Genomic DNA, 144,179 nt, shown 5'->3' on the forward strand with positions numbered 1-144,179 from the left:
ATGCCTAAGCATATTTAAATACTGATGGGAAAAAGTCTCTACTGAAGAAGTGGTTGAAAATATAGTAATAAAAAGGAAATTCCACTGGGTAATGCTCTTGAACAGTTATGAGATGATGAAATACAATCACAGTTCAAAGTACAGGGTTATTTATGCATTATAATAAAAATGAAATGCAAAAAACACAGGTTCAGATAATAATAGCTAATATTTATTGAATCCTTACTGTATGCTAGATACCACTTTAATATATTTACAAGGCTAAATTCTTATATTGTGGTAACAGCCCTATATAGGACTATTATTCCTATCTTACTGGTGAGGAGATAGAATTGGAGAGAGGTTATACAACTTTTCAAAAATCATACAGCTTGCAAGTAAAAATGCTAAGCTTCAGACACAGGACATCTGGCTTCTGAGTTTGTTTTTAACCATTATGCTATGCTGTACCTTAAATTCAGGTAGATTTTTAAATCTGATGTATGGAAGTAAAGAGGGTTCCTATTAGATGGCTCGTATTTTCCGTGAGAAATAATCTGCTGAAAGTGAGTGAGGAAAAGTCAGATATTTGAAGTCGATGGAGTTAATTCAGAAATAATCATTGTAGGATATTGGGGGGTGCAACTTAGAAAAAATAATATAAAAAATCACTAAAATGGCGAGAGTGGTTGGGGGTTGATTTGAGGCTGGTGATCATTAACTTAGATTCCTACTAAAATCCTTGTCATATTGTTTCCTCTGGAAATAATCAGCTGCCTGTGTGTCGGTAGAGAGATAGTAGATATTTCATTTTATCCAAGGTTGCAATTTTTGCTAGATAGTTATGAAGAGAAGAGAGGGGAGCAGGATGTTTTGGGGGTTAGCATTAGGCATATTGAAATGATAGACAATGATGCGTAAACTGAGTATACGTGCAAGTTAAAATAAAATTACTTACATTGTCAAGAAAGTTAGAAAAGAAAAATAATTGCACATATTCTTACAGCTGTTTTTAAGTCTCTGTTCCCTGGCAAGTCTTTAGCCATATGTATGAATATTTTACATCATTTAGCATATTGTACCTTCGATTTTGTGCTGTTTCTTCACTTAGAACTTTTTTTTTCATTTGCTACAGGTTTTTATTTATTATTTTTATAGATGTTTTGCATATTTGATGTAGCATGATCAACTTAAGGCTTCCCCTATGTGGAAACATTATTGTCACCAATTTTCTAATAGGGATTTTTTATTTTCTTTTTAAAATAGATTTCTTAGAGCAGTTCCTTTAGATGAGATCATCCTTAAAAAGGATATGAGCAATTTTATGTTTCTAGATTTATGGATCAAATTTCAAATTTCTGTCCAGAATAATTGTCCTAATGTACCTTACCACCAGAAAAGTGTGAATATGCCAGTCTCTCTACATGGTTTCCCATTATAAGGCTTTTAAAAAATATTTAAAATATTTTTATAATTTAATAGGAGTAGAATAGCACTTTGGTTTTATTATAATGATAACTGTTTCTATTAATAGTTAAATGAACAAATTTCCATACGGTTGTTTGCCATATATTTCTTTTTGAGTGAAATGTCTTTTCATATTTTTTAATTGTGTCAAGTATATCTATTAGAATTTTGGTGTTGTTCTTACGTAAATAAACTCAATAAAATTTGATAACAAAATTCTTCCTCTTGGATATCATAAATATAATATATTCTTGCAAAATGTATAAATTCCCAGTAGTTCTGAGTGTCCATTTTATTGCTTTAGTGCTTGTTCAAATTTATAGCTTTGGAAATATTTGCATGTTAGCATGACATTTGCAGATGGCAGCTGAGGAATGTTCTGCAGTATTAAATAATTCATATAATTCTTAAATTTGTAATTATGGAGGTATAGATATAGCACATATTAAATGTGATATTGATTTACATCGAATAATAGAATTGTGAAGTTTTACTTGCAAAGATATGCAATAAAATTTACTTAATTTGCAAACACAATAAAATCTCAGTATTATTTCTATAAACCTGATTTAAAATTTTACTATTCACTAAATGTAATTTGTATTACCATTTTAATATAACTATTTTTTCAATATTTAGATAAAAAATTATTACAATTATATATGAAACTAAATTTGATTTTTTATATTGTACTTCCAATTTTTATTTATATTTTGATGAAATAGATTCAAATTTTGTACACTTTGAATATGCTAACATTTTATTTTTTAATTCTTTAGATCATGAGTGTCAATAGCCAAAAAAGTTATGTGAAAATTTAATTACAACAAGGTGATTATACTGAAATAATTGTAAGAAAAAGAAATTTTATGGAATAAAGTGTAATTTATGCATTATGTACATATTAATAATCTAAACATGCTGACCCAACATCAGAATAATGATAAATATGGTCAGTTTTGATATTTTTCCCACACTGAGCTATAAGAATTATAGCTTTACACATTTTAAAATTTTGTCATTATGATGAAATTTTTGTTAGATTGATTTGTAAATTATAAACATTTACACATACGATATGTTGGCTTTTTTATACTCTTTCTGCAGGCCCCACAAGTGTTAGAGGTGGGTCTACATATAATGGTTACTTGATAAAGTTATTACATACACAAGCGAAGAGTCACATTTTAAATAAAAGTATGCACTTACTACAGATTTAAAATTTCACCCTCTTAAGTTCCAATTACTTGTATCAAAGCCATCACTCTACTACAGAGTTGTCTTTTGTAATGTTGCAGATAACTAGAAGTAAAAGTCTGCACAAATGCCAATAGAGACTTCAAGGTTTAATAAAATACATTAACTGAAAACCAAAGCATTAATCCAGAGTATTTTTCAAGGCACTTTTCCTAAATATTTATATTGCTCCAGCACTCTTGAACAGAATCTGAGAGACTTTATAATTGTCAAATCTCAATATACTCTTCGATTAGTTAGTGTTGGAATATATAGTAGAATCAATTTTACTTTTTTAAAAGATTCAGTGAGCACTTCTGGAGAAATGGAATGTATGGCATTTAAAGCAGTGGGTTGAGAATCATACATATAAAAAAAAAACAATGTGCACGGATGAGGGAAATCATATATCACAAAGAATGCAACAGCTTGAGCTAAATCACAATGCATGTTCCAAATTTACAATGTTCAGTCAATTTTAATGATCAGTTAGCAACTGTGTTTTTTTTTTAAATGTAGTACAATCTCTTATACCTTAGTTATCAGGCCATTTCTTAGAATTCACACTTCTGGTTTTATATGCAATTCATTACAAAATAAAATCCTCAATTTTAAACAACTTTGCATTCTAAGCAGACTTGGCCATTCTAAAATGGAAAATGTGAATGATACAGGGCTTGCTTTGCTCATTTTTTTGTTGTGGGAATTTTAGGTGCAAAGATGCATCAACAACTCCAACAATTTGTTTTTACTATTCCTTCTATAGAGAATTAACAATAACAAATAGAGAAATCACTAATGTAGCAGATGATTGTCCTTTTTTTTTGTTTGTTATTTTCTTTTACTCTGGTCTAGTCAACAATGTGGTCATAGATTTTCCACATTTTTCTATTTGAACTTTAGTTAATAAATAAATTTTAAGAAGATAAAAGGTATCATTTATGTATGTATAAATCAAAAGTCTATGTTTTTTTCATGTGCTTTATTGTAACATTTCAAATTGTCTTTCCACACTGCTGTTAAAGTGGCATACCCCAAATTCAACTTCCCCTCAGTTATACCCCCCCCCCCAAATGCACAGTCACTTCACTACCACCTGACAGAAAGGGACATGTCAAGAAAAGTTGGAGGACAAAAGATAGGAAACACACCAGATTTTGGTTAAGGTATCTTATCTGTTCAATTTTACATATACATGTATCCATGTGAACACATTGTGTAAATTAGCTTCATGGTTAATCAGCCCCTGGGTCTGAAAAAACACACAAAAACGTTTCTTTGAGTGATGAATAGGGTCTTACTCTCTTGCGTCAGTTATCTTATATTAATGCTAACAGCCTTTTCCATTCCTTGAATTGTGACTTTCCCCCCTCCCCCCACAATTTCATCTGATCGAAGATCTTACAACTACAAGGGACCTCAAGATATAGTTTAGGTTCTTGCATATGGACATATGAGTTACTATTAAACCAATTTTATTGATGAGGCAATAAGACTCAGGGATTTTATATGACTTAGTCAAGTTTACACACACACACACACACACACACACACACACATACTCTCACCACTGTGAGTTAAGAATTATAAATCAGGACTTAGACCTATTAAATTGTCTTATGCCAAGGGTATTTCAGCCAGGAGTCGAGAGCAGAAAAACTACCACAGCATAAATTTGAGAAAATATTTTGATTTCTCTTTATAAAATAACAAACATTTCTTGTAAAATATACAAAATATACAAAATGCAAAAATAAAAAAATAAAATTTACTCCAAATCTCAGCCTCCAGAGATAATCATGATTGGCATGTTATATAGCCTTCCACCATTGAGCTATTTCCAAGTTTTTATTTTTGTAAACAATATTGCAACAGACATCCTTGTATAAAATTTGTTACACATTCATAATTATTTCCTAAGATTAAATTCCTAGATAAATTTATAAGAGCTCTGATACATATTGATAAATTGTTTCCAAGAAAGGTTTCAGTTTACATTTCTTCACCCATTAAATAAGTGTTTCTATTTCTGTACTACATTATATGAAACATTTTGTACCAGAAGACATGTCTTTCTAAAATGTGGCCACACATAGAAAGAACCTTTTCAGAATGCTTTGCACACAGATACATACTATTCAAATATTCTGGACATACAAGTAACTCCTTTGAGTCAATTTCTTGTTCTGCCTAGAGCTTATAGATCAAATCATTAAATTAAAATCCATGGGGAAAAAAACACATAAGTGAGAGTAGAGGTCTATTAAAAAACTATTGCAGTGATATTTATTTAGGACAATATATCAGGTAACATTATTGTGTATTTATGGTATTTATATGCCATATGGTTGAAGAAAGCATAGACTTGAACATCTGAGCTCAGTATGGAAAGAATAGCTATGTCCAATTCTGAGTGAATAGGTTGGACTGCAACTATCCACTTATTAAGGTTATTGCTTGAATGAGAAAGATCTCCTTTTTTGTCTCTCATGTAAGAACAATTATTTTAAAATTATCTAAATTTTTTTTTAAATTTTATTTTATTAAATTTATTTTGATGAGGTTTATAATGAAGAGGCAAAGTATAGCATAGACAATACAAACCATACTCCTAAGATAACACAACATATATATATATATATATATATATACACACAAAATTTTGGAACTAATACATGAGAAGGTTATTTTTTGTAAATTATTTACTATGTGCAGAAATTCTTTAAAACAGAGTCATAATTTCTGCAGAAGAGCAGAACTCAAAGAAGTATACTTTTCCATTGCTTAAAAAATTTACCGAACAGTTCAATAGAGAAAATAGTCTTTAAAGCACAAAGCATTTATATCAGGGCAGAAACACTTAATCAACATACTACTAGGCTACATCTGTAGGGAATCTAATGACTAAATTCACTATAAATCCCTTTAGAAGAAAAAGCTATAAACTACTGTGAGGCCTGACACTTGGCCAACAGATTTTAGCTTAAAAATTGTGGTTTCAAAACAAAATATGTAGTTGGGAATAGCTATACAACTACAGATTACATTTTCTAAGAAAATCTGTATTTGACTGAACCCTTGGGGTACATTTTCTTGACACATTGATCTAACCTTTAGGGAATTTTGTTTCTAGTGCTGTAGTTTTAATTATATACAATAAAACTGAGTCCAGTTTAAAGAATACCACAATGAAGATAAAAAGCTTAAAATAATCACTGAAGTGGTATTTACAAAATATAAGCACTCTCCAATAAACAAAAAGAATCCAAAAAAACAAATATATCACATAGCCTATTCTTTCACTTTTGATGCAGATTTAGAACATTGCAGTAACATAATAACAATGAAGTCGCATGCGTATAATATCATACAATAATACATATGTTTTAATTCAGATAACAGAATGGTGATAAAAATATTGTGTATCAAATATAAAACATAGTTAAAAGCAGCTGTGAAGATGGAAATAACTCAGATACAGCTCCTGTCCTGAAGGAATTAATGGTTTATATAGTTAAGGGGAACTACTGTCCTGCATGAATATTCCAAATGCAAATTTAATTTATCAGACAATGTAAAAGAATAGATTATTTCCATAAGTACTAAAGGGATACAAATAACAGAAATAATCAGAATGAGCCTGGTAAGTATCTGTGGACTTTAAATAATACTATCAAAAATAATGAAGTGAGGGTAAGGGGGATTAAACATATGGTGATAGAAGGAGAACTGACTCTGGGTGGTGAACACACAATGGGATTTATAGATGATGTAATACAGAATTATACACCTGAAATCTATATAATTTTACTAACAATTGTCACCCCGATAAATTAAAAAAATAATAATGAAGTGTATATGAAGGTGGATGTGTTAAGTCTGTTGATGGGTATTTGTTGACTGAGAAGGACTCAGAGTATTCTAGGAGCAAACTAGTTCAATATAAAAAACTGTTGTAAAATGCGTTTTTCATGTTAAGTCATTGAAGCCTCACAACAATTTATTTAGTGGGTACTACTGTTAAACTCATTTTACAAAAGAAACAGAGGCAAGATAGGTGAAATATCTTATCTATGTTGACATAACTAGCAAATGACAGAGCTGGAGTTTCAACCAGTTTGGCTGCTATGAAGAAATAAACAGGCAGTGAAAAAATGGCTGAGTGAGGTGAGCCTCTGTAAAGCTCCCCTGGAATTTACAACGAATTGAACAACATTAACTCCACAAAGGACTCCCTGCACAGAAGACAGGCAAGACGAAGAGGCCCACTACTGAAGTCACCTAAAGGTTGGCGAATGGCGTGAGCGGGGGAGGAGGAAAGGGAGAAGTGATGAGACGGAGACCAGCGGGCGCAGGACGCAGACCTAGCTCAGTGCTCCGAGCTTGCTGCTTCCCAGAACTACCGCAGCTGCGGGAGAGGGAAGAACTCAGACTGCTAGGGCTCCGCTTATGGCCCACAGGGCTGAGGGGGCAGCATATAACACGGCTGAACCCAATAATCATGGCAGAGACCTTGGAGAAAAGACTGAGGGAAGAAGGCTGAAAATGGTGGTTTAAGCCCTCACTGCCAAGCAGAGAATGGAAGAAGCCTTAGGCTCTGAGACTAGCCGCCCCCTCCCTACCCTCCCAGAGCTCGACTTGCCCCGACCTGCCCGGTGCTAGAAACAGAACAGTAGCAGTGTCACATCAAAATAATAGAATATTTGCTATTCTGAGAGCTGTGGACCGCAGACACAAATTCGCAGCCCAAATAGTTACGGCAAGGGGAGGGAGCTGTGGAAGCCAGACCGACTGTGGTGGTGGGCGCCGCCATTGCTATGGGCCACCTCTCACAACTAACCCCACCCCTGACCTCACCTATCTGGGCGGATCCCTGCAGGAGTAAACAGAACTGCTGAAACATGCGGGCTCTGTATCTGGAGCTGGAAGAGCTTTGGAACTTTAAAAGCTCTCCGCATACCCACCGGGACATTGCGCCCTGTGACCTAGATGAACTATTAACAGAGGAGAACCTAATCTAACAGGGAATCCCCTGATTGTGTGAGAAGCTGGAATAGTGCACAGAAAACATAGCACTACTGTGCAGGAGAAGAAAAACAGGATGCGCTCGGAGAAAAAATAAAACATTCTACCAAAAAGTACTGGAAAACAAAAGAAAGACCTCTCCCTATCAACCTGTTGCAGAATCCACTCCTGTAGATGTCTAGAAAGAGAAATAGTAAGTCAGTAATTGCCATGAATAACCAAGGCAACAAGTCAGCTCAGAAAAAAGTGAAAAGAACACAGAAAAGGCACATAAAGATACAGAAATATGTGACTTAAATGACAGAGAATTCAAGATTGCAATTCTGAAAAAACTCAACGAGATACAAGAAAACACAGATAGGACATTAAATGAACTAACAAACACAATCAAAGTACAGCATGAGCATTTTACGAAAGAGATTGAAAATTTAAAAAAGAACAAAATAGAATTTCTAGAGATAAGAACTCGATAGAAGAAATTAAGAATGAAATAACCAGCTTAGGTAGTAGAGTAGACCAGATGGAGGAAACAATCAGTGATATCGAAGACAGAAACCTGGAAATTACACAGATGGAAGAAAAAAAGAGACTTGAGACTTCAAAGACATGAAAGAACTCTACAAGAACTTTCTGACTCCATCAAAAAGAGCAATATAAGAATAATGGGCATACCAGAAAGAAAAGAAAGAGAGAATATATTCAAGCAAATTGTCGAAGAGAACTTCCCAAACTTGTGGACAGAACTGGACCCTCGAATCCAAGAAGCATATAGAAAAACTAATTACCTCAATCCCAACAGGCCTTCTCCAAGGCACATTGTATTGAAGCTATCTAAAATCAACGACAAAGAAAGAATCCTCAAGGCAGCCAGGGAAAAGAAGACGGTAACTTACAAAGAAAGCCCATTAGGTTATCATCAGATTTTTCAGCAGAAACTCTACAAGCCAGGAGGGAGTGGAACCAAATATTCAAACTATTGAAAGAGAGAAATTATGAGCCAAGGATAATATATCCAGCAAAGATATCCTTTAGATATGAAGGAGGAATAAAGACCTTTCAGACATACAGAAGCTGAGGGAATTGGAATGGAAATACTCTAAATATCAAACTTTCTTTTACATAAACTTAAGGGTAACCACTCAAAAAAAAATCCAGAACTGAAATATATACTGTAATAAAAGAAGAAACAGAGGAAAACATCACAGAATACTACCACACAGAAATAATAGACAACAACAAAAAGTCAAAGAAACAATGGAGACACAGCCTTACCAGAAAACTAAAGATAGAATGACAGGAAATCCTCACATATCAATAATCACCCTAAATGTAAATCAACTGAACTCACCAATAAAAAGACACAGAGTAGCAGATTGGATCAAAAAACTAAACCCAACCATATGCTGTCTCCAAGAGACTCATCTCAGCTACAAGGACAAGCATAGATTCAAAGTGAAAGGGTGGAAATTTACATTCCAAGCAAATGGTACCCAGAGAAAATCAAATGTAGCCATAATGATATCAGATGAAATAGACTTCAAGGTGAAAAAGATAACAAGAGACAAAGATGGACATTTCATAATGGTGAAGGGGATTATACAACAAGAAGACATAACAGTCATCAATATTTATGCCCCCAATCAGGGAGCACCGAAATATACCAAGCAACTGCTAACAGAACTAAAGGGAGAAATTGACCAAAACACAATTATACTAGGGGACTTAAATACATCATTGACAGCTATGGATAGATCATCTAAACAGAAAATAAATAACGAAATAGGAGCCCTAAATGACACATTAGATGAAATGGACATAATTGACATATATAGAGCACTTCATCCTTAAACATCAGATTATACATTCTTTTCTAGTGTACACAGAATATTCTCAAGGATACACCATATATTGGGACATAAAATCAGCCTCAGCAAATTTAAGAAGATTGAAATCATACCAAGCATATTCTCTGATCACAGAATTGTGTACCTGAAATTTATGTAACTTTACTAACAATTGTCATCCCAATAAACTTTAATTAAAAAAAATGCATGTATCAAGGTACACACACACACACACACACACACTCACATATATACACTGGGGGTGCCAAAAAAATGTATACATATTTTAAGAGATGTTATCTATGCTCAAGCAGTAGTTCGCCGGAATCAGAAGTATCTGAACTCTGATGGTAACCACTTTGAGCACCTTTGTAATTGCAGAAGTCACACGTGACTTGTATTCATCTTTTGTTATCAGTATATATTGAGTATTAAATTAATACAATTTTTTTCCTTTCTTAAAATGTGTATACATTTTTTTGTCTCTCTCTCTCCCACTATCTATCTATATCTGTATCTATAAATAGATCTAGATACAGTTTTGTGCAACCACCTGCTCAGTCTCAGCTAAGTCAGCAGTGAGCAGGGTTATTGAGAACATAAATAGGAGAAATAGAGTGTTAGGAACAGGCATAGTTCCAGTAGAGTTAAATGATAACAATTAATGTACAGCTTGCAAAAGATTTTTCAGGCCTTATCTCTTTTAATCTTTGCAACAACTCAAAGAGTAGGTTTGTTTGTTTGGACTTTTTAGCTGTAAATAACTGAAACAAATTTTAAATAGATTAACAAAGAAAAGGGATATTAATTGTTTGGGACCAGGAATGTTTCATGTCACCTAAAGACATAAATAGAAAAGTCTTGGAAGATAATGGAAATGAGAAAATTGTAAGATATTGAAAAATCAGGGAGCACTTTCCTTTCATTTCTTGCCTCTTATTTTTTTCTGAGGAACTGTTTTAGCTTTCTTGCTCTTTAGAGTAATTCTCTGTTACTCAGCCTCCACACATCACAAGTTCATAAACCTCCTTTCCAATGCCAAGGATGGGGATAGACAGGGAGAGAAGATGATTGCTTCAATCTGGGCTGAATTTGGGCCAATCTAATATGACTGGGGAGGGTCATCAAGTACAAACATGACTATTGGCAGTCCAATTCTGTGGACCAAAGTTTCTGTTATGGAAATCACTATGGGCTTAGGGATAGTAGGTGTTATTTATCTTACAGGTGTAAGATAAATGAGTCTTAATAAGGTAAGTAACTCCTCCAAAATCACAAACAAAGCAGAAATTAGCTTTGAACCCAGGTCCTTATGCTCACAAAGCAGTGTTTTCAGTATTCCATAACATCCTCCTGAAGCAAGAAGCATTATTATAGAGACACACTGATCAACAAAGTGGCCCAGCTGATCCACAGATTCATGACTGAGCCCTGTGAAGCTCAACCAATACAAGAAGAATTTTCCAGCCAACACATTGATTTATGAGCTATCTTACTATATGGTTATTTGTTTAGGTCATTGACTTTTGGAATAGTTTGTTATGTAGCATTATTATGGCAACAGATAACCCATGCTCTTCCCCCCACCCCAAAGAATGATAACCCTCAGAAGTTGGGGGATCGCGATTATTCAAATTTGGAACGTACGCTTACAGTTCAGCCTTAAATGCTCTCTCTAGTTTTGACGGTGTGTGTGTGTGTGTGTGTGTGTGTGTGTGTGTGTGTGTGTGTGTGTGTGTGTGTGAAGTGTAAGTGTTAATGGAGCAAAGAACAAGGAAGAGAGAGTGAGAGGAGATGTTGAGAGGATCAAGGCAAGTTTACTGTTTACCAGATTTGCAAACTTGAAATATCTCTTCTCACTACATGTGCACACATGATGATGTTGTGAAACCAGTACACATAGCTCCATTACCACAGCTGGTGGAATGTGACAGAGGCTTCAGGCGCATTCTTGTATTCTTTCTTTTAGCCTGCACCCTTGTTACTAACAGTGCTCCAACAATCTAGATAAAAGTCCATACATTCTCATTTTTAACAATATAGCTAGAAACCAAATCTCTCACACTTACTATACAAAACACATTTGAAAGATGACAAGAACTAAATTACAGTCTTACACTTTTTCCCCATCAATCTTCCTTATGCCTGTTTTAATCTCACTCGTACAAAACAATTCCAATTACATTTTATAAAAACACTAAAAATTTCCCAAGTTTGCAAAATCTGTCTGTTTTTCCATCTTTGTAACGTTGAGCTTTTCTGTAGGCTTCCTATACTTCTGTTTATTAAAATAATGTCATGACACTTTGTGTATAAAGAAATGCTTCTGTACCATCAACAAGATGCATACTTTGAGCTGTGTTTTTCAGTTGTAAGAATGGATTTATACTATTCATCCTTCCCCCGTTTTAGCCAGTGCCCTATTTTGCTGGTATGGAAATGGAAGAGAAGTGAATTCTCCCTATAATAGTACTGTGTTCTCAGCAATTATGTTCAATAAGTCCTGTACTGAATTTCAATAGAACCTCTTGATGTGGCTTCAATTTTTTTTTTCAACCTATCACATTCTGACTTAAAATTGATATGCTGAGCTTCTTGTTTTAAACTTTTCAAACAATAAAAATTACTAAATGGATGTTTCAGCAAGCTCACATGATTACTTTCCTCAGGTATAGTCGATATTATCTTCAACTACTTTTCTCTTTGTGAATGAGCATATTTATATAAAAGAGACTAACTTACTAGCTTTTTCAAGGATAATATTTTATAAGGTTAGAGAACTACACTATGTGTAATTAATAATAGTTATATTTACAAAAAGGTCTTTAACATTATGCTTAAATAATTTTTCACTAAACCACAGATTCACATGACAATTTTGATGTATACATTTTACTTATTATTTAAATGTATTGATTTATTTGTAGATTGCTTTATTCCAAATTCAGGATTTAAAGTTAGATAATTCAAAGACAAATATGACAAGATTTGAATAATACTTCTTTCATAAATATATGTTTCATAAAAAGATGTTCTCCTGAGATCTGAGAATTTTCAAAAGTGACATTAAGAAAATATTATATACTGTCACAAATTAGCATAATACCCATTGAGAAATGCACAAATGTTTACATGAAGCATCTAGTTAAAACACTACACAAATTTTATAAAGTCTGTTGGCAATTCTAAAAAAAAAATACATAGACATGGTGAATATATTCTTTTTCTATTAAGATTTTTTAATTAAAATACAGCTAACATACAATGTTATATTAGTTTCAAGTGTACATCATATTTATTCAACAGTACACACCTAGCTCAATACAGTGTTATTACCACATTATTGATTTTATTCCCTATGCTAAAGAGGTGATCACCATAAGTCCAGCAACCATCTGACACTGTACCATGCTATTATTGATCTTGTCCCCCTTTTTAAAATTTTTCAATTGGAGACAACATTCAATATTAGATTATATTAGTTTCAGCTGTACAGCATAGTGGTTAGACATTTATATAATTTAGGAAGTGATCCCCTTGATTAGTACCACTTGGCATTATACATAGTTATTACCATATTATTGATTATATTCCCTATATTTACATCCCCATGACTATTTTGTAACTACCAATTTGTATTTCTTAATACCTTCACCTTTTTCACCCTGTCCCCAACCCCACTCCATCTATCACCCTGATAGATCCTGATAGTACCTATATGACACCATACATAGTTATTACAATATTATTGACTATATTCCTTATGCTGTACCTTACATCCCCATGACTACTGTGTTAACAACCTATTTGTACTTCTTAATCTCTTCCCCTTTTCACCCACCACTAACACCTCTCTCATCGTAAAGAAGTCCCTCCAAGATTCCTTTAATACTGGTTTGGTGGTGATGAACTCCTTTAGGTCTTGGATGTAGGTCCTTGCTTTTCATAACTTTGAATATTTCCTGCCAGTCCTTCTGGCCTGCAATGTTTCTGTTGAGAAATCAGCTGATAGTCTTTTATTAAAATTTATTGGGGTGGCAATGGTTAGTAAAATTACATAGATTTCAAGTGTAAAATTTTGTGATAAATCATCTATATATCACATTGTGTGTTCACCACCCAGAGTCAGTTGTCTTTCCATCACCATATATTTCACAGTATTATGGGGGCTCCCTTGTAGGTAACTAACTGCTTTTCTCTTGCTGCTTTTAAGATTCTCTCTTTGTCTTTAACCTTTGGCATTTTAATTATGATGTGACTTGGTTTTGGCTTCTTTGGGTTCATCTTATTTGGGACTGTCTGCACTTCCTAAGCTTATGTATCTATTTCCTTCATCAGGTTAGGGAAATTTTCTGTCATTATTTTTTCAAATAGGTTTTCAATTCCTTGCTCTCTCTCTTCTCCTTTTGGTGCCTTTATAATGTGAATATTGGTGTGCTTGATGTTGTCCCAGAGGTCACTTAAGTTCTCCTCAGTTCTTTTTATTCTTTTTTCCCTTTTTGCTGTTCTGATTGAGGTAGTTTTCTGCTACCTTGTATTCTACATCACTGGTTCAACCCTCTGCTTCATCTAATCTACTGTTGATTCCCTGTAATGTATTCTTCATTCTTCATTGTATTCTTTATTTCTGACTGGTCATTTTTTATGTTTTCTTCTCCTTTTTCTATATTTCCCACTCTCTGTTGAAGTTCTCTCTGAGATCATTGAGCATCATTATAACCAGTGTTTGGAACTCTGTATCTGATAGATTGCTGATCTCCATTTTGCTTAGTTCTTTTTCTGTAGCTTTACTCTGTTCTTTTATTTGGGACATGTTCCTTTGTCTCCCCATATTGGCTGCCTCCCTGTGCTTACTGCTATGTATTAGGTAAGGCTGCTATGTTTCCTAATCTTAGTAGAGTGGCCTTATGTAATAGGTGTTCTGTGAAATTCAGTGATGCAGTCTTCCTGGTCACCTGAGCCATGCACTCCAGGAGTGTCCCTTGTGTGGTGTGTGTGTGCCCTCCTCTTGTAGTTGAGCCTTGGTTGATAATTGCACATCAGTGGGAGGGACTGACCCTTGAGCTCACTGGTTGCAAGGACTGGCCTTGACTATAGTGGAAGAGTTGTTGTGTAGGGGCTGACCCTACAGAGCAGGATCTACCTCAGCAGGACTCTGGTGCCTACCCAATATGCCCCTTGGGTGTGTCATTCTTGGAGGTGGCTGGCTGATACTCCAGCTCATTTGGAAGCTGACCACTGGAGGCGTCAGCCCCAGGAGCATCTTGGAGGGGATCCACTGTAGGTCAAGTTCAGCCACATCCCGTGCCCCACCCAGGGCCACTCATTAGGAGCCACAAAGAAATCCACAGGTTGTTGCTGCCTGTGCTGAGCTTGGAAGCACACTGAGAGGCCAAGCTGTGAACCAAAGCTGGCTGCCGCTAGTACCATGCTTAGGGCTGCTCAGCGAGAGGTATAGAACATGGTCAGGCTAGATGCTGGTTGTCTGGGTTCCATGAACCTTCGAAAGACCCTAGAAAAGTCTGCAGCATGGGCTAAGGCAGGTGGTTTGTATCAAAAATGCCTCTGGAAGCATCCTGAGTGTGTCTGAAATTTGGGCAGGGTAGGGTCTCAAGTTCCTGGGCGTGACAAACGTGCAGACATCTGCGTTTGCAAGCCAGGAAGGGGAGGGCCCAACAAACATACACAGGCCTCTGCCAGCTCCTCTGTCCATGAGAAAGCTGCCCGTTCAGCCCCCATCCCAAGCCAGACAACTCAGTTCTCCACCATTTGTCACTGCCACCTTTCCAGCTGCTGTCCCAGCACTGAAGCTCAGAGCGAGTTATTCCATTGGTGGGTAAGTCTGTGTGCATGGTCCCTTTATGAGGAGGACCTGGGAGGCAACTGTCCTCCATCTCACTCAATCACAATCTCTGCTGGTTTTCACAACTAGAAATTATGGGGAATTCTATCCCTGGCACTGGAACCCTGGGCTGTGGTGAAACTGAGACCTCTTGCTCCTCTGGTGGGTGTATGGGGGGTACCTCCACAGCTGAATTATACATCCAGATCTTTAATGGTCACATGTAGGTGTTGGACCAGCCTGTTCTGCCTCTCTGCTCCTTTTCTCTATCAGTCTCAGGTGGCTTCTGAGTGTCCTGAGTTGTAGGACTTCGGTTCAGCAAGATTTCAGGAGATTCTCTATGGTGGTTGTTTTGTAGTTTGGTTGTAATTTTGATGTGGTCATGAGAGAAGGTAAGCATAGCATTTATCTACTGTGCCATCTTGACTAGACCAGATCACATGAATATATTCTTCTTAATTGTAATTAGTATGATACAAATTTTGCTAGTTTTCTATTTAAGTAGCAATTTCCTGTAAATTTATTCATAAGATATGAAATATTCAGCTCTATCATACACATTACATTTTTGATCAAAAAACTATCATTTATAAGTACTTTTCTGCTTAAACACCACTAGTGGATATTCTATAGATCTTAAGTGCTCTATTTTGTACAAACTTGGTGTTTTGTCCATACACCAAATTAAATTGTGTTTTGAATTTGAAAATGGCTCTTAAGCCATAATGTCCACATCTACCAGTTACACAAATGGGCCATTAGGTTTTGTATTTCCTCAAGAACAATTTTTCTTATCATATCTGTAGAAACCATTTCAGCTACAGTTGAAATTACAAGGATAGAAGCACATATTTTCTCCCTCCTTACAATTGAAGCAATGATTGAGTATGTGATTTCTTGCTTCATAAAATATTACATGTAAAGTAGTTTGAAATATGCTCCCTGACTTTGGAATTACACTTGAGAGTAAGACACCCTATAGACATTAAGTCCAGATCTTTGCTTGTAAAAAAAATAAATCTTTAGCAAGTAAAGGCAAGCTGTTTCATTTTTGGACAAAACTTTTTCTTTTAATGGTTGAAAATTAATTTCAAGATATTCCTACAATGTTAGTAATTTTATTCATCAGGGATTTGTGATGATTCTGAAAGAGGGCAAGACTATACTAGTTTATTTTATTCATTCTGTGCATATGCAATTGTTTAAATGTTGGCAGCATTGTGGAGGAGAAAGAACCTGGTTTTACATTTTACAAAATCCAGATTGGAATTATGGAAACCCACCATTAATAAGCCATATTATCTTAGTCAAGTAAGACTCTTGCTGAGACTTGGTTTATTATTTCTAAAAATGACCCAAGAATAATAAATTGGGTATTATATTTAGAAGCTAATTGTAATTGATAAAAGGATTTTGAAATGAAAGCTAGTATTTTCTTGAGAAAGGCAATATGCTCACTATATATATGATACAAAGGCTGCCCATCTCCTCAACTCTCTTACTCAACAAGAGTTTGTATTAAAACAACAAAAACTGAACACTTTTATACATATGACTTACTGTGTGATAATGCATCAGTGGTACTAATCTTTATATAGGCTACACTATTTGTAATTTTTGTGAGATGGAGTTTATCCCCCAAAAAGTTAACAGATAGGTTGTGGAGAAGTAGTTGTCACCTGACTTCTTTTGAATAGGAGAATTTTGGTGACATATAAGAGTTTTTGGAAAGGAGGAAGAAGAATGCTTTCCAAGCTTGGGATGATAAGGATTTCCTCGTAAAATGCATCAAGTTAGAAGTGAGAAAACTAGACGAAAGGAGAAGCAAGATTGATATGGACTGAGCACAGACAGCAGACCAAAAGCAAACCATGAAAGGAAACACTTCGGTAAGTTTGAAATACCTTAATGAAAGATTTTTTGGTAGAAAGCAAATATGGTCTGAATGGGGACAACAAGGAGAAGCCACTGCAGAGTTGAATAGAGGGTGAATTAGTCATAAGGAAAATAGCAGTATAGCCAGAAACTTCTGCAGGTGAAATAACTAGGACTGAGACGGGAATTTTGGAGATTAATTTCTATAACAATGGATTATTCTGTTGAAAGAAACAGCTAGAATAAAAAGTGGCTTAAATTCAAGTTCTAAGCTGATAAGCTAATTTTGTCAAGCACTCCCACCTCACCATTCTAATTTTCTTCTCACAAGCCCTTATATATTACAAAAGCTACTGAGATGATAGATGGGTCTTTACTAATGAAGAAATCTCGAGTTATGTAAATGGCAGTTCTTAGTCAATAACAAAAGCCATCCACTTATACAGACCAGTGTTTAATGGGCTGTTGTCAGTCATCCTATTTCATGGACAAGAGTGGACCTTTAAAACATATTGTTTCACAATTTTGATCAAACATGATTCCCTTTTCCTCTAGCCTCTTATACCTATAGCCTCTTATACCCAGCAGTGATTACACAGCCCTCATCACTAGCTGCTAGTGTCATAAGCTATATCAGCATCTTCAGTGGCAGCTGGATAAAAAGTTTCTACATTTATCTTTAAAACATATTTTTCATGCTAGTGTATTGTTATGCATTCTGGAAATACATTTTGATTCAATGCTGAAAAGAAGACAGCTTAAACACTTGACAGCGGTTATATAGTCAAGGCAGGCCATAATTTCTGTTTCAGAAATTATGTGTGCAAGCTGATTTTTTTCTCTACTGCTAGATTTTTAGGGCCAGATTTTCAAACAAGCATTTGTGTGCATAAAATGGGTAATTGCACACACAAATGGGCAATTTTACATACAATTATCCATTTTGCATACGCAATTATATGCTTCTCAGTGTATAACGCATGTACATGAAATTTGGTAAGCATACTCATTACACCTTCTTTTGAAAATTTGGTCTACATTGTAGGTTACTGCACAGAAGAAAACTGGGATTCTTCCTGTTTGATAGCGTAATTGCACTCATTACTTTTCCTTATATCATACCTTTTAATCAAGGATCTCAAAGCCCATTAAAATATTAACCCGATCATCCCAACAGACTTTTTATCTATGGATGCTAAATGTCATAACAATCTCATTTTAGAAATTAAGAAATCAAGATGCAGAAGTTGGACTTCTCTAAATATTAACCACTTTCCATTTAGGCTTCCTGACAAATAGTTCACTAGATTCCACTCTCCATCGCCTGCACAAATGTAAATCTAAAAGAACAATTATTGCAAATGACAAAAAATAATTGAGCATAAACACAAAGTTTCTTTACTTGTGATCCAACTAAGCCAAAGTTTGTTCACATTTTTGTACTGACAAAAAGCTTGCACTGTTTTCTTCAAGCATAGATTCGGTAAGACAGCACGTTTTAACAGGAGGGCTTGTTCACCTGGGAAATTCCTATGTCATTGTCAAAAAGGAAGAATAAAACGTTCACTCACTTCACGGAAGTAACTTGTGTCTTTAGGTTTGCAGCCTTTTTCTCAGAAAGCCGATGAAAGAGGTTTATTTGACTGATAACAGCTGGAATTTTATGGTTCTACATGTGGCTTTCTCACAAAGCTGAAAGCAGAATTCTTTGTGGCTTTGATATTGGGGAAAGAAGATAGACACTTTTGAATATTTGTTGTTGTTGCAGTTAACTTATGTGCCCTTTCGTATTCCTGCTTGACTTGCTACCTGTCTACCGTGTCACGGTGCAGTCTGTGCTGCCAGTACTGCAGAGGCAGAAAACTCAAGTTGTTCTAGAGAAGAAAAGAGCGCAATCAGTCCCTGCGAGGAAAAAAAGTCAGATTGACACCTATTACACAGAGATTGCAATTTGACAGCAACTGTGCCTGAAACCTATGGATTGCTTATCTTAAGACAAATTAAGATACTTTAAAATGACCTTTAATTTAGGTATTATTGTGTAATAGTAATAGTAGTAGCAGCAGCAGCAGCAGTAGTAACAGTAACAGTAGAAGTAGGAGTGATACTGCTAATAACAAAAACAGAAACAATTGACATTTTGCTAACTACTTACCGTGTGCCAAGCACTGTGGTACATTTTTGTGTTTAAATTAAAGTTTATTGGGGTGACAATTGTTAGTAAAGTTACATAGATTTCAGGTGTACAATTCTGTATTACATCATCTATAAATCCCATTGTGTGTTCACCACCCAGAGTCAGTTCTCTTTCCATCACCATATATTAGACCCCATTTACCCTCTTCTAGAGCACCCCTACATATTTTAAATAGTCTCCCTTAGTGCTCACAGTGCCTCTGGGAAATATTTTTAATGACTTTTACAGACGAGTAAATGAGAGGTTAAAAGAGTTGTAGTCATATCACTATTAAGTAGCAGACCTGGGATTAGCCCCAATGCATTCAGATATTAAATACTACAGACATAAAAATGGAGACAATTCCACTTCACCCATTTCGTTTTCATGCCTATGTAATTGCAGAAAATACAAGGGAAATTTTGGCAGATAGTTACCCATTTCTCATAATACCATTCAGAGGATACAGTTTTTGTAACCATGCATTTAAAAATTAAATCTTGCTTAAGTGGTATAAAAAATACCACCTCATGTAACAAGTCATGAACTAGAGATAGTACTAAATAGAATGAGGGTCATTATTTCTTGATGGAGAAAAGTTAATTATTTGTCTTAACTTGTGTGTGTGTGTGTGTGTGTGTGTGTGTGTGTGTGTGTGTGTGTGCATGCTTCTGTGTGTATGTGTGTAATTACAAGTGCACTGGAGAGAGTTAGCTTCTAAAGTAACTGACTCGACCAATAACATTAGTTTTTCCCTCTAATAATAACTAAAGCTGAGAAAGACCCCTAGGAACAAACTGCATATTGCTCATTAGTCTTAAACCTTTCATGATGAACATGCTTATTGGGATGTTTAATAATTTGTGTTTCCTTAGAACCTTTCATCTTGGAGTCCCAGTGTGCTTTATAAACATTAATTCTCTTAGCACTGCTACTGGAAAGATGCACATGTGTGTATGTAGCTTAAATAATCCCCAAATGAATAAATGGTCTACTTTATGTCACAAAGAGTGGGAAAGTTAGTTATGGAAGCCATTATTTAATTGAATAACTTATTTGAAACACACATATATATCCATAATTTCAGAAAAACATATTCCTCAACAATACATTTCTGTACTAGATTAACAAACTTTATAACTGACAACTACTCCCAAAACATTCTAGGTATCTAGATATGAAGGGATTGATAAAACTCAGTCAGATGCTTAGCAGCTCAAGAAGGAACTTTTTGAGTCAGTCACATAATTGAAGTGATCCAGAAATTCTCTGTAAATAATTCTGATAAGTTAGAGTTATGTAAATCAATGTCCATATACGTCGACACACAGAGAGAGGTTGGGCCTTTTGACCAGATTGCCTAACCAAAGAATTCTCCATTGGTTTGTAGTTACCCATGAGTCTTACGTCATAGCTCAGTCTTCACAAACTCTATTTCCCTTTCGTGCATACTAAAGAAGAAAGTTTGTTATATAGCAATCACTTTACTTGGAATGGCTAATAAACCGAGGGAGACTGTAAATAAGATGCCTTTGTGTCATTTATAAAAATGCAATGTTCATTCACTTATTCTTTTCTTTAGATTCCGCATATAAGTGAGATCATATGGTATTTGTCTTTCTCTTTCTGACTTATTTCACTTAACATAATGTTCTCTAGGTTTTGGAAACATGGAGGAAAAACAGAGGGTTGCTAGAGGGGCGGGGGGTGGGGATAAGGGGAAGGTGAGAGGTTTTGAAAAATAGTCGGTAACCACAAGATGGTCATGGGGGTTTGAAAATAATTTGGGGAACGTACAGAGGGTAGTGGATGGGGGGAGGGGGGTTCACACAGTGTGAGGGATATAAATGATAAACATCTAAGTTTTGCTTTGTCTTGTGCACCTGAAACTAATTAAAAATAAATAAAGTAATTAAAATGAAAAAAAAAATGCAATGTGGCTATTGTACCTACAGAGTGAAAACACTTAGTGCAACTATGAGTAGTGTGGCCTGGAGAGTTTAACCTTTGCCAATGTGTTGGAAAATGCATTTTCTTAAGTCTCATAATATAAACTCAAGAGTTAAGAGTTTACACACAGATGTTTCATTCCACATCCAATTTGTTCTTTTGCATGACAACAGGCAAACAATTATCTCCTTAGCACATAAATTTGTAATTTTAAACTACACTACATGCTGAAATATTTACATAGAGGTAGGCCCTAGAAACACATAACTTTAGCCCTTGGTGAGCTGTTATAAAAGAATATGAAAGATAGCATACATATATGCAAAGCACAGTCTGGTTCTTCCTATTTTTTTTTTTATCTTCACCAACCTCCTTTTATGAGGGATATTATTCAATCTAAAGTGAGTTCAGATGTTTTCCTTCTGCCCTATGCTGCAAACCATCCATTCCCCATGAACAATTTCCACTTGGACAGGTTTCTCATCATTATAATGCTTTCTACATTTCTTTTTCCAGGCAGTGTTTCCAGAAGGTAGTTTGATCCTTAAAGCAGCTTCTTTAAGCTTAAAGAAGTTTTAGCTTGTTCACATAAAGCCTTTCTTCCATCCAAGAAAGCATCAAGGAGAGACAGCATTCTAAGAGAAGTACACGCTATCAGGCAAGCTTAGAAAAAGGGCTAATTTCTTTAACTCCAAAAAAGGCAACATACAGTTTCTGAGGTTTGGTGATATTAAGAGTTGTGTGCATTCTTATGACTTAATTCATTTTAGAAATGAAGCGAACACTGTTTATTAGGTTTCTGCATGCAGTATTTGCATTCATCATGGCTAACACATATAGTTTTTAGATAATATTATTTTGTTTATGCTAAAATGGTCCAATTAAAAATTGTAATCTTTTTTGGGAAACTTTGGGGAAATTTAATGCATAATCGGAACTCAACAGATGAGATTCTCATCAGCAAAAGAAAGACCTTAACCCAAGGCCAAAAACAAATTATCCAATCACACATCAGACAGCAGAATGAGAAGATTTAGTGTGTATTTAACTGGAATGCATGTATTTTGCAGGCTCACTAGATGCAAAATCATGTAGAACTAGACATCACCAAGCTATTTGAAAATAAAATGGTAGTTTACTCATCACTAGGGATTTGACAGTATTTCTGAAATGGGTATTATAGTTCAGGATAACCTCTCTTTTTTCAAACTCTCATATTCTGAAAAGATTTCAGGAGTTTTGAAAATGGAAAACACTGGCCACCTTACACTGAAGGATACATTTTCAAGGTTATAATTTTATTGTGAGCATTTGTGGTGGTCTATTTATAAAGAGAGACCAAGGTCAAGTGATTGTGCATCATTCAGAGACAGATGATGAAAGGAGGAACAAAATACATTCATCAGCAAACTGACATAAAAATGAAAAAGAAATTAACAGGACACACAGAGCAGTGGATGAAAAAAATATCTCTCGCATCTCAGTCAAAGCCAGATAACATGCTTTGTGACACTCTCAATTAGCTGCCATTCACAGTCACTCATTTCTCCCTCACCATTTATTTTAATTAAACCAAACTAAAGCTCATGTCTGTTAATTTTCACACACAATTTCTTGACTTTACTGACCCTAAGATAAACCTCTCCTCTTTAACATCAGCATCAATCTCCTTTGTTACCTATATGCTAATATGCTCATTTCCAACATGATATGTAGTATTAGATAAAGCAACAAATTCTGTTCCCTTGCATTGAAACTAGGTATCTATTTTTCTGTACAATACATCAACATTTGCCCTTAATCATCTATAAAGTCAAATATTAGTCACTGTCTCTATTGACTTTGCTCTCACTGACAATCCTGTAAACAAACACTCTGAAACGGCTTTATCCTGATGTCTTACATATGCCACTCTGTACCATTTGCTTTCATTCAAGATTCCTTTTCACATAGCATTGTGAATTAACTATTCTATACAAGCAGACATGTAGAAAAATGATTATTAAGACCTACCAAATTCTTTACCTCTTTTTCCACAACCATATTTATATCCAAGATCTCTCTCCCTTTTAGGGGAAGATTTCTCTTAAGACACTTTTGGCTAATAATTCTCTCAAGGTTTTCTTTTTCTTCTTTTTCAGATTTATAGAATCATGTGTACCACTGTAAACTATCAACTTCAAGCCAAAGTGTAGTCTTTCATATTGAGAAAGAACCCAACAGAAGTTAGAGTCTCAGTACTTTGGATTTTTCCCATGATGGCCAGAGTATATATAGAAGTGACATTCAATAATTTAATGACAACAAATCCAAGCATATAAGGTAAAGCCTCCCCATCTGTGCCTAATTCTTTAGCAAGTGTTCACAATGCAAATGCTACAGGCTTTTCTAGATCATTTTGCATTATATGAGAAACCACCGCTCTGACCCCATATGGTGAAGTGTCAGTAGCTAAACAGATTGGCAGGGCAGGGTCATAATACACTAGAATCCTTGAGGACATCAGTTACTGTTTAGTCAATTCAAAAGCAGCTTGGCATCCCTTTCACCAATGATACTGTTTATTTTGCTGTAATAGCTTTATCATAAAAAGTAATTGTTATGGGAAAATTTGGTTTAAATTTCCAGAAGTAGTTTTAACAAAAATAGAAAGGATATGTAACTTCATATATAGATAAATGGTATATATTTACATAAGGAACACACACACACATATGTGTGTGTGTGTGTGTGTGTGTGTGTGTGTGTGTGTGTGTGTGTGTATATATATATATATATATATATATATATATATTTACATTTATGTAATGGAAGGAAGACTAATTAATTAAGCTTCTAATGATATGATGAGTATTTCTTGCCAAAAACACATTTTAGAAACTCAGTGAAGAAAATGAGTGTAGGAGAAAAAATTTTAAGATAAAACATTTACATTGTTGTTTTCGGGATGATTGTCCAAAAGCTTTGACCCCACCAAGTTCTCTGTCATTCAGGTAGAATAAGATATAAGACTAAAAGGTCGTATAAGAGATTTAACTGACATTCACTTAAGAAAACTAAATCATCACAAGAGAGTAAATATGCTAAGGATAGGAGATAGCCCTTTGTTACTTGACTCCTATAGTTGGTCACTCACTTATTCATTTACTCATTATTTTTGCTAGCAATTTTGACTTAATTCAAACTCATCTTAAAACATTTTGCCTTTTGACTATTCATTAGCATAATCTTCAAATGCAAAATATTTCATGTTAACATTCTCATTTTCTAGTTTTTCATTAAAATTAAAGGTAATTGGGGTTTGGGAAAGATGACAATTTGGCATTACCAGAATCTTTTCCTGTTGAACAAATTCATTTCAAAACTGTTACCAAACATACATCCATGATATATAAAATTTGTATCACTATAGTTCTGCAATTGGGTTTATTACTTCAGTGTATGGTTAATGGTCCATATCTAAGAAGAGCTTGTGTTATAACTAGGCAGTATGTATTCTTATGGTGACACTTAACATACATATATAACTAATTAAACAAATGGAGGAATTTGTCAACTTTCCCTCTAAAAGCTGTACTTAGAATTTTGTTTTGATATGACTGAAACAAAAGTGAAAAAGGTCAACAAATTGTAAAATGCTTGTCCTTACTAAATACTTGAAATACATGGCAAATAAATATTACTGTCATATATATATATATATATATATATATATATATATATATATATATATATATATAATGGTTTGATTGGCATAAAAATTGTTACAGAGAACGAGGTATCATTTTAGGAAAGGATAATAGCAGAAGACCATTTTAACACTATATAAAATTAATCAAGGTATGTAATTTCTTCAGTTTATCATGGGATAGATTGAGGTAGACCAATCCTCTTACAACAATCAGAAAACTGGATAAAGTAATAAAAATATATTTGAAAGTGTCAAATAACTGTTGAGCAAAAAGTATTTGAGGGTGAACAGAGAGAAAAAAGTCATAGCACAGTGAGTGAGAAACCTATAACATTTGCTTATTCTTAGTCTGCTCTTCTGCCAGAGAGTCAGAACGTAGGGCTGCTGCCAAGAGACAGAGAAACAAGGACCTCTTTTGGCAATCTTATGAGTCAAGAGAGACAAAAATCGGAGTTAGAGTCTGCTTTGAACAGCCAGTAAGAAGCCAGTGAGAAAGGAAATACTTCAAACTGAGCCTGACATACCGTCAATTTCCCCTTAAAGCATTTGTCAAATTCTTGAACTGTGTAAAGCATGAAGGTAAGAAACAAGAAGAAAGGTCTGAGGGCAGAATGAAAACTTCCAGAAAGTCTTGAGGAGACAAAAATTGAGTTTACCACTCACCAAGGAGGAAATACCCCATGGAAACCTCAATATTTCAGTGGGTTCTCAGTGAGGACTTCACCCTAGAAGTAGAGATTGACCAGAGTTAGAGGATGTTTTACAAAGCTGACACCAAAAGTCCAGTAATCATAGTCCCTGATTGGATTAAGATGATCTGTTGCTATTGTATCTGCTTATCAGAGGACAGGCAAATCTTTGAAAGAAGAGAATACCATACATAGCTTTACATATTTATTTTACATATTGTCTAATATTCAAAACAAAAATGAAACTGACTTGCCGAAAAGTAGAATCAAAAGGAAAAATGGATAATACAAATAGATTCACAAATGACTGACATATTATTGGGTAGAATACGAAATACCCATGATTAGTGTATTCAAAACAAAAGATGACAAAATGGAGAATTTCACCAGAAAACTGAAATTAAAAAAAAAAAAATGCACTAGACATTCTCAAATTGAAAAAAAAAATAATTAAGGACAAAGTACAACAACAGATTGGGTATAGCAGCAGAGAAAATTAGTGAACTGGAGAATAATATTTAAAAATACTCAGGCTGAAGCATAAAGAGAAGAAAAAAGAATAGGAGATATAGAACAGACCATAAGAGATATGTAGGACAATTGAACATATTTGACATGTGTAATTACAGTCGCAGAAGGAGCAGAAGAGAGCAAGTGAGGGAGAAAGGGATAATGTCCAAGAATTTTCCAAAATGGAATGAAGAGAAAGAAGAAAATCCTACTTTTTGCAATTTCCAGTTTTAGAATGCATTCTGGGGATCTAATTTACAGCATAGTGACTATAATTAAGAATACTGTATTGTATACTTAAGTAGATCTTAAATGTTAGCACCACAGACAAAAATAAATGGTAAATTGTGAGGTGATGGAGGTGTTCCTATTGCAGTAATTGTGTGTGTATGTGTGTGTTTCCTATATACACATATATATGAAACTTCATATATATAGGAAATCATCACATTGTACACCTTAAACTTAGATATGTTATATATCAATTATAAAACTTAATAAAACTGGAGGAAGAATGGATTGAAGATTTCAGGCCACAGATTCAAGAAACCCTAGCAACGCCAAGCAAGATAAATTAAAATAAAACTGTACCTAGATTAGTCATAGTAAGCCTGTTGAAAATCAATGGTAAAGAGAAAAATCTTAAAAGCAATAAGAATAAAAGATACATTTATTCAAGGAGAAATAAGACTTCTCAACAGACACAATGAAAATCAGAAAATAATAGAATGATATATTTAAAGTACTGAAAAAATCCTGACAACTTAGAATTTTACACCGAGTAAAAAATAATCAAACATTAAGATAATATAAAGATGTTTTCAGACAAACAAATTTGGTAGTTACTAAAGAAATAATAGTGTTCTTCAAGAAGTAAAGTGATCTGTCAGAAAGCCAGAAATATAGAATGAAGTAAAGGATGACATAGAGGGTAATATGTGGGTGAATGATGACTAGAGTAATAATAACAATAATATTAATGATAATAGATTGTAAAGTTTAGTATTTATAAATCTATGTAGTATACATAAACATATAATATACATAATTCTAACCCTTACCCTAATTTTAGTTGTATGTAGTCAATTCTCATTATTCATGCATTCCATATTTGCAAAATTTGCCTACACTAAATTTATTTGTAATCCCCAAATCAATACTCATGACACTTTCACAATCTTTTGTGGATATATCCATGTGCAAAGCAGTAAAAAAATTTGTGTCACCCAAGGCACACCTTCTCGGCTGAGGTTGAACAAGGCAAACCTCTGTTCTTTTGTTTCCATTCTTTTTTTTCTTTTTTTAAAATTTTATTTTATTAAATTTATTGGTGATGGAAGGAGAACTGACTCTGGGTGATGAACACACAATGGGATTTATAGATGATGTAATACAGAATTGTACACCTGAAATCTATGTAATTTTACTAACAATTGTTTCCATTCTTATACTAAATAAACTGGAAATATTTCAACAGAAAATCATTAAAGGACTGTGAAAAGTGGGAAAAACACTAGATTACCTAGGTACCTCAGAATTTGAGTTCTGCAGTGAGTTCCCTCATTTTTATCTCCCATACATTCCAAACTATGCACCATAGAAGTAAGAAATCAGAGTGGGCAATAGACATAGACAAAACACAACAAAACCCCCAGAAAAACCTGCTTCCTTTGGCCAAAGTTCTGGAAAAGAGAAAAGCCAGTAGAGAACTATTTAGGATACCCAAACCTGGTGGTAGTGGTGGGCCCAATCTGCCATAGCAGTGGTGTCAGCAAACATAGGGGATGACAAAGAGACTGAGAGAAGCCATGTTTTAATATTTTACTTTAAGTGACAAAATACCAGTATTAGTAGAATGAGATGATTTTTGCATATATATATAATATATATTATGTATTAAAAAAAAAAAAATATATATATATATATATATATATATATATATATATATGATCTAGAGCAAACACTAAGAAAGCTAAACAAAATAATATAATCAAAAGCAGTATAAATAAATTAAGATATAATACTAAAAATTGTTCAAGTGACCCATAGAAAGTAAGAAAAGAGAAAGAGTAATGTGAGAGTAAATAAAAAGAAAGCAAATAACAAAATGTCAGAATTAATGCCTAATATATTGATAATTACATTAGTGAAAGGAAAGGATTGGTAGGATAGATTTAAAAGAAAACATGACAACTCTTTGCTGTGTACAGGAAGCTCCCTTCAAACACAACATAAGAGTTTGAAAGAAAAATGATGTAAAAAGTTACGTCATGATAACATTGGTTAAAAAACAGGAGTACCTATGTGAATATTATATAAACTCAACTTCAGAACAAAGAAAAATACTAGGGACAAAGAGAGACATCACATAAAGCTAAAAGAATCAATCCATCTGACAGAGGGATCCTAAATGGGAATGCATCAAATAACAGCTTCAAAATACATGGAAAAAACAAACATTAGAGCTGAAAAAAGATATAAATAAATCCACAATTATAGTTTGTTACTTCAGAACTACACTTGCAACAATTTATAGAACTAGACAAAAAAGAAAATCAGCAAAGATTTAGAACTAAAAAGCACCATTAAGCAACATAATCTAATCAATATAATAGAATAATCCACTAAGTAACAGCAAAATAGACATTCTTTTCAAGCACTCATGGATTGTTTACAAATTTAAAAGAATTAAAATCACTCAGAGTGTGTTTTCTGATCATAATTAAATCAAACTAGAATTAATAACAGAAAGACAACAGAAAAATCTTGAAACACTTGGAAATTAACACATTTCTAAACAATCCATGGGTCAAAAAAGATGTCTTAGGGAATTTAAAAATATATATTGAGCTGAATAAAGTAAAGACACAACATCAACATATGTAAAACACAGCTGAAACAGTAGTGAGTGGGATTTTTACTGTCCTAAATTCTTACATTTAAAAAAATGATACACCTCAAATCAATCATCTGATTTCTTACCTCAAGAAACTAGAAAAAGGAAAAGCAAAATAAATGCAAAACAAGCAGAAGGAGGAAACAGTAATGACAAGTGCAGAAATCAATGACACTGAAAATAGAAAAACAATAGAGAAAATCAATGACAGAAAGCTCTGGTTATTACTATTAATTTTTCCTGACATATTGTTACACTTTAATAGAACTTTTTAAATTAAAGTTTATAGGGGTGACAATTGTTAGTAAAGTTACATAGATTTCAGGTGTACAATTCTGTAATGCATCATATGATATACATAGCTCTGGTTATTTAAAAAATAAAAATAAAATGAATAATCCTCTAGCGAAGCTGAAAGAAAGAAAGAAGACACAAAATAGTGATGTCAGGAAAGAAACATGAACTATCACTTTAGATCCTGAAGTCATTCAATGGATTATAAAGGAATAATACAAACAACTCTATACACATAACCTTGAAAACATAGAAGAAATGAACTAATTTCTTGAAAAATCACAAACTACCAAAATTCAACCAAGATGAAACACTTTCCAAAGCCTTTTATGAGGTCAATATTACCCTGGTATCAAAATCAGAAGAGACAGTACAAGAAAACTAAAGATCAATATCTCTCATGAATTTACACAAAAATTCCCCAATAAAATATTAGTCAATTTCGGCCTTTTGTAAAAAAATAATCTACCATGTCCAAGTAGAGTTTATTTTGAGTATGCAAAGCTGGTTAATCATTTAAAATTTAATCAGTGTAATCCACTCTATAAACATATTAAATTAAAAAAAAAAAAAAATATATATATATATATATATATATATGTATATATATGTATATATATGTATACATATATGTATATATATGTATACATATATATGAGGTCGAACAATTAAGTTCGTGAACTCATCCTAGAAAAGGTGCTAAATACCTCATTGCTGGATTTGCTGGAAAAATGGTGGCATGAGGTGAGCCTCTGTAAAGCTCCTCTGGAATTTACAACGAATAGAACAACAAAAACTCCACAAAGGACACCCTGCAGAGCAGACAGGCAAGACGAAGAGGCCCACTACCGACTGATATCACCTACAGGTGGGAGATTCGCGCGAGTGGGGGAAGGAGGAAAGGGAGAAGTGGGTGGAGACGGAGCCGCACGGGCGCAGGACGCAGACCTAGCTCAGTGTGCCGAGCTCGCTGCTTCCCGGAACTACCGCAGCTGCAGGAGAGGGAAGAACTCAGCCTGCTAGGGCTCCGCCAGGGCTCCACAGGGCTGAGGGGACAGCATATAACAGGCTGAACCCAACGCTCACGGCAGAGACCTCGGAGTAAAGACTGAGGGAAAAAGGCTGAAAATGGTGGTTTAAGCCCGCACTGCCGAGCAGAGAATGGAGCCTTAGGCACTGAGACTAGCCGCCCCCTCCCTCCCCTCCCAGAGCTCGCCCCGCCCCCACCTGCCCGGTGCTAGAAGCGAAACAGTAGCAGTGTCAGATCAAAACAACAGAAAATTTGCTGTTTTGAGAACTGTGGACCGCAGACACAAATTCACAGCCCAACTAGTTCCGGCAAAGGGGAGGGAGCTGTGGAAGCAGGACCGGCTGTGGTGGTGGTCGCCGCCATTGCTCTGGGCCACCTCTCACAACTCACCCCGCCCCTGGCCCCACCTATCTGGGCGGATCCCTGCAGGAGTAAACAGAACTGCTGAAACATACGGGCTCTGAATCAGGAGCTGGAAGAGCTTTGGAACATGAAAAGCTCTCCGCATACCCACCAGGACACTGCGCCCTGTGACCTAGACGAACTATTAACAGAGGAGAAGCCCGACTCCGAAGTAATCCCCCCATTGTGTGAGAAGTTGGAACAGTGCAGAGAAAACATAGCACTACCGTGTGGGAGAAGAAAAATAAATTGCAGTTGGAGAAATAATAAAGCATTCTACCAACAAGTACTGGAAAACAAAAGAAAGACCACTTCCTATCAACCTGTTGCAGAAGTCACTCATGCAGATGTCTAGGAAGATAAATAGTAAACCAGGAATTGCCATGAATAACCAAGGCAACAAGATAGCTCAGAAAGAAAGGGAAAAATCTCCAGAAAACGCACTTAAAGATACAGAAATATGTGACTTAAATGACAGAGAATTCAAGATTGCAGTTCTGTAAAAACTCAATGAGATACAAGAAAACACAGATAGGCAGTTAAATGAACTCAGAAACTCAATCAAAGAACAGCATGAGCATTTTACGAAAGAGATTGAAATTTTAAAAAAGAACCAAATAGAATTTCTGGAGATTAAGAACTCAATAGAAGAAATTAAGAATGAAATAACCAGCTTAGGTAGTAGAGTTGACCAGATGGAGGAAAGAATCAGTGACATCGAAGATAGAAACCTGGAAATGACACAGATAGAAGAAGAAAGAGACTTGAGACTTAAAAGAAATGAAAGAACTTACAAGAACTTTCTGACTCCATCAGAAAGAGCAATATAAGAATAATGGGCATACCAGAAGGAGAAGAAAGAGAGAAGGAACAGAGAATATATTCAAACAAATTGTCGATGAGAACTTCCCAAATTTGTGGACAGAACTGGACCCTCGAATCCAAGAAGCAAATAGAACACCTAGTTACCTCAATCCCAACAGGCCTTCTCCAAGGCACATTGTATTGAAGCTGTCTAAAATCAACGACAAAGAAAGAATCCTCAAGGCAGCCAGGGAAAAGAAGACGGTAACTTACAAAGGAAAGCCCATTAGATTATCATCAGATTTTTCAGCAGAAACTCTACAAGCCAGGAGGGAGTGGAACCAAATATTCAAACTATTGAAAGAGAGAAATCATGAGCCAAGAATAATATATCCAGCAAAGATATCCTTTAGATATGAAGGAGGAATAAAGACCTTTCCAGACATACAGAAGCTGAGGGAATTTTCTAATACACGACCTGCACTACAAGAAATACTAAAGGAGGCTATTCGACCACCATCAACAGGGACAATTTGTGGCAACCAAAACTCAAAAAGGGGGAGAGTAAAGGCCTGAACCGGAATATGGGAATGGAGAAAGTAAGCGTGCTGAAGAAAATGGAATACTCTAAATATCAAACTTTCTTTTACATAAACTTAAGGGTAACCACTCAAAATAAATCCAGAACTGAAATATATACTGAAATAAAAGAAGAAACAGAGAGAAACATCATAGAATACCACCACACAGAAATAATAGACAACAACAAAAAGGCAAAGAAACAATGGAGACACAGCCTTACCAGAAAACTAAAGATAGAATGACAGGAAATCCTCACATATCAATAATCACCCTAAATGTAAATGGACTGAACTCACCAATAAAAAGGCACAGAGTAGCAGATTGGATCAAAAAACTAAGCCCAACCATATGCTGTCTCCAAGAGACACATCTCAGCTACAAGGACAAGCATAGACTCAAAGTGAAAGGGTGGAAATTGACACTCCAAGCAAATGGTACCCAGAGAAAATCAGGTGTAGCCATAATGATATCAGATGAAACAGACTTCAAGGTGAAAAAGATAACAAGAGACAAAGATGGACATTTCATAATGGTGCAGGGGACTGTACAACAAGAAGACATAACAGTCATCAATATTTATGCCCCCAATCAGGGAGCACCGAAATACACCAAGCAACTACTAACAGAACTAAAGGGAGAAATTGACCAAAACACAATTATACTAGGGGACTTAAATACATCATTGACAGCTATGGATAGATCATCCAAACAGAAAATAAATAACGAAATAGTAGCCCTAAATGACACATTAGATGAAATGGACATAATTGACATTTATAGAGCACTTCATCCTAAAACATCAGACTATACATTCTTTTCTAGTGTACATGGAACATTCTCAAGGATAGACCATATATTGGGACATAAAATCAGTCTCAACAAATTTAAGAAGATTGAAATCATACCATGCATATTCTCTGATCACAAGGCTTTGAAATTGGATATCAACTGTAAAAAGAAAGCGGAAAAACACAAATACATGGAGATTAAACAACATACTTTTAAAGAAGGACTGGGTCAAAGAAGAAATTAGAGGAGAGATCAAAAGATACATAGAAACAAATGACAATGAAAATACATCCTACCAAAATTTTTGGGATGCAGCGAAAGCAGTTTTAAGAGGAAATTTATCTCATTACAGGCCTATCTCAAGAAACAAGAAAACTCCCAAATAAATAACCTCATGTTACACCTTAAAGAACTAGAAAAAGAAGAACAAGTAAAACCCAAGGTCAGCAGAAGAAAGGAAATAACAAAAATTAGAGCAGAACTAAATGAAATAGAGAACAAAAAGACAATAGAAAAAATTAATGTGACAAAGAGCTGGTTCTTTGAAAAGATTAACAAAATTGACAAACCCTTGGCTAGACTTACTAAGATAAAAGAGAAGACACTGATTAACAAAATCAGAAACGTAAAAGGGAAGTTATCACGGACACCACAGAAATACAAAGGATCATCCAAGAATACTATGAAGGACTATATGCCACCAAATTCAACAACCTAGAAGAAATGGACAAGTTCTTAGAAACATATAGCCTTCCAAGGCTGAACCATGAAGAACTGGAAAATCTAAACAGACCGATCACCAGTAACGAAATTGAATCAGTCATCCAAAACCTTCCCAAAAGCAAAAGTCCGGGACCAGATGGCTTCACTAGTGAATTCTACCAAACCTTCAAAGAGGATCTAATACCAATTCTGCACAAACTCTTCCAAAAAATTGAAGAAGAGACAGTACTCCCTAACTCATTTTATGAGGCCAACATTACCCTGATACCAAAACCTGGTAAGGACAGCACAAAAAAAGAAAACTACAGACCAATATCTCTGATGAATACCGATGCAAAAATCCTAAATAAAATTCTAGCAAATCGAATACAACAATGCATTAAAAAGATTATTCATCACGACCAAGTGGGGTTCATCCCGGGGCACAAGGATGGTTCAACATCGCAAATCCATCAATGTGATACATCACATAAACAAAATAAAGGACAAAAATCATATGATTATATCAATTGATGCAGAAAAAGCATTTGACAAGATACAACATCCATTTATGATTAAAACACTTAATAAAATGGGTATAGAAGGAAAATACCTTAACATAATAAAGGCCATATATGACAAGCCCTCTGCTAATCTCATAATTAATGGAGAAAACTGAAGCCCTTTGCTCTACGTTCAGGAACACGACAGGGATGTCCCCTATCACCTCTGCTTTTCAACATAGTGTTGGAAGTCCTTGCCAGAGCAATCAGGCAAGAGAAAGAAATAAAAGGCATCCAAATTGGGAATGAAGAAGTTAAATTATCACTCTTTGCAGATGACATGATGCTATATATAGAAAACCCTAAAGACTCCACCAAAAAGCTATTAGAAACAATCAACGAATACAGTAAAGTTGCTGGCTACAAAATCAACGCACAAAAGTCCATTGCCTTCCTATATACTAACAATGAAATCCCAAAAAAGAAACACAAAAAACAATTCCTTTTGCAATTGCAGCAAAAAGAATAAAATACCTAGGAATAAACTTAACCAAGGATGTGAAAGACCTATATGCTGAAAACTATAAGACATTTTTGAAAGAAATTGAAGAAGACACAAAGAAATGGAAAGACATTCCGTGCTCATGGATTGGAAGAATCAACATAGTTAAAATGGCCATATTACCCAAAGCAATATACAGATTCAATGCAATCCCCATCAAAATCCCAATGGCATATTTTAAAGAAATAGAACAAAAATCATCAGATTTGTTTGGAACCACAAAAGACCCCGAATAGCCAAAGCAATCTTAAGAAAAAGAACAATAATGGAGGTATCACACTTCCTGACTTTGGCTTGTACTACAGGGCTACAATAATCAAAACAGCATGGTATTGGCAGAAAAACAGACACATAGACCAATGGAATAGAATTGAGAACCCAGAAATAAAACCACATAAATATGGACAGATAATTTTTGGCAAAGAAGCTAAAAACATACAATGGAGCAAAGACAGCCTCTTCAATAAATGGTGCTGGGAGAATTGGATAGCCACGTGCAAAAGAATGAAACTGGACTGCTATTTGTCACCATGTACCAAAGTTAATTCAAAATGGATCAAAGACTTAAGCATAAGACCTGACACAATAAACTGCATAGAAGAAAACATAGGTACTAAACTTATGGACCTTGGGTTCAAAGAGCATTTTATGAACTTGACTCCAAAGGCAATGGAAGTAAAAGCTAAAATAAAGGAATGGGACTATATGAAACTTAAAAGCTTCTGCACAGCTAAAGAAACCATCGACAAAATAAAGAGGCAACCAACTGAATGGGAGAAGGTTTTTTGCAAACAGGGCCTCCGACAAGGGGCTAATATCCAAAATATACAAGGAACTCATGAAACTCAACAACAAAAAAACAAACAACCCAATTGAAAAATGGGCAGAGGACTTGAAGAGACATTTCTCCAAAGAGGACATACAAATGGCAAATAGACATATGAAAAAATGCTCAACATCACTAATCATCAGAGAAATGCAAATCAAAACCACAATGAGATATCACCTCACCCCAGTCAGAATGGCTATCATCAACAAGACAAATAGTAACAAATGTTGGAGAGGCTGTGGAGAAAAAGGAACCCTCATACACTGTTGGTGGGAATGCAGACTGGTGCAGCCGTTATGGAAGGCAGTGTGGAGGTTCTCAAAGAATTACGAATAGAATTGCCATATGACCCAGCAATCCCTCTCCTGGGTATCTACCCAAAAATCTGAAAACATTTAGAGATAAAGACACGTGTGCTCCAATGTTCATTGCAGCTTTGTTTATGGTGTCCAAGACATGGAAACAACCAAAATGTCCTTCGATAGATGAATGGATAAAGAAGTTGTGGTATATATACACAATGGAATACTATTCGGCAGTAAGAAAAGATGATATAGGAACATTTGTGACAACATGGATGGATCTTGAGAGTGTAATGCTGAGCGAAATAAGTCAGAATGAAAAAGCAGAGAACCATGTGATTTCACTGATATGTGGTATATAAACCAAAAACAACAAAAGAACAAGACAAACAAATGAGAAACAGAAACTCATAGACACAGACAATGGTTTGGTGGTTGCCAGAGGTTAAGAGGGGTGAGGGGTGGGGGGTGGGAGATGAAGGTAAGGGGGATCAAATATATGGTGATGGAAGGAGAACTGACTCTGGGTGATGAACACTCAATGGGATTTATAGATGATGTAATACAGAAATGTACACCTGAAATCTATGTAATTTTACTAACAATTGTCACCCCAATAAACTTACGGTCATCTTCAAAGTATTCCCCTTGGGGAGATATGCATCTACGCTAGTGCCTCGTCCACCCTAAAAAGCAAATTTGGAACTCTTTTTCTGGAATGGCCATCAGAGCTACTGTTGTATTACCCTTGATGTCCTGAATGTCATCAAAATGTCTTCCTTTCAATGTTTCCTTTATCTTGGGTAAAGAAAGAAGTCATTGAGGGCCAGATCAGGTGAGTAGGGAGGGTGTGCCAACACATTTATTTACTGGCTAAAAACTCCCTCCCAGACAGTGCTGTGTGAGCTCGTGCATTGTCATGATGCAAGAGCCATGAATTGTTGGAGAAAAGTTCAGGTCATCTAACGTTTTCATGCAGCCTTTTCAGCACTTCTAAATGGTAAACTTGGTTAACTGTTTGTCCAGTTGGTACAAATTCATAATGAATAATCTCTGTGATATTAAAAAAAAATAGGTTAGCAACATTGTTGCAACAAGTTCGCGAACTTAGTTGTCAGACTTCAAGTTTATATACATACACACACACACGCAAACACATACACACAAAGGGTGCCAAAAAAATGTATACACATTTTAAGAAAGGGAAATACTATTAAGCTTGTAATATTCAATATATACCGAAGACAAAAGTGGAATACAAGTCACATTTGACTTCTGCAATTACAAGAGGTGCTCAAAGTGGTTACCATCAGCGTCCAGACACTTCTGATTATGGTGAACTACCACTTGAGCAACGTTGACCGAAGTGTCCACTTGTATCCTTTTTTTTGGCACCCCTGCTGTGTGTGTGTGTGTGTGTGTGTGTGTGTGTGTGTGTGTGTGTGTTTGTATGGTTTTATTAATGAATGAAGAAGCATTTGGCAAAATTCAACACTCATTCATTTTATAAAAACTCTCAGTAATTTGGGAACATAGAGGAACTTTCCCAACCTGATAAATTGTATCTAAAAAATCCTACAGCTAACATTGTACTTAGTGATGAAAGACTGAATGTTTTCAGTTAAAATCTGGAACAAGGCAAGTATGTGTACATTTATCATTCTTATTCAGCATGGTCCTGGATGTTCTAGCCAGGCATAGGAAGGCACTAAAAGGAAATTAAAGGTATACAAATTGGATATGAAGAAGATAACACAATTGGGTATATAGAAAATCTATGGAATCTACTAAATTAATTTCTTAGAACTAATAAGTGAGTTCAGCAAGTTTTCAGGATGCAATATAAAAATTCAAAGAACAAATTATATATCTATATGCTACCAATGAACACATAGACACTAAAATGAAAGCTACAGTATTATTCACAATTGCACACACACATAGAGAAATACATAGATGTAATTTCAACTTATAAAGGTTTTGGTTACTGAAAATTAGACAAAGCTGACAAAAGAAATCAAGGAAGTTCTAATTAAGTGGAGAAACAAACCGTGTTCATGGATTAGAACACTCAACATTATAAAAATGTCAATTCTCTGCAAATTGAGATACAATTTCTTCCAAAATCTCTAATATTTTTATAGCTATAGGCAAGATTATTCTAAAATGCACATAGAAAAGTAAAGGAGCTAGAATAGCTAAAATTTTGAAAAAGACGAATAAAGGGGGAAGAATCAATCTATGTGATTTCAAGACATTATATAGCTATAGTAATTCAGACTGTATGATATTGGTAGAGGGGAATACACATAGATAAATGGAACAGAATAGACAACGCAGAAATACTACCACATGAAAAAAAAATACCTCCAACTGATTTTTTTATTTTACAAGATGCTAAAGCAATTTAATGAAGAAAGAAAGCTTTTCAACAAATGGTGCTGGAGCAATTGAACATCCATAGGTACACAAATAAACATTGACCTAAGTCTCGTCCCACTTCTTACGGAAACATTAACTCACAATAGATAATTAACTTAAATGTAATATTTAAAATTATAAAAATTTTAAAACAAAGTAGAGAGCATCTTTGGGAACTAAAATGAGGTAAAGATATCTTAGGTAAATTGAATTTCATATAAAGTTTTTTGAAAGACCTTGTTAATAGTATGTAAAGAGAATTTAGAGATTGGGAGAAAATATTTGCAAACCATATATTTGACAAATGATTAATGACTCATATCTAGAATACATAAAGGTCTGTCTACTCTCCACAGTAAAAAGATAATAATAATAATTCTATTAGAAAATGGACAAAATATTATACATAAAAGAGATTTTACTGAAAAGGACACAAAGATTTCAAATAATCACATGATGTTTAACATTATTAGCCATTAAGGAAATGCAAATTAATATTACAATGATATTACTATACATCTCTCAGAATATCCAAAATAAAAAATAGTGACAATAACAAATGCTGGAAAAGATGCGGAAAAGTAGGGCTGTACATTGCTGGTGGAAATGTAAAATGGCACAGTCACTCTGAAAAATAGTTTGACAGTTTCTTAAAACTCTAAACATGTAACTGCTGTACAACTCAGCAGTTGTACTCCTGAGCAGTTACCCCAGAGAAGTGAAAACTTATGTCCTCACATAAACTTGTTCAAGAATGTTCACAGCAGTTTTATTCATAAGTGGTAAACGAATTAAAATGACCAAAATGCCCTACAGTAAGCAAACAGTTAAATTGTGGCTCATCCTTACCATGGGTTACTACCTAATGATGAAAGAGAACAAATTATTGATACCTGTAACAACTTAGATAGACCTGAAGTTCCATTTTATAACATTCTTGAATAAACATTTTTATAGAGATGGAGGAAAGAATTGTGGTTTCCAGAGGTTAGGGATTGGGATAGGAGTGTGGAAGTGTGGCTATAAAGTGGCAGTACAAGATTTCCTCATGGTGATAGGACAGTTCTGTATCTTGAGTTTGGTAGCAGTTATTCAAAGCTACATATGTGATAAAATTGCATAGAATTACATGTACATCCATACACATACATGGGTGAATGTGTACTTTGTAAAATCTTAATAAGTTCTGTGAATGGTACCAATGCCGTTTTCTTGGTCTTAATATTGTACTATAGTTATTCAAGATATCCTATTTGGGTGAGGTAAGGTAAAGGGTACACAAGACTTCCCTGTACCTTTCTTTGCAAGATTTCTCTGTAAATATTTTTCTCTGTACATATATAACTATTTTGAAATAAAAAGTTGAAAAAATATAGAGAACAAAATACAAAATAGCAGTGACAAAGAAGGCAGGAGGGTGTTAAATGGATTTAAAGTGTTTTGTGATCTTAGTTTTGTTTGAGAAGTGATAAGAGCAGTCTAATTCATATTGAACTTCAATAAGTCAGTGCGCATATTTTAATGTCTAGAGCCGGGATTGGAACACAACAACCTGTGCCAGCCACTTGTTTAAAATAAAGTTTTATTGGCATGCAGCCACACCCATTCATTTACCCATTGTCTATGTCCTTTTCCTGTATCTTGGCAAAGTTATTACTGTATGGCCCCAAACCTTAAAATATTTATACTCTGACTCTTTAAAAAAAGTGTGTCTATCACTGGTCTAGAGAAAAAAACAACAACAAATGTATAAAAATAACATATAACTAACAAACCAATAAAGGGAAACATGGTCTAATAATATATTCCTTGTTAATCTGATAGAAAGTAAGCAATAATTAAAAAGAACATAATGATAGACTGAGTACACAGATACGATAATAAATATAAACCCAAACATATCAATAATTGTTTTAAATATAAATGGACTAAATAAGTGAACTAAATGAGAGGATTATCAAAATGGATAAAAATTATATACTGCCTACAAGAGACACCTTTTAAAGACATTGAATATTTAATGGAAAAGAATAGTAAAATATATATCATACAAACACAAGCTCAAAGAAAATTGACATAGCTATACTTATAGCAGACAATGTAGACAGACATGAGGACAGGGAGAATTACTTGAGATAACAAAAATATTTCATAAACAAAGAGTACACTGACTAGGAAGATATAACATTTTTAAAATTAAGCAGAGCTTCAAAATATATTGACACTAATGGGGAAATACAGAAGGAGAAAGAGATAAGTACACAAAATTAGTGGGAGTGTTTAAAATACCTCTAACAATAACTAAGAAAGAAAGCAGATTTAAAAAAAAAAAAAAAAGAAGGTAAGCAAGGATATAGAAGATCTGAAAAACAAAAATTGACCTTGCTATTTTACGTAGAAAATTGCACACAATAATGACAGGGTGGTTAATTTACATAGAAAATTGCACAAAATAATGGCAGGATACACATACTTTTCAAGTGCAAATGAAATATACACCAAAAATTGATTATGTGCTGGCCCTAAAAGAAACCTCTACAAATTTAAAACAATTAAAATCTAGCTATAGTGGAAGAAGCTACAAATCAATAACAAAAACATCACAAGAATATCCCCAAAATGTTTGGAGGTGTTTCAGGAACCTTTGGAGCTACCAAGACCAAACTGAAAAATTATGGAATCAATAAATTAATTCTATTACTATGAAGCTTATTACATTGGCATCTTCCGGTCCAGATGGCTTCACCTATGAATCAAACACTTAAGGAAGAAATAGAATCAATCTTGCAAAAACCCTTTCATGAAATATAAATAGGGAACAGTTCCTAATTTGTTTATGACACCTGCACAATTTTGACACCAAAACATTAATACAGAGATGGTAAACTTTATTTTTTCTATAAAAAGCCAAATGTTAAATATTTTAGACTTTTTGGGCTGTAAGTTCTGTGTAGCAATTACCGAAATGGATAGACATGGTTGTACTCTGATACAACTTCATTCATTGTCACTGAAATTTGAATGTCATGCCTTTCTCATCCCACTTATTTTCTGACTCAGTATGCCAGAACTACTCTTCTTGGAAATGCACTTCCTACCATATATTGTCTCTTACATCTCCTTTCTCTGCTCTGTCTTCCCTGCATGGATGCTCTTTTTACTCTGCTCAGACCCCATGTTGGGCTGCCTCCTTCCTCCATGGATGCTCTCCTGAGCTTGCTCAGACTCTGAGATTTCACACCAGGCTCTTGCTCTACAGAGATGCCTTCTCCCACCCTCAGGCCATCTCCCCGCCACAGGCCGTCTTGACATGCAATACCTTCCTCATCTTGCTTGGACTGACACCCATGCAGGACCCCTCCCCATCCCATGAGGATACCCTCCTCACTCAACTTAGGCTCTGATTCCACATGTGAATGCTTTCCTCATCCAGCTTGGGCTTAGGTATCCTGTGCCAGGCAACCTTCCTGAGCTAATGCCCTTCTCACCCAGGTTGTGCTCTTACACCCTGTTCATAGCCACTACAGCTTCCCCTCAAATCACTAGTGTGGATGGCTACCCTCCATGCCCAATCTGAGTTCAGGGTTGTATTGTTCAGAAAAGGAAGGGAATTGAAGGAAAGGAAAGGCATAGGTAAAGGTAAAGGTAAATAAAAGACATGAAAACCAAGAGAAGGGAAAGGAAAAGTAAAGAGAACAAGAGTCAATATATTTTAAAATGATGTTGCAGAAATATTTTTTTCTTGCTGTAAACTAAGATTTTGTTAAGAACGAACATTAGGATAAGAACTCACAACCTTAGTATTGCCACAAGTAGTGTTTCACAATTAACCACTGGTGTATGCAATTAGCTGTGAGTGTTTTCAAAAGTAATTTGGTGCTAATAATAGAAGTGCCAACATTTTTGTATGAATTGTTTTATACAGTAGAGAGAATTCAAGGTTATCTTTACAAACAATACTTTCATTCATTTGTGTACTGATAAGCTTTTCTGAATGGCAGAGTTATACTTAGGACTCAACTTGTATTAGGTTGGTGCAAAAGTAATTGCAGTTTAAAGGTTAAAGTTAATTGCAAAAATGTCAATTACTTTTGTACCAACCTAATATAAATGTATAGGTCATGTAAAGTGTCATGTGGGGAGGCCTGCGGGGTCTCTGCTCCCGCTCCCCAAATAAGAACACAGGACATGGTGAGGCCAAAAATGAATACCCATGGAGCCATAGGTAGGGGAGTCATACTACTACATTCTCGCTGGCAGCACTATAGTCTCACTGGAGGCTGGATCCACACTGTCCGCAACCCTCACTGCACCGCTTGCAGGCTCAGCCACCATCTTCTTGCTAGCCCCCATTTTCTGCTAACATTGCCACAGCAGTTATATTAGTGGCCAATGGCTCACTGGTTATAGCTGACCGCCAACTAGCCACAGCTGATGGCCAGCCAATCACAATTGATGGCCATTTACTACCTGAGCCAGCACCTTTCCACGTGAGGCCGAGAGCCTGGAAACTGCTCTCTGGGGCTCTGTCCCCACATAAACATCCACCATAATGTGTTTTGTAATAGGTAAGATACCATAGTTGTGAATCACTGATTTAGATAACTTGTTCTAACATTTTCTGGCAGAATATAAAAACATTTAAAAATAAGCAAAATAAAAACTAAACTTATAAATTCAGAGTAAATTAACTTTAATCAAGGAATGGACAGTCTATAGAATTATGAACTTTGGTTGAACCAAATATCACTTCCCACTGAATTTTACATGCATAAAAAAGCAAGTTCACTTCCAAAGGGAAATGTCACACAATACTGAGAACATTTTGAATAATGTACACGTATTATGAGTATTTCAGAAAAACACATTGGGCAAGGGGAGAACAGCCCCATGCTCACTTATAAGGATGAATAACTAGACAGTCATTACACAGAATGCTGGTTTATAGTGATATATGGTGAATTTTCAATGTTAACTGTTTTGTATTTCAAATAAAATAGCATCCAGATCATGACATAAAAGCAAGAATTTAATTTAATTACAATTACTAGTAAAATACACACCATTTTATAGCATATTAAAGGTTATTGAGAAAATCTTTCACACATGTTTAAAATTTGGCTAATGTTTGATTTTGAAATTAGATAAATATGCTCGTTGTCAGAGATTACTTCCAATTATTTTATTTTATTTATTTACTTTTGTTTTCTTTGCCAAAGATCAAAACTTGCTTGACATTGAGAGAGCAAGACAAATCACTCCAGTAGCACATTCAGGGGAAGTTTACATGAGTTACGTGAGTTCTTATAGTCTTCCTCATTAAAAAATAAATAACAAAAGTCAAATCAGTGAAAAGAAACATTTAAAAGGCTATGAATCTACCTTGTAATTACAAAAATTTCTGAGCTCATTTGATCTAATGATAAAATTTTGTGTACAAACAATCTTTCAAATGTTTCTCTATAAACTTTCTCCACAGTGAATACCTACTTTTGGGAGAATATTTGAAATGATATTAGTTATATTTCAAGATGAAATGATGAAATTGTACCTTTTTCACAGTATCAATAAAAAGCCCTGTTCATTCAGTGAATATTTATTGCACACATGTATATTATATTTTACTAGGCATTGACAATAAACATTGCAGAAAATCTTGTTTCACAGCTTACCATTTTGCTTGGTGTAGGGAGTTTGGTGCATTGAAAAGCAAGTAAGCAATTAGTATAACAGATATTAATTGCTGTGATGCCAGCAGTACAGTGTGACTTCAGAGCACTTAGGCAATATTGCTTAATGGAATGGGATTAATAACACAGTGTATTAGTTTTCTGTTGAAGCTGTAACAAATTGTCACAATTTTTTGTGACAATTTTATTTTCTTACAGATACAGAGTTAAGTCTAAAATGGGTTGGGAGGGGTGAATTCCTTCTGGAGGTTCTAAGGAGAACACCTAGTTTTTCCTTTCCTAGCTTCTAGAGGCTGTCTGTACAGCACATCTTCATTAAATGTTGTCAATAGGGTCTTCCTCCATTTTCAAAGTATGACATATTCAAATCTTTCTTCTTCTCTTCTTCCATAGTTACAGCTTTCTCTAATTTGGACCACTCTGCCTCTTTCTTATTAGGACTTTTCTGATTTAAGTGAGCCCATCTGGACAATCCATGATAATTTCCCCAACACAAGACTTTATTTTTAATCAGCAAAGTCCCTTTTTCCATGTAAAGCAACATATTCTCAGGTTCTAAGGATAAAGACACGAGCATCTTTGGGAGTTATTCTGCTTACTGACCCAGGAAAGATAGATCTCATTTTACATGTTATATACAATACAGAAAACAATTATTTTTTTTGTAATTAAAGTTTATTGGGATGACAATTGTTAGTAAAGTTACATAGATTTCAGGTGTACAATTCTGTATTACATTATCTATAAATCCCATTGTGTGTTCACTACCAAGAGTCAGTTCTCCTTCCATCACCATATATTTGATCCCCTTTACCCTCATCTACCACCCACCTCGCGCCTTACCCTCTGGTTACCACTAAACTATTGTCTGTGTCTATGAGTTTCTGTTTCTCATTTGTCTTGTTCTTTTGTTGTTTTTGCTTTATCTACCACATATCAGTGAAATCATATGGTTCTCTGCTTTTTCTGTCTGACTTATTTCGCTTAGCATTATAATCTCAAGGTCCATCCATATTGTCACAAATGGTCCTATTTCATCTTTTCTTACCACTGAATAGTATTCCATTGTGTATATATACCACAACTTCTTTATCCATTCATCTATCGAAGGACATTTTGTTGTTTCCATGCCTTGGCCACCGTAAATAAAGGTGCAATGAACATTGGAACACACGTGTGTTTATGTATAAATGTTTTCAGATTTTTGGGGTAGATACCCAGGAGAGGGATTGCTGGGTCATATGGTAATTCTATTTGTAATTTTTTGAGGAACCTCCACACTGCCTTCCATAGCGGCAGCACCGGTCTGCATTCCCACCAACAGTGTATGAGGGTTCCTTTTTCTCCACAGCTTCTCCAACACTTGTTACTATTTGTCTTGTTGATGATGGCCATTCTGACTGGGGTGAGGTGATATCTCATTGTGGTTTTTATTTGCATTTCTCTGATGATTAATGATGTTGAGCATTTTTCCACGTGTCTATTTGCCATTTTTATGTCCTCTGGAGAAATGTCTCTTCAGATCCTCTGCCAATTTTTCAATTAGGTCTTTTTGTTGTTGTTGTTGAGTTGCATGAGTTCTTGCATATTTTGGATATTAGCCCCTTATTGGAGGCACTGTTTCAAAAATCTTCTGCCATTCAGTTGGTTGACTCTTTATTTTGTCGACGGTTTCTTTTGCTGTACAGAAGCTTTTAAGTTTCATACAGTCCCATTCATTTACTTTAGCATTCACTTCCCTTGCATTTCGAGTCAAATTCATAAAATGCTCTTTGAACCCAAGGTCCATAAGATCAGTACCTGTGTTTTCTTCTATGCAGTTTATTGTATCTTATGCTTAAGTCTTTGATCCATTTTGAATTAATTTTGGTACATAGTGACAGAGAGCAATCCAGTTTCATTGTATTGCACGTGGCTTTCCAATTCTCCCAGCACCATTTATTGAATAGGCTGTCTTTTCTCCATTGTAAGATTTTGGCTTCTTTGTCAAAAATTATCTCTCCATATATATGTGGTTTTATTTCTGAGTTCTCAATTCTATTTCATTGGTCTACGTGTCTGTTTGTCTGCGATGTCATGATATTTTGATTATTGTTGCCCTGTAGTACAAGCTAAAGTCAAGGAGTGTGATACCTCCAGCATTGTTCTTTTTTCTTAAGATTGCTTTGACTATTTGGGGTCTTTTGTGGTTCCAGACAAATCTGATGATTTTTTGTTCTATTTCTTTAAAAAATGCCATTGGGATTCTGATAGGGATTGCATTAAATCTGTATATTGCTTTGGGTAATATGGCCATTTAAACTATGTAGATTCTTCCAATCCATGAGCACGGAATGTCTTTCCATTTCTTTGTGTCTTCTTCAATTTCTTTCAAAAATGTCTTGTAGTTTTCAGCATAGAGGTCTTTCACATCCTTGGTTAAGTTTATTCCTAGGTATTTTATTCTTTTTGCTGCAATTGCAAGAGGAATTGTTTTTGTATTTCTTTTTCTGAGATTTCATTGTTAGTGTATAGGAATGCAATGGACTTTTGTACGTTGATTTTGTAGCCGGCAACTTTACTGTAATTGTTGATTGTTTCTAACAGCTTTTTGGTGTAGTCTTTAGGGTTTTCTATATATAGCATCATGTCATCTGCATAGAGTGACAATTTAACATCTTCATTCCCAACTTGGATGCTTTTTATTTCTTTTTCTTGCCTGATTGCTGTGGCGAGGACTTCCAACATTATATTGAAAAGCAGAGGTGATAGGGACAGCCCTGTTGTGTTCCTGAACGCAGAGCAAAGGGCTTCAGTTTTTCATCGTTAATTATGAGATTAGCAGAGGGTTTGTCATATATGGCCTTTATTATGTTAACGTATTTTCCTTCTATACCTATTTTATTAAGTATTTTAACCATAAATGGATGTTGTGTCTTGTCAAATGCTTTTTCTGCATCAATTGATATAATCATATGATTTTTGTCCCTATATTTAGTTTATGTGTTGTATCACATTGATGGATTTACATATGTTGAACCATCCTTGTGCCCCTGGGATTAACCTCACTTGGTCGTGATGAATAATCTTTTGAATTGTTGTATTCTATTTGCTAGAATTTTGTTTAGGATTTTTGCATATGTATTCATCATAGATATTGGTCTATAGTTCTCTTTTTTTGTGTTGTTCTTGCCAAGTTTTGGTATCAGGGTAATGTTGGCCTCATAAAATGAGTTAGGGAGTACTGTCTCTTCTTCAATTATTTGGAAGACTTTGAGCTAGGTTGGTCTCAGTTCCTCTTTGTAGGTTTGGTAGAATTCACTAGTGAAGCCATCTGGTCCCGGACTTTTGCTTTTTGGAAGGTTTTGGATGACTGATTCAATTTCGTTACTGGTGATCGGTCTGTTTAGATTTTCCAGCTCTTCATGGTTCAGCCTTGGAAGGCTGTATGTTTCTAAGCACTTGTCCATTTCTTCTAGGTTATTGAATTTGGTGGCATATAGTCCTTCATAGTATTCTTGGATGATCCTTTGTATTTCTGTGGTGTCCATGATCACTTCCCCTTTTTCATTTCTGATTTTGTTAATTAGTGTCTTCTCTTTTTATCTTAGTGAGTCTAGCCAAGGGTTTATCAATTTTGTTAATCTTTTCAAAGAACCAGCTCTTTGTTACATTAATTTTTTCTATTGTCTTTTTGTTCTCTATTTCATTAGTTCTGCTCTGATTTTTGTTATTTCCTTTCTTCTGCTGACCTTGGTTTTCATTTGTTCTTCTTTTTCTAGTTCTTTAAGGTGTAACGTGAGATTATTTATTTTCGAGTTTTCTTGTTTCTTGAGATAGGCCTGTAATGATATAAATTTCCCTCTTAAAACTGCTTTTGCTGCAATCCGAAAATTAGGTAGGATGTATTTTCATTCTCACTTGTTTCTATGAATCTTTTGATCTCTCCTCTAGTTTCTTCTTTGATCCAGTCGTTCTTTAAAAGTATGTTGTTTTAACTCCAGATATTTGTGGTTTTTCCTGCTTTCTTTTTGCAATTGATGTGCAATTTCAAAGCCTTGTGATCAGATAATATGCTTGGTATGATTTCAATCTTCTTAAATTTCCTGAGGTTAATTTTATGTTCCAATATATGATGTTACCTTGAGAATGTTCCATTCACACTAAGAAAAATATATAGTCTGATGTTTTAGGATGAAGTGCTCTATTAATGCCAATTATGTCCTTTTTTATCTAATGTGTCATTTAGGGCTGCTATTTAATTATTTATTTTCTGTTTGGCTGTTCTTTCCATAGCCCTCAAAGATGTATTTAGGTCCCCTGCTATAATTGTGTTTTGGTCAATTTCTCCCTTTATTTCTGTTAGTAGTTGCTTGGTATATTTTGGTGCATCCTGATTGGGGACATAGATATTGATGACTATTATGTCTTCTTGTTGTATAGTCCCCTATACCATTATGAAATGTCCATCTTTGTGTCTTATTACCATTTTCACCCTGAACTCTGTTTCATCTGATGTCAGTATAGCTACACCTGATTTTCTCTGGATACCATTTTCTTGGAGTGTCTATTTCCACCCTTTCATTTTGAGTCTATGCTTCTCCTTGTAGCTGAGATACATCCCTTGGAGACAGCACATGGTTGGGTTTAGTTTTTTGATCCAATCTGCTACTCTGTGCCTTTTTATCGATGTGTTAACTCCATTTATATTTAGGGTGATTATTGATATGTGAGGATTTCCTATCATTCTATCTTTAGTTTTCCGGTAAGGCTGTGTCCCCATTGTTTCTTTGTCTTTTTGTTGTTGTCTATTATTTCTGTGTGGTGGTATTCTATGATGTTTCCCTTTGTTTCTTCTTTTATTACAGTACATATTTCAGTTCTGTTTTTTTTAATGGTTACTCTTAAATTTATTTAAAAGAAAGTTTCATATTTAGAGTATTCTATTTTCTTCAGCATGCCTACTTTCTCCATTCCTATAGTCCTGTTCAGGCCTTTACTCTCCTCCTTTTTATGTTTTGGTTACCACAAATTGTCCCTGTTGATGGTGGTTGAATAGCCTCCTTTAGTATTTCTTGTAGTGCAGGTCATGTATTAGAAAATTCCCTCAGCTTCTGTATGTCTGGAAAGGTCTTCATTCCTCCTTCATATCTAAAAGATATGTTTGCTGGGTATATTATTCTTGGCTCATAGTTTCTCTCTTTCAATAGTTTGAATATTTGGTTCTACTCCCTCCTGGCTTGTAGAGTTTCTGCTGAAAAATCTGATGATAATCTAATGGGCTTTCTTTTGTAGGTTACCATCTTGTTTTCCCTGGTTGCCTTGAGGATGCTTTCTTTGTCGTTGATTTTGGACAGCTTCAATACAATGTGCCTTAGAGAAAGCCTGTTGGGATTGAGGTAATTACGTGATCTATTTGCTTCTTGAATTCGAGGTTCCAGTTCTTCCCACAAGTTTGGTAAGTTCTCATCGACAATTTTTTGAAAATATTCTCTGTTCCCTTCTCTCTTTCTTTTCCTTCTGGTATGCCCGTTATTCGTATATTGCTCATTCTGATGGAGTCAGAAAGTTCTTGTAGAGTTCTTTCATTTCTTTTAAGTGTCAAGTCTCTTTCTTCTTCCATCTGTGTCATTTCTAGGTTTCTATCTTCGATGTCACTGATTCTTTCCTCCATCTGGTCAACTCTACTAGTTAAGCTTGTTATTTAATTCTTCATTTTTTCTATTGAATTCTTAAACTCCAGAAGTTTTATTTGGTTCTTTTTTAAAATTTCAATCTCTTGACAAAATATTCATGTTGTTCTTTGATTGTGTGTCTGAGTTCATTAAACTGCCTTTCTGTGTTTTCTTGCACCTCGTTGAGTTTTTTGAGAATGGCAATCTTGAATTCTCTGTCATTTAAATCACATATTTCCATATCTTTAAGTAGTTCATTTTCTGGAGACTTTTCACTTCCTTTCTGAGCTGTCTTGTTGCCGTGGTTATTGCTGGCAATTAATGATTTATTATTTCTCTTCCTAGACATCTACAGGAGTGACTTCTGCAGCAGGTTGATAGGAAGAGGTATTTCTTTTGTTTTCCAGTATGTGTTGATAGAATGTTTTATTTTCTCTTTGATTACATCCTTTTTTTCTCTGTCACACTGTAGTGTTATGTTTTCTCTGCACTATTCCAGCTTCTCACTCAATGAGGGGATTCCCTGGAAGGGGGGCTTCCCCTCTGTTAACAGTTTGTCTGGATCATAGGGCACCACGTCCCTGTAGGGATGCGAAGAGTTTTGAAGTTCCAAAGCTCTTCCTGCACATTTTCAGAGCCCGTGTGTTTCAGCAGTTCTGTTTACTCTTGCAGGGATCCACCCTGATCGGTGGGGACAGGGATGGGGTAAGTTGTGAGAGGTGGCCCAGAGCAATGGTGGCGACCACCACCAGAGCTGGTCCTGCTTCCAAAGCTCCCTTACCTTTGCCGGATCTAGTTGAGCTGTGAATCTGTGTCTGCAGACCACAGTTCTCAGAACTGCAAATATTCTGTTCTTTTGATCTGACCCTGCTACTGTTCTGCTACTAGCACTGGACAGGTGGGGGCAGGGCGAGCTCTTGGAGTGTAGGGAGGGGGCAGCTAGTCTCATTGGCTAGGGCTTCCGTTCTCTGTGGCACTCAGGGCTTAATCTACCGTTTTCAGCCTTCTTCCCCCAGTCTTTGCTCTGAGGTCTCTGCCTTGAGCGTTGGATTCAGCCGTGTTATATGCTGTCCCCTCATCCCTGTGGGCCATAAGCGGAGCCCTAGCAGTCTGAGTTCTTCCCTCTCAGCTGCAGTAGTTCCCAGATGCAGCGAGATAGGAGCACTGAGCTAGGTCTTCATCCTGCGCCCCTGTGGCTCTGTCTGCGCACTTCTTCCTTCCCTCCTCCCCTGCTCGTGCAATTTGCCCACCTTTAGGTGAATTCAGTAGTGAGCCTCTTCTTGTTGTCTGTCTGCTGTGTAGGGAGTCCTTTGTGGAGTTACAGTTTTTCAAATTCCAGGGGAGATTTCCAGAGGCTCACCCCACGCCACCATTTTGTTGACCAGAATCCTAAATTATTTTTAAAGTAAACTTTTTTATTGAGGTATAGCACACATAAAGTGTTTAAAAATCATGTATCTGCAACTTGTATCTTTAACTTTATTTTTAACAGCTTTATTGAGGTATAATTGATGTAAAATAAACTGCACATATTTAAAGTGTGCATTTTGATAGTTTTCACATATGTATATTCCTACTAAACAATCACCAAAATCAAGACATATCCATCACCCCTAAAAGTCTCTTTATGCTCCTTGGTAATCCCATCCTTTTCATCTCTACCACTCCCGATTCCAGGAAACAACAGATATGTTTTCTGTGAATAATAACAATTACTTTGCATTTTCTAAGATCTTTTATATAAATGAAAACATACAGTGTATTCTTTTTACATCTGGCTTCTTTCACCCAGCAAAATGCCCTTGATGTCCATTCAAGTTGTTGCATATATGAATAGTTTGTTTTTTTATTACTGAATAATATTCTATTGTATGGATGTAACACAGTTTGTTAACTATTCACCTGCTGAAGGAAATTTGGGTTGTTTCCAGTATAGGGCTATTACAAATATAGCTGTGATGAACAGTCATGCACAGGTTTTGTGTGAACATATGTTTCCATTTCTCTGGGATAATTACCTAGGATTGGAATGGCTGGATCATATTGTAGGTATGTTTCTCAATTTTCCAACAAGACAAGCCAAGATTTTCAGCCTCTGCCTATTGAATATTGGCAAATGTCTCCAGTGGAAAAGCAGCTGAATTCAGCTCACCTCTCCAAAGTTCTCTCTTCTTCAAAAACTTAGCCCCTGTAGTCCTTGTTGCTTTCGTGACTCTCAGATGAATTTGTGCATTATTGAATTTTTCTAACTGATCTGTCTCAAGTTGTTTTGAGCTACAAAGAAGCAGAATGCTAAATTTTACCTTCTTAAATACTGCATTTTAATAATATCTATTAAAATACAGAATTCAGTGAACATATGTATATAATCATACATATGGTATCTTTACTAAATTATCTTATTAATTCTAATAATTTTCTGTGGATTTAAGGTTTTATGTAGGGAATAGCATCATTAGCCTTTCATTTTATTTTATTTCTTGCATACTTTATTTTCTTTAATTTTTTACTTGGCAGTAGCCAGAATCTCCAAAATAATACCGAAAAATATTGTTCTTGACTTTAAGAGAACTGCTTTTAAGTTTTCACAATTATTATGTTAGCTCTAAGTTTCTGGAAGATGCCTTATAATTTTTTTTTTAAAAATCCTCTTCTACCCTAAGTTGCTAAGATTTTTTTCTTTTATCAGAAATCATTATTCATTTTAAGTGACTTTCCTGAGTTTTAAAAGATGCTTATAAATTTTTACTTTTTAATTTTTTGAAAAATGTTATTTACTGTATTTAGAACACTACCTATAACTTCAAACCTTCCTTACAAAATGTGAAATGTGCCTAATATTCATAATATGGACATGATCAAAACTATAGGAAATGCACTGAATTAAATATTATGCCAAAATATTAGGCTATGTACTAATATTGAAAGTATGTATACATACTTTTAGAAAAACTGGGCACACGATTATATGTATATATTGTATGTTCATAGTTAAATTCTAAAAATTAGAAGAAAATACATACAAACACACACAAGAATAACAGTGGAGACAGTGCTGTACTATTATCAATGCAAATTATAACCAAATACAGAAAGATTTGAATTATTATCCAAAACATGCATGTCAAATTGCTTTCAAATTCTACATGAAGAAATTTTTTATTTTTTCCAGCTTTATTGATGTAGAATTGTCAAATAAAAATTACATATCTAAGGCATACAATATGATGCTTTGAAATATGAATATGTTGTGAAATGATTACCACATCTATTTAATTGACATTCTCAGCTTACATTGTTACCACTTTTTTCTTTTGTGAGAACAATTAAGATCCACTCTCTTAGTAAATTTTAAATGTTATTAGCTAGATGTTGAACTGCCCTTGAATTCCTTCAGAAAACTTTGGACATACTGTGCTATTTTTTAATACATTGTTGAATTTAATTTGCTAATTTGTTGTTCAAGATTATCTCTCTATGTTCATAAATGTGTTTGGCCTGAAAATTTTCTTTCTTACACTGTTCTTTTTCGGTTTTATTGTCATGGATAAGCTATCTTCATAAAGGAACATAGGGAATTTTCTGAGTTTTCTTTTTTTCTGAAAATTTTAAGTATGAAATTATTCTTTCAATGTTTTCTTTTCAGAATTTGTAACAACATTTGATCATTCATATTTGTACTTCTTATTTACTTAGCTTTGGTAATTGAGTATTTTCCTTGGACTTTCTCTATTTTACCTGTTTCAAATTTATTGGCATAAAGTCTTTTCAGTCACTATTTCATTTATTTCCACTCTGATCTTTGTTACTTCATTAATGCTATGACCTTCCCTCTTAGAACCACTTTTGCTTCATCTTGTTGTATTTTAATTTTCATTTATCTCAAGACATTTTTTTATTTCTCATTTTATTTCCTCTTTGACCTATTGATTGTTCAGTAGCATGCTGTTTAAGCTCCACATATTTGTTAATTTTCTAGTTTTCTTCTTATCATTTGTTTCTACTTTCATACCATTGTTGTTAGAAAAGGTGCTTGATAAGATTTTAATCTTCTTCAATTTATTGACTTGTTTTGTGACCTAACATACGATCTGTCTTATAGAATGTCCTGTGTGTGCTTGAGAAGAACATATACTTTGCTGTGTTTGGATAAAAGGTTCTGTACATATCTGTTAAGTCCATCTGGTTTAATGTGTAGTTTAAGTTCATTATTTCCTTATTGATTTTGTCTGGATGATTTATCCATTGTTGAAAGTGGGACATTGAAATCCCCTACTACCTACCACACTGGATCATGAAGAAACAGAAAATATGAACAGACCAATCCTAGTAAGGAGATTGAATCAGTAATCAAAAACCTGTCAACAAAAAGCCGAGGACCAGATGGTTTCAATGGTGAATTCCATCAAACATTTCAGGAGGAGTTACTATTAATCCTTCTCAAACTCTTATAAAAAATAGAAGATTGGGGAACATTTCCGAACTCATTTTATGAGGCCAGCTTTACCCTGATACCAAAACCAGAAAAGGACAGTACAAGAAAAGAAAATTGCAGGCCAATATCCCTGATGAGTATAGGTGCAAAAATTGTCGAAAAGTATTAGCAAAATGATCAATAATACATTAAAAGAATCATACACCATGGTTAAGTGGGATTATTCTAGGATGCAAACATGGTTCAACACCTGTAAATCAATCAATGTCATACACCACATTAGCAAAATTAAGGCTAAAAATCATACGATCATCTCAATAGATGCAGAAAAAGCATTGACAAAATTCAACATCCACTCATGATAGAAACTCTCAACAAACATAAACACACACACACACACACACACACACAAAAAAAAAAAAAAAAAAGAAACACAGAGAATTGATATTGGTACATGTGTCATTGAGTATGTTTTATAATTGTATTTTATAAACTCAGAAAACAATTTAAATAAACCATTTGACATATTAACTTGCCCAAAATACAATTCACAAGGATATTAAGGATTTCAATTGCCATTACAAAATCATTAATTTTTAGGTACTTTAAATTTTAAATATAATGAAAACATTATTTATCATTATTTTATATATTTTATATTTTATTTTTTAATATTTCCTCCTCTATGCAGTCTCATGCTGTTCTCCAGGGTTTTTTGCTCCCAGCCTTCTTCTCTGCTCTTTCCCTGGGTGCTGCCATCCAGGTCTTTAGAAATACTGATATGCTGATGACTTCAAAATCTACACCTCCCAATTTCATCCTGAGTTCCTGCTCTATATTCTTAACTCCCTATTTTAAGTGTTTCTGCAGTACTTCCAGTCCACACCAAATTACTATCACTTATATTTCCCTTTCTTAACCTCCTTAACTTATTTCACAATTACTAACTTTATAACTTTCCACCCGGTTGCCCTGCTAGGAACTTTGGCCTAATGATTTACCCCTTTATTTCTTTCCATTCCTACATCCAAACTGGTCTCAGAGGCATTTCTAGGCTATTTGTGACATATTTCTTAGGGTTTCAACCCTTATTCCATTTCTATTGTCACAATCTTATTTCATCCCCTATCATTTTACATGTTCTATTTAGCAAGTTCATAGAAGATTTCCTGACTGCTGTCTCAATAATCCCACTGAGAAATTCTTTACATTGGTAGTAGGTTATCTTTCTAAAACAAGTATGATTCCATCACTCATCTGCTTAATAATTTGCAATGGTGATGATCCCCAACTGTTTACTGTACATAGTCCAAACTTTTTAGTATGGCATACACAGTCTTTCACAATGTGAACCATGCCAATTTCTCTATAGCACTATTTCCTTCCTCAAAGCCTCTCACTTTCCCCTAGTCATGCAAACTGAATTCCAGCTAGCCTGAACTTTCTTAAATGTGTCATCCCCTTTTATAGCTTTATGCCTTTGGACTTGTATAGAATGCCCTTTCTTCTCTTCCTAACCTAGAAAAATCCTAACTATCTCAAGATTATATTTATTTTCACCTCCTTCGTGAAGACTTTCCAGACTTTTCTGCAATTATTTCTTCCCTTTTGTAGTTCTCCCTCAGCAATTTGTCCATGTCTTTCTTACAGTACATATCATATAGCATTTAGTTGTGTTATATTGTAGGCTTTCTGAGGCAGAAATGTTACTCAAATTTGTGTCTCCAGCATTCCATAGAATCATAAATGCTTGTTACATGAATAAATTTGAAATGAAATCAAAGAGCTCAAGTTATAATGTTTAATCTTTTATTCATAGTTGATAACATGCATATATATGTATATTTTACTTTGTATTGCCTATATATACACAAATAGATGAAATTCACTTCTTTTTCTGGATTACTTACTTTCAAAGGCAGTCATATGATGTGTTTAGTTGAGTAAGAGAACAAAATTTTAAAAAGAGGAAGTATCAAGACCCATTTTTGTCTACTTTTTTCTCTTTGAATTTCCATTTCATAAATAGAATATTTATCAAGCTACCTTTTAAACTTGGTTTTAATTAGTTGATGTAATAGCTATAAATTTTGTTGAAAGGTATATTGGTGTTATTTATATAATTAAATATAAAATAATTAGCATATTAAAGACGTACAAATTGACTTCTGCGAAATGCAATTATTTACAATTGATTGCTCAAAATAGTGTGACTGTAACTTTAATAAATGAACACTGGGTTACACATTTTATTGCTTCATATAAGCATTTCTCTTTTTTCTTGAAAAAAACAAAACTGCTGTCTCTTTCAAGTTAATTTAGAACAATAAAAACACTGAGACAAAGTTTTAGGTGTTGATTGGTCACATAATAGAATTAAGAGATAATGTCAAGAAAAAAGAAAGCAAATGCAGATGAGTTTACTGTTGCAAAGTACTACAAAGTGCTATTGAATAGGAAAACAATTGTGGGAGCCATTACAAGCTACCATGAAAATTGTTTAAATTACCAGCTTACATAGGAAATAAAACACACTTTTTTTGATGATAATTTTTTAAACTATTATATTATGAATTATATTTCTGCATTTTACTGTTTGGCACTGTGATGTATATGTATATATATGTACATACACACATATCAATGTTTAACATTTTTGAGCTGTGAATCTAGTTTACATAATTATATACTTATGTAACTGATTCTAATGGTGTTTTCTGCTCTGTCCATGGTAGTTATCCAATATAGCCACTGCTGAGCATTAGAATAATCTGCGATCATCATAAAATTAAATTGATTGGGACAGACAAGCACTGCTCTGTAAACTCAGAAATAAGCACTAACTTTTCTGTTTCTAGTAGTTGCTTGAATAATGTTCTTATACATACTGTTGGCCATAGCAGAATGACCCATGCCTTACCAAAAAAGAAAAAAAATTGAAGAGTGATCAAAATGGTGGCATGAGCCTCTATAAAGCTCCCCTGGAATTTACAACTAATCGAACAAAAATAACTCCACAAAGGACTCCTTGTACAGCAGACAGGCAGGACGAAGAGGCCCACTACGAAATTCACCTAAGGTGAGCGAATTGCATGAGTTGGGGAGGAGGGAAGGGAGAAGTGTGGAGACGGAGCCGCCCGGGCGCAGGACGCAGACCTAGCTCAGTGCTCCAAGCTCGCTGCATCCCGGAACTACCACAGCTGAGGGAGAGGGAAGAAGTCGGAATACTAGGGCTCCGCTTATGGCCCACAGGGCTGAGGGGGCAGCATATAACAAGGTTGAACCTAACACTCATGGCAGAGACCACAGAGAAAAGACTGAGGGAAGAAGGCTGAAAATGGTGGCTTAAGTCCTCACTGCCAAGCAGAGAACGGAAGCCTTAGGCACTGAGACTAACTGCCCTCTCCCTATCTACCCAAAGCTCGCCCCGCCCCCACCTGTCCAGTGCTAGAAGCGGAGCAGTACCAGTGTCAGATCAAAATAACAGAATATTTGTTGTTCTGAGACCTGTGGACCTCAGACACAGATTCACAGCCCAACTAGTTCCGGCAAATGGAGGGAGCTGTGGAAGCAGGACCAGCTGTGGTGGTGATCGCCGCCATTGCTCTGGGCCACCTATCACAACTCATCCCACCCCTGGCCACCTGGGCAGATCCCTGCAAGAGTAAACAGAACTGCTGAAACACACTGGTTCTGAATCTGGTGCAGGAAGAGCTTTGGAACTTCAAAAGCTCTCCGCATACCACGGACACGGCACACTGTGACCCAGGTGAACTAATAACAGAGGAGAAGCCCGTCTCCCAGGAAATCCTCCCATTTTGTGAGAAGTTGGAATAGTGCAGAGAAAACACAGCACTACCGTGTGAGAGAGAAAAAAAAGGCTGTAGTAAGGGAGAAAATAAAACATTCTATCAACTCATACTGGAAAACAAAAGACCTCTTCCTATCAACCTGTTGCAGAAGCCACTCCTGTAGATGTCTAGGAAGAGAAATAATAAATCAGAAATTGCCATGAATAACCAAGGCAACAAGAAAACTCAGAAAGAAAGTGAAAAGTCTCCAGAAAAGGAACTTAAAGATATGGAAATATGTGACTTAAATGACAGCATTCAAGATGGTAGTTCAGAAAAAACTCAACGATATGCAAGGAAACACAGAAAGGCAGTCTAATGAACTCAGAAACACAATCAGAGAACAACGTGAGCATTTTTAAATAAATTTTAAAAAAGAACCAAAAAGAATTTCTGGAGATTAAGAACTCAATAGAAGAAATTAAGAATGAAATAACCAGCTTAGGTAGTAGAGTTGACCGGATGGAGGAAAGAATCAGTGACATTGAAGATAGAAACCTAGAAATGACACAGATGGAAGAAGAAAGAGACTTGAGACTTGAAAGAAATGAAAGAACTCTACAAGAACTTTCTGACTCCATCAGAAAGAGCAATATAAGAATAATGGGCATAGCAGAAGGAGAAGAAAGAGAGAAGGGAACAGAGAATATATTCAAACAAATTGTTGATGAGAACTTCCCAAACTTGTGGACAGAACTGGATCCTCGAATCCAAGAAGCAAATAGAACACCTAATTACCTCAATCCCAACAGGCCTTCTCCAAGGCACATTGTATTGAAGCTGTCTAAAATCAACGACAAAGAAAGAATCCTCAAGGCAGCCAGGGAAAAGAAGACGGTAACTTACAAAGGAAAGCCCATTAGATTATCATCAGATTTTTCAGCAGAAACTCTACAAGCCAGGAGGGAGTGGAACCAAATATTCAAACTATTGAAAGAGAGAAATTATGAGCGAAGAATAATATATCCAGCAAAGATATCCTTCAGATATGAAGGAGGAATAAAGACCTTTCCAGACATTCTACCGATCTGAGGGAATTTTCTAATACACGACATGCACTACAAGAAATACTAAAGGAGGCTGTTCGACCACCATCAACAGGGACAATTTGTGGCAACCAAAACATAAAAAGGGCGAGAGTAAAGGCCTGAAACAGAATATGGGAATGGAGAAAGTAAGCGTGCTGAAGAAAATGGAATACTCTAAACATCAAACTTTCTTTACATAAACTTAAGGGTAACCACTCAAAAAAAAAAATCCAGAACTGAAATATATACTGTAATAAAAGAAGAAACAGAGGGAAACATCATAGAATACCACCACACAGAAATAATAGACAACAACAAAAAGGCAAAGAAACAATGGAGACACAGCCTTACCAGAAAACTAAAGATAGAATGACAGGAAATCCTCACATATCAATAATCACCCTAAATGTAAATGGACTGAACTCACCAATAAAAGGCACAGAGTAGCAGATTGGATCAAAAAACTAAACCCAACCATATGCTGTCTCCAAGAGACACATCTCAGCTATAAGGACAAGCATAGACTCAAAGTGAAAGGGTGGAAATTGACATTCCAAGCAAACGGTACCCAGAGAAAATCAGGTGTAGCCATAATGATATCAGATGAAACAGACTTCAGGGTGAAAAAGATAACAAGAGACAAAGATGGACATTTCATAATGGTGAAGGGGACTTTACAACAAGAAGACATAACAGTCATCAATATTTATGCCCCCAATCAGGGAGCACCGAAATATACCAAGCAACTAGTAACAAAACTAAAGGGAGAAATTCACCAAAACACAATTATACTAGGGGACTTAAATACATAATTGACAGCTATGGAGAGGTCATCCAAACAGAAAATAAATAACAAAATAGCAGCCCTAAATGACACATTAGATGAAATGGACATAATAGACCATTTCATCCTAAAACATCAGACTATATATTCTTTTCTAGTGTACATGGAACATTCTCAAGGATAGACCATATATTGGGACATAAAATCAGCCTCAGCAAATTTAAGAAGATTGAAATCATACCAAGCATATTCTCTGATCACAAGGCTTTGAAATTGGATATCAACTGCAAAAAGAAAGCAGGAAAAAACACAAACACATGGAGATCAAACAACATACTTTTACAGAACGACTGGGTCAAAGAAGAAATTAGAGGAGAGATCAAAAGATACATAGAAACAAATGACAACGAAAATACATCCTACCAAATTTTTGGGATGCAGCGAAAGCAGTTTTAAGAGGGAAATTTATATCATTACAGGCCTATCTCAAGAAACAAGAAAAATCCCAAATAAATAACTTCATGTTACATCGTAAGAACAAGACAAAGAACAAGTGAAAACCAAGGTCAGCAGAAGAAAGGAAATAACAAAAATCAGAGCAGAACTAAATGAAATAGTGAACAAAAAGACAATAGAAAAAATTAATGTGACAAAGAGCTGGTTCTTTGAAAAGATTAACAAAATTGACAAACCCTTGGCTAGACTCACTAAGATAAAAAGAGAGAAGACACTAATTAACAAAATCAGAAATGAAAAAGGGAAGTTATCACGCACACCACAGAAATACAAAGGATCATCCAAGAATACTATGAAAGACTATATGCCACCAAATTCAATAACCTAGAAGAAATGGACAAGTTCTTAGAAACATATAGCCTTCCAAGGCTGAACCATGAAGAACTGGAAAATCTAAACAGGCCGATCACCAGTAACGAAATTGAATCAGTCATCCAAAACCTTCCCAAAATCAAAAGTCCGGGACCAGATGGCTTCACTAGTGAATTCTACCAAACTTTCAAAGAGGATCTAATACCAATCCTGCTCAAACTCTTCCAAAAAATTGAAGAGACAGTACTCCCTAACTCATTTTATGAGGTCAACATTACCCTGATACCAAAACCTGGAAAGGACAATAAAAAAAAAAGAAAACTACAGACCAATATCTCTGATGACTACAGATGCAAAAATCCTAAACAAAATTCTAGGAAATCGAATACAACAATGCATTAAAGAGATTATTCATCACGACCAAGTGGGGTTCATCCCCGGGGCACAAGGATGGTTCAACATTCACAAATCCATCAATGTGATACATCACATAAACAAAATAAAGGACAAAAATCATATGATTATATCAATTGATGCAGAAAAAGTATTTGACAAGATACAACATCCGTTTATGATTAAAACACTTAATAAAATAGGTATAGAAGGAAAATACCTTAACATAATAAAGGCCATATATGACAAGCCCTCAGCCAGTCTCATAATTAATGGTGAAAAACTGCAGCCCTTTGCTCTACGTTCAGGAATATGACAGGGCTGCCCCTATCACCTCTGCTTTTCAACATAGTTTTGGAAGTCATTGCCAGAGCAATCAGGCAAGAGAAAGATATAAAAGGCATCCAAATTGAGAAAGTAGAAGTTAAATTAGCACTCTTTGCAGATGACATGATGCTATGTATAGAAAACCCTACAGACTCCACCAAAAAGCTATTAGAAACAATCAATGAATATAGTAAAGTTGCTGGCTGCAAAATCAACGTACAGAAGTCCATTGCCATCCTATATACTAACAATGAAATCTCAGAAAAAGAAATACAAGAAACATTTCCTTTTGCAATTGCAGCAAGAAGAATAAAATACCTAGGAATAAACTTAACCAAGGATGTGAAAGACCTATATGCTGAAAACTATAAGACATATTTGAAAGAAATTGAAAAAGACACGAAGAAATGGAAAGACATTCCGTGCTCATGGATTAGAAGAATCAACATAGTTATAATGGCTGTATTACCCAAAGCAATATATAGATTTAGTGTAATCCCCATCAAAATCCCAATGGCATTTTTTAAAGAAATAGAACAAAAAATCATCAGATTTGTGTGGAATCACAAAAGACCCCGAATAGCCAAAGCAATCTTAAGAAAAAAGAACAATAATGGAGGTATCACACTCCCTGACTTTACCTTGTACTACAGGGCTACAATCATCAAAACAGCATGGCATTGGCAGAAAAACAGACACATAGACCAATGGAATAGAATTGAGAACCCAGAAATAAACCACATAAATATGGACAGATTTTTGACAAAGAGGCTAAAAACACACAATGGAGGAAAGACAGCCTCTTCAATAAATGGTGCTGGGAGTATTTGGTAGTCACATGCAAAAGAATGAAACTGGACTGCTATCTGTCACCATGTACCAAAATTAATTCAAAATGGATCAAAGACTGAAAGTCACTATTTTATTACCTTATTTCCTTTTCTTCATAGTGCTTATCATTCTCTGAAATTGTCATATTTAGATATTTATTATCTGTTGTTCCCCATGGAAACATGAGAGTTAGGGCTGTATCTTTTTTCCCTGTATATTTTAGCACTAGAACACGTCCGACACACAGTATGTGCTCAATATAAGAATGACATTAGAATGAGTTGTGAAGCACTCAATACTGCATATCCATTGATTAAATTCCAGTTGAACCCAAATTAATAACTTGTAATTTACCTTTAGTTATATTCATTTCTTGTTCCTTGATGCTTCTTAAAACTCCATAATGTTTTTCAACTTTACTGAAGCATAACTAGAATACAAAATAATTCATCTATTTTGATTTTGCCATTCATTATATTTTGACAAATGCATACACTTCTGTAAACACTAAAACAATCATAGCCCTTTGTAATCAATTGTCCGCATCGCTGTACTGGTAACAAGTGACATGATTTCCATTGTATGGATTAATTTTGCTCCTTCTAGAACTTCATATTCAAAACTGTAATCTTTTTATCTAAGTTTTTGCACAGTATAATGTTTTTGAGACTCATAATTATTCAATATTGCACATACTTGTGGTTTGTTTTTTTAGTTGCTAAATATTATCAGAGTGCATGAATACAACACAATTGATCACTTCCAGTTTGGGTTATTATAAAGAAAGCTGCTATGAACATTTATATACAAGCTTTTTTGTGTGTGTGGGTATAGATTTTCATTTCCTTAAATGTCTAAGAATAGAGTTACTGAATCATATAGTAAGAATTTGATAACTGTTTTCCAAAACAGATACAAATCTTGTGTCAGATATATGTAATACAAATGTTCTAGTCTGTGGATTGTTTTTTCCTAGTCTCTGGCTTACATTTTAATGTTTTTAAAAATATTACTTATGGAGGAGTGAAAGTTTAAAATTTTGATGAAGTCCATTTTATTTTATGATTATTACTTCTGTTTTTCATCTTTGTCTACCATAAAGATATTCTACTGTTTTCTTTTAGATGTTTTGACATTTCATTTTTTAGATTTAGTTCTATAATCCATTTTCAGTTAATGTTTGCATATAATGTGAGGTTATAATGAAAAAACAACCGTAGACAATATGTAACCAAATGCGTGTGGCTGTGTACCAATAAAATTTTACTTGTGGACACTGAAATTTGAATTTCATGCAATTGTCATGTGTCATGAAATATTCTATTTTTTTGCAACACTTAAATATATAAACGTAGAAACTATTCTTAGCTCATAGGCTATACAAACATAGGTGTAAAGCTGGATTTGACCCATTGGTTATAATTTGGCAAACCCTGCTTTAGGCACTACATCTAAATAAGTTATAAAACCCAAATACAATCTTGTAAAAAGTTTTGCTTTAAATAGTCATATGTATTCCCAGGAAATTAAAAGGAAAAGAGAACTCCCTCCCATCTAGAAATCACGAAGGGATTAAGAAGTACTAATCTGTAGTTACAAAAAGTCACGGGGATGTAAAGTGCATCATAGGCAATATAGTCAATAATATTGTAAAAACTATGTATAGTTTCAGATGGGTACTAAACTTACCGGGGGGATCACTTCATAAATTATAAATTATATAAATGTCTAACCACTACAATGTACACTTGAAACTAATATAAATAATATTGAATAACTATAATTAAAAAAAATAGTCAAAAAGGAAAAGACAATTTTTTCATATTTATCCACATATTTTATATTTTTGGTGCTGTCATTCTTGCCTGATGTTTTGAATTTCTATCACAGGTTATTTTCCGTCATCCAGAAAAAATTCCTTTAAGATTTCTTGTAGTATAAGACTGGTGGAAATATGTTATTTTTGTTTTCATTTATCTGAACCTATCTTTAGTTTGCCTTCATCCTTGAAGTAAATTTTTTGTTTTATATATAGCATCCTAAATTTAATTTTCTTACTGCTAGATTTTGGGCTTCATTGTTTCTCATGAGAGGTTACCAATTATTGGAATCAATGTTTTCAGAATATGATATATATATACTCTTAAATATGTAACCTCTCTTTTTTGGGGAGCTTTCAAGATTTGCTTTTTGCCTTTTGTTTGTTTGTTTGTTTGTTTGTTTATTTGTTTACCAGTTTGACTATGAGATACCCAGATGTGATTTTCTTAGTATGTTTTCTGCTTGGAGTTCATTGAGATTATTGAATCTGAAAATCTATGTCTTTCACTAAATTTGGGAAATTTGTATTTTCAAATATTTTATCCTCAAATTTCTTTCTTCTCTCATTCTTTCCTCCAATTACATGTGTGTTAGACCATTTGATATTGTCCCACAATATCATACTCAAGAAACATTATTTTTCAAAATTTATTTTCCTTTTAGATTTTCAGATTGAACAACTGAAATTGCCCTGTCTTCAAATTCACTGACACTTTCTTCTATCATCACCAATCAATCCACTGTTGAGCCCATCAGATATTTTTTAAAAATTTGAGATTTGAATATTTAAGTCCTAGAATTTCATTTGGTTATTTTTGAGTTTTCCTGCTGATACTTCTTTTCACTTACTGTACGTTTATTTTCCTTTATGGCCTGGAACATATCTATAGTAGCTGCTTTAAAATTCTTCTGTGTTAATTGCAATATCTTTTTAGCTCAATGTTGGTCTTTATGGTTTATCTTCATACATAGACTTCACACACAGAATTTGGGGATTCCCCCTTGAATCTCTACTTTATGGGATTCCTCACTTTCCATTTGCTATGCTAGTCCCAAACTCTGTAATCTAGTTATTCAAGCTAGTAAGACTGAAAGTTTTCTAGCTGAATTTTAACCACCCAGTGTTCCACAGATTGAACACTGCTTTTAGGGAAAAAAAAAAAAAAAAGGAGAAAATAATCTAGTGTAGTTACCTTCTTCCAAGTTCTGCCTTTCTTCCTTAAAAATAATTCCAGACTTTACATTTCCTGAAGCAATTTTTCCCCACTAACAAACCTGTTGATAAAAGAGCTACTTATATATTATTATAAATTGAAACTTATGTAATAACATTACAGAAGTATGAGTTTTTAAGGAATGGTTATATTTTCTTTACTTACACAAAATTATGGATTAGGAGTAGGAATCTGTCATATTCCTGAAAGAGCAGTTTTAGTGAACTTAACTTCCAATGGGGTGTCATCTAGCAGAAACAAGGAGGATAAGGGCCTCTAAAAAATAGATAGCCAGAGACCTGGTTATGTCCTGAGAATTTTTTTTACTCTGGCTTATGGGTGTAAAAATGAAGATATTATTTCTTTGTGTGTGTGTGTGTGTGGGTGTAAGGGAGTTTTTCATTTAAGAATGTATTTGAAATGCATTATTTCCAGATTATATTTTTATTCTAGATGGCATAAAGTTTAAAGTCAACTGCTAATGTTTGGAGAAAAGCCACAGGAAGAGTAATGCCCATATCTAATCCTAACCTCCACATTAGATTTTAATATAGATATTTAAAAAGATGATACATTGTATTATTGAAAATGCCCAACTGTTAGCCAAACAATCATTTGAGACTTACAGTCTAGATTGAAGTGTATGCAAATGTGTGTTCCCTTCAGCATCACTTCAGCTTTCATGGACAACCAATAGTGGTCTCTTTAGCTTACTTATGTCAACCCATTGAACCTCATGGGGTAAAATGGGTTTTAAGACTTTTGCAAACACCCATATTTTTGCCTCTGTTTTTATTCCTCTGAGAATCCTGTCTTTAGATTTTCTTGTCAGTCCCTCCTCAGGGATATTCTTTGTCTCTTGAGCCCTTAATTAGGTTTTTAACCTTGGGTGTACTTTTATTATGTCCCCCATACCCAACCATAGTCATGAAGAGAACTTTGCATAATAAGTTCTGTTATCTTAGAAAAAAAGAGTGCCTGAGTACGGGGTTTGAGTGTTAGACAAATGGATGATGGCAAAGTGCTTCTCAAGAGGACAGTGTTGTCATGGTGTGGGCACAATTCTTCATTGTATGGAATTGAACTGTGCATTGCACAACATTTTGTATATCTGGCCCCAAGCCATTAAATGCCAGAAGTAATTCCCAATGATGGTGGAAAACTACCCTGCATATTTCTAAAGACTCCTGGTGGTTAATAACTTCTTAGATTATCAACCACTGGTAATCTTCCTAATGTCAACAACAGATTTTGAGAGTCATCATGACTTTACAATAAATTCAGATTCAATAACTAAGTCTTCTCATTGCAAGCCATGTGTTTTTCTGTGCCTCACTCATTACTACTGTTTTGCTGGTAAGAAAACTTATTGTTTTCACAAATCAACTGTTATTATTTGCTAGACATTGAGTAGTTTTCCCACAAATTATTAAATTAATCAACTGTATTATTGGATCAAGAAAAATGTACTTATCTTTTTGGTAAAGGCAGAAGATAGTAAGCCGTTTGCATAAAGTTTATTGATTCCACTTGTTACAGATGAGAAAAAAGAATGGCCAATCTTTATATCTTTGTGTTGGTTGTTCAGATACAACATGGAGACAAGCAGCCCTACTATAATCTATTATGAGGTTATAATTGCATTAAAGATAGGAAGACCTCTATTTCTTATTAGCCATTTTTCATTTTTTGTCCTTGGTACTTAGAGTTAAAACAGCTCCAGTGTTCCCTAGGGCCCTCTATTCTTTCTGTCACTTACTTTTATATGTCTGATCAGTTAAGCATTGGTTCACTTGTCTCTGCCTGCAAAATTGTTACAACCAAATATGTAATTGTTACATGCCTCACAGGGAAGTTTATTCTAATTACATTTTTTTTTTTTTTTTAGTATCATACTGGGAAGGCAATTTCTTCTTTTCTTCAGCTTTAAAGGCAAAAGTCCAGCTTTCTGAGAAGGAAAGCAGCTAATAATGCTGTTGCCTTTGGTTGGAAGTGCAGCAAAATGAAAATGGCAGTTACTGATCATTGCTGCTTCTGTTTCATAAATATTTTTTAAATCATATGACCTGCTGTTGTTAAACCTTACCTTGTTAATTTCAATGCGCTTCAAAACATGGGATTAAACAAATGTTTGCCAATCTGTATGATGACTAAACAGATGGAAAAACAAAGATTATTTTCTAGCTCATGGTGATACACCCATAAACAAGGAAAAAGTTCATTATAGTGAAAACAATAAGCTAATGAATATAATATTGACCATTATTTTGAATAATTTCTTAAAACTATACTTACATTCAATAGAGGATATATGAAATAGGCCTCGAATTTAGGGTGAGGAATAAAAACTGCATTTTTAAGTGTGCTGAAAAAAGAAAATGCTTAATCATTAGCTGCATTCATTACTTTAAAGACTGCAAAATTATTCCAATTTAGAAGGCACAACTGAAAAAAGAGAAACTAACAGATTAGAAAAAGATTACTGAAAATGCAAAAGATTACTATTGCTGCTGTAAAAAATCACCGCAAACTTAGTGGCTTAAAACAACACAAATTTATTATGTTACAGTTTTGTACATTAGAAATACAATAAAAGACTCATTGGGATAAAAATCAAGGTGTTGGTAAGGTTTCTACCCTTTCTGGAGACTGTAGGGGACAATATTTTCTTGCTTTTGCTCACATCTGAGGCTGCCACATTCCTTGGCTCATGGCCCCTGTTCTCGATCTCTATAGCCACAAACACATCTCTTGTACCTTTTCCCCAGTGTCACATCTTCCCCTGTCTGACCCTCCCTTCCACTTTAAGGGCCCTTGTGATTACTTTGGACTCACTCAAACAATTCAGAATAATCTCCCTATTTTATGATCAGCTAACCAGCAACCTTGCTTCCATGTGTAAACTTATTTCCCTTTTGCCATGTAACCTAAAAATTAACAGGTTCTGGGGATTAGTATGGGTGGGGCATTAATTCTGTCTACCACATCAACTACACAGTAGGATATTGGAGAAGAGTGAAGAAGTCCTCCTGAAGATGAGCCTTAAATGGGGTTTTGAAGAGAGATTAAAATATGGACAGATTTATATTAGGATGTGAGATTATTCTAATAAATTCTGAGATGCATTTTCCAAGCCAATAATGTTAGTGTAGTAGAGAATACTGGGCTTGCACTGGATGAAAATCAAGGTGCCAGCAGGGCTTCTGGCAGCTCTAGGGGAGAATCCATCCCACTGCCTTTTCCAGTTTCGAGACACTGCCAGCATTCCTTAGTTTACGGTCCTTTCCTCCATCTTCAAAGCCAGCAGTGTGGCCTCTTCAAATCTCTATCTGACTGTGACCCTCCTGCCTCCCTTTTTCACTTACAAAGGTCTTGCAATTGCATTTGTGGTCTACGCAGGTAATCTAAAATCATCTCACCATCTCAAAATCCATAACTTAATCATACCTGCAAAGTCCTTTTTGCCTTGTAAGGTAACATATTTACTGGTTTTAAGGATTGGATGAGAATATCTTTGGGAGGAGCCAAACATACACAAAAACAGACTTTACCCAAAGTCTGCTATTTGGTAGGCTCCAAAGATGATCTGTCATTGTGTTTTCAGCAATTTGAATATAACACACTTAGGTGTGTGTGTGTTCTTTTTGTTGTTGTTGTTTTGTTCTTTTTTTGGCTTTTTTTCTTTCTTAGTATTTCTGAGCTTCTTGGATGTGTGGTTTTGTGTCTATCAACAATGAAAAATTCTTGGTTGTTATTTTTGCAAATGTTTTTTCCTTCTTCCCTGAGATTCCAGTTACTTGCATATTAAATTATTTGATAACATCCCTCAGGTCACACAGGCTTGGTTTTGTTTTTCTTAGTATTTTTTCTTTTATTTTTTCTATAGACCTATCTTCAAGCTCAGTGATTAATTCCTTGGGCATTGTTGAGTCTGCAGATGAGTCCATTGAAAGCAATCTTCATCTCTGCTACAGCGTTTTTAATTTCTGACATTTTCTTTTGATTCTTTCTTATAGTTTCCATCTCTCTACTGAAATTACCCATCAGGTTACTTGTTTTGCACAGTTTCCATTAGAGTCTTTTATATATTAATCATAGTTATTTTAGATTCCCTGTCGCTTGCAACATTTGTGTCATGTCTAGGTTTGGTTATGCTTTCTTGTTTCATGGGAGTGTGTTGTTTTTTTTCTTGTCATTTCTTATGCTTTTTATTTTTTTGAAAGTCAGACATCTTGTGTAAGCCAGTTGGAACTGATGTAAATAATTTATTGCCTGGAAGTATGTGTGCTTTTGTTTTTGCTAAATTCTTGCTAAGTGTTTGAGTTCATCTAATTAAGTGTTAGGCTAGGTTTGAGGCTTGTTGTTGCTATGGTTACTGTCATGTACCACAGGCTTTAACTTCTTCTAGTAATACCTTGCATTTAGGGTCTGGTTTGCCTTACGGATTTTATTTATATATATTCCACCCTCAGCTTTTGGGAATTTTCTTTGTGCTGCCATTCAAAAAGGGTCTGTCTTTTGCAAATTATGTGTAACTTCACCCTTCCTAGCCTCACAGTGGGGGCTGGGGATAGTCTCTGATGTTCTGTTTGGACTTTAGTCTTAGGCTGGCAACAAGTCCCTGGGTCTTGAGGGTGTGACTTTTTCAATGTTCCTACCCCTCGTAAGGCTATAATTCTAAACCCAGCAAATATTTTATGCTCCACTCCAGTGGTACAGGATTGTTTCTCCCATTTCCATTCCTCTAGCTATAATGGGTTTTAACCAAGATTCAAAGGCAACTGTGTTTGTTGCCTTTCCCTACCCTTACTGCATAAAGTTTAAGGCTTTTGCTTCTTAGGGCTGATAGGGAGAAAGGGCCTTTCCTTCAGTGGTTGATGTGCCCTTCTACCATAGAATGAGCAATGGCTAACACAGTGTCTGGCATGTAGTAGGTTCTCAGCAGAGAACTATTGAAAGAAAAATGATTGAGTACTTGGTTAGTTTGTGGTCGAGACATATCCAGAGTAGTGTAAAACATAAATTCTACTTCGTTTAGGTTGGCATATGATATGCTTCTTTAAGAATGAAAAAAGACATAAATGGAGTTGTGTTCTAAAAAAAAAAAAAAAAAGAAAAAACAAAAACAAAACACCTCTGTAAGAACTATGCATCATGGAGATTTTTACGGGATCCTCTGGGAAGTTCGTCTGTCCTGATTGGACACTCAGCTGGATGTTTTGCTATAGAAACAAAAGGAGTTCCTCAAGGAAGTAAATTTCCAAACAGAAACTGAGTGAGATTCTTTCAGAAGATACAAGTTGATTATTTTTCACCACCAATTTAACTTGAATTCATTACGATAAACAAGAATATCCCACATGCTTGTCTTAATTAATAATTAGAAGAAACCTTCCTTACACAATAACTCCATGATCATAGCAATACACAGAAAGTTCTCATGTATTTGTGCCTCACTGCTTCATTCGGTGAGAGGAATTCAGGATGTGAAAGTGTGAAATAAAGGTATAAACAGTGAAGCTAGTAGACCTGAACATGTCTTGGGCCAAGAACTGCAATGAAAAACTGACCTGTTACACACCCTCTCTCTACTTAGATATATGACTACAATCTGTACACAATTTAAGAATAAAAAGCCTTAATAGTGTGTTAGTGGGTGCTTGTACGTATGTGTGGAGAGGGATCTCTTAGTTTGCTCTTACCTGAATGTCACTAATAATCCCCTCAAAAAGTATATACAGTAAATCACCAATAAAAACTGAGTACTGTTTGACAAGTACATTTTGTGTCATCTTTCCCTCCTATAACCTGGACAGAAAGGAGTGAATTGTTACATTTATCTTTTGGCAACATTTAGTTACACACCACAGCACATTTCTGTGTTCTTGATTTAGTTCCGTGAAACGGCAGCTACTGATGTTTTTCTCTTCTTTTAGACTTGTATAGGTCACTCAGTATGAGGCATACCTACGGAAATTAATGTTTTCCCTTTTATCAAGTTGTTCTTTAAATTGTATCACTAGGAGCTAGGCCTTTTTGTCAACCTTTCTTAGGAAAAATTTGCAATTTTGTGCATAAGCCACTGTACAGTGACATAATAAAGAATATTTTCTGTGCATGGAAAACAAGAATGACTCTAACTTGAAGAGGCTTTTGCTTGAGGCACAATCGTTGGGTTTAAGTTTAACAAATATTTATTGAGAGCCATTTATGGGTCAGATATTTACACAAGCATTATTTCTTATTTAATCTTAATAAATATGTGATGTAGGTAATACTTATCCCCAGTTTTAAAGATGAGGGAACAGAAACCCAGAAAGTTAAGGCAACCTGCCCAAGATCACACAGCTAAGAGCTATTGAATTCCAGAATAATATTTGCTTTCATTATGCTATGCTTCATCCCAACAGATAAAAGCACTTACTGAGGTGTTTTCTTCTCTCTGTATGATAGAAGCCATAGAAAAAATAGCTTCATAGGTATGAAGTCAGTGTACCCAAACCATTTCTGCTAGATCTGAGACTTTCTGACACATCCAACATTATGTCTCCATGAGAAGGCATATATTCAAAGGGTAGAATTAGCTAATTATCATAGTGTTATCTCTGGAATTGGGCAAAAGCTATATACATTACAATCAGTGTGGGCCCTTTAATCCTATTGGAAGATCAAGTAAGAGCATAGTTTCTACAATAGCCCCTCTAAGAAGAATCATCAAAGATGCCTGGTTCATCAATCTTTGAAAAAGATGAACAAGCAGGTCCATGGGGATTCTACGGTAGTGTTCTGTCTCAGGCTGACAAAAACCCCTTAGACAAGATACAGGGGAAAGTAGAACTGAAAATACAGATAGAATTATAATAACCTGCTAAAAATCCCTGGTTTTAGCATTCTTTTAATTCTTATAGCTGAATTAACATATCTCTAATATAGTTGAGCCTTAGATTTTAACTTATCAGGAAGCTTATAAATAGTCTATCATTGACCTTTGTAAGGAAACCTACTATCCTTTTTAAACACAGTTAGTCCCAAACCAAGATTCTGCAGTTTTGGAGAATTTCTCTCCAACATCAGTTATCTAATTCTGTTCTTACTAACCATGCTGAGAGTGTGCTGAGAGTTCCTGCCCCAGTCATTCTCCATTACTGGGTTGCTTTTATTCACAAACAGTTCTTCCTATTTCTTGCCTGGTTCCTCTGCACTTCAACTCAGCTTTGTCCTTGGATAAGTATAATTGATTAGTACCTTTCTTCCCTTTAACCTCCTTGGGCTGACCGTTCCATTAAGGGCTCTGCTTTCTCCATTTCACTCACTGTACACTAATTTAAAAAGACTACGAGCTATATTCCAATTTTTACAATTCTCAGCCCTTCATTCAACCCTGTAGATCCACCTGGATTCCAAGTTACAATGAGATCTCAGCCTCTGTTTTAATAGAAAGAAGAATAATTTAGCTCACAAAATTTTGCTCATAACATATGTCTGTATGATATTTTAGACGATGGTGCTTAACTTTCACAAAATTGAATCCACTCTTTTTTGGGGCAGGGGAGATTTTAAAATTTCTCTCACCCAACAATGGAAATAAATATTCACAATAATTTTATACTTTTCGTCATATTTTATCTAGAATTTTGAGATCTTCCACTTTAAAGTTGATACTTGATTAGTGGCAACTCTTCAGAATTACCTGGTCCAAAAAACACATGACTAAAACCAGAAAATTATTTTATGTACATAAGTTACTTATAAGAATTTTTTTTTCTGATTTATTGTCTCCAACTACCCAATTAGTGATGTATCTTTGCTTCTGGTGCACAAAGTGTTCAAGCCCTCAAAGCTACCTTTATCATTTGATACCATTGTTTTTGTTGATATTGACAGAAGCAAAAACAGCTTTAAGGTACACTGTCAACTATTACCATTATTACTAATTAGTTTGTTCCCTTTAGACTGATATTACTTCTAGCATTTTATAATGATTAAAAAGAGCTTAGAAAATTCACTGCATAATAATATCAAATTTGAGCATGAAGCATATCTGTTTCTTATGTTTAGATATTCTGTAACCTTCATATATTAGAAACACAGATTATAAAACAAGTATTTTGAATTTAAATGATAGAATTGATTATGATCTAAGCAATGTAACTGCATTTTGAAAAAAATTTAAAAATTGCATATATTAGAATATCATAAATAATTGAACAATGGAAATAAGGAGCAGAATAGCAAAGATGATTCTCTCTTTGTGTAAAGTCCTCATTAAATTCTGCCAAGCTCTGTTCATTTCTACTGATACTGTTCCATGGGAATGACACTTATGCTTAACTTAATATATATCCATTATCCCCAAATAGTTCAAGGGTACATAATATAATGATAGCTTAAGGGAATTGAGGTTATTCTGGTTTGAAAAAAAATGGCTTGGAGGTGACCTAATTATGTTTTGCAGAATTATGAAATTATGAAAGGATTTGGAATTTTTAACTAAGATAACATTTATTGTGGTTAATATTCAAAAGCTAAGAGAGAGTCTCCAAATCATCAACCATTGAGTATTGGCATCTGGTGAACGATGGGCTTCCTAAATTGAAGTTCATCTGAACTTCTTCCAGACACTGGAAATCAAATCTGTGAAAACAAAACAAAAATATATACAGAATTTCAATATCAAATATTAAAATAATTTGTCCTGCCTTTTTTCCTTTGCACATATCACTGCAGCATACATTATTGTACTGAACATAATTCATTTGCACTTATCCCTAAGGTTCTCAAAACTCACAGAACGTTGTACAGGAATCCCTATTCCCCATTCACAGGCACTTCAGTCATTTTAGTGCAGTGGTTTTGAGAGTATGTATATTGCTGTCAGACTATCTGCATTCCAGCCTTACTCTACCAGTTACTAGCTGTGTGACTTTGACAACTTACTTTCTTGAAAATGAGGTTAATAAAAATACCTACCTCACAGGGATGCTGTGATTCAAAGTTATAATTTATGAAAAGAATATAACACATTGTCTGGTGTAGACTAGCTTTTTTTTTAAGTTAGCTATTATTATTAGAAAGAGAATGAAGGGATAGGTCTAAAGATTTCCCCCTAACTTTCAAAGTGGCTGAAAAAGTCCAAGAAGAGGAGTAAGAAATTGACTAAAATACTGTATACCTACAAGGTATACCTTGGTGTGAGGTAGGTAAGATACAGGATGTATTTCTAACACCTTTGTTAAAAGGAAAAAAAAAATGTAACTGAATAAAATACTTTCCAAGCCTACTGAATATGACCAAGGAATATTGTGAATATATATATTTTCTTGAAGAAAAAGTACTCAAATACTTCACACAAACCAGAATATTGATTTGGCTATAGAGGCTATTGAAAAAAGTTATCTGCAGCATCTAATCTAATTTTAGATTCTACTTCTGCCTTCTCTTGTTCAGAGATTGAATGGAAAAACAGAATTGCTAAACAAAAATCCTAATGATGATGGGCATGGCAATGATTATGGGCATATCCAGAAGGCTTTGCAACAGAGCTAAAGAGAAAAAAAAATCTTTTGGACTGTTATTCAGATGAAAAATGAGAAGTAGATGAGCTATTGAAAGAACTGATTATTTGTCAAATATAGGAAAAGTTAAAATAATCAATCAATAAGTGTTCCTGGCTCACACATGGAGATGAGACATAGGAAAGAAAAGGATACTAATCAGAGCCTCCTGGAAGAATCTTTTCTGCCCAGTCATAAAAGGAAGGAAGGAAGGAAGGATAAAAGGAAGGAAGAAAAGAAAGAAGGAAGGAAGAACAGCCATGTGATTAACAAATTAAATGGTAGTATTCATCTTGGATCACTTTTTTAAAAAAGTAGTTGTGGATATCCCTGTGGGTATCATGTAATGTTCTGATTTTCAGGGTTATAGTGTTAAAGAGAACATATTTAGCAAGCACTGTGAAGTGAAATGCTAGAATAATGGTAATGAACACTGGAAATGCAAAAGACCAATTGCTATCTACATCAATCCTCCAGAATCTGTGAAGGATTGCCCCCTTCTGTATATTCCCTAGTGCTCTGTCCAGGACAAGTTTAAATAGCTCCAGCAGTAAATTTCTGCCATTTCTTCTGGGAAACTATTCCACTACCTAATTAAATCTCAGAGTTGACAACTTTTCCTGACGTTCAGACTAAATTTTGCCATGTTCAATTTCAACTTGCTATTTCCATTTCTACAACACATGCTTGTATCAGCCCAAGAAACTCCCCTGTTTCCTCAGTGCTTACAATTCTCAATGTCTCCCCTAAATTTCAATAGCCTGTTGCAGAGAATTTCTTTGTCAAAAACGATATTTTCAAATCAGTGCGTGTACATGTTTTGTTTTAGACAAAAAAAAAAAAAAAAAAAAAAAAAAAAAGAAAAGAAAAAAAAAGGTGGCTCTAAAAGCAAAGAGATGAGTTAGTGAGTGTAGCTGTATGATGTAAACAGAACCTATAAGCATTAAGGAAATTGAAGCTCAGGACAGAAACAAATCGTGGACTTTTTTCTCTCCTTCAGGCCCAGAAGGTCACTAATAAAGCACTTCACTTTTTTCACAAAAACAATCCTCCTTTTACCTTTCTCTGGTATTATTACTGAGTGTATGTACACGAACTCTGGCTTTGTACAATGGGAAGAGGCAGGGAAGGCAAGCTATTCTTAAAGTAAGGGTGTGAGATTTCTCATTCCCTCTATGTCCTACATGAGCTCCTTCCACCTCTCAAGAGTTCACAGGGGCCTAGCAAATACAATCTGCAATTTTTTTTTATTGGGGAGGGGGAACAGGACTTTATTGGGGAACAGTGTGTACTTCCAGGCCTTTTTTTCCAAGTCAAGTTGTTGTCCTTTCAGTCTTAGTTGTAGAGGGCGCAGCTCAGCTCCAGGTACAGTTGCCATTACTAGTTGCAGGGGATGCAGCCCACCATTCCTTGCGGGAGTTGAACCGGCAACCTTGTGGTGGAGACAACATGCTCCAACCAACTCAGCCATCCGGGAGCTCAGCGGCAGCTCAGCTCAAGGTGTCATGTTCAATTTGCAGGGGGCGCTGCCCACCATCCCTTGTGGGACTCGAGGAATTGAACTGGCAACCTTGTGGTTGAGAGCCCACTGGCCCATGTGGGAATTGAACTGGCAGCCTTCAGAGTTAGGAGCACGGAGCTCTAACCGCCTGAGGCACCGGGCCAGCCCCAACCTGCAAAATTTTTATAGTTTTTTTTTTTAATTCCACTCTTAAGAATCAACTGGGAGGGAACTATACAACAAGAAGACATAGCAGGCATCAATATTTATGCGCCCAATCGGGAAGCACCGAAATGTACCAAGCCACTACTAACAGAACTGAAGGGAGGAATTGACCAAACCACAATTATACTAGGGGACTTAAATACATCATTGACAGCTATGGATAGATCATCCAAACAGAAAATAAATAACGAAATAGCAGCCCTAAATGACACATTAGATGAAATGGACATAATTGACATTAACAGAGCACTTCATCCTAAAACATCAGACTATGCATTTTTTTTTCTAGTGCACATGGAACATTCTCAAGGATAGACCATATATTGGGACATAAAACTAACCTCAGGAAATTTAAGAAGACTGAAATCACACCAAGCATATTCTCTGATCACAAGGCTTTGAAATTGGATATCAACTGTAAAAAGAAAGCAGGAAAAAACACAAATACCTGGAGATTAAACAAACATACTTTTAAAGAATGACTGGGTCAAAGAAGAAATTAGAGGAGAGATCAAGAGATACATAGAAACACATGAGAATGAAAATACATCCTACCAAAATTTTTGGATTGCAGCGAAAGCAGTTTTAGGAGGGAAATTTATATCATTACAGGCCTATCTCGAGAAACAAGAAAAATCCCAAATAAATAACCTCATGTTACACTTAAAGAACTAGAAAAAGAAGAACAAGTGAAACCCAAGGTCAGCAGAAGAAAGGAAATAATAAAAATCAGAGCAGAACTAAATGAAATAGAGAACAAAAAGACAACAGAAAAAATTAATGTGACAAAGAGCTGGTTCTTTGGAAAGATTAACAAAATTGACAAACCCTTGGCTAGACTCACTAAGATAAAAAGAGAGAAGACACTGATTAACAAAATCAGAAACGTAAAAGGGGAAGTTATAACGGACACCACAGAAATACAAAGGATCATCCAAAAATACTATGAAGGACTACATGCCACCAAATTCAACAACCTAGAAGAAATGGACAAGTTCTTAGAAACATATAGCCTTCCTTGGCTGAACCATGAAGAACTGGAAAATCTAAACAGAACGATCACCAGTAACGAAATTGAATCAGTCATCCAAAACCTTCCCAAAAGCAAAAGTAGAGGACCAGATGGCTTCACTAGTGAATTCTACCAAATCTTCAAAGAGGATCTAATACCAATCCTGCACAAACTCTTCCAAAAAATTGAAGAAGAGACAGCCACATGAAAAAGAATGAAACTGGACTGCTATTTGTCACCATGTACCAAAATTAATTCAAAATGGATCAAAGACTTAAGTATAAGACCTGAAACAATAAACTGCATAGAAGAAAACATAGGTACTAAACTTATGGATTTGGGTTCAAAGCACATTTTATGAATTTGACTCCAAAGGCCAGGAAAGTAAAAGCTGAAATAAATGAATGGGACTATATTAAATTTAAAAGCTTCTGCACAGCAAAAGAAACCATTGACAAAATAAAGAGGCAACCAACTGAATGGGTGAAGATTTTTGCAAACAGTGCCTCTGATAAGGGGCTAATATCCAAAATATACGAAGAACTCATGCAACTCAACAACAAGAAAAAACAAACAACCCATGTGAAAAATGGGCAGAGGACCTGAAGAGACATTTCTCCAAAGAGGACATACAAATGGCAAATAGACATATGAAAAAATGCTCAACATCACTAATTATCAGAGAAATTCAAATAAAATCCACAATGAGATACCACCTAACCCCAGTTAGAATGGCTACCATCAAGACAAATAGTGACAAGTGTTGGAGAGGCTGTGTAGAAAAAGGAACCCTCATACACTGTTGGTGGGAAAGCAGACTGGTGCAGCCGTTATGGAAGGCAGTGTGGAGGTTCCTCAACAAATTACGAATAGAATTACCATATGACCCAGAAATCCCTCTCCTGGGTATCTACCAAAAAAATCTGAAAACATTTATCCATAAAGACACGTGTGCTCCAATGTTCATTGCAACTTTATTTACGGTGGCCAAGACATGGAAACAACCAAAATGTCCTTCAATAGATGAATGGATAAAGAACTTGTGGTATATATACATAGTGGAATACTATTCGGCGGTAAGAAAAGATGAAATAGGACCATTTGTGACAACATGGATGGATCTTGAGATTATAATGCTAAGTGAAATAAGTGAGACAGAAAAAGCAGAGAACTATATGATTTCACTGTTATGTGGTATATAAAGCAAAAACAACAAAAGAACAAGACAAACAAATGAGAAACAAAAACTCATAGACACAGACAGTTTAGTGGTAACCACAGTTTAGTGGTTACCAGAGGGTAAGGTGGGAGGGGGAGGTAGATGAGGGTAAATGGGATCAAATATAAGGTGATGGAAGGAGAACTGACTCTGGTTGGTGAACACGCAGTTGGATTTATAGATGATGTAATACAGAATTGTACACCTGAAATCTATGCAACTTTACTAACAATTGTCACCCCAATAAATTTTAATTAAAAAGAAGATATTTAAAAAAGAATCAACTGGGTCTTGAAGTTGCCTATGCTGGAATATAGAGATGGGAATTTAGAATTTCAGACTTGTTTATAAATATACAAAACGTGTTGTTGTTTAGTTTTGATTTGTTATTTTCAAAATAAACCGGTTGCGATATAATTAATTCAGGAGTAAGATTTTAGAGATGAGTCGTGGGTTACACTACTTTAATTGGAATATTTTGGTAATTTTTAAGCAAATGGGATAATTTCAGAGAAAATATGTGCAAACTGCAGAGTGCTTGGCAGAATGTGGGCAGATAAATTTCTTACCATTATGGACAATTGCTTGGTCTGCAAGACTCATATTAAAGTTAGAATATATAAAACTTCAAAGGGGAAATATTTGTTAAACTCAAAATATGAGCCAATAGTCATGAAAGTGAATCTAAATATTAAGCAGTTTTTAAAAAGTCATCAATATTTGACTGAACTTTCCAAGACTTGCCAGTATCACAATTATGTTATTTTCTTCTGAGACAGTATAAGTTGTTTGAAGAAGAACATTTTAAGTTATTTTTGCTAACATTTCAGAAAACCCTTTACATTCTTGTAAGATTTACCTCAGGCAATATATATTTTTACTTATTGTTTTGCAGATACATGATGCATAAAAGAGTTAATGTGCATGTTCTGCATAAAAAAGCCACAGCTCTTATTCCCTAGAACTTTACATTCCATTGAGGGCATAGCAAAGTTAGAAACTAAAATGGCTAATAAGAAAAATAAAAATTAGTTATTTAAATCCTCTTAAGATCCACAACTTAATATTGCACAATTTTCACTAGATGTTTTAAAGATTCAATAATACAAAGAAGTGGAAAACATAAAACTGAAGAAAAATATCTACTGAAGAAATGGGGGAATAATAGAGAAAGTAGGTTGATGAAAATGGCAAAAGAGAATACTGAATCTGCAAAGAATATACTAACACAAAAATTTCAGCTGACACAAAAGTGTTTAGAAGATAATAACAGCATTACTATCTACATTATTACAGACCTACAAGGCAGTAAATGAAAGCAGATCAGAAAATACTTTTGCTGATAAGAGAAGCTTAAAATGGGTTGGATGTTAAATTGGGGGAGTTTTAATCACTCAGATATTGGCTGTGATATCAGTGCTATGAAAGCACATTTTACAAACAGAACAGACCTTCCTTTGCTTAAATTATGTGAGATGGAAACTATTATAAAAATTTGGGGGAGAGAATGAAGCAGGTGTGATTAAAACATTGACATGTTTAAAATAAATTTTTGTTTTTCGATTACAATTGTCATTCAGTATTATTTTATATTAGTTTCAGGTGTATAGCATAGTGGTTAGACTTTTATATAATTTACAAAGTGATGCCCCCGGTAAGTCTAGTACCCATCTGGCACCATACATAGTTAATAAAATATTATTATCTATATTCCCTATGTTGTGCTGAAAAAGGTGAAGGGATAAAGAAAACATGGGCGCTTGAATCATGTAATATGAAGAGCTATATGAATATAAAAGAAAAAAAGCAGCATCCTGTTATTTCAGAGAAGGTAATTTGAAGGGATATTGGGCTGTCATTCAAGCTTTTGAAAGTATTGCATAAGGATTTCTGTAACCTTCAGCAAAGAAATTTGAAATATTTAAGAAACTTGAATATTTCGGTAAAACACAAATTAATTAAGCCTAAAGATAAAAAAGGGCAATACAGGCCAATATAATTAAGTAGGAATGAAAAATGTTGTGTAAACAGTACACAGGTGGTTTTCAAAAATGTGCTAGAAAGGAGAATTGGAAGATGTATAAAAAGCAGAAGGAAGTTTATATATATATATAAACCACAGAGAATATTTAAACAATAAAACACTTCCCAAATATATTTACAAGGTAAATATTTATGCAAAAATAAAAATTGAAAAAGGCAGGATTAAGGAGATGTCAACAATTTTACATAGAGAACACAATTTACATTTTATTTTCTGCAATATTTAACCTTATTAAAAAATCTGGGCAGAACAATTTAAAATTTATTTTTCTTCCATACATTTTAATGCCCATAGCTTCAGATTATGAATATAATTTACATATATGTCAAAAAAAAAAAAAAAAGGAAGGAGTCTTCTTTAATGATGCAATTTTTACCCTACTGAATGTTTAAGGAGAAATAAACAACAGAGCTTTGTAATATATGAGGCAAAAACTGTCAGAACTAAAAAAAATTAAAAATCCACAATTATGTTTGGAGACTTCAATAGTCCTCTTTCAGTGACAGAATTAATGGACAGAAAATCAGCAAGGATATCAAAGAGTTATATAACACATTCAACCAATAGCATGTAATCAAATTCTGTAGATATCTTTAATCGTCCCCCCCAAAGAAGAATATACATTTTTGAAGTGCAGATGGAACATTAACCAGTACATTACATTATGGTAAATTTGTTAATTGAACCTTAACAAATTTAGAAAGAATTGAAGTAATATGAAATATGTCCTCTGACAAAAATAAAATTAAGCATGACCTCAATAACAAAAATATAACAGGAGAATCTCAAAATACTTGGAATTTAGACAACAAATTTATTATTAATCCATTTAGCAACAAAGAACTCTCAGGGTAAACTGGAAAATATCTTAAACTAGATGAAACTTAAGCACAACATGTCAAGATTTGTGGGACACAGGTAAAACAATGCTTAGAGATAAATGTATAGCTCTAAATACTCATATTAGGAAAAGCTGAAAGAGCTACGTCCTAAAATCTAGCTTCTTATTTAAGAAGCTAGATAAGGAAGGGGGAAATAAATCTGAAGTGGGCAAAAGGAAGAAAATGATAAATATAAGAACTGAAATAAATGAAATTTAACCCTGGAAAACAAGAGAATATCAATGAGACCAAAACAATTTCTTTGAGAAGATCAATAAAATTGATTAAACAAAGCAAGACTGACAAAAACAAAAAGAAATAAGACACAAAGGAGCAATGTTAGGAATTATAGAGTGGATATCAATGCATACTCTGAAGATGTTGAAAGGATAATAAAGAATAGTGTAACTCAATAGTATTCAACAACTTACATGAAATAAACCATTTTCTTAAAACCCATAAACTACCTAAATTCACCCAAGATTAAATACGAAGTCTGACAATTAAGTTTGCAAACTCATCCTAGAAAAAGTGCTACGTACCTCATTGCTGAATATCACTATGGTCACCTTCGAAGTACTCCCCTTGGGAAGCTATGCACTGATCCTAATCCACCCTTCAAAGCAATTTTGGAACTCTTTTTCTGGAAGGGCCATCAGGGCTGTCATTGTATTACACTTGATGTCCTGAATGTCATCCAAATGTCTTTCTTTCAATATTTCGTTTATCTTCCTTTACCAATGGTTACACAGCCCAACACATCGTCTTGCCTCTCCAAAAGTTCTTGGGCAAGCTTCAGCTCTCCTTTGCTTTTGTTCATCAGTGAGCTCTTTTGGGACCATTTTTTGCACACACCTTTCTCATGCCAAGATTTTCAGTTAAGATTTTCACAACTGTTTCTCTATAAATGTTTACTTGGTCTGCTATGCTTCTCACAGTCAACCGATGATTTTGATGCACAATTTGATGAATTTCTGCAATGCTTTCATCAGTTCTGCTCATTACTGGCTGCCCTGACCTCTCTTCATCAGTGATGTGTTCTCTCCCCACAAAAACATTTAATCCATTTGTACACTGCCATTTTCTTCATGGCATTATCTCCATAAACTTGGACTAACATGTCTCTGATTTCACTTCCACTCTTGCCAAGTTTAACAAGAAATTTAATGTTTGTTCATTGCTCTAATTCAAGTTCAGACATTCTCGTGACGGCACCCAAAACATGCAACAACAATAATGAATGCCACTAAGCAAGACACCACCACATGTCAACAAGAACACAGCTATGAGACACTGACATACCAGGTTTGTGAAACTTTACTGGGATGTTTGTAGAGTGCTGCCAATGTAAGCGCATGGTGGCAAGTTCTTGAACTTAATTGTCAGATCTCGTAGTTCACAAAGATAGCAATATATCTATTTAAAGGTATTGAATTAGCAGTTGAAAATCTTTAAAAAAAAAAAAAAAAAAAAGCACCACAAAAAACCATGATGCCTAGATGTTTTCCCTGGCAAACTCTACAAAACTTTTAAAGAAATAACAATTTTACGTAAATAATTTCTTTTAAGTAATAAACAGTTTTTTTCTTTTTTAAATTAAATTTATTGGGGTGATAATGATTAGTAAAATTTTATAGATTTCAAGTGTGCATTTCTATAATACATCATCTACATGCAAACAATGCCTCTGGTAAGGGGCTAATATCCAAAATATGTAAAGGACTCATACAACTTAGAAAAAAAATACAAGAAAACAAGAAACAACAATAAAAAAAAGTGGGCAGAAGACCTGGACAGACACTTTTCCCAAGAAGACATACAAACAGCCAGCAGATATATGAAAAAAATGCTCAACTTCACTAGCAATTAGGGAAATGAAAATCAAAACCACAACAAGATGTCACCTCACACCTGTTAGAATGGCTATCATCAATAACAAACATTTTCCAACTCATTTTATGAGGCCAGCATTTCCTTGATACCAAGAATAGACAGATTATGAAGGGAAATAAGGCACAATAGGCCTCCTGACCATAGAACCATAATTTTTTTGCTAATATTTTATTCTGAGAATACAAAACTAGTTCAATATTCCAGAATCAATCAATGCAACCCATTACTTCCCAAAGAAGAACACAGCATGACAATATCTACTGATGTAGAGAAAGTGGTTGACCATACACTAATGAAGAAAATATACAACACTCAGCAAACTACTAGAAAAGTATCTCCTTCCCTTAACAAACTACATCTAGAAGAAAATCTACAACTGGCATCATACCTAAATCTGAAAGACTGGATAATTTCCTCCTAAGATTGGAAACAAGAAAAGGATGACTACTCTCTCCACTCTTATCATAATGGAAATCTTAGTCAATGTGATAAAGCAAGAAAAAGAAATAAAAAGCATATAGATTAGAAAGAAGGAAATAAAACTGCCCCTATACACTTATATGCAGATGACATAACTGTCTGGATAGAAAAACCAAATTAATTTATTAAAAACTCTAGAATAAGTGTTTAGCAAGGTATATATATATATATATATATATATATATATATATATATTTTTTTTTTTTTTTTTTTTTTGGAGGGGGTACCAAAAAATGTATGCAAGTGGACACTTCGGTCAGTGTTGCTCAAGCAGTAGTTTGCCATAATTGCTGATGGTAACCACTTTGATCACCTCTTGGAATTGCAGAAGTCAAACATGACTTGTATTCATCTTTTGTTATTGGTACATATTGAATATTGCAATTTTAATAGTTTTCCTTTCTCAAAATATGTACACATTTATATATATATATATATATATATATATATATATATATATATCACAAAAATCAATCAAACATGCGTACCATTATACTGGTAAGGTATAGTTGGAAACTGAAATTTGAAAAAAAATCATTTATAATGTTTTGTAGCTTCATGGATAAATCTGTCAAACAACAAAAGAAAATATTTCCATATGAATCTAGCAAACCATGTATTTAAATCTCTAAGCTGAAAACTACAAGTGGTGATGAAGGAAATCAAAGTCACAGATAAATGAAAAGATATACTGTGCTCCTAGATTTGAAGACTCAGCATGGTAAAGATATCAAATCTCCCTAAACTGACTTAATGCAATTGCAATCCAAATCCTAGGAAGATTATCTGGAGATTAAAAACAAGATAATTCTAAAATATGCATGAAAAGTAAATGATCTAGGATACATAAAACAATTGAAAAAAAAGAATAAAGTTGGAAGAACCACACTGCCCAATTTTAAGACTCAAGATTATGTGGTTTGGTTAAAGGGATAAACACATACCTTAATGAAACAGAAATAGAGTCTATAAATACAGCCTCATAATTTTTAACAAAGATACAAAGGCAAGCATAAAACTACAAAACTTTTAGAACAACCTGGGGGGGAGGGGGGAAACTATATGACCTGGGCAATTTTTTTTAATCAGACACTGAAACTGAAAGGAAAACATATAATTGTCAAGTAATTATAAATGTGGTGTTTTACAAACATCAATATATCAACTTTAAAATATAATTGAAACTAATAACTTCAATATACTCAGAAATGCTAGAGCCATGTGCTGGCACTGTAAAGAGCTTCTTGTTTCTTCTTGTCCTAAAACAAAAATACATGAGCATCAAAACTGAAACTTGAAAGATAAATTCTAAACACAAGCACAGATGTTCAGAAATCTTGCAAATAATATCTTCGTTCTCTTCCTTTTTGCCTCATAAACAAAATGAAATGTGAACATTGTCAAAATGTAGACATCTAAAACCAGATTGATCTAGGTGCTTAAATAATTTTTAAATATTTTCTCTTCTTGCAATATGTTTATTTATTCTTTGTCAACATTGACTTCAGATTTCCCTCAAGCTTTTTTCAGCAGATAATTTATAGAAGATAATTCATTCAAAGTCCCCTTTTCATCTTCTTTTGAACTCCTATCTTTGATACTGTGTATTAGGAATATTTCTATATGTGAGACTGCAACTCTGGCATTAACAAAATGTGACAAAGTTTATGGCCTTTTAAAGAAAATAGAACAATTAGACACAGTCATCTGTTAAACTTTATGACCTTATCAGCCAGATTTTTTCTATTCTTTCCCTTTTTTTTTTTTTACAAATAAATACCATTCACTATCAATGCTATCACAACTATTTTCAACTATTGAATTGACCTTTCGTTTTATAAACATCAGTAAATCAACCATTAAAGTGCAATGAAAATTTGTAACTGCAATTCATCATGAACCTAACAGAAACTGTCTGGAGAGTAACGCATTATTAATCACAATCACAATCAGAGTAATCCATGGCATCATGTCTGGTGACAGCAGGGAGGCACTCCAAACCTTTTATAGCCCAAAGGTTAAAGATTTCAGATTTCTGGGCTCACCAGGAAAAGAAAAAATCCATGGTAGAAAATGCAGGTAAATAAACATATTTCATGTTTTGAACACAATATAAAATTTTATTTCATTATACATAAAGGTCTTTTTTTAAGGAACTGGATATTTTTGATTTGTTAATATGTACCTCTTATTATGTCTAATTCTTTGGAGACTAGAAATTAACTTCAAATAACCAAGGACTCAAATAAGTACTGACTGCAAACACTAGTAATTTGATCTAATTGGAAACAACTGGCTTTTCTCCATATTTTATTGTGTATCTCTTTCAGATCATTTATTCAGTGCCAGAAGTAATTTTTTTCCAATTGTTCATCTCTGTCATGGTTTGGCTTAGACAAATATACATAAGAAGAACATGTTCATTAACTTGCAGTATCATATTGCTAATAATTTCCAGCATGGCAACAGTGTTAAGACAATATATTTTTAATATGTCTAGTATCTAGAGCAAGAACCTGATTAAAAATAGTAAGCAAAAACTTGAAATAAAGTGCATTAATGTATAAGTATTAGTAAATTGACCACTAAATGTATTGTCAGTCTTTAGGAATAGTTCTTGGTGCTGTCTTGTCTCCTATTTGTAACTATCCTTCCAATTTCTAGAAATGATATATGAAGAGCAATTGTCCTGTGGCCATTCATTGCTCTTAAATACCTTCTTTATTATGCTTCCCCTTTCACCCTATGCATGTCTACTTGCAAAGGCAACTTAAAAACTACAATTTATTTATGTGTCTTTTTAATAATAACTACTATATGTATTATGTGTCAGCCATCAAACTAGCCCTTTCATTCATTGTCTCATTTGACATGCACACACATTTTCCCAATATCTTTATTCCAATATTTATACACAAGTAAAGCGAATTTCAGCACAGAGCTGAAATTCAGTGGTTGAAGTTTCAAATTGATATGTCAGTTTCCAAAAATCAGTGCATATTTTTTTTCCTTTCTTGTTAGTATGGAACACTTCTTTCCATCTTTCTGTCTTCCTTCCTTTCTTCCTCCCTTCCTTCCTTCCTTCCTTCCTTCCTTCCTTCCTTCCTTCCTTCCTTCCTTCCTTCCTTCCTTCTCTCCTTCCTTCCTTCCTTCCTTCCTTCCTTCCTTCCTTCCTTCCTTCCTTCCTTCCTTCCTTCCTTCCTCCCTTCTTTCTTTCTTTTAATTTGGCTTCTGAAATATCAGAAGGGTCTCCCACTGGAAAAGTGATAGAGTGTGAAACATATCCATATCCATATATAATGGGGGTGCCGAAAAAATGTATACAAGTGGACAATATTGCTCAAGCAGTAGCTCGCCATAATCAGAAGTGTCTGGACGCTGATGGTAACCACTTTGAGCACCTCTTGTAATTGCAGAAGTCAAACGTGACTTGTATTCATCTTTTACTATCAGTATATATTGAGTATTATAATTTAATAGTTTTTTCCTTTCTTAAAATGTGTATACATTTTTTGGCACCGTGTGTGTGTGTGTGTGTGTGTGTGTGTGTGTGTGTGTGTGTGTGTAATATCTTATTTTTCCTTGAGCTATTATGACTGTGTTATGTTCATGTCTGCTTAAAATTATGTAATATTGAGAAGATGTTTTGTCACAGAAGCATAGTGTAACACATATTTTACATGGAAATAAGAGAGGAAATAGAGTTTTCATGGAAATGCCCATTAATGAATTTGAATGACAGAAAAATATGGAAAGTGATAATACTTTGTTTTTAAAAAGTATCTTTCATCACAACATTTACACACACACACACACACACACACACACACACACACAGCAATAACACTCCCTAGACATTCCCATATGGCAGTACATGGATTATGAGTCTTACTCTGCATATTAAAACTGTACTATAAAAATTCAAATGGTCTGGTTGTAACTGGTTGGAAATAAAATAAAAAATACACTTATTCCGCGTTCATTTTTCTGATCAACAAACAAACAGTGGTCTTTCATTTCTATCCCTTACCATTTCTGAAGCTGTTAACCCAGATCAGCCTCTGTGAAGACAGTCACAAAAGCCCTCTAACTGCTTTCCCTACATTTACAATCTCCATAATTCAATGCATCCTGCACATCAGTAACAGATACAACTTCATAGAATATTACGATTGAATCTTTCTCATGCTCATGATCCTTATATGGAATTCTCTTACAGACCAAATGAAATCTTTTCCTACTTTTTGGACCCTAAAAGGAACTTTAGAGATGATGTCATCTGATCCTCTTATTTGCCAGGTAGAAGCACTGAAGATAAAGGAGGGGAAAATTGCTTATGTAAGGAAATGATTTTCTAAATCGCTTTTCAGCAGAGTATATGGCATTTAAGGGTGCCATGTGACTTAGAAATAAAATACAAATAATACATTTGAAGTCCTTTCCAATATAAATTAAACCTACTTTCCCTGTTTTATCTATTACCATTCCTCTGGATTATAACCCTTCATGAATTCACATAGGATTTTCTTGCATACCTTTCTTTGCTTACATATTTCCTATTGTTTCCTTAATCGTTAATTATAAAACTATTACTCACTGTTAGAAATTTCAGATTAAATGCTACTCGATCAAATGTGGAAGGCTATCTTATTTATTAATGCCCATGACAATTTAGAGCTTCTGAATGCATAGACTCCATTCTGTTTTGTGTTCACATTTTATCTTTTTTATCTAATTGTAAGCTTCTTGAAGAGAGGTTCTGATCCTTGTACATCTATGCTTTTGCAACACGGCATATTGCATATAACACGGCATATTGCATATAATAGGTGCAAAATAAATATTTGTAGAATGAATGGATACATGAATGAATTGATTACCAGAAATTATCAGGGTTTGTATCTACTTACTTTATGTGATACCTAAACATCCACATATTTAGAACATCTGGATGGCTGGCATTAAATAATAAAACATATGTGTGATTAACAGAATTTCTTTACAGTTAGTCTGGATGCTTTGGCATGGGTAAAATAGCTAAACTCTTTTAAACCATACTATCATGTTGGTATGAGTTGCAGTATTTTGTCTTTTGTTGAATAAAAAGCCCCATTTAAGAGAACTGAATAAAATCCATTGGCACATCTATTCAATAAAAAAAGGAACAGGAGTCAATTTTCCGCAAATATAATTATTCAAATCTAAGTAACAAACATAGTTGCATGTGTGCACGTGTGAATATTCTCTTCTAAACTATTGAAAATTTGGCAGTCATTGCTATGAGACCCTATGCACACTTTGTCATATTTTCTTTTTATAGCAATGCTCTGGTGGATTATGTATTAGCCATCAACAATCTGTTTATGAAAGAGGCAACACTCTGGGAATTGTCAGTAAAATCATCTTCATATCAGTGCATACTAATGAATATTTGCTGTCCAATAAAACTGCTAGGGTCTGCAAAAGTAGATACTTGATAATATATTTATTTTTCTTTTTAAAAGGGATTTTTACTTATAGGAAATGGTAGAGGGAATAGATAATCATATTTCATACTGCTCTGGGTAAATATTTGGAGGGAAAAAAGTACATAAAAGAAAAAGAAAGAATGCACATCAAAAGCATACCCAAATAGTATGTAAAGTATTATGATGTATTGGAAAAGTAAAATGTTAACAACTATTCATGTTGCAGAACATAAAATTCTTCAGTAACTCTTTTTACTCAAAACTGTATTTTTATGACTACTTAAACTTATACGCTGCTACACTTTATTAAAAGTATGTTTCTAGTCTGACAATCCTTCTGTGTGAAAATTTGCAAGTTATGCTTTTAACGCTGAAATCATAACAAATATTTACCAAGATTTCTGCTTTGGTTCATATTAATGAGTCAGACTTTAAACCAAAGCTATAGTGCTTGAAAACTATACTATAAGGAGAAAAAAGAGGTTTTTTGTTTGTTTGTTTGTTTGTTTGTTTTCTTTTAGTGCATGTTTGTGTGTGTAAAACTTGCTTGTTTATTTCTCCCTAAACCTCCATTGTGAATGTTTGCAAGTGTTGACTTTTATTATTTTGGTCTATTTCAGAGTTAATCCATAACAAACTCTGTGAGGGCACTGTAACTTGTATTTGTTTTAAATGGCTAAATGACAAGTTAAATATTGAAGACTACATATAATACAAGATGAAAGGGTGAGTAAACTGCAATGATTCTCCAATCTCTATGGAGATAAATATATATATATATATATATATATATATATATATATATATACACACAAGTCTCACAGATTTTCTAACATAGTTATTAAATAACATAACCATACAAATAATAGCTTCCCCAAATAACAAAATTCTTTGGCTATGCTCTTTTAAAAGTCTTCCCCAGTGATGAAACCAATAACAATAAATTTCTTTTTTGCTCCAGGTACACAATAACATGTATTTTTTATGATTATTTTCAGTTGCAGGCTTGAAAGAATGGCTATTTGTATTATAAACCTTGGCTGATTTTCAATCACTGTTCTTCAGAGTTTGTATCTGGTATCTGGATCTTTGTATTACTTTTCTGGTTGCACCAAAGAGTGAGGCACCTGGTGTAAGCATGAGAATTTTATCCTGGAAAAAAAAATCCTACTAAACACAAACAAACAAATGAAAAAAAACAAAAACACAAAAGCACTCCCAAAGCAATATACAGAGTTAATGCAATCCCCATCAAAATCCCAATGGCATTTTTTTTTTCAAGAAATGAAACAAAAACTCAAAATAAAACAAAAACACATCAAACTTGTATGGAATCACAAAAGACCCTGAATAGCCAAAGCAATCCTAAGAAAAAAGAACAAGGCTGGAGGTATCACACTCTCTGACTTCAATTTATACTACAATGCAACAATAAACAAAACAACATGGTATTGGCAGAAAAACAGTAACCGATAGAATAGAATTGAGAACCCAAAATCAAACCCACATATATATGTGTAAATAATTTTTGACAAAGGAGTCAAAAACATACAATGGAGAAAAGACAGCCTCTTCAATAAATGGAGCTGGGAGAATTGGAAAGCCACGTACAAAAGAATGAAACTAGACTGCTATCTGTCACCATGTACCAAAATTAACTCAAAATGTATCAAAGACCTAAATATAAGACCTGAAACAATAAACTGCATAGAAGAAAACATAGATACTAAACTTACGGACCTCGAGTTTAGAGAGGATTTTATGAATTTGATCTCAAAGGCAAGGGAAGTAAAAACAAAAATAAATGAATGGGACTATGTCAAACTAAAAAGCTGCACAGCAAAAGAAACTCAACAAAACAAAGAGACAACCAACTGAATGGAAGAAACAACACCTCTGGTAAGGGGCTAATATCCAAAATATACAAAACCTCACACAACTCAACAACAAAAAAACAAAAAACAATTAAAAACTGGTCAGAGGACCTGAACCGACACTTCTCCCCAAAACACATACAAACAGCCAACAGACATATGAAAAAAATGCTGAACTTCACTAGCTATCAGGGAAATGCAAATAAAAACCACAATGAGATATCTATCACCTCACACCAGTTAGAATGGCTATCATCATCAACAAGACAAGTAATAACAAGTGTTGGAGAGGTTGTGGAGAAAAAGGAACCCTCATACACTGCTGGTGGAAATGCAGACTGGCATAGCTACTGTGGAACACAGTATGAATGTTCCTCAAAAAATTTAGAATAGAATTACCATGTGACACAGAAATCCCTCTTCTGGGTATCTCCCAAAAAAATCTGAAAACATTTATCCATAAAGATATAGGTAGCCCTATGTTCATTGCAGCATTATTCACGGTGGCCAAGACACGACAACTACCAAAGCGTCCTTTGATAGATAATTGGATAAAGATGTGGTACATATATACAATGGAGTATTACTTGGCTATAAGAAAAGCTAAAATACTGCCATTTGTAACAACATGGATGGATATTGAGATGATCATGCTAAGCAAAGTAAGACAGAAAAAACTGAGAATCATATGACTTCACTGATATGTGGGATATAAAACTGAAAGCAATAAATGAACAAGAGAAACTATTCAAACAAAAACTCATAGACACAGACAATAGTTTAGTGGTTACCAGAGGGTAAGGGGGAAGGGAGTGGTAGAAGAGGGGAAAGGGGGTTAAATACATGGTGATGGAAGGAGAACTGGCTCTGGGTGGTGAACACACAATGTAATACATAGATGATGTATTAGATAAATGTATACTTGAAACCTATATAATTTTACTAACCAATGATATCCTAATAAATTTAATTTAAAAACCTCAAAAACTGTTAATTAAAAAACAATTTTAACCTCAGCTTCAACATCTTTCTGAGTCTGGGTTTTGATTTTGGATTTGTTAATCTTAGGTTTTCTGGTTTGTGACTCTGTCCTGTTTCTTGGGTATGTTTTCTTTTGTTTTTCCCCATATCCTGTTCCATTGTTTTACCTTCTCAGTTTTTGTCCCAATTTCTATAATTTATTTAAGACCTACTGCTTGTAGACCTATTGGTATTACTTGAAAATGCATTCTATGTTGATATTCATTTATTAAATATACAACAGGATAGCACTTATTATTTATATGAACTTTTATTGTCAACTTTTGAGATAAACATAATCTCTTTTCCCAGTGTCATTTTTTAATACCTACTTACATTCTTAATATAATATGAGACAGTTGGATTTTTAAAAATTTACACCCAATTTTTCTACAACTGGACATAGCATTTCTTTAATATGATCAAGCATGGCAATCTTTCATTAGCAATCTTTCTTTTTCTTTTTGCTAATGAGAGAGATAATGTATTTAACATCTAGAAAAGAAAACTGTTTTACCAGTTTTGTTCCTTTACTTTTAAGCAATAATGTATATACAACAAATAGATGTTATTGTTTATGTCAATGAATTGTTATAGTTTTATACACCCATGTAACTACCACTCAAAATAAGATTACCCCAGGAAGTCTTTTCATGCCCTCTTCAGGTCATTACCCTTACCCTCACTTAAGATAATGAGACTTTAATGTATTTATTTATTTATGAAATGTATTGGGTGTTACAACCCTTGACTTCAATTTATACTACAAAGTAAGAATAATCAAAACAGCATGATACTGGCAGAAAAACAGACTCACAAACCAATGGAATAGAATTGAAATTCCAGTTTCTAATTTCTATCACCATAATTTTGCCAGTGCTTGGTTTCCACATAAAAAATAGTCATACAGTACACATGGGGTGTGATAAAAAAAATACAGTGAATGTTTAAATTAAAAAAATAAATTACAGTAAAAGACACACTGCCATTAATCACCTTCAAAATATTCCCCCTCACTTCAAACACAGTTAACCGTTCGTTCTTGCCATTTTCTGAAGCAGTTTTGGAAGTCCTCTTTCATGAGTGTTTTTATGAGCATTTAAGTAACAATGTGTGTAGCAAATGGCCTGCAAAACAGGCAAACGGTTTCATCCTCCATCATGACAATGCTCCATGTTACACATCTTTTCTGTTATGGCAATTCCTGTCAAATAAAAACATTACAGTGTGTCCTCATCCACCTTATTCACCAGATCTGGCACCCTGCAACTTCTGGCTCTTCCCCAAAGTCAAAATGACCATAGAAGGTAAACGTTTCGAATCGATTCAGAACATTGAGGTAGCCACAACAGCACAACTAAAAACACTCACAAAAGAATGTGGCAAGAACACTGGGGTAAATGTTTTGGAAGTGAAGGGGAGTATTCTGAGGGGCATTAATGGCAATTTGTCTTTTATTGTAGTATCTTTTTTAAATTTAAATATTCACCGTATTTTTTTTATCACACCTTGTATATGTGTGTTTATTTCTGATCTCAATTCTATTCAGTTTGTCTATATGTTTGTTTTTATGGCAGTTCCATATTATTTTGATTTCTGTAGCTTTTTAATGTGCTTTAAAGTCAGGAAGTGTGAAGCGTCCAGCTTATGTTTGTCAAGATTTTACAGGTTATTCAGGGTCTTTTGTGGTTCCATATTAATTTTAGGATTGTTTTTTCTATTTATGCAAAAAACATTATTTGATAGAGATATATTAAATCTGTAGATCATTTGGGGTAGTATGGACATTTTAACAATATTAGGTTTTCCGATCCATGAACATGACATGTCTTTCCATCTATTTGTGTCTTTTTAAATTTCTTACAACTGAAATGCCCATTGATAGACGACTGGATTAAGAAACTGTGGTACATTTATACAATGGAGTATTACGCAGCCATAAAGAAGAAGGAAATCTTACCATTTGCAACAATATGGATGGACCTAGAGAACATTATGTTAAGTGAAATAAGTCAGATAGAAAAAGACAAATACCATATGGTCTCACTTATATGTGGAATCTAAAGAAAAGAATAAATGAATGAACTAAACAGAAACAGTCTCAGAGCAACACTGAGGGTTGCTAGATGGAAGGGGGGGATGGGGATAAGGGGGAAGGTGAGGGGATTAGAAAGCACAGTTGGTAACCACAAGATTGCCACGGGGATATGAAAGTCAATTTGGGGAATGTAATCAATAATGTAAAGATTTTGTAGGGTATCCGATGGATACTTGTCTCATTAGGGAGACCACCTCAGGATGATGTAAATGCCTGATCACTGCACTGTATACCTGAAGCTGAAGCTGAACAATAATGAATGTCCACTGCAATTATATATATATTTGGATATATACATATATATATATATATATATATATATATATATATATATATATATATATATATATGGTTACAAGAAGCAGAGTACAGCGTTAGGAATAGAGACAGTGGAAACGTAATGGTTGTATGTGATGTCAGAGGGGTAGTGGATGGGGGCGGGGGGTTGGCACTGTGTGAGGGATATAAATGATAAATGTCTGATTATTACATTTTTCTGTGCACCTGAAACTAATAAAAAATATTAAAAATAAAACAAAATTTCTTACAGCAACATTTAGTAGTTTTCAGTGTATAATTCTTTCGCTTCCTTGGTTATGTTTATTTCTAAATATTTTATGCTCTATGATACCATTACAAATGGAATTGCTTTCTTAATTTCCTTTTTGAATTGTTTCTTGTTAGTGTATAAAAATGTTACTAATTTTTCTATGTCGATTTTCTATCCTGCAATTTGCTGAATTTGTTTATTTTAACAATTTTTTCCCCAGAATCATCAGGTTGTATTCTTATAACATCACGCCAAATGAGAAGAGAGATAATTTTACAAATTCCTTTCCAAATTGGATACCTTTTATATCCTTTTCTTGACTAATTTCACTGGCTATGACTTCTAGAACATTGTAAAATAGAAGTAGTAAGAGTAGGTATTTTTGCCTTGTTCTTGATCTTTAAGGAAAAGCTTTCAATTTTTCATCATTGAGTATGATGTTAGCTGTGAGCTTTTCATATAAAACATTTGTTGTGGTGAGCTAATCTCCTACCATTTATAGTTTGTTGAACATTTTTATCTAAAAGGTGTGTTTGAATTTTGTTAAATGAACCTTTCTGCATCCATTGAGATGATTAAGTGATTTTTATTTTGTTCTGTTAATGTGATATATTGCACTGATTTATTTGTGTATGTTGAATCATCCTTGCATCATAGGGGTAAGTCCTACTTGGTCATGGGGTATGATACTTTAATGTGCTGTTTGAATTCAGTTTGCTTCATTTTTTGAGGAACTTTCATTAATATTCATTCGAGATATCGACCTGTAGTTTTCTTGTAGTGTTTTTTAGGCATCAGTGTCATGTATGCCTCATAAATTAAGTTTAGAAGTTTTTCTTCCTTTTCAAATTTCTGGAAGAGTTTGAAAGGATTGGTATTCATTTTTCTTTAAATGATAGAGCTCTTCAGGGAAACCATATGCTCCTGAGCTTTTCTTTGTTGGGAGCTTTTTAATTATTGATTCAATTTCCTTATTTGTTATATGCCTGTTTTCTATTTCTCCATGATTCAGTCTTGCATGTTTCTAGGAATTTATCCATTTCTTCTAGGTTATCCAATTTCTTGGCATATAATTGCTTAAAGTCATCTATTATAAACACTTTTATACCTGGAGCATCCATTGTAATATTTCCTCTTTCTTTTCTGATTTTAGTTAGTTGAGTCTTGTCTGTTTTCTTCTTAGTCTAGGTAAGGGTTTGTCTATTTGGTTAATCTGTCTCATAAGTTTTGGTATGTAGTGCTTCCATTTTTATTTGTCTCAAGATATTTTGTATTTTCCTTTTTATTTCTTCTTTGACTTATTGTTTTTCCAGGAGTGTGTTTAATTTCCATGTATTTGTGAATTTACCAGTTTTTCTCCTGCCATTAATTTCTAGTTTCATACCATTATGGTCAAAAACATACTTGGTAACACTTTAGTTTTCTTAAATTTTGCACAACTTGTCTTTTTTTTAAATTAAAGTTTATTAGAGTGACAATTGCTAGTAAAGTTATATTGGTGGTTTCAGGTGTACAATTCTGTAATACATCATCTATATATCATACTGAGTGTTTACCACCCAGAGTCAGTTCTCCTTCCATCACCATATCTACCATCACCCTCATCTACCATCTCCCTTCCTCCTTCCCTTTGGTAACCACTAAACTATCGTCTGTGTCTATGAGATTTTGTTTCTTCATTTGTTTGTCTTGTTCCTTTGTTGTTTTATAACCCACATATCAGTGAAATCATATGGTTCTCGACTTTTTCTGTCTGATTTATTTCGCTTAGCATTATAATCTCAAGATCCATCCATGTTGTCACAAATGGCACTATGTCATCTTTTCTTTTTTTTTTTTCCTTTTTTTTTTTTTTTTGTAATTAAATTTTTTTAATTAAATTTATTGGGGTGACAATTGTTAGTAAAATTACATAGATTTCAGGTGTACAATTCTGTATTACATCATCTATAAATCCCATTGTGTGTTCATCACCCAGAGTCAGTTCTCCTTCCATCACCATATATTCGATCCCCCTTACCCTCATCTCCCACCCCCCACCCCGCCCCCCCTTACCCTCTGGCAACCACTAAACTATTGTCTGTGTCTATGAGTTTCTGTTTCTCATTTGTTTGTCTTGTTCTTTTGTTGTTTTTGGTTTATATACCACATATCAGTGAAATCACATGGTTCTCTGCTTTTTCTGTCTGACTTGTTTCGTTCAGCATTACTCTCTCAAGATCCATCCATGTTGTCACAAATGTTCCTATATCATCTTTTCTTACCGCCGAATAGTATTCCATTGTGTATATATACCACATCTTCTTTATCGAACCATCTATTGAAAGACACTTTGGTTGTTTCCATGTCTTGGCCACCATAAATAAAGCTGCAATGAACATCAGAGCACACATATCTTTACAGATAAATGTTTCAGATTTTTTGGATAGATACACAAGACTGGGATTGCTGGGTCATATGGTAATTCTATTCGTAATTTTTTGAGGAATCTCCACACTGTCTTCCATAGTGGCTGCACCAATCTGCGTGCCCACCAACAGCGTATGAGGGTTCCTTTTTCTCCACAGCCTCTCCAACACTTGTAATTATTTGTCTTGTTAATGATAGCCATTCTAACTGGTGTGGGGTAATATCTCATTGTGCTTTTCTTTGCATTTCTCTGATGATTAGTGATGTTGAGCATTTTTTCCTATATCTATTGGCCATTAGTATGTCCTCTTTGGAGAAGTGTCTATTCAGGTCCTCTGCCCATTTCTTAATTGGATTGTTTGGTTTTTTGTTGTTGAGTTGTATGATCGGAGGCGTTGTTTGCAAAAATCTTCTCCCGTTCAGTTGGTTGCCTCTTTATATTGTTGATGGTTTCTTTTGCTGTGCAGAAGCTTTTAAGTTTCATATAGTCTCATTCGTTTATTTTAGCTTTTACTTCCCTGGCCTTTGAAGTCAAATTCATAAAATCCTCTTTGAACCCAAGGTCCATAATTTTAGTATCTATGTTTTCTTCTAAGCAGTTTATTGTTTCAGGTCTTATGTTTAGGTCTTTTATCTATTTTGAGTTAATTTTGGTACACGGTAACAGATAGCAGTCTAGTTTCATTCTTTTGCATGTGGCTTTCCAAAATCTCCAGCACCATTTATTGAAGAGGCTGTCTTTTCTCCATTGTATGTTTTTGACTTCTTTTTCGAAAATTATCTGTCCATATTTATGTGGGTTTATTTCTGGGTTCTCAATTCTATTCCATTGGTCTCTGTGTCTGTCTTTCTGCCAATACCATACTGTTTTGATTATCGTTGCCCTGTAGCACAAGCTGAAGTCAGGGAGTGTGATATCTCCAGAATTCTTTTTTTCTTAGGATTGCTTTGGATATTTGGGGTATTTTGTGGTTCCATACAAATCTGATGATTTTTTGTTCTATTTCTTTAAAAAATGCCATTGGGATTTTGATGGGGATTGCATTAAATCTGTATATTGCTTTGGGTAATACAGCCATTTTAACTATGTTGATTCTTCCAATCTATGAACATGGAATGTCTTTCCATTTCTTTGTGTCTTCTTCAATTTCTTTCAAAAATGTCTTATACTTTTCAGTGTATAGGTCTTTCACATCCTTGGTTAAGGTTATTCCTAGGTATTTTATTCTTTTTCTTGCAATTGCAAAAGTAATTGTTTTTTCTTTCTTTCTTTTTCTGACGTTTCATTGTTAGTACATAGGAACACAGTAGACTTTTGTACGTTGGTTTTGTAGCTTGTAGTTTAGTGTATCAGTTTATTGTTTATAATAGCTTTTTGGAGGAGTCTTTAGGGTTTTCTATATATAGCATCATGTCATCTGCAAAAAGTGACATTTTAACTTCTTCCTTCCCAATTTGGATGCCTGTTGTTTCTTTCTCTTGCCTGATTGCTCTGGCTAGGACTTGAAAAGCAGAGATGATGGGGAAAGCCCAATCATGTTCCTGAATGTATAGCAAAGGGCTTCAGTTTTTCACTGTAAATTATGGTATTAGCTGAGGGTTGTCATATATGGCACTTATTATGTTAAGGTATTTTCCTTCTATACTTATTTTATTAAGTGTTTTAATCATAAATGTGTATTGTACTTTGTCACTTTTTCTGCATCTATTGTTGTCATCATATGGTTTTTGTCCTTTACTTGGCTTATGTGGTATCACATTGATCGATTAGCGAATGTTGAAATATTTGTGCCCCTGGGATGAACTCCACTTGGTCATGTTGTATAATTTTTATAATGCATTGTTGAATTCGATTTGCTAGAATTTTGTTTAAGAGTTTTGCATCTGTATTCATCAGAGATATTGATCCATAATTTTGTGTGTGTGTGTGTTGTCCTTACCAGGCTTTGGTATCAGAGTAATGTTGGCCTCATAAAATGAGTTAGGGAGTATTGTCTCTTCTTCAACTTCTTGGAAGCATTTGAGTAGGACAGGTATTAGATCCTCTTTGAATGTTTGGTATAATTCACTAGTGAAACCATCTGGTCCTGGACTTTTGGTTTTGGGAAGATTTCGGATGATTGATTCAACTTCCTTACTGTTGATTGCTCTATTTAGATTTTCCAGTTCTTCATGATTCAGCCTAGGAAAGCTATGTTTCTAAGAACATGTCCATTTCTTCTAGGTTTTTGAATTTGGTGGCATATAGTCCTTCATAGTATTCTTGGATGATCCTTTGTATTTCTGTGGCATCTGTGGTAACTTCCCCTCTTTCATTTCTGATTTTGTTTATTTGTGTCTTTCCTCTTTTTATCTTAGTGCGTCTAGCCACTGGTTTGATATTTTTATTAATCTTTTCAAAGAACCAGCCCTTTGTTGCATTATTTTTTTCTTTTTTTTCTTTTATTCTCTATTTCATTTAGTTGTGCTCTGATTTTTATTATTTCCTTCCTAATGTTGACTTTGCGTTTCATTTGTTATTCTCTTTCTAGTTCCTTATGGTGTGATGTGAGGTTATTTATCTGGGATTTTTCTTGTTTCTTGAGATAGGCCTGTAATGATACAAATGTCCCTCTTAAAACTACTTTAACTGCATACCCAAAATTTTGGTAGGATGTGTTTTCATTCTCATTTGTTTCTATGTATTTTATGATCTCTTCTCTTATTTTTTCTTTGACCCAGTTGTTTAAAAGTATGTTGTTTAATCTCCACATATTTGTGGTTTTTCCTCCTTTCATTTTGTAGTTGATATACATTTTCAAAGCCTTGTGATCACAGAATACACTTGGGATGATTTCAATCTTCTTAAATTTGCTGAGGCTAGTTTTATGTCCCCATGTATGGTCTATCCTTGAGAATGTTCCATATACACTACAAAACAATGTATAGTCTGAGGTTCTAGCATGAAGTGCTCTATAAGTATCAACTATGCCCATTTCATCGAATGTGTCATTTAGGGCTGCTATTTCCTTATTTATTTTCTGTTTGGATGATCTATCCATAGGTGTCAATGAGGTATTTAGGTCCCCTACTATAATTGTGTTTTGGTGAATTTCTCCCTTTAGTTCTGTTAGTAGCTGCTTAGTGCTCCCTGATTGGGGGCATAAATATTGATGAGTGTTATGTCTTCTTGTTGTATAGTCCCCTTTATCATTATGAAATGTCCATCTTTGTGTCTTGTCACCTTTTTTATCCTGACATCTGTTTCATCTGATATCATTATGGCTATATGTGTTTTTCTCCGGATACCATTTTCTTGGCGTGTCAACTTCCAACCTTTCACTTTGAGTCTATATTTGTCCTTATAGTGATATATGTCACTTAGAGACAGCACATGGTTGGATTCAATTTTTTGATTCAATCTGCTACTCTGTGCCTTTTTATTTGTGAGTTCAGTCCATTTACCTTTAGGGTGATTATTGAAATATGAGGATTTTCTATCAGTCTATCTTTGGTTTTCTGGTAGGACTGTGTCTTCATTGTTTCTTTGCCTCTTTGTTGCTTTCTATTATTTCAGTGTGGTGGTATTCTAATAATTTTCCTTCTGTTTCGTTTTTTTTATGTTACGTATTTCAGTTCTGGATTTTTTTTTTTTTTTGAGTGGTGACCATTAAGTTTATGTAAAAGAAAGTTTCTTAATTAGAGTATTCCATTTGCTTCAGCATGCTTCCTTTGTCCATTCCCTATGTCGTTTCAGACCTTTACTCTATCCCCTTTTATGTTTTTGTTGTCACAAATTATATCTATTTATGTTGTGAGTTGATTTCTGCTCTGCAGTAGCAAGTTGTGTTTTTCTTCTCTTTTATATTTTAAGGTTTTTATTTTTTCCTTCTTTACCCTGTATGTTATGTTTACATGTATACTGTCCTATTTGGTGTACGGGTCACCAATTCGTGCTTCTGTCTGTCTGTTTGTAATATTATTCATAGTTTTGTATTCTTTTGCTTTTTTATTTCAGGTTGAGTATCCTCCTTCAGTATTTCTCGTAGTGCATGTCATGTGTTAGAACATTCCCTCAGCTTCTGTATGTCTGGAAAGGTCTTTATTCCTCCTTCATAGCTAAAGGATATCTTTGCTGGGTATATTATTCGTGGCTCATAATTTCTCTTTTTAAATAGCTTGAATATTTGATTCCACTCCCTCCTGGCTTATAGAGTTTCTGGTGAAAAATCTGATGATAACCTAATGGGCTTTCCTTTGTAGGTTACTGTCTTCTTTTCCCTGGCTGCCTTGAGGTTTCTTTCTTTGTCATTGATTTTTGACAGCTTGAATACAATGTGCCTTGGAGAAGGCCTGTTTGGGGTTGAGGTGGTTAGGTGTTCTATTTGCTTCTTGGATTTGAAGACCCAGTTCTTTCCACGTTTTGGAAGTTCTCATTAACTATTTGTTTCAACATACTCTCTGTTCCCTTCTCCCTGTCTTCTTCTTCTGGTATGCCCATTATTCTTATATTGCTCTTTCTGATGGAGTCAGAAAGTTCTTGTAGAGTTCTTTCTTTTCTTTTAACTCTCAATTCTCTCTCTGCTTCCATCTGCATCATTGCCGTATTTCTATTTTCAATGTCACTGATTCTTTCCTCCATCTGGTCAGCTCTATTACATAAGCTGGCTATTTCATTTTTCATTTATTTTATTGAGTTCTTCATCTCCAGAAATTTTATTTGGTTCTTTTTTTAAATTTCATTCTCTTTCAAAAATATTCATTTTGTTCTTTGATTGTGTTTCTGAGTTCATTGAACTGCCTGTCTGTGTTGTCTTGCATCTCATTGAGTTTTTCAGAACTGCAATCTTGAATTCTCTGTCATTTATTTAACACATTTCCATGTCTTTAAGTTCATATTCTGGAGAGTTTTCATTTTCTTTGAGTTGTCTTGTTATCTTGGTTATTCATGGCAATTAATTATATAATATTTCTCTTCCTAGACATCTACAGGAGTGGGTTCTGCAACTAGTTGGTAGAAAGAAGTTTTTCTTTGGCTTTCCGGTAGGTGTTGGTAGATTTTTTTTTTATTTTTTTATTTTTTGGTCTCACTGTTCTGGCTTCTCACACAATGTGGGGGGAGGTTCCCTGGAAAATGGGCTTCTCCTCTGTGAGCAGGCCACCTGGGTCACAGGGCACTGCCTTCATGAGGGGATGTGGAGAGCTTCTGACAGTCTAAAACTCTTCCTGCACCAGTTTCAGGGCCTGTGTGTTTCCGCATCTCTGTTACCCCTGCATGGATTTGCCCAGATAGGTGGGGGCAGGGGTGGGGTGGGTTTTGAGATGTGCCTGTGAAAAGTGGAGGGACCAGCAGCACAGCCAGTCTTGCACCCAAGGCGCCCTCCCTTTTGCCAGAACTAGTTGGGCTGTGAGTCCATGGCTGCTGGGCCACAGTTCTCAGAACTGCAAATATTCTGTTCCTTTGATCTGACACTGCTACTGTTTCACTTTTAGCACTGGTAGGGTGGGGGTGGGGCGAGCTCTGGGAGGGTGGCAAAGGGGTCGGCTAAGCTCTGATGCCTTCCATCTTCTGCTTGGCAGTGAGGGCTTAAACCACCGCTTTCATCATTCTTCCTTCAGTCTTTTCTCTGAGGTCTGTGCTGTGAGTTTTGTGTTCAGCCATGTTATATGCTGATCCCTCAGGAGATCAGCAGGAAAGTTCTTTCCTCTCCTGTGATTGTGGTAGCTCTGGAATGCAGGGAGCTCAGAGCTCTGGTCTCATTCCTTCAGCCTGCGCAGAGCATATCTCTGCACTTTCTGCTTCTCTCCTTCCCCGCTTGCCTAATTTGCTCACCTTTAGATGATTTCAGTTTTGCATCTCTTAGTCTTGCCTGTCTGCTGTGCAGGGAGTCCTTTGTGGAATTATAGGTGCTCAATTTGTTGTAAATTCCAGGGTAGATTTCAAGAGGCTCACCTCATGTTGCCATTTCTATGATGTAATCACTACAACTTATCTTGTGATTGAATATATGATCTATCCTGGATAATATTCCGAATATTCTTGAGTGGAATGTGTATCCTGCTGCTGCTGGCTGGAATGTTTTACATATGTCTGTAACATTATTTGGTCTATAGTATTCTTTAAGTTATGTTTTCTTATTGATCTTCTGCCTGGATATTCTATCCATTATTGAAAGCAGCATATTGAAATCCACTGCTATTATGGTGTTGCTGTTTATTTATCCCTTCAATTTGGTCAATGTTCCCTTCATATATTTAGTGTTCTGATATTGGGTTCATATATTTTTATAATTGGTATATTTTCCTGGGTAATTCGCTCTCTTATCATTACATTACATAATGTATTGTCTCTTGTGACTTTTTTTTATTTAAAGTTTATTCTGTCTGATGTGAGTACGGCTACTGCTGTTTTCTTTTAGTTACTCTTTGCATGATTTATCTTTTTGCATCTTTTCACTTTCAGTCTGTGTGTGTCCTTAAATCTAAACAGTGGGTCTCTTATAAGTACCTATGGTTGGACCTTGTTTTATTATCCATTCAGCCTCTCTGTGCATTTTGATTGGGGAGTGTAATTCATTTCCATCTAAAGCAATTGCTGATAGGGAAAGACTTATTTTTGCCATTTTGGTAATTAGTTTTTGTCTGTCTTGTAGCTCTTTTGTCTCTCTTTACCTCTCTTAATGTCTTGCTTTGTGATTCATTGATTCATTGTACTGATCCTTTTTCATGTTGTCATGTGTATCTTTTTTAGATATTTCCTTTGTGGGAAATGTGGGGTTTACGTGAGACATCTTAGAGTTAATACAATCTATTTTAACTGGATAATAACTTAATGTGAATCCATACAACAACTCTATACTTTTGTTACCTCTCCGCTACACTTCATGTTACTAATATTACAAATTGTATATTTTTTATATTGTGTACCCATTAACATAGTTATAGTTTCTTTTATACTTTTGCTTTTAACTTCTATATCAGAATACAAAGTAATTTATGTACCACTCTTACAGTATTGCAAAGTTCTGTATTTGACTATGCATTTATCTTTACCAGGGAGCTTTATGCTTTTGTGTTGCTTTTTAGTAAATTTTAAATTTGAAGGCGTTCCTTTAGCTTTCTTGTAAGGTAGTCTGAGTGGTAATGAACTCCCACACTTTTCACTTTTCTATGAAAGTCTTTATCTCTCCTTCATTTTTGGACAGGTTTGTTTTTTTTCTTGTTTGTTGGTTTGTTTCAGATTAGAGTATTCTTGATAGGCAGTTTTTTCTTTTAGTAATTTGAATATATCATCCCACTCTTTTCTGACCTTGATAGTTTTTCTTGAGAAATCCACTTAAAGCCTGTGGAAGGTCCCTTGTACATGATGAGTTATTTTTCTCTTACTGCTTTCAATATTCTACTTTTATCATTGATTTTTGACAACTTGATTTTACTGTGTCTTATTGTGGACTTGTTTAGAATCTTCCTAATTATAGTAGTTTGTTCTCGAATCTGGATGTCCATTTTCTTCACCAGATTTGGGAAGTTTGGGGCCATTATTTCATCAAATAAGCTTTCTATCCCTGTCTCCTCCTGGGACATCCATAATAAATAAAGTGGTCTATTTAATGGCATCCCTTAAGTTGCTTAGACTTTCTTTACTCTTTTTCATTCTTTTTTCTGTTTGTTCCTCCAACTAGATACTTTCAAATAACTTGTCTTCAAGTTTCTTCTGCTTGATCAAGTCAGATGTTGAACTCCTGTAGTGAATTTTTAATTCAGTTGTTATATTCTTCAGCTGTGAAATTTCTGTTTGGTACTTTTTTACATTTTTTTATCTCTGTGCTGATATTTTTTATTTTGTTCATGCATTGTGTTCTTGAGCTTGTTGAGCATCTTTATGGTGGTTATTTTAGATTGTTTGTGAGATAATTGATATACCTCTTTTTCTTTAGTGTCAGTCTCTGTAGATTTATTTGCTCCTTTGATTTGGCTATGTTTTCCTGTTTCTTTGTGTGCCTAATAACTTTGTGTTGTGATCTGCACATTTGATTTAAAAAATATAAAACAGCCACTTTTCCCAGTGGACTAGAATCATATAGGGAAAGACCGTCACCAACCAGCCCAGCTGAAAATTCTAGGGGCTGCTCACACCTTTTCTGTGGATGCATCTTCTGTGGACTTTGTGTATAAATTCCCAATTGGAAGGATTTGCTGGGCTCTTTCTGTTTTTTGTTGTTTTGTTTGTTTTTTATTTTTTGTTTTTTACCCGAATTTTGTGATCTCTTCCTCTCTCTGGTGTCTGTCTGCAGTATTGTAGGTTTTCTGGAGGCCCTGACATCTAATGTATGCTAGGCCCTTCAGCACTCTTAGTCAATTGAGACAGAAACCAGCCCCTTGAGCAGCCTCCCAAAAAGCTAGAAAATTGGATGCACACTCCACTCTTTTCTTTTCCCTGAGGGAGAAGTTTTTAATCTTTACTGGTGTTCACCTGCTGTACTGTGGGTTTTCTGGTGAATCAGCAAGCTCTCTACCTCTCTTTTTTCTCAGCCCAAGGAAATAGAATACACCAGATCATATCACTGCTCTGAAATAGGTGAGACAGGAACCAATTCCTATGGTTATTTTCTCCCCAAAAACAAGAACTTTGGATGCATGCTCAAATTATTTTCCTTCCCAGGAATAGGAAGCATTTTCTCCTGGTCATTCCATACTGATCCAAGAGATGGGACAATGGTGAATGAGAGTGTGCTAGTTTAAACTGTTGCCTTCATTCTTAGTGACCTCCAACTATCAACACTAAGATTCAGGTAGGACAGAAACCAGTCCCTCAGGCGGCTTCCTGAAAAGTCTGAATATTGGATGTATGTTGCAGTTTTGTTGTTCCCTTCTTAGGGAGAAACCAAGAAGGTGAGCGTTTTCTCTTTATTACATCACAATGAGCCACAGAGGGACTATGGTGAGTATGCCATGGATTTTTCTATCAGGTTCCATGCAGCTGTTTTTTCCATGCCTGGTGTGTAGGAGCCTCTTAACTGATTTCTGGATTTCTCACAAAGGGAATTGGTTTGTATATTATTGTTGAATTTGTGTCTTCATGGGTAGAAGGAAGTTCTAGGGATTCTTATTCCACCATGTTGAGGAAATCACTATAATATAATGTTTTTAAGTTTCATACATGTTATTGAATGTTTCAACATTATATTCATTTTTATTGCTGAGCAGTATTCCATTGTATGGAGATACCATATATGTTTATCTTATTTGACTTTAGACTTCACATATTAAATGTTATGTATTATTTAGATCTTCCAATCCAAAAAATTGATAATCTCTGGCTCTATGCAAGGACAACATTCAATTAGAAATTCTCTATATGGCTGAAGACAGAGAGATAAGAATTGAGTTTTGAGATTTGAAGGTACTGCATCTATTTCCTTTCATGCTATAATGTGTCAAAGTAAATATTTGGAGTCTCAAGTAGTTCATTAAAATAGTGTATGTTGTACTATTTTCTTTTCATTCTCTGGATAAAAATGAGTATTACTGTAATTCAATCTATTCCTTTCTGGAGTAAGCAAACAAATTCCTCATCATTGATTGATTTGATTTTTGGACTCATAATATATTTAATATCATAATATGTTAATAAAATGTAATGTAAGAGTTAAGAAGACACTGAGAATTTGTCATGGAAAAACAAATCCAGGTAAAGTATTAAAATATTCAACCACAGAAACAAAAAGTCATAATAAAGAGCTTTTTATTATATTCCTGAACTCAGATGCACATAATATTCACATATTGAGATCTCACACATTCAATCTCCTTTATTTAACTATAAATGTTAAAATACTCAGTTTAATAATAAAGGATAAATTTTTCTTGACTTTTTGTTCAAGATAAATACAAGTGGTATTTAATATTCTTAAAGAAAAACAACCACAAATGTATTTTCCAATTGTTTTCATATGTAAATATGAAGTATCCCAAACATGCATAAAAGTTAAAAAATAGATGAACAAGCAAAAACTTTTTCCCTTTTGGAAAATGTTTTAAAAACAGAATATAATATTTTAGTTTCTTAAACACACTATCAGATGCAAAGGCCTAGGATAAATCTTTGCTGAAAAGCAAAATGTTAAGTTGATTCTCTTGATATGCCCAACACAATTAACTCTACTGAATAATTAAATATTGCCAGAAGTAAATATATATATATATATATATATATATATATATATATATATATATATATAATTTATATTTATATTCATATTTATTACAATGCCAATTTAAACTACTAAGTTTATTTTAAATTATTTAAATTAAATTTAAATTTGAAATGAGAACTCATCATCACTAAGGTTAATCTTGTAATCCTTGCTTTGTGTATCTATGTGGTACACAGGCAAGCTGGTCATATGAGTTTAAATTTGTAGTGTGACTACATTGTAGAAGATCAAATGTCACTTTCAGTTCCTTTGGTTGACAGCAGGTAGACTGAAAGTCTCAAGTTACAGAGGCATTTTCTATGTTCCATATTCATATGTACAAAACTCAGGCACAAAGAAGATGTAAACATAAAATGCGAAGTCTAAGGACTGTTCCGTAATCCAACATCTAGAATAGATGCAAGCTGATGTTGAAGAAAGGGGAAAAGATAGGCAGACATTAAATTTAATTTCATGGCAGTTACTGTGGTTTCAAGAAGACAAGTTGTTAAATGTAATAGAGACTGTCTAAAAAATAGAATATTCCCTTTCCTTGTCAATTTACATACTATCGTAAAGCCTATGGCTTTCCTCACACTTCTATTAAGAATTCTGGGTGAAGTCAGAAACATGGCGGCAGGAGGTGTGCTCCTTGATCTCTCCCCTTCAAGTTACAACAAATTGAACAGCTACAATTCAACAAAGGATTATTTATGCAACACCCAAACACATCTGAGAGAATCACACACCAAAACATCTGAAGGTGGGTGAATTGGGGTGAGTAGGAGAGGAGGGAAGGGAGAAACGCAGAGGTAGGGACCAGGGAATGCAGCCCAGAGTTCACTGCAGACCCAGGAGAGGGGAGAATTCAGAATGCAGGTGCACTCTCTGTGACCCCAGCAATCCTACCTGAGGAATCAGCATTTGATATGGCTGAATTAACAGATTAAGGCAGAGACCTCTTGGCAAAGACCAAATACAAACATGTGACAACTGCAACCTAACAGCCCTCACTGCCAGGCAGAAAACAAAGCCACAGAACCTGGCTGCCTCTCCCCCCCACCCAATTTCCCAGAGCTAGCCTCCCCCATACCCTACCAGTGTTAGAAATGGGCACCAGAAACAAATGGTAGTAGTATCAGATTAAAGAGCAGAATATCTAAAGCCCTAATAACTAGAAAGACAGTCCCTGAGTGGCAGACGTACAGTGCAGCTAATTCCAGCAACAAGGAAAGGGCAATAGAGGCAAGGCAGCAGTGGTCTGGCAGTGGCCACTACTAGGAAGAAAACAGAACTGCAAACCCACAGTCTGCCTCTCCCAACCCACCCCACCCTCACCTTTCATGGATGATTGCAATGGGGGCACTTGAGACTGAGGTGACCTGGTCACAGAGCAGAAGCTCATCTCCCCAGAAAATGACCCACCTCACAAGAAGCCAGAACAGTGCAAGAGAAAACAAAATGCTCCAATGCAAGAGAATATAAAACATTCCACCAACACCTACTGGAAAGTATAAGAAAGACCTCTTCATATCAATTTGCTGAAGAATTGAATCCTATAGATGCCCCCAAAAGAAAAGTAACCCGTTAATTGTCATAACTAACCAAGGTAAGAAGGCAGCTCAGAAAGAAAATGAAAAATCTCCAGAAAATAAACTTAAAGACATGGAAATATGGGACTTAAATGACAGAGAATTCAAGATTACAGTTCTGGGGCGGCCGGATGGCTCAGTTGGTTAGAGCGCAAGCTCTGAATAATACAGTTGCTGGTTCGATTCCCACATGGGCCAGTGAGCTGTGCCCTCCACAACTAGATTGAAGACAACAAGTTGCCACTGAGTTTCCGGAGGGGCGTCCGGATGGCTAGAGTGCAAGCTCTCAACAACAAGGTTGCCAGTTCAATTCCCACATGGGATGGTGGGCTGCAACCCCAGCAACTAAAGATTGAAAATGGCAACTGGACTTGGAGCTGAGCTGCGCCCCCTACAACTACATTGAAGGGCAATGACTTGGAGTTGATGGGCTCTGGACAAACACACTGTTCCCCAACATTCCCCAATAAAAATTAAAAAAAAAAAAAAAAAAAAAAAAAAAGAAAAAAAAACCACGATTGCAGTTCTGAAAAAACTCAACAAGATGCAAGAAAACTCAGGCAGTTTAATGAACTCAGAAATGAAATCAATAAACAAAATGAATATTTTACCAAAGAGATTGAAATTTTTAAAAAGAACCAAATAGAAATTTTGGAGAAGGTCTCAATAAAAGAGATGAAGACAGAAATCTGGAAATGATTCAAATGAAATAAGAGAGAGGCTTGAGCGTTAAAAGAAATGAAAGAACTCTGTAAGAACTATCTGACTCCATCAGAAAGAGCAACATAAGAATAATGGCTATACCAGGAGAAGAGAGGGAGAAGGGCACAGTGAGTCTATTCAAATAGTCAACCAGACTTACAAACCTATGGAAAGAACTGGAACCTCAAATCCAAGAAACAAACAGAACACCTAATTACCTCAGTCCTAACAGGACTTCTCCAAGGCACATTATATTGAAGGCATCAGAAATTAATGACAAAGAAAGAATTCTCAAGGCAACCAGGGAAAAGAAGATAGTAACCTGCAAAGGAAAGCCTGTTAGATTATCATCAGATTTTTCAGCCAAAAGTATACAAGCCAGGAGGCAGTGGAATAAAATATTCAAACTATTGAAGGAGAGAAATTATCAGCCAAGAATAATATATCCAGCAAAGTTGTCCTTTAGATATGAAGGAGGAATAAAGATCTCTCCAGATATACAGAAGTTGAGGAAATTTTCCACCACAAGCCTATGTTACAGGAAATAATGAAGGAGGCTATTCTATTTGCAACAAAAAGACAAATGGATACAAAACTATGAGCAAGATTACTAACAGACAGAAGCAGGATATTGCAACCCCTACACAAACTAGGGCACTATACACTTAAACGTAATATAAAAGATAAAGAAGATAAAAACACACAAAAACAAGAGAAAGAAAATAAGAAAACAATTTGTTACTGCAACTCAGAAATGAACTCACAGAATAGATAGGAATAATTTGTGACAACAAAAACATAAAAGGGGAGGAAGTAAAGGTTTTAATTTGCAAAGGGTAATGGAGGTAAGATGCACACTGAAGAAAAAAGGACTACTGTACATATGAAAGTTTCTTTTACATAAATTTTATGATAACCATACAAAGAATCCAGACCTGAGACACATAACTTAAATAAAGGGGAAACAGAGGGAAAAATGATAGAATACCACCTAACTAAAATAACAGACAGAAACACAACAGCAAAGAATCAACTACCAGAAAACAAAACATAAAATGGCTATAGTAAATCCTCATACATCAATAATCACCCTAAACTTAAGTGGTCCAAAGTCACCAATAAAAAGGCACAGAGTAGTAGATTGGATCAAAAAACAATAAACAACCACATGCTGCCTCCAAGAGACACATCTCAACTCCAAGGACAAATATAGACTCAAAGAGAAAGGGTAGAAAATAATACTCCAAGCAAATGTCATCCAGAGAAGAGTGAGTTCAGCCATATTTCTATCTGATGAGATCGACTTCAAGATAAAAAAAAGTAACAAGAGACAAAGATGGCCATTAGATAACAACAAAGGGGACAATACATCAAGAAGATATAACACTCATCCATGTATGCTCCCAATCAGGTAGCACCAAAATATATAAAGCAACTACTAACAGAACTAAAGGGAGAAACTGACAAAAGCACAATTATAATAGGGACCTAAATACTCCATTGACAGCTATGGATAAATCATCCAAACAGAAAATCAATACAGAAATATCAGCTTTAAATGACACGTTAGACCAGATAGTCATAATTGACATTTACAGAGCCCTTCGTCCTAGAACATCAGACTATACATTCTTTTTTATTGCACATGGAACATTCTCAAGGATAGACCCTATGTTGGGACATAAAATTAGCCTCAGTAAATTTCAGAAGATTGAAATCATAGGAAGCATATTCTTCTACCACAATGCTTTGAAATTGGAGATCAACTGCAAAAAGAAAGTGGGAAAAACTATAAGTATATAAAGACTGAACAACATTCTACTAAAGAACGACTGAGTCAAAGAAGAAATAAAATAAAAGGAGAGATCAAAAGATACATAGAAACAAGTGAGGAAGAAATTATAACATATCAAGACATTTTAGATGCTACCAATGTGTTATAAGAGGGAAATTTATATAATTACAGGCTTATCTCAAAAAACAAGAAAAATCCCAAATAAACAACCTAACATTACATCTTAAAGAACTAGAAAAAGATGAAATGAAGCCCAAAGTCAGCAGAAGGAAGGAAATAATAAAAATGAGAGCAGAACTAAATGAAGTAGAGAACAAAAAAACAATAGAAAAATATAATGCAACAAAGCGCTGGTTCTTTGAAAAGATTAATAAAATTGACAAACTCTTGGCTAGACTCCCTAAGGAAAAAAAAAGATACAAATAAACAAAATCAGAAATGAAAGAGGAAAAGTTATGACAGATACCACAGAAATGCAAAGGATCACACAAGAATACTACAGTGTTTCTCCTGAAAATAAAACCTGGCCTTATATTAATGTTTGCTCCAAAAGACGTATTAGGGCTTATGTTCAGGGGATGTCATCCTGAAAAATCATGGTAGGGTTTATTTTCCAGTTAGGTTTTATTTTCGGGGAAACACGGTATGAAGGACTATTAGTCACCAAATTAAAAAACCTGGACGTAATGGACAAGGTTTTAGAAATACATAACCTTCCTTGGGTGAATCACGAAGAACTGGAAAATCTAAATAGACTGATGAACAGTAAGGGAGAGGCTGTGGAGGAAAAGGAACTGTCATACACTACTGGTGGGAATATAAATTGGTACAGTCACTATATGAAAACACTATAGGAAAACAATATGGAGGTTCCTCAATAAATTAACAATAGAATTATTATATGACCCAGCAATCCCTCTTCTGGGTGTCTACCCCAAAAATCTGGAAACATTTATCCATAAAGATATTGGTAGCCCTATGTTCATTGCAGCAATAATCACCATGGCCAAGACATGGAAACTACCAAAATGTCTTTCGATAGATGATTGGATAAAGAAGATGTGGTATATGTACACAATGGTCTGTTAGTCATAAGAGAAGAGGAAAATACTGCCATTTGTGACAACATGGGTGGATCTTGAGATTATCATGCTAAGTGAAATAAGTCAGAAAAATTTGAGAACTGTATGACTTAACTCATATATGGTATATATATGGTATATATATATAGTATATAAAACCAAAAAAATAAAATGAACTAGAGAAACAAACAAACAAATACTCATAGACACAGACAACAGTTTAGTGGTTACCAGAGGGTAAGGTGGGAGGATGATAGAAGAAGGTAACGGGAGTCAAATATATGGTGATGGAAGTAGAATTGACTTTGGGTGGTGAGAACACAATGCAATATACAGATGATGTATTGTAGAATTGTACAATTGAATCCTATATAACTTTATTAACCAACATCACCTCAGTAAATTTAATTTAAAAAGTCTTTGCCAAAAGAATTGAAAAATAAAAACAGAAACTCATAGACACAGACAATAGTTTAGTGGTTGCCAGAGGGTAAGGGGGGTGGGGGGTGGGGGTGGGAGATGAGGGTAAGGGGGACCGAATATATGGTGATGGAAGGAGAACTGACTCTGGGTGATGAACACACAATGGGATTTATAGATGATGTAATACAGAATTGTACACCTGAAATCTATGTAATTTTACTAACAATTGTCACCCCAATAAATTTAATTAAAAAAAAATAAATAAAAAATAAAAATAAAAAATTCAGTGTGTAAAAAAAAAAAGCACAGAGGGTATGTGTTTTCCTCTTAAAGCTTGTCTTCATTGTTGAACATGAAATTGACAATATTTCACCTTTTTTGACCTGAAAATAATATCAATTTTATATTTCAAAGTTATTGTATGTTATACTAAGTTCATGTGTTTTGTATCTTTTTCTCACATTATTTCTTTGATGGATATGATGTATCCTTTACCATTTTTTAAATTTTTTTAACTTTTCTTAGGAAATAAGTTCAAGCTTATAGATATTGAAGAGAAAGATCCATATGCATGAAACATCCATAAACCTTTTATCCACATTCACCTATTGTTAACATTGTTAACATTTTACCATTTGCTTTATTATTCAGTCCCCCTCCCGCACTCTCTCCACACACAACATGTTTGTGTGGCAGGGGGAGGGGTGTATTTCTTTACTGAACCATTTTATGGTAATTTATGCGAGCATATGCGTCCTGGCCCTTTACGTAACCAGAGCGCAATGATCAACTCACCTTTTATGCATTGATATACTAATTCAATCTATCATTTGTACCTTTTTTTTTTCAATTGACCCAATAAGGCACCCGTCTAGGATCAGGCATTGTATTTACTTGTCATGTCTCTTCAGCTTCCTTTAATCTGGAAAATCTTTGTTTTGTCTTCTATGACATTAACATTTTTGAAGAATACAGTCCCCTCCACATTCTCTGTTTTTTTGTTGCTGTTTATTTATTTATTGTTTGTTTGTTTGTTTGTTTTAATAGAATGTTTCTCATCTTGGGTTTATCTGATCTTTCCTCATGATTCGATTCAGGTTATGCATTCTCAAGCAGAACACTACATAGGTGATACTGTGTCCTTCTCAGGGATCACATCTGGATTCACACAATGTCCATCTGCCCCTCACTGGTGATGCAATTTTGATCACCCAGTCAAGGTGTTTTCCAATTTCTCCTTTGTACAGTTACTATATATTTTTCTTACAACTAATAAGCAGTCTATGGAGAGACACTTTAAGACCATGTAAATATCCTTCTCTTTATCAACATTTCTTCCCAAATTTACCATCCTTCAATGGTTCTTGCTTAATCCAATATTAATAAGATGTTGGCAAAATGCTGATTTTCAAACTCTAGTACTTCCTCCACATATACCAGTAAGTAGTTGCCATTGTACTGTAAGCAAGAGCCCTTCCTCTTTTTATCTGGTTGTTTATTTAGTTAGTTATTATATGTATGGACTCATCAACTCTTGTACTGGTTTATAATTAATTATTGTACTTATTTTTTTAAACTATTTTACCATAAATTCTGTTTTATTTCCTATTAACTTTGGTATACTTGCTTTCCTTCTCTCAGTATTTGCCTGACATGTATTTTTTATGCTTTTATTGTCAACCATTTCAAGTTCTGGTTATTGTTTGTTTTATACCTATCATAAAGTATCTGTCTTGTAACGTGAAATTAACCTGCTCATGTTTCTCACAATTACTGATACATTTACTTATGACTTGTTCTTGATATTTTTTTGTTATTGTCATTTTTCACTATGCTTTATGTGTTTTTTCCCATTTCTGTTTTACGTTTAAGTGAGCAGGTTTTCCATTACAATAGTTCTTCCACTGTACCTGGCTGCCTGTTTAGGGGGCATTCCTGGGGATTCACTAATGAGACAAGCCTTAAGCATAAGCACAATCAAAAGCTACCTATAGAGCGTGATAAGCAGGTCACTGTAGACCATGGGTTTGTTCATGATCATATTTTGGAAGGCATCTATGTCTGATATACTAGATTTTGTGTAAGATTTTTACTCAAATTCTGATAAGACCTGAATGATTTGTTGGTGTCCCAGTGCCATTTGTGAGGTCGCAATCCATTTCATTTATAAGTCTCTTAACTACATGCCATGTTGGATTAAATGTAGAAATACATTGGTCTAAACTCAAAAGATCCCAGCAGAAAACAAGAATAGATATTTGTACTTTGTCTAATATCCATTCAATTTTGATTATATCTTACTAAATAAAGATTCAGTACCTATTTTCCTCCCCTTAGCACCTACTTTACGGAGATTCTCAGGCTTAATTTGCCTTTCCATAGCTTCCACATTATAGGCTAAAATAGTATTGTCTCTAGTAATAGCAGATAAAACTATTTTTACAGAAACAATGCCAATTTTAAGAGTAACTTGAGAATTGTTAACAGTTTTTTTTTAAATTATTATTATTATTATTAAACCAATAGTTTCTAAAGCTGAGATTTTTGAGACTCAGATCATTAATTTTGCCTCAGTTTGATTAAGTGTAAAGGTAACAATGAAAAAAATTGTCTCAGGTAAAACTTCTGAGCCATAATATAGCACTACCTTCACTTACCATCATATCATCCAGGGGGATTTCTGTGTGTATGGTTACATTTGCATGGGTGTGGGTGTGACTCTCTGTATGTCTCTGTCTACATTGATGTTAGGCCAAATTACAATGGTAGAATACCTAAATACTATACAAGGGAAAAGAAACTACCATTTATCAAAACATACTAAGTGCCTGAAGCTTTATACACAACATAAAATTTTATACTTACAATAACTTCATGTTAGTTGTATCATTTTCTTCTTTAGATGAGAAAATTCAATTTCAAATATGTTAAACAACTCATCCAACATTGCACTATATGGGATCATTTATTTCTCTACTAAGTATCCAGTTACTCCTGGTAATGGATATTCTGTTTTTTGACTGATAATGTTACCATCTCTACTTTCAGCTTTAGAGTTCAGGATATAACCCATGTTTGGCTAATCAGAGTACTATATTTCTCTGGCCATAGTGATTTGTTCAAATATAAGTACAAGATCTAATCCAGACCAATTTCATCCTGACACACTAGGATGGTTGAGAGTTCCATTCATCCTCACTTTCCTCTGGAAGTAGAAAGCTGTTATGATGTAAATCTAAAGTTGCCAGGGCCATCTGCCTGAAAATAATGCTAACCTAAAGAAAAGCAAGGACAATACACTGAGATGGTCTAATGTCATTTGATCCTCTGAGCTTCAGCAATGAGTGAAGCTAGGTTTATAGCAAATAAATTATATTTTGTTTTATAGTAATAAAAACAAATAAATTATTTTTTGTTGTTTTTAAGCTTTTGTTGATATTCTATCATTAAAAAAAGATAATCCTGACTGATAAGGACTAATACTTAGAGACATTTTTTTTTCTAAACTCTACCTACCCATTAAGGCCCACTTGAAGTGACATAACCATTGTGGAGCTTTCCCTGACCCTCTTCCTTCCAGATGTACTCTCTCCTTCCTAGGTACAATAGATGTACTTTATAGTACTTGTTACATTCTATCCTGTACTAGTCCTTTAACTACTTATGCATTCCTTATTTCTTCCTATTAAATAATAAATTTTTAGTGAGAAATAAAAATAGCATTCACCTCTCTGGGGTCTTATAAGGGCTATATATATTAATGTAAGTGTACTATTTTGAAAAACATCTGTATACAGAGGGTGCCAAAAAAGGTATAGACATTTTAAGAAATGAAAAAACTGTATTACAATTATAATAATATATACCAATAATAAAAGATGAATACAAGTCATGTGTATACATTTTTTTTTTTGGCACTCCCAGTATATGTATATAAACAGTCATGCGCTGCATAATGACATTTTGGTCAATGATGCAACCATTGACCACGTATATGATGGTGGTTCCATAAGATTATAATGGAGCCTAAAAATTGTTATTGCCTTGGGATGTTGTAACATCCTTAGTAGGTTGTTAACAAACCCACTAAACTGCCCTTCTTATAAAAGTATAGCATATACAATTATGTACAGTGCATAATACTTGATAATGATAATAGATGACTGCTACTGGTTTATGCCTTTACTATATTGTACTTTTCATCATTATTTTAAAGTATACTCTTTCTATTTATAAAACATAGTTTGCTATAAAACATTATGCTGTGTTACTCCAGCAGCAGCCTCATATATCTCCTGTATATCTCTTGATTGCATCATTTTTTATTAAACTTGGTTTAATGTCATATTGTTTGGTACAGTTAGGTGCTACACAGGCTTGTAACATAGGAGTAATCAGCTCTACCATATAGCCTAGGTGTGTAGTAGGCTGTACCATCTAGGTTTCTGGAAGTACAGTTTATAATGTTCAAACAATAATGAAATTGCCAAACAAGGCGTTTCTCAGAACATATCCCTTTTGTTAAGTGGCACATGACTATATATATATATATATATATATATATATATATATATATATATATATATATATATATATATATATGCCAGAAGAGCAGAAACAAAAAAAATTACTAAAGATAAAAGCTAATATTAATAAATTGGAAAAAACACACACAAAAAACAGAACTAATGAAAGAGTTTTTTTCTCAAAAATAATGATAAAATAGATAAACCACTAGCTAATCTAATCAAGGAGAAAGGGAGACAGCACAAACACAGTTAGAAATCAAAAAAGGGAAAATTATCACAGATATGGAGAAATGGAAAATAATTATATGAGATTACTTTGCTCAACCTTGTGCAAATAAATTTCATAATCTGGATGAAATAGATGATTTTCCATGAAATATAAATTGGCTCCAGATGAGATTTTTATAAAATCTAAATAAACCAATTGCCATTGAAAAAAATCTAGTATTTCTGAAGAGCTATGCCTTTCCCCCCAAACAAGTAGCAGTTTAAAGTAACGGGGGCGGGGGGTGGGGGGTGGGAGATGAGGGTAAGGGGGATCGAATATATGGTGATGGAAGGACAACTGACTCTGGGTGGTGAACACACAATGGGATTTATAGATGATGTAATACAGAATTGTACACCTGAAATCTATGTAATTTTACTAACAATTGTCACCCCAATAAATTTAATTTAAAAAAAAATAAAATAAATAAAGAGTTTTATACAGTAATTTCTCTCAAACATTCAAGAAATAATTTATTGTGAAAGTATTTCAGCTATTTCTGAGCATAGAAAGAGGAAGCTTCTAAACTCTTGATACAAAGTCAACATAACTTTGACATGAAATCTTACAAAAAATAGCCTCTGAAAGAAAATTATGATCTCATTTATGTATATAGATACAAGAATTCTACAGATAGTATTGGCAATTAGAATCTACATGTAATGAATAATACACAAAGATCCTTTAGGGTTCTTTCTTGGAATTCACTAATGTTTAATATTAGAAAGCATTAATGTAATTCACCACATTAATAGGTGCAGGAAGCATGGTGTAGTTTGATCCTATTGTGTTGATCTCATTTTATATAGACATACAAATTTCCAGAAGGCTACAAAAGAAAGAGTGAAACTAAGAGATTAGTTCAAGGTAAGGGAGGCAGGGTACATATGAATTTTTTTATTAAAAGGGGTTATTTTATAATGAAGTTCTGCCATTGCCAAAGTCTGTTCTCATCTCTACTTTAATCAGAGACCTAAGACTTCTTGACTTTTACTAACCATTTGTGGGCAAATACCTGAGTGATGCAGCTTCACAGACATGTGGAAAGCTACTAGAAAAATATTACCTCAATTCTTCCTACAGTTTCTGTCTGAAAATTCCATTATTAGAGATTGATTTCTTCAGCTTATATGCCCCTGCACTCTGTCTTATAAAATGCAAATATTTTGGGGAAATACAACATGCTAAACTAATTCACAACATTATGTCAGTAATAATAGAGTGTTAAAAATGAGCATTGGGAGTAGAGTTTAGTGGTTAAGAGTTGGGACTTCATAGTGAACAGATTTAAATCATATCTGCAAAATTCAGTAGCTGTTTAGCCTGTTTAAGCTGAATGAAATAAAAATTATGCAGTCACTTACCTCATGGGGCTGTTGATGTATTAGTGAAACAATGAGAGTATTTAAAATAATGTTTTGCATGCATTAAGCATTTGGTAGATATGCAATTGATGTAAACTATTACTATTAGAAATGAAGCAATCAAAAAAAATTTGTTGAACACTTGCTGTACGATATAGGCTTTGTGCAGAATACACAAACATACAAGATATGTTCTTTGTTCTTAAGGAGCTTATGATAAACCTATGGAGACAGCAGATCTGTCTTCCTCTTAATTGTAAACTCAGAATGCACAAATACATGCTAAATACTGGTAAAGAGTAGAGTTCCTGAAAGTGGGACAGCACATGTAGAGAGTAGGCGTAAGGAGTCCAAAAATAAATTTTAGTCCTGCCTCGTAAATGAAGTCAAAGATTATCTTATGAAAAGGACCAGGTGTGAGACAGGGATGATAGCACATAGAGTTCTGATTTCATTGTCTATTTTTTTTTAATTAAAAACAGCAAGGAGGGTCAGAGGCTGTAAGACACAATTCCAGCTCATCACTTCTACAACACTAGTATGATTGCAATACAGATCTATGATCGGTTTTTATAGTTCTTACTTTTCCTCATAGTCCTCTAAAGCTGTTAGCATTTAGAAATAGATTACTCAGTTTCTTCCTTTTCAGTATTCAACATCTCCCTTATGGCACTTCCATCATTTCTACTGTGAGAAAATGTGATGTTTATAATAATTATCTTTTAAATTTACATAATAAAATAAATTATAAAAGTCTAACTTGTACTGTGCCCTTCGGTGTAGTTTTATCTTTTCACTCCTGGTGAAAAGCAAACAAATCAGGTTCGCTTTCATAATATAAACAAGACCACGTTTTTCAATTGCTTTGCTCCTATGCAAGTCTTTTAGCATTTCTACATTAAGGTATTTGGTACCATCAATTCATCAGTTTTTACAGAAAGATGGGGAAATTTCTATGACCCATTATTTTTAAATGTACCTGCACACACTTTCTGTTAGACCCTGACCAAATGTGCACAAAAGTAATAGGAAGTGGGGGAAGGAGTAAGCTATAATTGGGATACTAGACTCCAAGGTTGGAAAGAATTCCTTTTAAATGATGAGCTGGTGAGAATGAGATCACTGATATACTTCCTGTCCCTGTTGGTATTGTCTCAGGACCTGGAATAGGGGTATGTTTGAAGATAGAGCTCATCAGTGAGACAGGTTTCAGGGATCAGGAGAAGAAAAGGCAGGTAAAACTAGAAAGATTCATGATAAATATTACCTCCTTTATAAAGATTTCCATCATCTTCATAACCTGATGTGAGCTCTCTATCCTTTGGTCTCAATATAAAATTGTGTTTATGTATCTTGATAGCAATACCTACTACAAATTATGTGCTGTTCACTAAACTATGCACTTATATGCTTTATTTAATTTATTCCTCTTAATATTCATACATGATAGAAACTAATTTTATCCTTATTTTACAAATGGAGAAACTGAGACTTAGAGGAGATAAGTAGCTAGTTCACCAATGCACAGCTACGAAATAGAAAAGCTGGGGTTATAAACCCAAACCTGTCTGTTGATCTAATGCTTTTAACTTTTGTATTATGCTATCTCCCAAAGTTAGTCTACTTGACCTTGTACTACAGTTATGTGTTCATTAGTCTCCTCCTTACAGAATTATAAAGTCTTGGGGACAAGGATTATGTTCAGACCTATCTGTGTCATGAAGTTATCATGGAACACTAAAATATTCAGGCCTGTTTTAAAATATGACATTTTGGTAATGTCCTCTTCCTACAATTAGAGTATAATTCCCTAAATAGTAAAGATTATTTCTCTATATAGATACAAATGAGTGAATAAATACTCTTTGAATGACTGACTGAATGAGAACATGATATTGCATTGTCTTTATTACTGTAGGTTTAATATAATAAGTCTTGAATTTGCATAGTGTTAGTCTTCCAACTTTGTTCTTTTTCAATATTGTGTTGGTTATTCTGGATCTTTACCTCTCCATATAAACTTCAGAATCAGTTTGTCAATAATTTTCTGGGATTTAAATAGGGATTGCATTAAATCTACAGATCAAGTTGGGAAGAAATGACATCTTGACAATATTGAGTCTTTTTAGCCATCATTTTCTAAAGTGAAAACTTAGATTAGTAATTTAAAATTTTTCTCATTTCTAATATACACATTTCATGCTATGAATTTCCCTCTAAACAGTGCTTTTGCTTCATTCCTCACATTTTGTTCAATTGCATTTTAATTTTTATGTAGTTCTGAATATTTTTAAATTTCCCTTGAGATTTCTTCTGTGATCCATATGTTACTAAGAAGTGTGTTGTTTAATCTCCAAGTGTTTGGGGATTATCCAACTATCTTTCTGTTTTTGATTTCCAGTTTAATTCTATTGTGGTTTGTAAACAGATATTGTATAGTTTCTATTCTTTCAAATTTGTTAAGGTGTTTTATGGCCCAGAATGTGATCTCTCTTAGTTAATGTTCTATGTGAGCTTGAGAAGAATGTGTATTCTGTTGTTGTTGGATAAGATAGTCTATACATATCAATTATATCCAGTTGATTGATCATGTTATTAAATTCAACTATGTACTCACTGATTTTGGGCCCACTGCATCTATCCATTTCTGATAGAGGGATGTTGTAGTTCCCAACAGTAATGTTGGAATAAAATTCATCTATTTCTCCTTTCAGTTTTATCAGTTTTTTCCTCATGTTTTTATGTTCTGTTGTTATACACAAACACATTAAGGATTGTTATATCTACTTGGAGAATTGATAACTTCACATTATGTAATTCCTCTCTCTGTCACTGATAAATTTCCTTGCTCTGAAGTCCGAGGTGTCTAAAATTAATATAGCTACTCCCACTTTCTTTTTTCAACTAAATTTATTGGGGTGATAATGGTTAGTAAAATTGCACAGGTTTCAAGTGTATAATTCTATAATATATCATCTGTGTATCACATTCTGTGCTTACCACCCAAAGTCAGTTCTCCTTCTATCACCATATATTTGACCCCCTTTACCTTATTCTACCACTCCCCTCCCCCTTTAGCCTCTGGTAACCACAAAACTGTTGTCTGTGTCTATATGTTTTTGTTTCTTTATTTGTTTGTCTTGTTCCTTTGTTGCTTTCAGTTTTATATCTCATATATGAGTGAAGTCATGGTTCTTGACTTTTTCTGTCTGACTTATTTCACTTAGCATAATAATCTCAAGATCCATCCATGTTGGCACAAATGGCAGTATTTCATCTTTTCTATGGCAGAGTAGTATTCCATTGTGTATATATACCACATCTTTATCCAATCATCTATCAAGGGACACATTGATTGGTCCCATGTCTTCACCACCATAAATAATGCTGCAATGAACATCAGAGTACATATATCTTTATGGATAAATGTTTTCAGATTTTTGTGGTAGGTACCCATGAGAGGGATTGTTCATTAGTGTTATCTAACAATTATGTGTCTTTATATTTAATGTGGGTTTCTTGTAGACAACATATAGTTGGATCTTGTTTTTTGATCCACTCTGCAAATCTCTGCCTTTTAATTGGCATGTTTAGACTATTGACATTTAAAATGATTATTGATACAGTTGAGTTATTTTTTTTTTACTGTTTTATATGTGTCGCCCTTGTTCTTTGTTCCTATGTTTGTCTTCTGCTCTTTTTCTGCCTATTGTGCTTTTAATTAAGCATTTTATGTGATTCTATTTTTCTCTGTTTTCTTAACATATCAATAATAGATTATAGTTCTTTTTCACTTTTTTTAGTAGTTTCCCTACAGTTTGCAAAATATATTTACAACTATTCTAAGTCTACTTACAAATAATACTATGCTGTTTCACAAGTAGTGTGAGTACCTTATAATAAGAAAATAACCCTAATTCTCTCCTCCCATGACTTGTATCATTGTTATCATTTATTTCTTTTATATATTAGCATGCATAAGCATACACACAAACACACACAGAAATGAATACATTGTTGCTGTTATTATTTTGAACAGACTGTTAGCTGCTAGATCAATTAAGAATGAGAAAAATGAAAGTTTTTATTTTACCTTCACTTTTTCTTTCTCTAATGCTCTTCCTTTTCTTTATATAAATCCAAGTTTCTGGCCATATCGTGTTCTTTATCTCTAAAGAACTTATTTTAACATTTCTTGCAAGGCCTGTCTACTGGCAACAAATTCCTTCAGTTTTCACTTGTCTGTAAAAGCCTTTACTTTTTCACTTTTGAAGGACAATTTCACAGAATACAGAATTTTATGTGGGTTTATTCCCCTCAACTCTAAACATTTCACTCCATTCTTCTTACTTGCGTGGTTTCTGAATAGAAGTCAGATGTCATTCTTAGCTTTGCTCATCTATAGGTAAGGTTTCCCTGACTCTGGCTTCTTTCATATTTTTTTTTTAATTTTTTTAATTTTTGATAGCTTGAAAATGGTATGTGTAGGTGTAGTTTTTTTTTTTAGTTTTTTTTTTTTTTTTTTTTAGTTTTATCCTGCTTAGTGTTCTCTGAGCTTTGTGGATATGTGGTTCAGTGTCTGACATTAATATGAAAAAGCAATATTTTTTTCAAATGTTTCTTCTGTTCCTTTATTCTCCTTCTGGTATTCTCATTACATGTATGTTACATCTTTTGTAGTTGTTACATAGTCACTGTATATTCTATTTTGTTTCTTTCAGTCTTTTATTCTGTTTACTTTTTAGTTTGGGAGTTTTCTGTTGAGATATCCTCAAGCTTAGAGATTTTTTTCCTCTACTTTGTTTAGTTTACTAATAGACCCATCAAAGGCAGTCTTCACTTGTGTTATTATTATTATTATTATTTTTTTATCTCTAGCATTTCTTTTTGGTTCTTTCTTAGAATTCCCATCTCTCTGCTTATATTGCCAATCTGTTCTTGTATAGTGTATACTTTATTCACTAGCGATCTTAGCATTTTTTTTTAAATTAAAGTTTATTGGGGTGACAATTGTTAGTAAAGTTACATAGATTTCAGGTGTACAATTCTGTATTACGTCATCTATAAATCCCACGGTGTATTCACCACCCAGTGTCAGTTCACCTTCCATCACCATATATTTGATCACCCTTACCCTCATCTACCACCCGCCTTCCCCCTTACCCTCTGGTAACAACTAAACTATTGTCTGTGCCTATGAGTTTTTGTTTCTCATGTGCTTGTCTTGTTCTTTTGTTGTTTTTGGTTTTATGTACCACATATCAGTGAAATCATATGGTTCTCTGCTTTTTCTGTCTGACTTACTTCGCTTAGCATTATAATCTCAAGATCCATCCATGTTGTCACAAATGGTCCTATTTCATGTTTTATTAGTGTCGAATAGTATTCCATTGTGTATATATATATATATATATATATATCACAACTTCTTTATCCATTCATCTATCGAAGGACATTTTGGTTGTTTCCATGTCTTGGCCACCGTAAATAAAGCTGCAATGAACATTGCAGCACACGTGTCTTTATGGATAAATGTTTTCAGATTTTTTGGTAGATACCCAGGAAAGGGGTTGCTGGGTCATATGGTAATTCTATTCGTAATTTTTTGAGGAACATCCACACTGCCTTCCATAGTGGCTTCACCAGTCTGCATTCCTACCAACATGTATGAGGGTGCCTTTTTCTCCACAGCCTCTCCAACACTTGTTATTATTTGTCTTGTTGATGATAGCCATTCTCACTGGGAACCTTTAGCATATTAATCATTGTTATTTTTAAGTTCCACATCTGATAATTCCAAAATCATTGCAATATCTGAGTTTGGTTCTGATGTTTGCTCTGTCTCTTCCAAACATGTGTCTTGCTTTTTAATATGCCTTGTGGTGTTTTGTTGAAAGGTGAACATGATGTATGTGGTAAAAGGAAGTGTGTTAAATAGGACTTTAGTAGTATGGTGGAAAGGGGAAGCAGAAGCATTCTATAGTCCTATGATTAGGTCTCAATCTTTTAGTGAGCATGTGCCTCTGGACTGTGAGCTTCACAAGTTCCCTCCCTCTGTTATGTGGAGCAAGACGGCTAGAGAGTGATGGATTTGGGTATTTCCCTTCCCCCAGGCTGCTTAGCTTCTGATTAACCTCCAATATTTTAGGCTCTGGTAAAATAATATTTTTCTTGAAGGCAGGCCTTGTTTAAAAGAACAGAATGTTTTGACATATTTCAAAATGGTTAATTTTCCCCTCTTCCTACCACTAGCATGAGGGGATTTTTCCTCTGATATTTATTGTCAGAACCTGGTCAAACTCCCAGAAATTAAATTCACTACAGTGTGGCAGGCTGCTCCACCCTCAATAACTGAGTCCCCTGGAGTGTTTATCACTCAGACTTGTCCACACTTAACTTCTAGCCATTTATTAATTGCAGTTCAGGTTTTCCTACCCCAGTACTATTTCCCTCAGAGGTGTCTGCTTGAGGGTTTCTGTTTCAGTAGTTGTGATTCATTGTATTTACCTTCCTTTTCTCTAATTTGGCGAGTAGCGTCTTTCCTTGGGATATCACTTCTTTGACAGATCTAAGAAGAGAAGTTTATTTTACAGTTTGTTCAGCTTTTTCCTTTTTGTTAGGACGGAGTGGCAACTTCCAAACTCCTTGTATGCTGAACTGGAAATCTGAAGTCTCCATGTGGGGCTTTAAAAAGAGATCAAAATGTGGACAGGAAATACATTGGATGTGAAAGTAAACCAAATTGTAATTAATTCTGCAACACTCTTCCAAGCCAATAATGTTAGCTAATCAGTAGTTATCTATCAGTACCTTATTTAAGTTTCTTTTACAATGCTGATTTCCACTGAAATTTAACCTGGAGTTGCCAAGGTGTTAACTATCTCATAACAACTTCAGTGAAAGTCTGTAAGGACCAAGTTATGAAGCCATTATAATGAGAGATTAGAGTGAGAAATGCATAGGATGCAAGTCCAAAAACAATCTGTTATGATGCCAATATGATGTCACAATGAATACGATGGCAGAACTATTATAGTGTAAGTCTTTGGAGAACTGACATTGAGAGATGAGATTAAAAAGGAATGCCAGTACATACTGTAGTAAACGTGTGAGAGTTATACCAAGTTATAAAAACAAAAGTCAAATAATAGCTCATAGAGCAATCCATGAACCACAGAAATGCCAGGGCCAGGGTTCACCTTAAAGGTGTTAGTAAGCATTGGTACATAGTAAGATGCTCAACAAAAAGTAGCACGTGAACCACTTGCTAACAGTGCTATCGAGCTCAAAAATTCATTAACATGACAGATAACAAATCTTTCATGGTGACATATCTCTGTTCAAATGGACAACATGAGTAGGGCAATACACTTTCCCTCATTGTTAAAGATCAGGAAATCATGTCAGCATTGAGTTCATGAATTATTATCTCTGTCTTACTGTTTCCCAACCTTCCTTAACCTGTTAATTTCTTTTAACTATTGCCTACATTTATATTACTATTATTATTTTAATTAAAAAAAAATGATCAAAATGGTGGCGTGAGGTGGGCATCTGGAAATCTCCCCTGGAATTTACGACAAATTGGAAAACTATAACTCCACAAAGGACTCACTGCACAGCAGACAGGCAACACGAAGAGGCTCACTACTGAATTCACCTAAACGTGGGCAAATTGTGTGAGCAGGGGAGGAGGGCAGGGAGAAGTATGGAGACAGAGGCGCAGGGGCGCAGGACACAGACCTAGCTCAGTGCTCCGAGCTCGCTGCATCCCGGAACTACCGCAGCTGTGGGAGAGGGAAGAACTCGGACTGCTAGGGCTCCGCTTATGGCCCACAGGGCTGAGGAGGCAGCATATAATACGGCTGAATCCAACGCTCACGGCAGAGACCTCGGAGAAAAGACTGAGGGAAGAAGGCTGAAAACGATGGTTTGAGCCCTCACTGCCGAGCAGAGAATGGAAGCTTTAGGCACTGAGACTAGCCGCCCTCTCCCAACCAACCCAGAGCACACCCCGCCCCCACCTGCCCAGTGTTAGAAGTGAAATAGTAGCAGTGTCAGATCAAAAGAACAGAATATATGCAACTCTGAGAACTGTGGACCGCAGACACAGATTCGCAGCCAAACTAGTTCCAGCAAAGGGGAGGGAGGTGTGAAAGCAGGACCGGCTATGGTGGTGATCGCTGAAATTGCTCTCGGCCACCTCTCACAACTCACCCCACCCCTGTCTCCACCTCTCTGGGTGGATCCTTGCAGGAGTAAACAGAACTGTTGAAACAACTGGGCTCTGAAACTGGTGCAGGAAGAACTTTGGGACTTCAAAAGCTCTCTGCATTCCTACAGGGATGCAGTGCTCTACGACCCAGGCACACTGTTAACAGAGGAGAAGCCCGCTTTCCAGGGAATCCCCCAATTGTGTGAGAAGCTGGAATAGTGCAGAAAAAACATAACACTACAGTGTGACAGAGAAAAAAAGGCTGCAGTCGGAAAGAAAATAAAACATTTGACCAACACCTACTACAAAACAAAAGAAAGACCTCTTCCTATCAACCTGTTGCAGAACCCACTCCTGTAGATGTCTAGCAAGAGAAATAGTAAATCATTATTGCCATGAATAACAAAGGCATCAAGACAGCTCAGAAAGAAAGTGAAAGTCTCCAGAAAAAGAACTTAAAGATATGGAAATATGTGACTTAAATGACAGAGAATTCAAAATTGCAGTTTTGAGAAAACTCAACGAGATCCAAGAAAACACAGAAAGGCAGTTTAATGAACTCAGAAACACAATAAAAAAACAACATGAATATTTTACCAAAGAGATAGAAATTTTAAAGAAGAACCAAAGAGAATTTCTGGAGATTAAGAACTCAATAGAAACAATGAAGAATGAAATAGCCAGCTTAGGTAGTAGAGTTGACCAGATGGAGGAAAGAATCGGTGAAATCGAAGATACAAACCTGGAAATGACACAGATGGAAGAAGAAAGAGACTTGACACTTAAAAGAAAGGAAAGAACTCTACAACAACTTTCTGACTCCATCAGAAACAGCAGGATAAGAATAATGGGCATACCAGAAGGAGAAGAAAGAGAGAAGGGAACAGAGAGTATATTCAAACAAATAGTCTATGAGAACGTCCCAAACTTGTGGAGACAACTGAATCCTCGAATCCAAGAAGCAAATAGATCACCTAATTACCTCAGTCCCAACAGGCCTTCTGCAAGGCACATTGTATTGAAGCTGTCTAAAATCAACGACAAAGAAAGAATCCTCAAGGCAGCCAGGGTAAAGAAGATGGTAACCTACAAAGGAAAGCCCATTAGATTATCATCAGATTTTTCAGCAGAAACTCTACAAGCCAGGAGGGAGTGGAACCAAATATTCAAACTATTGAAAGAGAGAAATTATGAGCCAAGAATAATATATCCAGCAAAGATATCCTTTAGATATGAAGGAGGAATAAAGACCTTTCCAGACATACAGAAGCTGAGGGAATTTTCTAATACACGACCTGCACTACAAGAAATACTAAAGGAGGCTATTCGACCACCATCAACAGGGACAATTTGTGGCAACCAAAACAATAAAAGGGGAGAGTAAAGGCCTGAACCAGAATATGGGAATGGAGAAAGTAAGCGTGCTGAAGAAAATGGAATACTCTAAATATCAAACTTTCTTTTACATAAACTTAAGGGTATCCACTAAAAAAAATTTCCAGAACTGACATATATACTGTAATATAAAAAGAAACAGATGGACACATCGTAGAATACCACCACACATAAATAATACACAACAAAAGGCAAAGAGACCATGGAGACACAGTCTTGCCAGAAAACTAAAGATAGAATGACAGGAAATCCTCACATATCAATAATCACCTTAAATGTAAATGGACTGAACTCACCAATTCAAAGGCACAGAGTAGCAGATTGTATCTAAAAACTAAACCCAGCCATATGCTGTCTCCAAGAGACACATCTCAGCTACAAGGACAATCATAGACTCAAAGTGAAAGGGTGGAAATTGACACTCCAAGCAAATGGTATCCACAGAAAATCAGGTGTAGCCATAATGATATCAGATGAAACAGACTTCAAAGTGAAAAAGGTAACAAGAGACAAAGATGAACATTTCATAATGGTAAAGGGGACTATACAACAAGAAGACATAACAGTCATCAATATGTATGCCCCCAATCAGGGAGCACCAAAATATACCAAACAACTACTAACAGAACTAAAGGGAGAAATTGACCAAAACACAATTATACTAGGGGACTTAAATACATCATTGACAGCTATGGATAGATCATCCAAACAGAAAATAAATAATGAAATAGCAGCCCTAAATGACACATTAGATGAAATGGACATAATTGACATTAACAGAGCACTTCATCCTACAACATCAGACTGTACAATTTTTTCCAGTGACCATGGAACATTCAAAAGGACAGACCATATATTGAGACATAAAACTAACCTCAGGAAATTTAAGAAGATTGAAATCATACCAAGCATATTTTCTGATCACAAGGCTTTGAAATTGGATATCAACTGCAAAAAGAAAGAAGAAAAAAACTCAAATAAATGGAGATTAGACAACATACTTTTAAAGAACTACTAGGTCTAAGAAGAAATTAGAGGAGAGACCAAAAGACACATAGAAATAAATGAGAATGAAAATGCATCTCTCCAAAATTTTTGGATTGCAGCAAAAGCAGTCTTAGGAGGGAAATTTATATCGTTACAGGCCTATCTCAAGAAACAAGAAAATTTCCAAATAAATAACCTCATGTTACACCTTAAAGAACTAGAAAAAGAAGAACAAGTGAAACCCAAGGTCAGCAGAGAAAGGAAATAATAAAAATCAGAGCAGAACTAAATGAAATAGAGAACAAAAAGACAATAGAAAAAATTTATGTGACAAAGAGCTGGTTCTTTGAAAAGATTAACAAAATTGACAAACCCTTGGCTAGACTCACTAAGATAAAAAGAGAGAAAACACTAATAAACAAAATCAGATGAAAAAGGAGAAGTTATAACGATGCCACAGAAATACAAAGGATCATCAAAGAATACTATGAAGGATTATATGCCACAAAATTCAATAACCTAGAAGAAATGGACAAGTTCTTAGAAACATATAGCCTTCCAAGGCTGAACCATGAAGAACTGGATTATCTAAACAGACGGATCACCAATAACCAAACTGAACCAGTCATCCAAAACTTTCCCAAAAGCAAATGTCCGGGACCAGATGGCTTCACAGGAGAATTCTACCAAACCTTCAAAGAGGATCTAATACCAATCCTGCTCAAACTCCTCCAAAAAGTTGAAGAAGAGACAGTACTCCCTAACTCATTTTATGAGGCCAACATTACCCTGATACCAAAACCTGGTAAGGACAACACAAAAAAGAAAACTACAGACCAATATCTCTGATGAATACAGATGCAAAAATCCTAAACAAAATTCTAGCAAATCGAATACAACAATGCATTAAAAAGATTATTCATCACGACCAAGTGGGGTTCATCCCAGGGCACAAGGATGGTTCAACATCAAATCCATCAATGTGATACATCACATAAACAAAATAAAGGACAAAAATCACATGATTATATCAATTGATGCAGAAAAAGCGTTTGACAAGCTGCAACATCCATTTGTGATTAGAACACTTAATAAATAGGTATAGAGGGACACTACCTTAACATAATACAGGCTATATATGACAAACCCTCAGCTAATCTCATAATTAATGGTGAAAAACTGAAGCCCTTTTCTCTACGTTCAGGAACACAACAGAGCTGTACCCTATCACCTCTGCTTTTCAACAGTGTTGGAAGTCCTCGCCAGAGCGATCAGGCAAGACAAATAAATAAAAGGCATCCAAATTGGGAAAGAAGAAGTTAAATTGTCAATCTTTGCAGATGTAGATATAGAAAAGCCTAAAACTCCACCAAAAAGCTATTAAAAACAATCAACGAATACAGTAAATAAAGTTGCCGGCTACAAAATCAACGTACAAAAGTCCATTGCATTCCTATATACTAACAATGAAATCTCAGAAAAAGAAAGGAAAAGAACCAATTCCTTTTGCAATTGCAACAAAAGGAATAAAATACCTAGGGATAAAGTTAATCAAGGATGTGAAAGACCTCTATGCTGAAAACTACAAGACATTTTTAAAAGAAATTGAAGAAGACACAAAGAAATGGAAAGACATTCCATGCTCATGGATTGGAAGAATCAACTTAGTTAAAATGGCCATATTACCCAAAGCAATATACAGGTTTAATGCAATCCCCATCAAAATCCCAATGGCATTTTTTTAGTGAAATAGAACAAAAAATCCTCAGATTTGTTTGGAACCACAAAAGACCCTGAATATCCAAAGCAATCTTAAGAAAAACGAACAATGCTGGAGGTATCGCACTCCCGGACTTTAGCTTGTTTTACAGGGCAACAATAATCAAAACAGCATGGTATTGGCAGAAAAACAGACACGTAGACCAATGGAATGGAATTGCGAACTCAGAAATAAAACCACATGAATATGGACAGATAATTTTTGACAAAGAAGCTAAAAACATACAATGGAGCAAAGACAGCCTCTTCAATAAATGGTGCTGGGAGAATTGGATAGCCAAATGCAAAAGAATGAAACTGGAGTGCTATTTGTCACCATGTACCAAAATTAATTCAAAATGGATCAAAGACTTAAGCATAAGACCTGAAACAATAAACTGCATAGAAGAAAACATAGGTACTAAACTTATGGACCTTGGGTTCAAAGAGCATTTTATGAATTTGACTCCAAAGGCAATGGAAGTAAAAGCTAAAATAAATGAATGGGACTATATCAAACTTAAAAGCTTCTGCACAGCAAAAGAAACCATCGACAAAATAAAGAGGCAACCAACTGAATGGGAGAAGATTTTTGCAAACAGTGCCTCCGTAACCGGGCTAATATCCAAAATATACAAGGAACTCATGCAACTCAACAACAAAAAAACTAACCCAATTGAAAAATGGGCAGAGGACCTGAAGAGACATTTCTCCAAAGAGGACATACAAATGGCAAATAGACATATGAAAAATGCTCAACATCACTAATCATCAGAGAAATGCAAATAAAAACCACAATGAGATATCACCTCACCCCAGTCAGAATGGCTATCATCAACAAGACAAATAGTAACAAGTGTTGGAGAGGCTGTGGAGAAAAGGAACCTCATACACTGTTGGTGGGAATGCAGACTGGTGCAGCTGTTATGGAAGGCAGTGTGGAGGTTCCTCAAAAATTACGAATAGAATTACCGTATGACCCAGCAATCCCTCTCCTGGGTATCTACCCCAAAAATCTGAAAACATTTATCCATAGAGACACGTGTGCTCCAATGTTCATTGGAACCTTATTTACGGTGGCCAAGACATGGAAACAACCAAAATGTCCTTCGATAGATGAATGGATAAAGAAGTTGTGGTATATATACACAATGGAATACTATTTGGTGGTAAGAAAAGATGAAATAGGACCATTTGTGACAACATGGATGGATCTTGAGATTATAATGCTAAGGGAAATAAGTCAGACAGAAAAAGCAGAGAACCATATGATTTTACTGATATGTGGTTTGTAAACCAAAGTCAACAAAAGAACAAGTCAAACAAATGAGAAACAAAATGTCATAGTCACAGACAATAGTTTAGTGGTTACCAGAGGGTAAGAGGGGAGGGGATGTTAGATGAGGGTACAGGGGATCAAATATATGGTGATGGAAGGAAAACTGACTCCGGGTTCTGAACACACAATGGGATTTATAGATGATGTGATACAGAATGGTACACCTGAAATCTATGTAACTTTACTAACAACTGTCACCCCAATAAACTTTAATTAAAAAATAAAATAAAATAAACACTGAATATTTTATTTAAATATTTAAAGTAGGTTCAATTGAGCAGAAAGAATGATACTGAAGTTCATAAGCTGGAGCTGAAATCCTGTGTTTCAAAAGACCAATGAACCTCCTGAAATTGCATACACAATTTTATGTTGAAATACCTAAAGACATTTGGAAGTGGTAGAGGTTGGGGGTCCCTATAACTTTCATGAGACTCTCAAAGTGTCACTGATCAAGAAAGTTTTAAAGCCCTGGTACAGGAGAGCTTGTCTCCTTCAGTAGAGCTTTACTGCTTCAAGCAATAAAACTGCTAGAGATCTAGAGCAGTAAGTACTACTATTAATTAAGGGAAGCTATCTAAAAGGAAGAGGAATTACAATGAGAAAAGTAAATGCTAAGGTAGGAACAACTTGACATAACAACATGCCATGATTTTTTTAGTGCTTACTGTGTTAGGTATTTTATGAAACCATAGAGTATGAATTCCCTTAAAAATACTCCGTGATTTGCCATAAGGATCCAAGATACAAGCCAGGTCATTGTTGGCCAAAGGGACCAGGTAGAACACCAGGGAAGTGAAGTCTGGTCAGTGATGAGTTGAAGTCCAGGTAGGCAATAAAAATCAAAACTTTATAAATAGCACAGTCCAAGGAATACAAATCCCTGCAAATAGTCAGCAGTCAAGAGATTTCTAGATGAAGAGCAGAGTAGGGTAAATGATCAAATGGTCACACAAAGATCAAACAGATACCCTAAATGAACTGAAGGAGAAAAAAATATGTCAAGCCAGCATAAGCATAATAGTAGCTGCATAGCACTGACTGAAAAGAAGAAATACTATGGTTGAACACTGGCTAGGTACTCTGCAGACATTATCTGTACTGTTCTCACCAATTCTGTCAGATAGCTTTTACATCCATTTTAGATAGAAAGTAGGAAGTTATAAATACTTTTTTATAACTGCATGACCAGTTGCAGAAAAGAGGATTATTGTGAATATTTCTTTCTAAATTTGATATGAATATATGTGTGTATGCATTAACCAATTTTCTAATAATTCTATTTCTCTACCATCTAACAGAAGATATGGTAGTAGTAATTAACCTTAGATTTCACTATTTAAGTTACAGGACATCAAAGGCATAGAGGGTGTTATGAGTTGAATTATATCCCTCCAAACTTCATATGGTAAAGTCCTAACCCCCAATATGTCAGAATATGATTGTTTTTGGAGATAAGGTCTTTAAAGAGGAGATTAAGTTAAATGATGCCCTTAGGGTTGGCCCTGATCCAATTTGACTGTTGTCCTTATAAAAAGAGGAAATTTGAGGGCCGGCCCAGTGACTCAGGTGGTTAGAGTTCCTTGCTCCTAACTCCGAAGGCTGCTGGTTCGATTCCCACATGGGCCAGTGGGCTCTCAACCACAAGGTTCCTGGTTCAACTCCGAGTCCTGCAAGGGATGGTGGGCTCCGCCCCCTGCAACTAAGATTGAACATGGCACCTTGAGCTGAGCTGTCGCTGAGCTCCCAGATGGCTCAGTTGGTTGGAGCGCATCCTCTCAACCACAAGGTTGACGGTTCGACTCCCGCAGGGGATGGTGGGCTGCGCCCCCTGCAACTAACAATGGCAACTGGACCTGGAGCTGAGCTGCGCCCTCCACAACTAAGACTGAAAGGACACAACTTGAAGCTGAATGGCACCCTCCACAACTAACATTGAAAGGACAACAAGTTGACTTGGAAAAAAGGCCTGGAAGTATACACTGTTCCCCAATAAAGTCCTGTTCCCCTTCCCCAATAAAATCTTTAAAAAAAAAAAAAGAGGCAATTTGAGAAGAAAAGAGATGCCGTATATGTATGAGGTCAGACAATTAAGTTCAGGAACTCATCTTAGAAAAAGTGCTACATACCTCACTGCTGAATATCACTACAGTTACTTTCGAAATACTCTCCTTGGGAAGCTATGCACCAATGCCAGTGCCTAGTCCACCCTTCATAGCAATTTTGGAACTCTTTTTCTGCAATGGCCATCTGAGGTATTGTCGTATTACTCTTGATGTCCTGAATGTCGTCAAAATGTCTTCTTTTCAATATTTCCTTTATCTTCAGAAGTAAGTAAGTGGGGGCCAGATCAGGTGAGTAGGGAGGGTGTTCCAGTACAGTTATTTGTTTACTGGCTAAAACCTCCCTCACAGACAGTGCTGTGTGAGCTGGTGCATTGTCGTGATGCAAGAGCCACGAATTGTTGGCGAAAAGTTCAGGTCGTCTAACTTTTTCACGCAGCCTTTTCAGCACTTCCAAATAGTAAACTTGGTTAACTGTTTGCCCAGTTCATACAAATTCATAATGAATAATCCCTGTGATATCAAAAAAAAAGGTTAGCAATATCGGTGCAACAAGTTTGCGAATTTACTTGTCAGACCTCATATGCACAAAGGCAAAGCTATAATGAGGACACAATGAGAAGGTGGCCATCTGCAAGCCAAAAAGAGAGGTCTCAGAAGAAACCAAACTTGTGGACATCTTGAACTGGCACTTCCAGTCTCCAGAACTGTGAGAAAAATGTCTGTTGTTTAAACCACCCAGTCTGTGGCACTTTATTATGGCCCGATCTGACCAATGCAGGGAGTACGATGCAGTTAGAAGATGAATAAATATCACCTGAAGATAGTTAAGTATCTGCAATTGGTTAATGTGTTTTCAGTGGTACAATGGATAGTTGAATTATATTGCTATTTTTTTAATGCAGTAGACAAAAATGGTTAAAAGAGGTGTCTATGGATGCCAAATTGAGAAGGGTCAGCCCGTGGTTTTATACTACCACAGTAGGAACTATGCTTCCTAGAATTTCCTTTTTTGTTTGGCTCCAAGTATTAACCTCTAGAAAAAAAAAAAAGATATGTAAGATTTGGAAGGTGGCAGTAAAGCCTCAGCTATTATGCTCTCTACATTAATGTAGGCCTAGGGGTCTAGGCACATTGTAGCTCGTGCACGTTGTGGCTGACCTGCTGACTCACCCCGTTAGGTTAGAGCGGTAGGCAGGCATGCAGCTACTCCAGTTCCTACCAAATCTCCTTCAATTTTTCTGGATCCTGGGCTAGGCACATGTGCAGTTTTATGGTGAAATTTGCCAGCTCCTTCTGCAAGCCACCAGCATTGACAAAATTGAAGGCAGTGATAGATAAACACAGGCTCCAGTGTATTCTCTGGGGTTGCATTTAGTCCTCGTGGGTTATAGTTTGCCCTGATTCTGTTCTACTTGGTTTTCTTCTCAAATTCTGGCCCTGCTGACCCTTAGTGACTTTAGGTCAACCCCAGGTATACAGGCATAAGCCTTCCATTGGCTTCTCCACCAGCTCCCACAATTGCATAAGATCTAACATATATAATAAATCATTTATTCCATTTCTCTCAGAGAGGTTCTGATCCCCTAATCAAATCCTAACTGACGCACTCTCAGTTTCTCAGCCTCTCAGGAGCCAAATTCTGCTAGGTTTCTCCACGTTTATGTTTGTGCCACTTACAATTTGATGAGTACCTCCAGAGGAAAATCTGCTTGAACTGTCAGGTTTACTTTTCTGTTCTTCTCTTTTCTTTGGGACCTTTGCCAGTCATTTATTGGCTGCTTTGGTAGCTGGGGGCTCCTTTTTTTTTTTTTTTTCCTGTCAGCCTTGTGAGACTGCCGAAAAGCTCTGTAGACTCCTCTGACTCTTAGCAACCACTTCTACACAGTTGCTTAGCTTACCAGCCTCTCTATTTATGCCTCTCATGAATCAGCAAATTCCTTGAGGGCAATGCAAGGTAAAATGTTTGTCATATGCAGGATAAAGTTTTCTCTTTTCTCTTGAACTTTGATTCGTCCATTTTGTCTTACTCAGTACTCTCTGATACCCCTAAACAGGAGGTTTTTTTTGGGGGTGTGTGTTTTTTTTTTGTAATTTTTCAGCTGTTTTGATTGTATTCTTTTTCCTTTTCTTTCAAGATTTTGCACAAACAACATTTATCCTATCAAACTTTCCCTGACAACTGCCCTTGTTCCACCCTAAGCAGACAGTGGCTCCATTACTCATGTTTCAATAACAATTTACACATGGCTGTTTGGGCACTTATCTCACACTAGTACTATTATCTATATATTTCTATAGCCCTTACTGGAATGCCAATTGCTTGAAGGCAAAGGCAATATGACTCAACTTTCATCCTGATCGTATGCACGGTATCTGGCACATGAGATGGTATAACATTTAGTGAAGGAATGGGTGAATTATATAAAAATTGTTCAACAAATGCTTCTTCACTGACTATAGAGGTCTAAAATCTTCTTTTTGATATTTATAATTACAATTTACATATTCTGTTCAAAATACATTGATAATTGAGGGAGGCAGTATCTAAAACTATTAACTTTTTATCTAACACCTGTTGACTCCATGACAGCTTATAAAGTTTTGCTTGAATCAACACATTTATTCCCAAAGAATAAACAATAGGATTTAGAGAGAAAATACTAGTTTTTATGCTGAGTTGTTGTTTTAGTGATAAAACAAAAAGGACAGCAATCAACTTTGAGGATTGCATGAAAACCAAATAATTGTAGGTATTATCTAACTACTCTGTCTGTATAATCTAATCTCATGCTTCATCTTCTGACTTCTTATGACTGCCTCTCCAGAGTGCAAAATAGAGTAATCTATTCATGTTAACTATGTGGATGAACAATTCAGTCAATTATCTGGAATCTTTGTCTAGTCTACATAAAGCGTCTGGATATTTAGAAACATCTAGATGATTGACTACATTTTTTCACTTTGCATCCAGATGTTTTAGTGTCATGTAGACACAGTATTGCTCACAAAAATTGGATCTTGGTATCAACATTAACACAAGGTCTTTTCACAAAGAGTTATGATTTACATTACTATCCTTTTCTTCTGACTGAATTTCAATTGATGCATGTTTCTAGCATTGGCCAAACATTAGTAAACTGAAACTATATTATGCACAAACACCAACAACTTCCTGAATATATTATCAGGAAAGAAAATTTTGTTTCCTGAGAAACTTTTCATAAGGCAGATGATGTTATCTCTTCATGTCCTTGCCACATATGTATTGCCACATATTGAGCTTGCCAAAAATATAGAAAACAGCACAGTAGGGATGCACCATTTACTACAAAGAAGAGGTCATTCAATAGTTACAACATGGCTACAACTTCAAACAGAAAGGACCTACAGGACTCTCAAGTACATAGCAATATCAGTTAACACATTCTGAAAAAAATTACACTCCTATTCTTCAAATTATCAAGTTAAAAGAATGAAATATCATTGAAGAAAAATCTTTGAGGTATTCATGTAGCCGGAGACTTACACAAATTGCTAAACTAGCATGATGTTTGTACTTAATACATGTAAATTTATAAGATCAAAAACCTTTCTAATTTATTTCTTAGTTCTTGGGCCAATCACATAACCTGTGATAAATTTAATTTCCAACTTTGTAACCTTTCCTGGATTGACTTACTGTTAAGTACTTACAGTAAGGCTGACCGAATCTGCCACACAGACAGTAGTAATAACTGTATATAATGAAGTCCACTCATTCAAGTATTGAGGTATATAAATTCACCCTTAATCACACAAAAATTTATCTCATAATTTATATTATGGCTCCAGTATAAAATTTTAGATTAATTTCATAATTTTACACTGTTTAAAGGTCTTTTGTTCCCTGTGATTATGTATATACCTTATAAAAATCTATAACATATGACTGTTCTACAAACTGTTAATTTGTAATTGCTTTACCTATGTTGGTTCTGATAATTATGGTGCTGTACAATCTGTATCAGTTGACAATACTTTGGCAAAATCAGCCTTATTATTATCATTGTTATTATTTATTTACATGGCAATTTCAGCTGTTTTTATTTTCATTATATTCACAATTATCTTCTTGGGTTATTTTCATACCACTGAACAAAAATTGCTAGTCTTATTTGACGTGTTTCATTACCAGTGAATCTAATGTTATTTAACAACTTCCTATTTTTAAGTTAAAAAAAAATGATTTTTTCTCTCTCTCTGAGTGGGAAGTACTAAAGTCTTATTGGAATTGAAATCACATGAAGACTTCATATTGCATTATATTGTTTAATCATCTTTGGTCATCCTTTCTTAAATTACATTTTGCCATAGTCTCCCCATTAGCAATTTCACTGGAAATCTTCAGTGAAGTTGGGTTTTGAGATACAGATAAGGATAAGAAAAAGACAAGCACAACAAGCTGTTTGCCCCCATTATTTTTCTACAAGTTCATATCCTGCTGTTGAAATAATTCATACATCTTAATGTTCAGGATTACCTAAAGCATATTTTTATGTGTCAGGTTATTACTGATTATTATTTATATAACACAGTTTATTGGATTCAGGCAGAAGTGGAGAACATTATAGATTGAATACATAATGATATTTTGGTTAGAATAGATGATGAATTATTTTACATGTGTTGTTGTCATACACAACAGTGAGAATTAGATGTGGGTTAGTCCTCCAGGGGTGAAAGCTTCCTGTAAGCCCTCCAAATTTAGATTATAAATCTAAATTTAGATTATAAATCTAAATTTGCAAGTAGGTTGGGTGAGGGTACTTTCTTTGTAGGAAAAGATGTAATCCTGACAGCTGCAAATTCACAAGAACTAATAGCATTTCAAAATTTATTCTCAGAACAATCAAATCAAGAGAAAAACCACAACAATCAATAGAACTATTTGGTATCAAGCAAATAAAATTTAAAATACCTTCAATATTGTTTTCTTTTCAACTGGTTTTTGGGACTGTACAGATACTGCCTGGATCACATGATCTAAAGGATTCTGCTGCCAGGAATTATATTTTACACACACATGCACACACACACACACACACACACACACACACACATGCACGCACACCACATCAGACCATTACTAATAGACACACTGAAAGAGTGTGCTCAAGACTGGGCATGTCAAATAATGGCTTTGCCTCCAATTCCTATTTTTACTGCTAGATCTACAGCTGATGTATTGTGCTGCCACAGTAGAATGTTTATCATGATCCAGCCCATGGACATCTTGGTTACACTAGTGGTTAGCAAAGTACTTCATGATCTTTATACCTAAATGATGTCCAACAGCTCAGGCTTCACTATCATCCCAGGAAACAACTTCTTCCTACTCTTTCCATGACCTTGGATGATAAAGGACATAAAGGGGAGTCTAACAACCTTCTGTATCTAAAAGGAAATGACATGTTTAAAAATGATCTCATCTCTTTCTGTAGAAAATAAAGTCATTATCCTCCCTTCTCCTCCCTTCAGCTGCAGCCATTTTCTGCCCTCCAATATGTGAGGCCACCCATGACATGTAAAATTTAGTGCAGGTAAATTCAGCTCACTTGAAGGATAACTACAGAAAAGAAAAGGAAAAAAAAAGAAAAGAAAAAGTTGATCAAAACCACTGATTGCCAGTGCATCAAAACTAAAACAACCAGGAGAAAGAACATCAACCAGTGTACATTTCCACACAAGTGACAGGGATGAGTGAGAACTGCCAGTGGGCATAAGGTAGAGGAGGAAGTAAGGTGATTTGGGCTTCTAAGCAATGCAGCTATTAAAGCTAACTGTTGGGTAAACAAAGGAAATGCAGCTATTAAAGCTAACTGTTGGGTAAACAAAGGAATGGAAATTTACTTCTAATTTAATCTGAATTAGTTTCATCTGAGAGCAAACATGGTCAAGGGGATAGAGCACTTGTCTAGTAGTCCGGCACCTTGGATTTGCAGCTCTGCTACCAACTCTAGTAAATTGCTTTGCACTTAGTCCTTCACAGAGATAATGGAAATTGTCCTTTGTTTTGTTCTCAAGAATGTTTTTGAGATGTGAGATTTTGCCTGTAAAGTGTTTGAAGCTCTGCAGAGAAAGCTCTAAATTTAAATATTCAATCCATTTTTAATTAAGCTTCCATTTTACAAATATTTTGGAGCTGTTACTAAGTACACAGTACTCTGTTAGATGTTCTGGAAGTATAGGAATGATAAGCCTAAACTCTTGGATTCATGGAGCTGACAATTGAGTAACAGGACTACTCACAAATATAAATGTTATTTAGGCAATATTTGGCACATAATAAGATGAATAAACATAGCATCCTGGGGTCCCAAGCAAGGTAGCAGTCACGTTTTGTTCAAGGAGAAACTGGAAAGACTACATGGAGAAAGGGAACTGTATGTGAACCTTGAAAGGTGTCAAGGATTTCAAAAAACAAAAATGTGGAAAGAGCCTTTCTTGAGGAGAAAAAAGCATAGGCAGAAAAGTAGTGTCTGATTTGTAGAAAGACAAGTAGTCTAGTTTGGCAATAGTGTACGGTATGTGAAGGGGAATAGTTGGTGATAAGTTAGAAAATGTAGTATGTTAGGATCAGACTACATACGTGGCTTAGGAATTTGAACTTCATTCATTTGGTAAGGAGAAGCCACGTAAGCTATCTCATGGTATTGAGCAAAATGGTTGAAGCTTTACTTTTGTAACTCTGAACAGATTGCAGTGGCGACAAATTGGAGGTCAGGTGACTAAAGTATTGGAATAAGTCTGGGTATGAGGTATTAAACAGTTGAATAGAATAATGGTAGCTAGAATGAAAATAATAGAGGAGAGAGGAGGGGATAGAGATAGAGAAAGACTTTAGAGATCAAATTAATAAGAAATTCTGACTGACTAGTGTGGTTTGAAGGAGTGAGGATTTTAAGGATGACTACTGGATTGATGAAGCTAAATGATTTGCAAAATGTAAACAAGTAAATGGAGAAAGTCTGAAGATTAATAACAAATAGCCAACTTTTGGATATTTTGTATTTCAGGTATTAATATTTATCTAGGTGAAAACATTCAAATGTTCATTCAGCATTTGGAACTCTGGTTCTGAGACCTAAGAGGGAAGTTGTTAGTGAAAGTATAGATTAGGAAAAATTATTTGAACAGAGATGATGTTTGAAATCATACATATGGATGAAATCAATAGAGTGGAGCTTATTGAAAGAGAATTGAAGAGAACAAAAGACAGAATGTTAGGTAATACCTATAATATAGGAGACAGGAAAAACAAACAAACAAACAAACAACAACAACAAAACATGGGCCAGCAGAAGAGATAGAGACAAATAGCAAAACAGTAGGAGAATTCAGAAATCTGAGATATTGTGCGAGCCAAAAGAACAGATACTTTCAATAAAGAGAGGTTATTGTAATGTACTGTATTAAATGATAACAGTACAAGGTCCGATACAGAGGTCAAGCAGAGTAATGGCTAAGAATAGGCTTAAATTTAGCATTTAGGAGGTAATTAGTAACCTTCAAAAACCACTTTCCATAGAAGTGGTGATAAATAAATGGTGATAAATAGAAATAACTAGATTATGTTTTTGAGATGGTTGGTGGTAGATGGTAGGTTAGATATCCCATAAGCTTCAGTGAGTAACAGTTCATACGAAAAGTCTTTGTTAGTTTCATTATTTTTGTTTGTCTTCCTCTTGGTTTCTCCTGGACCAGAGTATATTAGGGACCATAGAGAAATACTAAAGATGTAATAGAGAAGAGGCTAATGTGTGAAATAATAGAACTAAAATAGAACAGAAACTGAGGACAGAGGGATTAATCTTGAAAAGGAGAAAGGACACATTTTCCTCACAGACAAGACAAAAGGAAAAGAGGAAGGAAAATACAGAGAAGCTTTGAGTTGGAGGGAGGGAAACAAGAACGGAGTTCATGCATGGTGGTCTTTTTCTCAACACAGTAAGAAATTAAGCTATTTACTGAGTGAGGAAGTAGAATTGTGGCTGATGGCTTAAGGAGAGTGGAAACGATTTAGAATAACTGTTATAGAGATTACAGAATGGCATCAAGAAAAGATAAATGAAAGAACTGCTGAGCAGCTGCCAAGGACCAAATGATGGTAAACCTAATCAGTACAGTTTCTTGATTTCCTTCAGCAATGCTCAGCAGCCTGTATAAAAATATGAAGAAACAGACATTGGGGATTTTTCAGAGTTTATTTAGGATGTGTGCAGCAAATATGTAGAAAGCCAAGGGGGCTAAAAATTCTAAAGTGCTTTGAATATTATTATTTAAATGTTTGACTATGGCTTCTAGAACAAGTAAGGAAGCAAATGAAACCAGAAATGGTGACTTATGTGAGAAAATAGGAAGGATTGAAAGCACATTTAGTTATGATGATGGTGAAGCATTGGTTTAGTAAATATAAAAAAGTGAAATCTAAGGAGCTCATAATATAGAAAGCAGGAGCTCAGAAAACAGTACTTACAAGTCATAAAATTCTAAACCACGACTAGCAATGGGCTTTTACCAGATTGATGAATGGCTGATATGGCATAAATTACATATATATATATATATATATATATATATATATATATATATGCCATTTAAAATCTAGAATTGTTAAGATATAAGTTCACAGATATCAAGCTATACCAAGTGCATTATGAATCTGAAAATCATGCTCAGAAAAGGAATAGGGCAGGGCACATAAAGAAATCACTCATGGAAGACTTACAATGTATCAACACTGTGGTAGGATATATATCACCTCATTTACACTTCCCTATAGTCCAGTGAGATTGTCAATTCATGATTTCTCCAATCCCTATTTTTTCCAGATGATTTTTGAAGTAGTAGCTTTGGAACATCAGGACTACCTTGCTATTGATAAAATTAATGTGTTAGGGCACACTTGTAGTAAGTTGCCTCCATTTTTAAATATTTGAGTACATCATTGGAAGCATACTGACATT

The sequence above is a fragment of the Rhinolophus sinicus genome, chromosome X (assembly GCF_036562045.2).
Source record: "Rhinolophus sinicus isolate RSC01 chromosome X, ASM3656204v1, whole genome shotgun sequence".
Taxonomy (NCBI): Eukaryota; Metazoa; Chordata; class Mammalia; order Chiroptera; family Rhinolophidae; genus Rhinolophus; species Rhinolophus sinicus.